Here is a 118,323-nt window from a genome sequence, read left to right as displayed (position 1 = left end):
AGTGTGGACATGGCAAATCAGTCTGTAGCAGATAACTGAATTACACAGGATGGTTTTTACTTACAGAGAAATATCTGGCACTTTTGTCTGAGACTTTTCAGCGTTATGCTTCTTTTCAGGCCTCCTCTTGCTTTTTTCTATCCTCTAAGATAACATCAGTTATGCCGTTATTATTACCGACACCACATCAAACTTGAGTTTAGAGCTTGGCCCAGTTGTGTTACTGGATACATTTAGCACTATCCAGCGTTTTTCTGAAATACCTAGCACCACATTGTAAATTGTTCAGATATTGACCACCCACTTCTACCTTCCTGTCATAAATCACTCTCTAAACATCATCTACCTCTACTTGTCAAAGTGAAAAAGGAAGGCTAATTCAGCACGCAAACAGCTTGCATCAGGATTGCTAACAAATCTGAAAAAATAATATATTATCTAACAACAGTTTGGCTAGATTTTCCCTCGTGGTGAGACCCCATAAACAAGTAGGTAATAGTAGTGTTCATAGTTGGATTAGGCGCATGAAAAATTTAAGTGGCTAATTAGCAACTGTTAGCAGTCACACTAGCTTATTTTACTAGTCATAGCCAAAGTAAGTAATGCATTAGTGAGCCATACACAAAGAATGCCATTTGCAGCTAGTCACCAGCTCGGTTGAAACTATGTGTTTGGCACACAGATTCTTTTTAAGATCGCACTGCCTGCCAGGTCATAAAAACAGGCTAGCAGTGTTGCAGTCAGTGCCTCCGGTTTCAGACCTGAAGCCCCAGTCCAACTTGCACGACCTATTAGCAAGAAAAGCAGCCAGTTAATGGGTGAGAATCTTATCATTAATTATGTAGTAGTTACATGAGGTGTAACATTAGCCTGAGCATAACACAGTAGCAGTTCACAGAGAACTGTCAGGCTGGATGCTAGCTTAGCCTCAACAGCATTAGCCTGTTGGCTTGAAAGTGGTTGAACTCTGTCAAAAATTACCTTAAATATTTTTGTATATTAATATATATTTATAAGTATATTTCACATTTTTTGATGACAAACATAACATTTATTTACTTCTTAATGTTCTTCTTCTTCTTAATATTAGCTCAAGTACCAGTAGCTAGCTAGCTAGTTAGCAGTTGTAGTTTCAACCGACTGTTCCAAACCACAGAAAAAGAAATGACTGCTGTCTGTTGGGAAGTTTTATATTGGAGTTTCCCCCCTGCTCCTCATAAGAAAAGAGAATAGATTTGTTTTTTAATTCACCAAAGTGACTCTGTAACAGAGAGCTACTTCAGCTAATAGCTGCCTTACTAAAGTTTTGTTAGACAGCACTGGGCTAAATGCAACAGGAAAACAACCACCTAGACGTGTCTCGTCTGATGTAATTTTGACTTAAGCCTTCTGCAAAACTCTGTGTGTTGGCCTTTTGTTGATATTAGCCTTGTAGACTGACAAGCTGAGACACTAAGGCTTAGCTAATGTACACAAACAAACCCGGGAACATCTGAGGCATTAGCACGCTTGCCAGTAAATTTCTTATATGCTCAAGATCTCATACTGAATATGTCTCACAGCACAGTTGGCTGCTGTCTCTTTGTAACCTCTGGTAACTTTCCATAGTAGCTGAATGGGCTCCCCTCAGATACTCAGGTAACTCAAAAAGTGAAGCACAGGACTGTAGATACCTGCAACTGAGTGGTAGTTATACAGGTAAAGGATGCATTTGAAGTAATGATTGTGATTTTCATCGTTTATGGATCAATGTATAGTAATCTGAGCTGAACATAATTGTTTTTTCAACAGCAAGTCAGTAGTCAGTAAGAGTAAGAGAAGTTTCTTTTTTTATTTCACTTTCAATTTAGGCACAGTGACATATCACTGTTGCTTATTTCCCATTAACTGTGGCAGTTATTGGGCCTTCCGTCCCAACTCTGCACTGATATTCCAGATAAATTTTGCCTCAATGACTCAACTGATTTCTAAAGCACTCACAGAGGAGGGGGCCCCCGGCACTCACTGCGTCTAGCACTTCCTCTTTAGTGAGTGTATTTTAAGGCTTTGTGCACCTGGAGCATCCCTCACTCCACCAGCTCTCCCTATTCTGCCATGTACTAGCCAGAGTATGTTATCGGTGAGTCATTTTCCACTTCAGAATCCAGTGGTATTCCTCCTGTGCTTTTTCATAGCTCTTGAGGGTGTAACCAACGGACCCAATGACGTTAATCCAGGAGGCTGCCATCTGTGTGCATCAGGTTCGGAAAAGAAAGCACCGTGCACGTTTCTTCAAATTCACAGTGATGGCAAACGCTAGGCTGGGTGGGACATTTAAACCCCATCAATCACCATCTGATTATAGTGTCAAATAACAAATCTGCATGGACACATTCAGTTTTTATCTAAGAAGCATCTCAATTATCTTTACCGATCTTAAGCAATTTTGTGATTACTGATTACTGCAGATTGATTAAAGTGGATTGGAAAATGTCACGAAACAGTAAACCAAACCATTCACGGTTCTCACAGATTTGCCACATTTCCATTTTTAATCAGCAGGACAACATGTATGAAAATGTCAAAATTAAAAAAAATGTGCATGTGGCATGTACATTTTCCCATGTTAGAGTCAGTCTAGTGAAACTCGATGTCTCCATCTTGCACTTGTCACTAGTGGGAATGAGAATACAGACCCTGGGAACACAATGTAACCCCCCACCACAGCAGCCCCCTCTACTTTACCGGTGTAATTCTGTAAGGAAATAGTGAATAGCGGGTGAGAGAGAGACCCTTTTGAGACAAGCCTTTCTTTACATCGTAACTTAACTCCATTTCTTCCACTATAACACCTTGACAAGGAGAATCCCTCCAAATAATGGGTTGTGGAGGGACACCATTGCTGCAGGCTGCATCCCTGTAATTGCCGAGCACTTCCTGGTACGGGAGGCAGTTGGGATGACATGGGAATGGGCGAGTCTCCAGAGACACACACTCTTTATGGTGTCACCGCCCTGAGACAGACAGGCACACTCACACATAGTTCTCATCTAATGGTTTACAATCATTTATATGGATTGAATTTTTCATACGAATGGATATCGAGACCCTGTTTGTGAAGTCTCTTACACATTTTCCCCAGACTGTGATCGGGTCCATTTTATATGCGAACTGTCAATAAAAAGAGCACCACCATTAAAGATACCTGACATAAAGAAAAGAGAAGGAAAGGAAAGTGAAAGAAAGGCAAAAAGTGTCACACTTTAACCCACAATGTTCCACTGACAGATGGAAATGTAATCAAATAAGAAAGTTATTAATTAACATGTTAATTGTGAAATATGTGATAGAAAAAAGGGAACATACAGATAACACACACAAAATCCACAAGCACACACACGTGTCCTCATATACAAACAGACATACACACGGACACACACACACACACACACACGCACACAGCCTTTTGGCAGATGGCAAACCATGAGGTCGACAGGGCTGTAAAACAAGCCTGTTCTCTTTGTCCACCTACGCAGCACTTTGCACAGTGTGTCTATCAGATGGCGGCTCTTTATCAAGGTGTGGCTGACACTGGCTCCACGCAAAGCTCTGTTAAACAGGAATATAGCAGGCCTCTAATAACTGGGGTGCTGTGGCTGGACTCGCATCACTGCCAAGCAGCTCGCTCTTATCGCTGCCATTCTGCACTCAGACACCTTAATGGGACATTTACGGCCTTTTGTGTGCGCGTGTTAATGAGTGAACAGACAAGACTGTCTGGTGACTGTTGCTTCCTTCTTGTAAATTGAGTCAGGCGTAAAATGTGTAATAATGCGTATGACACCTACAGTTTACAGTTCTGTGATATGAACCATGAACCTTTTTTTTTGAAAGGGGCACTATGTAGTTTTGGAGAAGAAATTCAAACACAGAATTTTTCACTATTTATCATTTTAATGAGGTGATAATACAGACTCAAATATATATATATTTTTCCTTAGCTGAATAAAATATAAGCTCCCCAGAAAACTGTTTTAAGCTACACAGGTAGCAGAGTCCATAATGTAACTTTTTACAATGTTTTACAGCGGTATGAAATTTGTGTTGTCCTTTTCACTTTGTTTATTTAATGATGAAAACGGCGAGTTTGATATTTAGTTTGTTTAGGCAAAAAAATAAATAAATCAGTCAATGATTAAAACATTTTCCCGAAAACTACATAATGCACCTTTAAAGTAAGACTGTCACCAGTTAAAATTCTTGAGTGACTCTGTTCAGTTGTGATCTGAAATAACCCAGAGTTTGATTAACCTGTTCTAAATGTGCTTTAAATACTTTTGCTATACGTGAACTCCCCTTGTGCATGTGTCACTCCTGGTTACCCTACTGTATATGTAATTATATGCTTGCATGGATGCTGGGTCTAAGAGGCACCCACTCCTGTCAATTATCAGACTGTTGGGAGGAAGAGAGGAGATTATGCATAATTGCCAACTGTGGCTGTGCCTGGGTGTTTCCTCCTGAGTCAAATCACTGAGACAGAAAGGTGATAAGTGGATTTGCCATGCAAGCAGACAAATGTTATGTTGCTCAACGGCGTGCCTGCTGCTGGATTTGGCACCAGGCTACATGATTGATGATGATGTCTGCCATAAAAAAATAATGATTCCAAGAGGGATTGAATTCATGTTCATGGCTAAATCATGTTTGGAGGCGTGAGGTGGAAAGATATTTTTTGCCACTAATTCTTTTCTTCCCTTGACACACTTCACCTACAGAATCTAAAACTTTTTTACTCTTTTCATGAACACTTTGCAAAACATATGTCGCCGAGCCTGTGGAAAATATTATCTTACCTTGTGTGTCAGAATTTAATACCTCTGAAAACTGGCAAATCCATTTTGATTGACACTCTGCTCTTATGTTACCATAGGGTTCACACAACAGAGGCTTACAGGCAGTTAAATATTGAATGAGGCTGAACTTAGAGGTGGGGTGGGTGTGGGATACATAATCTTGAGTAGTTGGTTTTGTCTTGAGCTGCTGTTGTTGTTTTAAGATTCAATCTATAAGAGGCAACTGTTGCTAAGGGTCCCATTACTAGAGCAACCGCTGATTGTTTACGCTGGTCCACTGGGTTTGCTTACTCGCGGTGTGACAGACTGATGGCTGATTTCAGATGGCCAAACTGCTGACAGACCATGTGATTTTACCTCTGCGGAGCCCCCCCCCCCCACCTCCCCATCTGGGCCCTGCCGTTGGACTACAAGGCTGAGTGCACATGGCAGAGGAGGAACAGGCTGAGTAGGTTTCCATGGAGTCTGGTTATCCATGTGTGTGACGCTGGAGTTGCAGGTAAAACACTTTGCCTCTTAATGTGGCTAGGTCATAGTTGAGCTACTATCTATGTACCTTTGGCATAGCTCCAAAAAATACATTTGTGTGCAGGTATGCCAAATGTTTTATTACAGACAAAAACAAGGTTTAAAGTATTATGCAGCTAGCATGTGCTAGCTACCCCCTTGAAGCTAAAATGTTCATTAAACCAAACAAAAACTATTGTGAGACATAACTGTGAGTTTTGTTCCAGGGCTGGCGCTGGAGGAAAGGTAACTGGTTCATTATGGGAAGGTGCAAATTTCATTGTCATCTGGCATTTGACATTTCAGTTCCATACTGTTGCCGTAGAAAAGGAGCCAACAAATACTTAACTACAAATACCCACAGGTCAAAGTGATGGACTGACACAGGTGGGGTCCAACAGAAGGTCACGGGGTCAACAAAAAATCATTAGGAATCATTTTGCATAATCTGTTGCCAGGAATCATGCTCCAAATGCATGAATACCAAAACCTATAATATACATGACATTTGAATTAACAGTCTAGCCAGTAAATAATTTTTTTTTTTTTTTGTCAGCTGCACAGTTAGATAAACAGACAGCTCGACTGATCTGCTGTTCTTTGGCCTTGATGTGTGACCTGCTGCTTAGAATTCACAATAATAAGCAAGCTTACTTTCACGCTCGAGGCCATGAGAAGCTGTACTTGTTCGCCATTGTGTAGCATGTTCACAATGGCGATATTAACATGCTAATGTTTAACTGGTATATTCTTAGTTTGCGTTTGCGTTTGGTCATCAGCCGAAAACACAATGTGCTGCTATAAAGCGCTTCAGGATGATGTATATTTGTAGGCCAGCCTGAGAGTTAGCATCGCCCTGGATCCTTCGACAGATATCCCCTTGGATTTTTTTCACTGGATTTTGTATTATCCCAGAATACAAGCTCTGTGGCAAACAAAAGTTTATGATACTTACATGTTTGTTCACCAAGACAGTCTTCACAAATTAACGCTTATTTTATTTATCACAATGCAATCATCAGAAGCAAAAAGCAAATGTAAGGCTATAAACAAATTACACCTACTGTGGGTCCAACATCACCACCACTAAGCTATATGTTCCTACCACTAAACACACATCTGCAGGTTGGAAATTTTAAATTTGTATGTAATGTCAACCTGTGGAACAGTGAGTAGGGGAGTTTCTGTGTTGGCTGTGATGATGTTTAATTGCCCCAAACAACTTGTGTAGTTTACTTTAGCAACTTGTTACGAAACTTCAAAATCTAAGGGTTGGGGAATTTCTCATGTATTTTATGTTGAGCTTGTGCTATCACAGACCCTGTTTCAGGTATTTAACCAGAAAAACCCATTCAAGCAAACCACTGACTTCAACACAAGGGAGGTTGAAGTACAGAAATGCTAACTCAGTTTCAGGCTTTAGGCGTCATTCCTGCAGCACTCTGTTGTTGACAGTTTTGCAGGCAGTTTTTAGTAAAAACCACAAAACAAACTTTGACCTCATTATGAAGCTCGATAGACAGTTGAGGGTGTCTGTAATATGGCAATTCATCCTGAGGGACACAGACATTTTGGTATGAAAGCTTTTGAGACATTTTGCGACAGTTCACCCACTAGATGTTCAGATATTCTACTGGATATGGGAAAACGGCACTAAAGAAAGTTCTGGGAATTATCAAATTCATTAGGATTCAATCCTGCGAGGACCATCAGTGTCTGGGAACCTGTACAACAATTGTTGAGATATTTCAATCTGAACCAAATTGAAGTACAGACAGACTAATACAATGACATAGCCATCTCATGAGCCATTACGCTAGCGTGGCTCATGAAAACAATCTCATATGACAGAACCATCACATACATGAATATTAATGAAGGGGAAACTGGTCCTCTTCTTCTATTCCTCTCATTATCCACTGAATTGGCAGTGTAACCTGACCCACAATAAAAAGCAACATCTCATTCCTGGTCACAATGTCTGATTACAGGCTCCACCTGTCCTCCCATGTTGGCATATTTCTAGTCATCGCCAACGATCTGCAACAGCACGAGGTCATGTCATCTGAGTGCTGGGTGGAGCCCTGCAGCGAGGGCCTGGCAGAGGAGACTGGACAGGAGAACCAACAAGAGGAAGAAGCACAGAAGGAGGAAGTGGAGGTTCCCTGTCGGGTCAACCAACCCGCAGGAAGCCGGAGGCAGGAGGAGGAGCCAGGAGGAGCACAGCGGCCTTCGTCACCTGACCATAGTGGCATGCAGGAAGTGACATCAGGAGGTGGACTGGAGCAGATCCAGAGGGAGGGGACACGGACTCGAGAAAAGAGAGAAAGGCTTTCACCCATGACTGTCAAACAGGAAAACCGGAATAGAGGCTCAGGTGTGTGGAGGGAAAAATAAATACGTTGATCCTTTACTGCAGCAGAGGAAAATAACAATCCAGTTCATTTCAAAACTTGAAAATGAAAAGGCGATGTCCATTCAGAGTCATTCTTTTATAGTCTTTGGGGCTGACTGTAGCACTTCCCAGAGTTCACATAAAAGTTCATTCAAATAATTGACATGCACATCTTGATAGAGCTTACTCTATGTGTTTGTGAATGTGTGCATGCATAATTTCTGTTTGTGTAACAGGTGCCTGCCTGGTGGAGCGATGCCTCCGGAAGACCTTCCCCGGGGATTTGTCACCTTGCCCCCTCCCAGACAGAGACAGGGAGCGGCAGGCAGGAGAGCCCCGGGGGTCTGGGCCTTTCTACTTCTTTGGAGGAGCCAATGGGGCTGAAATGTAAGTAGAGAAATATGAAACAAAGGAACTGAGATGTATCAATAAGCAGCTGGATTTTAGGTACTTATAAAGTCTGATCACATTTCAAGACAAAAGCCTTTTGGATTTTTTTTTTTCTAGCAGCAAAAAATCATTCACTTGCAGAATATTTTTGGTTTTGGTTCCCTAATCAGCCCTGGTATTCCGTGTGACCCATGACCTCTGGTTTGATTGAAGGTTGATTTTTCTTTTAGAGTGAGCAGCTACTGTGAGAGCAGGGGATGGAAGAGGATTTACAACAAGCACAGGGAGGACTTTAAACTGAAGTGGTGTGAGACCAAATCGCCAGCCAACTACCGTAACTTCAGAGAAGGTCCACTTCACCATAACATCGCAAAGAGAGTGAAAGATAATTGCAACTCTGAATCTCAAAAAAGATTTTTCCATTTCTGTTATAATTTCCAATTAAACAGTGTAATGTTGCAGACAGAAAACTTGACCCCCTCATGTGTTGTTTGCAGGTGAACAGTTGTTATACCAGATTCCCAACAACAAGGTCCTCACCACTAAGATCGGCCTCCTCAGCAGCCTGCGGGAGTACGAGCGAGTCTGCAGCAGAGTCAACCATGGGCGAGGACTGAGGTGAAGTGTACAGCTGTATTCCAGCTGTTCATTTCTAATCCAGACAGGCTGTGTCTATTGAACACATTTACAGATAGAGCAGTCTGTTTCTTTTATACCATTTACAGTTGATTCACATATCTCCTAGCAACCATCTGGTACCTTCATGTAGATTCAACAGAGGCCCGGCTCTGCAAATACCGGTTGAAAGACGTATCAGCCTGTGATACTATTTAATGAGCCAGATTGCATCATCAGAAATCAGGCCTCCCATCTCACGCAGTCTCGGTACTGAACATTATGTGTGTCACTTATGTAAACTAAATAAGTGGTCCATTATTAATAGTGAATTATTTCAGTCAAAGGAACAGCTAACCCCCCCCCAAAAAAATCAAAACCACTATTTTTCTATCTTCATCATCTGCAAATCTGCAAATCTGCATCAACTCAACTTAAACTGAAGCTGACAAACTGAATCTTGTTCATCACTTTGAAGATGTGCGATACTCATAATGGACCAAACTGTTAATGATGATACCCTACACAACAAATACAACATACTTTACATTATTCCTCTAGTTTACCAAATCATATTGTAGTACTTTTAATTTCTAAAAATGTTTCTCTTACAATTCCACACAGCCACGTGCCAAAATACATTTTTAGAGATGCAAAACTTTATTAAGTTAGTTCATCAAAGTGAAAATTATTATTTTAAATCAATCAGTAGTCACAGTGCAAATATTTTCCCCACTCAAGTTTCTGTGGATTCAAAATAAATAATACACACTTAAATACATTAATAAGAAAACATGACTGAAAGGTACATTTCCAAAACTACAGCATGCTTGTGAATGCTCAGTAGTAATCTAGAGTCTGATTCATTTTTTCAGGCAGATTCAAGCTAATATTATATTTATGACATTTTTTTTCTTATCTGAGAGGCTGAGGACAAGGCCTTTGAATTGGGCCTCCACCTTCAACTCAAAATAAAATCAGTTTTGTTTACGTATCCCAAAATCAATCACTTTACAGTCTATACAGTGAGTGCCATCCTCTGTCCTTAAAAAACTTGCCATATTTGAAAAAAAGAACCTTTATCAGGTAAAAAAGATGGAAGAAAGAGCCACAGAGGAGGGATCCCTGTCCCACCTTGTTGTGTTGTTCCTCACAGGAGGCTGAAAATGGAAGAGTTCATTCCCACTACCTTCCGCATGGATGTGAGGGAAGAGAGGGAGGCTTTCTTTGCCCAGCAGGAGGGTAAAACGCACCGTACATCTCACCGCCATTAATCTCTAATGCGTTTCTTTACTGATGCAACAACACGACACTAGTCCAGCTGGATTTGTGTTTGGCCCCGGATTGAAATAAGATAAATCAACCTGTCACACATCCAACAATTAAAAGAAACAGAATAGTTTGTCCTAGCCAGCGTTAGGACAACAGTTGCCGTGGTGATTGTTTAATCAAGAGGTTGAGTTGGATGTTGGAAAAATAATGCACTTCACCTCCCATAAGGCCCTGATAAAATCACCAGGGGAACATGCTGTTGCCATAGAGATGAGTCAGCAGAGGGCAGGGCTGAGGCACAAACACGAGGAGACGCTCCACAGGATGTAAAGCTGCAGCAACATAAACACGACTGAATACATGTTATAATAGTTATGGAAAACATTTTTGCTTCATTTTAAGGACTGGAGATGAAATGATCGACTGGTTCCTGTATTGCTTGCAGAGATGCAGACTCACAGCGTTATGATAAGTGGTGTGCAGGTCATAACAAACATGGTTATCACTAAGTAAACAGGAAAAGAGACACAGACAGCTGGTTTAGATCTCGAGGTGATGGATGAATCTGTAGAAAGGCAGATGAGAAATGTACAACACAGATCGAAGAACGCAGTAAAAGGGGATTAAAAAGCCGGACAGCACTGTGTCTGATATTTCTCCTTTATTCATCCATTCACTGTGCAACACAGAGTAAACACTCAATATTTCACTCTCTACTGAGAAGCACAGTGACATGTTTAGTGTCACATGTCAGTGCTGCGGGAAACATTGAGACTTAGTAAAAGTTGTAATACCTCAATGTTATAATACTTGTTCCATTGTAGAATTGTCCTCCGTCAGACTTTTGAATTATATTCTATGGTTATATTACGGATGCACCAGCATGTAAGAAGCATTTTAATGACATAGCTGGTTAACTGGACTACAATTTTAACCACTTTATCTACTGTTGGATGTGTTGAAGAAGGTTCTCATGGTCATGGTAATTCTGAGGGCTGTATCATAGGCAACTGGACATGTTTCAGTTTCTTGAAGACATTTCACCTCTCATCCAAGAGGCTTCTTCAGTTCTCATCAACTTTTAGAACTGGAGTTTGCAGGTTTTTAAAGTTGGCCCTCCTGTGTTGTGGCATTTGTTTATGGAAAGGCTGTTTTGTCTCCCCAATGTACAGAACCAACAATGGCCACTAAAAAAAACAAACTCAAAAGGAACTTTCTAGAGTCAGCATGTAATTTGTCTGTTCTCGGCTACTGTAGAATCATGGCAATGCAATATGGCGGACTCTGTGAAAGAGGACTTGCGCCCCCTGTAGATATAAGTATAAAAGTTTCATTCTATGGTAACAAACCCACAGCAAGTCTTAGTTTCAGCTGATTACACACATAGAATCATAATTATGAGTGTTATATAATAGATCCTCCTAAATTCTACACACTGGACCTGTAATTTATTACATTGCATCATACTTTAGAAGCTGATCATTTGCTTTGAATCTGAGAATTTGGTATAGTGTATTGTGTACTGTAGTAGAGTAATAAGCAGCAGCAAATGTAAGTACAGTCTATTAATGTACAATCTTAAGGTGAAGAATTGTCTTGTAGGATCAAGAACAAACTGTTTTTTTACACTTCACAAATATTTGAACACTCAAATAAATTGACAAAAAATACATATGGTTAAAGAGTAAATGTCAGACACAGCATGAATCACAGAATAAAGATGGTCATATTACAGAAAAATTCAGAACAGGAAGAAGTACCTTCACAGCAACATGACACCACAGAAAATATAGAGCAGAGGCCTGACAAGTCTCAGTGACACCATCGCTGAACAAAGTTATAGTCTATTCCATAACTTTATAAGTCATACATGTGTTGTTTCACCTGATGTAACTTAACAACTGTTTCCAGGTGTGAGTAACAATGAGAGTCAAATGTGGATCTGTAAGCCGACGGGTCTGAACCAGGGCAGAGGGATCTTTCTGCTGAAGTGTCAGGAGGAAGTCGCTGCCTTCAGACTGAAGCTGCAGCACATGGAGGACAGAGGAGCCAGCAGCCAGATGCACCACCACCAGCCTCAGGCTCGCATTGTCCAACAGTGAGTGAACATACACAGTGGCTGGGTCATTGAAGTGAACGCTGGACACTACGGAGGGAAGATTTCACTGTCTTAAACAACTGCATATACAAATTCTCACTTAATATTCAGACAATTTTGTCTGGGCAATTACATCTTCTTGTTCATGAAAAAAAGGGACACATGTTTATGTAGCTGCTGAAATTGTTATAAAGCAAGCTGACATTTTGCCCTCAGTTACATCCAGCGTCCGCTGCTCCTGAAGGGGAAGAAGTTTGACGTGCGCTCGTACCTCCTGGTCGCCTGCACTGCACCTTACATGGTCTTCTTTTGCCATGGATACGTGCGACTGACCTGTGACCTCTACGACCCCAGCTCCAAAAACCTCTCCGCCCACCTGACCAATCAGGTACACCTTAATACTGTACTGTGGTGACGTCGACAACATAGCTGGGGTTAACTGTCTTTAAATGACAGAAACAAGTTTTTTCTCTGAAGTTAACTGAAGTCGTAACTAAACTTTAAAGAATGAACTCCCACACAGGTTTTAGATTATCTATGGTGAGTCTATATTTGGACATCAGGCAGTCATATAAACCTCTCCTTGATACATCCTGTCCAAATAGATTAGGAAATGACTAATACTGGTCTACATAGACTGCCTCGCAATATGTGACCTTTGTGTCACTGTCAGACGGATATTCTTCACTTCTTTGCAGTTGTTGGGTAATATTTCACTAAATGCTGCCACGCTGCACGCTCTAATTCTTTTGGTTTTGTTTAAACAGATTTGCAGCCACAGAAGTGGTCAACGTGCTGTCATTTACCAGAGTGCCAACATTGAGCAGTTTTCTTTTTCTTTTGGTACTGTACTGTATTTTCACTTAGACACTACAGTAGGGGTTTATATTTTACTTTTGTCAATAACATAAGAACTTTGTAGTATATTCAGTGTAATATACAAAAGTACAAAGCCTCATGTCAGACATGGTTGCCATGTCATTTTAGTTTACTTGTTTTGCCACCCAAAGTATTCTTCATTCTCTCCATGTGTAAAAAACTCTTACAAGTTCTCTGGCCCTCTGCAGACATCACTGTTAATTCATGTGTTCACTGCTTAACTTGTTTAAGGCATGAAATTAACCATGTAAACTCCCTATTAATCTTAACTGGGAAAATGGGGCAAAATTATTTAAATCAGTCTTCGGTTGAATAGAGGAAGCTGGCTGTGGCACTGTCTCTCTGCTTCATGTGTCTCTGGTCCCCCTGCTGTCTGTCTCCAGTACATGCAGAAGAAGAACCCTCTGTACAGCCAGCTGAAGGAGGACACTGTGTGGTCCATGGAGAGCTTCAACACATACGTCAACGACAGGTTTCGGGTTGCCAAGGGTCTGCCCAGGGACTGGGTGCTGGGCACCTTTGCAGTGAGTGCTGCTGTGGGTCATGGCTCTCGGGGACCAATTACCATTATAATGACGGTTGCTGGCGCTCGCTGCTAATTGAGATTGTGGTTAGGCTCTGATGAGCTCACTCCTGTCTGAGGAAATATCATGTTATCACTGAAAGGAAATATCACACATGCTGTTTTGGTGGTTGTTTTTATCCATGGTACGTTAAAGGACTACAAGCACTGCAAGGTGCATATATTTTAATCAGTTTTATCAGTGGTTGCACCAAATAGAGAGAGACCGCAAACATTTATAGTGAAACACATTTTAGGTACACACAAAAAACAATAATGTGGCTCTTTGGTTCAATAGAAACCTGCTACCTTTGCCTTTGACATTTACCTGTCCAGACATAATTCTGTCTGCAAGTCATTTGTCTGTACACAGACTTGCATGTACAGATGTTAAGTGTAGAGATTGTAAACTTTTCAAAGTTAATTTTTTAGTGCCTGAGAAAAACTGACAGAATATTTACAAAATATCACCTGTATAACACCCTGCCATCAAGATACTATCAGTTGCATTATGGGAAGTGCAAGATTTAGTGCTTTTAAGGCTTAAATCATACTTCGGACTGGAAGTAAGGGTATCCAGGCCTCGTCTGCTTTGATCATTTCCATTCTTTTGAAATCTGCCTCTGCCACAATTTCCCTAACAACTGAAAGTGCAAAACCACCACTGAGGTGCTATCTACTGGTGTGTTATAGAAGTCTCTAAACCTTGATATTGTAATCTATATTGCTGGACTAACACTGTTACTGCTGCTAGTATAGCATAGTGTCTCCTCAGAATCTGATTTGAAATGACTAAACTTACTTTTATGTCAGGCAGCGTGTTCAGTGTGAGATACAGTGATACAGTGATAAACTTAAAGCTAAACACTAAGCAATATGTTTATCTGCAAGCTTCTTAGCGTCATTTTGTTTTTCTGGCAAATGGATTTGTCTCTCATTCGCCTTGTTTTCAGCAACAGCAGCTGGCTCAGTTAAGCTAAAAAGGACCAGCAGCAAACAGACAGGCACACAGCTTTATTCATCAGGTGGCCTCAAAATGGATGATCACATTGCTCCATGTCTACTTGATGTGTAACAAGCAGCTATTGCCTAATACGAACGCGTCTTCTCAAGTATTGCTGCTAAGAAGAAGGCAGCTGCTAATGTTCTATGTCACTCTGAGGCCTGATTTAATTATGGCTCGACTGACTTGTTGTTTGTCTGTTCTCCACACATCAGAGGCGCATGCAGCAGATCATGACGCAGTGCTTCTTTGCAGTCAAATCCAAGTTAGACCGCCGACTGGGCTTCTTTGACCTGATTGGCTGCGACTTCATGGTTGACGAGGACTTCAAGGTGGGCGAGACTTTGCGAAATATCTAGGTGGTGGCCGGCATTCGACATGTGTAACAACATGCGTGTTTTGGATGTCTTCATGTGCTGTGAACAGGTGTGGCTGTTGGAGATGAACTGTAATCCAGCTCTCCATACAAACTGTGAAGTGCTGAAGGAGGTCATACCCAGAACTGTTGTGGAGGCGCTGGGTGAGCTCACTGTTGTTGTTAATTAACATCTCTCTTTCTCACTTCATTTCACTGTGTGCATGCTGCAGACGTAGTTCTCCTTATTTGATATATATCAGTTTACTCAACGGGCAGAAGTGTGATACCACCCAAACATGTTTATCTGCTGTCACTCCTTTAGATTTAACTCTCGAGATCTTCAACAAGTGCCGTCTCAGGCAGAGGATTCTCCCTTTGGCCAGCCAGAGGGAGTTTGTGCTGCTGTACAACGGAGTTTATCCTCCTGATTTAGCGCTGGCCTGCAGCAGGAGCAACACGAGCGCTGAACTCAACCAGAAAAGCCCCAAAAAGACACAAAAGACTGAACCCAGAAGATGCAAGTCAGGGATCGAGGGTAGAACTGTGCCGTCAGCTTCCCCCGATATTTCTGTGAATGTCTCAGGGAGCTGCGAAGGACGGGGTGGCACAAAGTCCATCCACTGTCCCACCGCCTCACCTCTCCAACCAATCTCTCCGTCAGTACAGACTGTCAGGAATAAGAACCCCAGGCCTCGGGTCGAACTCAAGCTGAGCAAATGTACATTGCGTCATCATTTGAATGTTTCAGGTGACGGGGGGCACTCTGAGACTCAGCAGAAGACGAGGATCATCATGTCGCTGTCATCGCCTGCGCTGAGTGAGGGGATCTCCGTCCATGAGTCCTCTGAGACAATGACACGACTGCCTCCTCATGCACCACTTCCTTTGTGTCAGAGCAAGCAAAGAGCAGAGGATCTCAGTGAGGAAGCGCTCAAAGAAGATACAAAGAGTGTAGTTTCTGAGACGAAAGAAGAATTGTGATGCTTTATGTGCAAAACAACTGTGATCTTGAGAGCTTTGTCTGAAAAAAATTCCACGCTTTGGACTCATAATGCTGTTTTACTCCTAAAGAAATGATAATAAATGTTGAATGTGACCATGACGAGTGATCAAGGGGCATTTTACTGATGTTTTATGAAGAGCGTGTCCTGTGATTTGATTTCAAAATGGGCTTTCCTATAATGTTCGACGTGTTTGCTGGAATCAGAGCACAAATCCACAGCTGTGGCGAATGGAAAATATATCCATCAGTCATCTTACATCGCTTCACGGAAACAAGAGGGCAGCTCTTGTGCTGTGGAGAGCCTGAAACACTCAGACGTGATTGTGTTCCAGCCCTCCCACCATCTTACTGTAATTCTAACCAGGAAGATCAACACAGGGCTCCACACTACGGTTGTTGCGGCTTGTTGTTTTGACTACAGCCCTCTACCTCTCTGTTTCATAAGTCACAATTATCTCACATGCCCATCCATATTCAGGCCGGCTGCGAGTAAACACAGGAGGGCATTGGTTCTCATCTTTCCCAACAGGGTGCTTGCTTCATTCACATGCTTGTGAAGAACATCACAGTCCAAGTTATCAACATGAAGCGGTGCCACATCTGTACAGGCTGCTAATGGTAAGCTTGCATTTTGAGTGACAGTAGTAGCCGTTTTTTCTTTATCTTTTTCTCATGCGTTTGTGTCAGCAGGTTCCCGGTCTGAGTTCAGTGTGTAAAAAAACAAAAAAAAAACAAACGGAGGAAGCTGCTCACTTCTCTACAGACAGACAGCCAACTGACAGGAAGGAAGGAAGAACTATTACACTTGAAGATAACTTTGTGCCACTTTTATCTTCAATTCCTCTTCAAAAGCACTGACACCTTTCGTTCTCGAGATTCTATGGAAATGTACGCTTCATGCTGGTGAGAAGGGGGAACTAGAGCTTAGCGGCAACCCCCTCCCTCCCTCCAGCACACTAGATCCTCTTTTGGACCCAACCAGCCCCCGTTTTTTTTTTTTTTTTTTTCATTGTATCTCTTTGGTTTTAGTGTGGCACACACTCGGACACAGTGGGGATGATCTTCTGGGCAGATGGTGCTCAGTGTGTGGACTAGAAGCTGAGACGAGGCAGAGAGGGACAGACTCCCCGTCCGTCATGGGATGCTGCAGTGTGACCCAGAGGCATACTGGAGTGGACGAGGTGGGCCCGGATGAGATCGAGCTGCTGGAACTCTCCGGAGACAATTTAGGGTAAGACACAAACACAAGTTCATGGTTTAAAGAAGAAGAGTTTGGATCTAGAAAACGCCGTGGTGGGGAATTCACACACAGTTATGACTGCGCTTGCATCACAGAGGAAATAAGAGCGACAGAGAAGGCAGCAGTACCTCAGCATGAATGTGAATTTTACGATCTTTCAGAGAGAGTGTCTTTTAACTTTGTTTAAATGTGGTTCTTTTGTGTGTCGGCATGCTCTGGAGGAGGAAGTGGTGACGGTCTCAGAACTGAAAAGCACTTTTTTTTTTTGAACCTCTGTGGTGAGGTGAAAATGCAAAACAGCAGAGGAGTCATCCTCCTGCTTAACCTTTTTGAAAGAGTGCTATATCCAGGATGTATACTCTTATGTGAGTAACAGGATATGCTTTACGTGGAGAACCTCTTCACAGAAAAAAAAGGTTCCATTATAAACCCTTTGAATTACAATGAAAACACCTGCAGAACAACGTATTACATCCAGACCATCGGCACCCAGCACGACAACAAGGCAGGAGAAATAATTGGCGCTTATTTACTCAACATGAACTTGTGGGACTCAGTGATGCTGCACTGATGTGATTAGCAGATTACTATAAGACAATGGCTGAAGCATGGCGGGGTTTAATAATAATACAGAGTCAGGGCGGGACAAATCCCTGCTCATTCTGAGGCTGAGGGATTAGCAGGGACTAATCATAACAGTAGCTACTAGTCCTTATGTGCGGCTGTTTGATAATTACTGCTTATAGTTGCAGGCCCCTCGGATTTGACTGTTGTAAAGATGCGCGCTTGCATGTAGATACACACGCAATGCAGCAGGTACGCTTTATGATACAAATGTACGTACAGATCAAGAGCTGAGTCCAAATTCCAGATCTAGCAAATGTGTCAAACAATGCTCACAAACATTTATGGTGAGATGATTGATTCTGGCTTTGTGAATGTACAAGAAACGCAGGTACCTGCGCTTCCAGGCACTGACACAGGTTTTTGCACCAATCTGTGTCGTTTAAACAGTGACGTTACACGGAGAACGAGAGATGTATCCCCAAAGGTTTAATGCTTCACGCCACCACAATCTACACTATTATGATTATCTACAAATTATGTTTACAGATGAACTACACAGTATTTATTAACCATTTACAAAGTATTATAAACATCAGTATGAACTTTACAATGAACAGTTGCTTGTAAAATGGTAAATGCAAAAGTTTATGAGGTATTTCATTGTTTAACACTGAATCACAGTAATCGTTAACTAAAGTTTAATTAACTGTAAACCTTCCATTTATTAATGATGGTTATTGTAAAGTGTTACACAAGCTTTACCAAAGGGGCCCCGGACAGCTTCTGTAAACTTACTGAGCCAGAAACCCTCAGAGATAGAGCTGTCACTCAGGCTGCTTATTCAGATACTCATGGGTGGGTTTGATGCTGGCAACATAATGAAATGATTTGAAGTGAATGTATTTAATATGGTTTATCTGCTTCCCAATCCAAATGTTAAGATTATAGCTGCAGATATATCATCTGTCTATCATCCTAAATAGTTTAAAATGAATGTGTGCTTCATACTAATGTATGCTCTCATTTCTGTGATGGACAAAGGCTGCAAAATATGTTGGTGAAGGATCAGCAGGTGGGTCTGTCTCCGCTCTGACGACGGTAATCTGATTATGTCTGGCTGCTGCAGGGCTGCAGGGGGGTCAAGACGAGTCATTTAGATATGTCTTATTGCAAGTCAGTGTCTATACAGTATGTCTTCCTTTAGGCTCACCATTATGACACACAAACAGGAGCTCACAGTCACGATCCTGTCGGCCTGACGTGCACGTCTATGGACCAGACAGAACATAAACTTTAATATTCACACTGCACAACAAGAGCCGGCGACTGAACCCACATCCGCGCTACAATGAGGCCACCAAGCTAACCACCAAGCCACTGTGCCTTCAGCACTGACTGCAGCGACGTGACAGTCTTCTCTGATTAACTGTGTTTAACACATGTGTGTGTGTTCAGGGTGTGGAGTCTGGGAGAAACCAGGCTTCAGCTGTCAGTGAAGAACAGCAAGGATGAGCAGAAGCCACTACCACCGCCACCACCGCCCCCACCTCGCTACCCTTCAGTACGACACCTGGAACAAGAGGTCACTATGTGTGCATGTATGTGTGTGTGTAGGACAATGACAAAAGACAAGCGGAAACTTCATGGTGTTCACAGTCAGAACACAGCGTGTGGCTCAGCATGGCAAGCACTTAGACACTTTTTTTAGTGCACAAGTCGAGCATGGCGAGATGTGCCACACGTGAATATCAACAGTTTCCACTCGGTGCTGTTATTTGTGTTGTGGCCAGACACGCTGTAAACACACTGCATAAATTTCCATGACAGAGCTGAGAGATACTGCGTCCCCTGTTTGGTGTGATTCAAACTTTACGGGAAACAAAGGAGGAGGAAACACTGCAGTGCAAACTTGAGGTTTTTTTGTTGTTGTTGTTTAACACATCTTTCCACTGGAATGAGAGGCCAAACTCCCAGAGAACAAAACAACACGGCCCTTGCGCATTTATGTCTCGAAGAACAGACGGTATTTTAATCTCAGATATCAAATTCCCCAGAATTGTGCAACATTTTGCCCAAACAACAAACACCGGGTGGCTTGCAACAGTGAAACAATCTCCGATCTGCTGAGCGATGCATGACTCATCACATGTGGCCACATATAAATACTGGCGTGGCATGTGTAAAACAAAACACACAGCATGCGCAATAATTACAGCAACATACACGGTTGATAAGAAATTAGGCAAAATGGCCGCCCACTAGAAAAGCCACAAAATATTCAAACCTACTTATTATGGTATGTGCTGATGCAGTTCTGTGTCCGTAGGTGGTGCTGTGGGGCAGGAGCAGGGACGAGCTGCACCACCGGATTTACTCCAAGCAGCCCATCAGGGAATGGGAGGGCCAACCCCCACACAAGTATGGAGAGATCATCCACTCCTCCGTGGTGTCTCTCTACAACAGCTACACACAGGTAACGTGGCGCCACCCACGGGAGTCAGCTGGGAGTTATGAGGTGTGGCCTCATCGGTGCTTCATCCGAGAGGAGCATATTCTGAGATGGAGATTAAGAATGAGATGACAACAGCAGTCACAATACCCCACACTGATTAAAAGACTAATATCTGTCTTTAAAGCTACACCTTCTCTTGTTCTGAACACAAAAAGACACAGACTTACAGCTGATGGAGCCTCTGATCAAACTGTTTGAGAACTGAACACTATGAGTGAATGATCCTACAGATGCATGTCAGGAGCCATGTTTGTTTTTCTGCTGTTGAATCTGTGTCACATGTCTTCGGTCGGTCCTTCAGGGATCCAGTGAACACTTCCTGGTGTTGTTCTCTTTCCACCTGCTGATCCTCTCCCTGGACCACTCTCGACAAGAATTCATCTATGAGGTATTCCTTGTAGATTTCACTTTAAAAAGACAGTAACCCTGAGATGTAATACAGCAGTTATGAGTGGATAAACTTCAAAAAATGTACAGACAAACCTACGTTTAGTCTCAAAACAGAGGTCCCCGAAAACGACCACAGGACACTAAATCAAACTACTGATAAAGTCATATTGTACTTGGTCAGCTGAAAGATGTTTGTAAGCTGCTGGGTAAGCTTAAACCGCAACACAGATCAAATGACTATGACAGTGAAAGGTGTCATCATTGTGACTCAGCTGTGCAGCTGTCCTCAGCTCTAAATAGCTTTTTTGTTTATAGTAGTCATTAATCTCATCTTCAGTAGCAACAGGAGGATGTTTTCAAAGTGTTGTTCTGATAAGATCACTGTAAACTACATGCCCAGCACCAAACAGCACACAGGAAAAAAGTTAGCAACCAACTTTTTACCATAACTGAGCATTCAGCTGCTAGAGAGACAGATATTTGTTCCACAACGAACCACAAAAAGTTGGTCGAAAACTTTACATGCATTCACAATCACAATGCTAATATTCCTCTGTATATTCTAGATGTGTATATAAGAACTGTTGTCTAATTCATCAGCCATCACAGCCTTTATGGTGATAATTCTGTATGTCAATGAGGCGTTTGCACCTTGTTCTGCTGCCCCCAAGTGGCAGAATCATTGAGTATGAGATCATTTGTTTTTTTTATGAGACAAAGGTGTTTCCTAGTGTACACTTAAAGATTTTTAAGATGGTGGATGTTTCATCAAAAAGAAACCCCCAAACAGATTAAGTGTTGTTTGCCTTGTAGGAAACATCTTTGAAGGATACATTCTTTGACTGGCTCTCAAAAAAACTGTATGAAGTCTAATTGCACTTGAAAATTTTGTCAGAATAAAACAGTGTTAACACATGAACATGTGCACGTGTGTGCTAAAAACTAAAAGGTGACATTTATTTTCAGAGGAGTCAGAAGACTGTTTTTTTTAGACTGTACCTAATTCAGTTGAAAAAGCTGAGCAAACATGCAAAAAATCAGTATATTACTCAAATCCAAACTGTCAAACTGAATCATGACTTTTAGTTCCTAGTATATGTCAGGCTCCAAAACCACTGATTTCTATACTCTGCATAACTCATATAACTTTCAAATTTTTATTTCAGTTCACAGTTACTGTAAAACGTGTATGATTAAATATTTACATGTAAAAAAAAGTAATCAGAACTGATGAAACAAGGGAGTTAAATGACATGCTTTTCTTTATTCATCTGACCTATTTTTACCCGGTGTTGTGTTGAAGTCTGATTCCTGCTGATGTGTGCCATCTACCGACCTTAAACTGCACTTCTGGGTGGCAATTCTGAATGGAGGAAAACATTATTAGACCGGGGAACAAACTTTGTCATTGGAAAGTATCTTATATTGCGTCAGTAACAGGGACTTTTAACTTAGAAAATGTGTATGTGCATGGATTACTAATTTAAACTGCATTTTATTTTTTTATTATTTTTTTATTTTTTTCTATAGACTTTTAAAACATAGCATCACCATCAAACCAGTGCAATGAATTCGACATTTCTTTTATTTAAGCATGTAAGAGATGGTTTAACATGATGTAATAAGTACTAACCCTGCAGAATAATGACAACCAGTGTTGATGTTTGTGTTGTTTTCCTGCATAATCGTCTCTTTAAAAAATGCTGAAGAACAATGACGAACATTAATTTTTTTTTTTTTTTTTTTTAAAGCTTTGTCCTCTCTTGTCTCGCAGGGCATCCTTCCCCTCTCTGGACTTTCCCTACAAGCCGTCTCCGCGGACCCTGACACGTCGCATTCACCACACATGTTTGAGATCAGCAGTGAGTCAGTGGAAATTACCAAGTTCAGCTAAGACGTGGGGATGCAGAGTAAAGCACCGAGCTTGAGTTATGTTTTTGCGTCTCTCTTCCAGGTCCGGTGATGGACTCCAAGGTCTTCATATGTTCCAGTGCTGCAGACTTACAGAAGTGGATAAATCAGATAGAAGAGAGGAGATACAAGTCTATGACACAACCCATGAGTCCCTCCCACTGCGCTCTCTCCTATCTAGTAATGACCAACTGTTGTTTATCTGGTTACAACTGCACATGAAAAAGCTTGAAAGTGTCAATGTTTTTGTTGATAAATTGATTAAATGCAGTATTTCTCCCCTAGTTACCCTGTGATGAGCACTGGAAAAGAGAAGAACTGAAGAGGTACTTACTACAGGCCCCGATATGGCAGTGGGAGGGCTCGCCGATACAGCACATGGGTCAGCCGGGCTGCATATCGATGGTCCATATCATCAACACACAGAGACAGGTGATTAAATACTCTCCCACTGTATCAATAACTACAACATGTCAGTCAACCATGTATAGAAATCCAGAGATGACTTGTGTGTTAGTCTTTTTGTATGTTTCATTGTCTCATGATGGTCACAACATCCCGATTAGCACTTTTGTTTTCCTGGAATCTAACACAAAAAGCAACAAAACAATTACGTGACTGAACAGCTGCACAACCCGTGTGTCGAAATGATGGAAGGATGTCATCACATCAAATTCGTTTCGTAAGAATAGCAAAAGTAAGGTGGCTTTTCACCAGTTTGCAATGTTTTTTTTATTCTTTTGTATCATAAAAAAAGTTTGTCAGGTTTCATGTTTAGTCTTAATCACAGTAGCATATCTCAAAAATGTTGAAATAAACTGCAATTTTTAAAAAAAAAATGCAACTTGTGGCACATCTTGTGGAATCATAAATATCCAGTCTATACGATATTATAGATGAGATTGCCCTAGTATTTTGTCAGTTGTATCATCCGTATCTGACAGCTTACAACAATGATGGAGACATCGCTGGCTTTGTTCTCACAGGGACTCCAGGAGAGACTGATGGTTCTCTTCCCTCAAGACGTCCTGCTGCTGTCAGTCGACAACAAGCGCCTGAATATAAGATATGAGGTAGTGTAAAATGACTCTATGGGAAAAATCCATAATAATACCTCCTCCACCGCTGTAGCAAGGCTACGTGTCCAGCTAATCTTTACACCGCGCTTGTGCTTTTGACACATGACACATAACATGGGTGGAACATTTTGTAACTCACACCTGCCGTCCACAACATCGCTCGGTGAATTTGAGTCAGACGAAAGGAAGAAAATTAGGTTCCTTGTTGTACGATTGTGGTTTAACTCTTTAAATAATTTTTCTTTTTGCCCGTGTCCTCTGTAACAGGGCAGGCTGCCCCGACACAGCATCAAAGCAGTGGAGCGGTCGGCCCTGCCTGGACGGCTGGAGTTTGAGCTGATAGGTACAAACATCAGTGATGTCAATACCTGTTTTTGCTAAACACTGCATTGGTTTAAAGGTGCAATATGTAAAAAACCTCCAACACTTAACCAAAATTGTCAGCAGAATGTGAAGGAATAAGATGGCTTAAGTTTATGACTGTGACTATGTGTTGCAAAGCACTCTCTGGAAATACGCTGTCACCTATTTGTTTAGAGTATGAACAACACACTCAACGTGTGGCCAGTTCTTGCATATTGCACCTTTAAAGCCAGTATCAGTGCAGTGAGGAACACTTCTGTTTGATTTGATCCCTGTTGTGTTTTAGGTGAGCTGATGGAGCCGCTGCTGATCTCTTGTGTCTGTCAGGAGGATTATTGGAACTGGATCTTTCAGCTACAGCAGGTTAGACTGTCGGAGCTGTGTGACATCTTAAATACAAAGTATGATTAATGAATGAATGAAGAGGTTATATATGATATATGGGCAGCAGGGTGGTGCAGTGTACCAGCTGGTGTGGGGCCTTTCTGTGTGGAGTTTACGTTTTCTCCCTATGCTTACTTGAGTTTCGTCTGGGTGGCTTGGTTCACCCGCCATCTGAACATATATATATACATATCTATCTATCTATCTATCTATCTATCTATCTATCTATCTATCTATCTATCTATATATATATATATATATATATATCTAAATATCTATATATATATATATATATATATATATATATATATATATATATATATATATATATATGTAAGGATAATTCTCCAGTCGGTGCCTTTGACCGAGGCCTGACCTCTGATCTTTAGCTGGTCCCTGTTTGCTGTACGTTGACCTCCTAATCCTTCTCACGGATGTGTTGAATGCTGAAAACAAGTTTCACTACATTGTATGATTGTTTATGACACATTTACACTAAATAAAAAAAAAATACAGCTATAATACAGATTTAAAGGCGCAATATGTAAGAATTGGCCTCCTGTTGAATTCACCGTGAGTAACCTCTAAATGCTGCCGACTGAAACTGCCGTTAGCTAGTTAGCTCTATTAGCACATGTATTTAGTGGTCAAGGAATGTTGGACAGGAATGTGATTTTGCTACCTGTTGATCATTTCTTATTTAAAAAAAAAAAAAAGTTTCAAACTAAAATTCCCACATATTGCACCTTTACAGTTTTTGTTATTAATAAGCTGACCCAACTATGAATCCTACCTAAATCCTGGTTTATGATTTTATAAACTGGGCCTGCTGTGATATAATATAAAGGACCATACTGGTATGTTGCATGTCAAGGTCAAGGTCTGTAATTTGCCTCTCAGATGATTCCATTTGACTAGTTTTTAGACGTTGGAGGGAGACAAACTATTCAGCATTTTTTTCAGGAAAAGAGCAAAAAGTTAAGCTGCTATAAATGGTATTTTTGTAGTCACAGTGCATCAAATGAATACGTGTAATGAGGATTAGAATGTCTCCAAATGTTCCCATAACCTACTGTAGACTACCTGCCCAGGACGAAATGACAGCCAGCAAGTGAACACAGTGGAGCATTTAAAGAACCAGACACTTCCTGCAGACCAAAGTAGAGCTAAAGAGCAGTGATCATTGGACTTACATCACTCCAAATACATGCTTATGTTGTTCCATATCTGCAGGTTGTGTCAGTTAACACCTGTTTATTAAAGACGATCTCCAGCCACTGTTTCTAGCCTACTGTATATGCTGCTCATCCTTTTATCTATTGATGCAGACCATATTATACTGCATGCTGTAGTTCTGTTCACAACTTTCCCATCTATCTAGTCTTGTACAGACTTGTTTGAGATCAAAAGCATACTCCATATTTTGCTCCATGCTGGTTACATGGAAAATGCATCCGCAACTACAGATTATTTTGAACTTCTTTAGGATTATATAGCAGATACAACATGATATGAAACATGATATGGTTTCCTCGATTCACAAAATATACTTTTTGCCGTCCTAAAGTTTGTGTGGTTGCGTCAACAAGTTTTTCTGTTTGATCTGCAGCCAGACAGAAGCAGCCACGTTACTGTGAGTCACCCTGCACCTCCGATCATGCCAAAGCTGCAGAGGAGCAGGAAGGAGTCCCAGGAGCCGATGATTACAAGCGACAAGAGTCGCATCAACGGACGCAGCTGACTCAACAGAAAAAAAGCCTGAAAGTTCACTGTAATTGTAAATCCAACGTGTAGATAGTGTGTACATATTACTTTAATGTCTAACAGTGCCACAGAATGGAGTGAAGATGTCCTGAAGTGCTGTGACCCTCATTTTGATATATTTGGGTGATTTTAATTCTGACTCTGAGGGACTGAGAGGATACTTATAGTTCACTTTCATGTGGGGACAAACAGAAACAAGGTCACGACCCAGTTCAAATTCAGACCACAGCTGAAGAGATGTTAGACGTAGAAACTGTAGAGAGGAGAGAACTGAAGAATCTGTACATATGTAGCTTTGATGTCTTGACCACAAAATACACAGTGTTTGACTTTTTTCACAATAAACTAACTAAAATTATAACTGAGTCATTCATTCAACACAACATAAACTGGAAGTATCTGTATTTATTTCAATGGTTAAACATTTACAGTAGTGAGCACAGATCCAGTAAACATCCAGTGTGTTACAGTATTTCAATTTAACGTGGTATTAGAAATGAATCAAACTGGAAAGCTCTGAGTCACGGAATGTGGTATAATATTTGTTCATATAAATTACACTCAATAAAAGTAAATGAACCATTTTCTACTCTTTATACATGAAGCCATCTACAGTAAAGTCCATTTACATCAGAATCTCCTTAGAGAACGACCAGCTAGAGGAGTATAAATACACACGCTGCAACAGCAACCACTTAAATTACAACTAATAACGCAGATATAGGGGGGAAAGAGGGTTATAAACATGTCATGTGCCACCAGAAGAGTTTACATTTGAATGTTGATTATAGTGGTTCATTAACAAAAGGCCTCAGCTCAGTCACACTGCGCCGTCGGTCATTTGGGGATGTTTACACTTAATCAGGGGAACGATGTGGATGATTAAGGCCTGAGTGTCATTCAGTGCTTCCTGTGTGACAGTTTTAATTCATCTTATATGATTAGTGTAATACAGTAATAACTAGCTTTTATTCCACTAGGGCTAGCTAAAGATTTTTTTTTTCTTATGAGCACATGTGAAGATAAACCTGCATTTACCATGTAAATGCATCAAGGTGAACTTGGTATATGTTCATTTCCCCACTTGTTTTAAAGGACAGGGCCGGTGTTTAGCAAATATTTATTCTGACTATCAACAAAAGTAATAAAAAGACCAAAACTAACATGTCCAACCTTCCCACTCTTTCTTGTAGTACTCAATCCCAAGCCCAACCTGTTCTTATTGAAAATGTAAATTTTTTAGCGTTAGCGTTCCAATCTGATTTATTCAAATCTTTTTGAATAAGGCTAAATGGTTCCTTTAAAAAGCCGGGCACTGTAGTTTTCTAGCAAACGCTACTTAACAGGAATAAATAGTGCATTTGTTGGGGACTATTTTCAGATGCGGATTAATACACATCTGTTGCTGTAGTCAGTATTTACAATAGCAAAACGATTTTTATGTGATTGACTTAAAATACTGCAGTGTGTCTGTGAATAGCAACATGTCACCAGTCAGTGGGGCTGAATGATGTGTTTTCTAAAAGCTTTTGGAAAACATTTTCATTTAACTGAAATGCCAAAGAGACAGAAGAAGTTGCAACTGAGTCAGGTTCCTATCTGCTGGTTTGGCTTCACTAAATTAGGCTAAGCAAATAGTGGTAGAGTCTACGTTACGCATTGCTGGAACACAGAAGAAGAACCACCAATAAACCTCAAAGAAGAGGAAGAAGAAGAAGAAGAAGAATGGGAATCTTTACATCCAGGAGGATGGCAACAGCAGACACAGCTGCTTCTTCTTCTTCTCCAGAAACAGCTGATCTGTCCTGAGTTAAAGGTGGTGTTTCCATCTACCATTAAGATCATGAACCATTTTTTTTTCTTAAGCATGCAGATTAACTTTTTTTTCTGCAAAAGTGAGGACGTTTTTTCAAAATCCCGGCATTACCATGAACCATTAATGCTTTACTTCCACATGTGTATTAAAAAACGCATACAAAAAACTGCTAATGGAACTTTATGGAAGCTATATCATGTGGTATCTATGAGCTATATGTGACTTTGGATTACTTGTCAGCAGGATCAATTTATGGTATGTTTTGGTCTGTTCATAAACGTTGTTGAAAGAAATAAAAATATAGAAGATAGTCAGAGAAAAGGGTATGTGTGTGTAATCTAGCTTTGTTAAGGGGATAGTCTGTCCTTCATTTATTACAGCTGCAGCAGAATTGTGAAAATCGTCTGAAGAAAAAAGGAAATGAAACCATCATTCTGTGGTTGTCTCGTCCGGCCAACCATCAGAGTTCACGCAGTCAAAACTGTTAATGAGTATTTATAGATTATACAGGAGGGGGCGTTCTAAAATAAAGTGACGTTTGAGCAATCCACATCTTTTGAAACGAGAATGGAGATCTGAACTGCTGCACACTGACGAGCCGCAGTGTGTCAGGTATCGTATGGACTTTAACGCAGAGAAATACACATCAGGCTATAATATCCTCACACAGCTAATGTGAATTTGTGTTAAAACAGGTCTCAGTGTGAACAGAGGAAAAAATAAACGGCCTGGTGCGTCCGGGTGCAGCTCAGCAGCAGCAGGATCTGCCTCCAGCTGTTTTTCTGCTGTAGCGACACAGAGCTCAGCTGAACGCACAAGAGCGGGAATCTGGCCAAACATGACGGAAGAAAAAAAATGCAGTAACACTATTTGAGTTAACCTCGTTCTACTTTTCTCCACCGACTCTGAACTGAGAATTGTGCACATACACCTTTGAGCACGTTTACAATGTACCACCTGTGCTGGTAAATGTGCATCCCTTGTACAGTGCATGTACCACAGAGACGCTTTAAATGCGCTCACAGAAAGCATGCATGAAGTGGTTCTTCCTACGAAAACTGCTCAAAATGTCCTGATGTGAATTCGTGGCTGTTATTGTATAAAAGCCTTTGAAACTACAAAAAAATAAAGGAGCAATTAAAGCTTTGCACTTTCAGCTCGCATATTAATGGAAATGACCGGCGCGCACTTTTAGCCTCCACGTGAAGAGCAGTCCAGCGTGACTCGTTTTGGCCCCTGCATACAAAAATGTAGGCCCCACATCCGTTCCAAAATTAAAACATTTATCCAGAAGCTTAAAAAATTAACAAGCGTGATGAACCTTCGACACACGACAAGCTGCGGTAGAGATGGTCAGTCTTCCCCCTCCAGTTTCTGCGTGACACATTTGATGCGGATGTTTTCTCTGAGGTTGCGGAGGCGCGCGCTGCGACTCGTGATTTCCTCCACGTAGGTTTTGGGGAACCAGCCCCGTTCCCCGTCAGACAGCCTGATGCCCTCCACCCAGCCTGATGAGAGATAAAACCACTGCACGTCAAACACACGGCTACACATTTTCATCTCCTGCTTGGAGACACAAAGATCCTCACTTTTTATGGCCACAAGTTATGGTAATCTAGGGCCAGGTTGAAGTTGGAATGCAGTTTATCATAAAGGGGACTTAATCCACATTCTTACCATCACTTGTGATGGTCTTAGCATGAAGAATGTCGGCCTTTTCCAGCGTTAACTCGTCGTGCTCTTGGGCCTGATAGCTTTTGATGCACTGAACCTGGGAAATATCTGAGGGGATAGAAGACATCAAGATGAATGAGAGGATTTAATAAAGGTTTACGCTGATTCACAGCGCAGCTAAAGCTCCCCACTGACCAATGTTCTCGCTGGCTTGCTCGATGTCTTCGAGTGGATCAGACGGAAACATCGCTGTGATCCATCTCTGCTTCCCGCTCCTTCAAAGACACAAAAAGGGCAGTTAGAGCAGCTTGTGCTACAGCATCTAGTCTGGACTGAGGAGCCGAAGTGCCGTCACTCACTCGGTGTGTGATTTGAGCAGGATCTGGTGTTTGAGCTGCTGGCCTTCACACAGCTGCAGGTGGAAGATGAAGCCTGAGATGCCCTGCAGCTTCTGACTGAGATCCTTCACTTTCAGCTCTCCTATCTTGGCGTGTACGAACACCATGAACTTCCACGTACTGCAACGCAAAGCGTCAGTGTATCAGCAAGATCACCAGAAGACATGTGCATGTGTCATTTTCTCAATATTAATAATCAGATCAAGGATTTTTAGCTTCTCTAAACGTTACTCTGATGGTACATGTGTATGTTTGTAGAGAAGTGGGGTAATCCTGGTGAAGTTTGGTGAAGTGTTGTTTTCAGTGTCCCTGGATCAGATAGAAATGTTTGATTCCCACAGACTGTTGTTTTAAAGGTGTAGGTTCTCTCTTCAGGATACAGTCTGACATATTGCTGAGAGTTAAATGAGAACCTAAATACCACTCTTGCAGTTAGCATTATATAGTTGGAGTCTGCACTGGTCACAGGGACAAGACTCCAAGAAATCACTGCTCTCAGAAAAAAATAGTCCAATACGTAAACCTGATGTGAAACCTGAATTCTTGTAGAGATAAACAATGTGTGAGTGACTGAACTTTACAGGCGCTTTCCCCAGCCTGGTCTTTATGCTAAGCTAGGCTAACTGTTTCTGCATACACCAAATGCTGCATGATACAATATGAGAGTGGGTGTCAGTCGTCAAAGTCTCACCAGGAAAGCAGTTAAGCATATTCCCCAAAATGACAAAGTGTTCCTTTACAAGAATACTTGCATGCCAAATGTACATGAGAGAGTGTTCGCTATGAAGAGACCTCCTCCAAAATAAGCCTGTGTTCCATCATGTCCTTGCTGTCTACAGTGTGTCATCAGAGCAAGTGCAATACTGTCGTTCTTGGTCTGTTTGCAGTGATGCTTTTCACTCACTCCTTCCTCCTGGACAGCAGCAGACAGTCGTTGAACAGGTGGAGGTACACAGGCTTGGTGGGTAACTTCAGCTTCGACCCGGAAATACTCATCGTCAGAGTGTCCACCTCCAGGAGCTCGCCGTGCTTCACCAGCCAGCGCGACTGAGAGATCAGAGGGAAGATCTGCAGAGGAGAGGAAATATGCTGCTGCATATAAAAAAAAAAAACACTCAAAGAAAATGTTGATTAAGACATTCACCCTGGCCCAACACTGCCCAACATGACAAACTGGAGACACTTCAGTCACCTTTCCCTCGAAATGGATCTTCTTGTTGAGGTGAATAAGTTCCTCCATCCTCTTCATGGACTGCACGCTGGAGTTACATTCTTTGATGATCTAAGAAGACACATACCAACGTGGTTATTACTGTTGTGCCTCACCAGCGATAATACTGCTGCTCATGCAACTGGCTATTAGGGTCGGTAATCACCACCTTTTTTAGCTCATTGAAAGCTTTCGTGGCGGTGTCCTCATCTCGGGAGCCTGGAGTCGTCCTCTTTAAGATATTCTGAAAAATAAAGGCGATTTTGAGGACACGCCAAAAGGTAAACAATACTCTTGTGAGTCACCGCTGGAGGAAAAAAAAAACAAAAAAAAACAGCCGCGGCGAAATGCCCAGCAGGTCCAAATATTACCCCGTTTGCAGTTTTGTGTTTGTAATTGGGTTTCAAGTGCGAACATGAATTCTGCAGTGAATGTTTAATCGCGTACCTCCACGAGCATCTTAAGCCGCGTGATCCTCTGAAACGGGAGGATTAGAAAAGAGGTCAGAGGAAGTCTTTGGCAGACGGGATCCTCCTCCAGACGAGCCAGGATGCCGGGGAAACGAGGGTTCTCGTGCCTGAGAGGACGGGACGGGGAGATTTCAGAGACACACTTTAATGACTTTTAGTGAAAGCGGGTGTAAATTCCAGCGAGAGAAAAAAAACATGGTTCAGCTTTGTCAGGATGAACTATCTGCAAGTTAAGTCACGCAGGTGTAAAATAACACCTGAGCAGCCTCAGAGGAAATGACGGGCATCCTGCAGGAAACGTTTGGACTTTATGCACTGTAAGCCATGAATGTTCACAGACAGATGCTGTACATGTGCACATATGTTCAGAGCTCCAACCAATGATTTTTTTATACACACGGTAAAAGTAGTAACTCACAGCAAACGCTGGTACGTCTGCTCCTGGTAAGCCTGGTTTGTCACATAAGGTAAATAAACCCGTCTGAGAGCCGGGCAGTGGTCCAGGACGATGTCGCACACATCAAAGCGCAGAATGTCCTCCTCCAGCCGGTGCTCCAGGTCCTGAAGAAACCTGCAGGTGACCGGTGAGCAGAGAACACACTCAGGGGAGGAGACCCGATGACTGAGATGCTAAAACAAAGACTTGAGGGCGACAGAGGCAATCGGGAGCATCACTTCACCTCTCACTGACATCTTTGACTTCAGGCAGCTTGGAGAAGAGCCACTGCTTGTCCTGAGCTCCGAGACACTCTGCGAGCTCCTGAGACAGCATGAAGTGGTCCACTGCGATGGTCAGGCTACGGATGTACGACGCCTCTGATGTCACCAGCTCAAACTTTGCCTGAGTCGAGGAAGACACGGTACGTCAGACAAACTTCTACGGTACACAAACTAGAAAAAAAACAGCCGGGGAGAAATCTGAAACGTCTCCTTCACCTCCTGTAATTTTCGTTCCTCGTTGCTGAAGTTGTCGAGCTGGCCACTGGTTCGAACATCAGGGATGTCCTGCCACAGTGCGAAGGCAGAGCCTCGCGATGAGCGAAAGGAGCTGGATGGAGAGAGATTAGAGGGCGACGGGGTCCCGTCTGAGCCCTCGTCCCTGAGCCCGTCCTCCTCTGTGCCCGGCTCCTTCCCCTGCTGCCTCTGGATCTCTCTGTTGATGGCGACATCACTGTATTCCTGGTAGAGAATTGCTGCAGGAAAAAATGAAAGAAAAAGAGGATTTTGAAGAAAAATACAAACAAGTCTTCAGTCAAGGAAAATAAATAGACTAGGGTAACTTACAGCTTGGCAAAAACCGTGACAAGCGATTTGAGCTGGCGACAGATGGAAGAATGTCCTCCTCTATGGACTTCTTTCGCATTCTGCGAAGAAAACATACTGGATATCAACACAGTTGCAGTTGCAGTTTGCAGTTTTTGTGCTGAGATATTTTAAGTCTGCACTCACCCGAGTTTTGTGCCCCACCGGTGCAACGGCATGCCGTTGTCACTGCTGGGCAGAGCAGGTGCAGGTCCTACAGGGCTGTGGGGAGCGCTATCACTTGACCCTCCTGAGCTGCGGTGCTTAGAGTTGGCCTTATCTAATGAGGATAAGAGGCAGAGAGGGCAGGTGTGAGGTCCAGAGAAGAATGAAGAGACTTCTGTGTAATGTGGGTCCATGATGTGATACGATCAGTTTGTTTAGTTACAGCTTCTTGACACCCTCAGCTGCTCGGACCATGTTTTGTCGAGTATGTTTTCAGACATGTGATTGTACGCAAGTGAGAGGTGACATTAAAATAAAGAAAGAGAGAAGAAAATGACAAGCAGCGGAGGTCCAGAACTGTAGCGTGTTCAGTATGACAGCGGTGCGTATCTTTTTGCTATGGTTTCAGGGTGTAACGACATGTTTCCTCGAGGTGCTGTAAGACCGTCTGCGATGGGCTTTGAGGTAGTTTTCCTTGTTTGGTGGGTTTATCTGGAGTGTATCCCATCAGTATGCCTCTTACGTAGCCAGACCTATCTCTACAGTGCCGTGTTATCTGCAGCAACGTGTTCAAACCAGGCTGCAATAAAAGTCGGTGCGCTTGCATCACACAACTATGTTCAGCGCACCACCATGCCCATCTACATAAACATTTGCTCCATTTTATCAGGGCTAATCACGCCCCTTGACTCACGTAAGGCAAACTGCAAAGTTATCACATAAATTCATAAGATTTTCCTTATTGATATCAGACAACAAATACATTAGTTGGTCCACTCAAATGATCAATTATAATAGTGCAATAAAAATTACTTGTTTTTCCTTGTTTAGTTTGACCAACAGTCCAAACCCCAAATATATTCAATTTACAAGCAGCAAATACTCACATTTGAGAAGCTAGGACTAACAAATGTTTGGCATTTTGTACTCTGATGAATAGATGATTCTGAAAAAATGTGTAGTAGTTGTCGTAAAAGTAGTTTAACTGACATTTTTTTTTTTGTCTGTAAGTAAATCATGTTTTCATATTCAAGGTCATGGATTCAACTCAGTGTTGATCACAGCTGTCTGTAGACGGCCGGGCACGAGGAGGTGACGGCTGCTTTTTCTTTCATACAACACTTGAAATGGTGTCTGACAATGAATTCTCTCTCTAAAACATGAGAGATATTCAAGGAAATACCTGAATAATCGAGTAAAGAAGTGTCAGACAGCTGCCTTCACCACCATTAACACGATTCAAAAAATATTCTTTTTAGCACATTTGAAGCATCCGTTGCAGTAAGCCAGGTCCAGTATACAGGATTTAGGGGGATGTATTGACAGACGTTTGAATAAACATTCATAATATATAATGTAACGTTCATGATCATCTCATCAGTGAACAATCACCTGAAAGAACTGTTGTGTTTTTGATACCTTAGAAGGAACCTTTTATATCTACAGAGGGAGTGAGTCTGAACAAAGTGACTTTAATCAAAAATAATCATGGAAACAGATGACCAAGTAGTTCATTTCAAGTAGTAACAACGTTATAGCTCGTACAACAGAAACATTTTAAAGTTGACTTTATGTAGTTACGATGAGTTTATCAGTTTCCTGACATTTTTGAAGTAAAGTCAACTTCTAAAATGTACAGTGTACGGTAGCCCAGAATGGACAAAACCAGTGTCTTCTGTGTGTGTTTAAAGTGGCTGCCGTAGTTCTTCTTCACTGTACATTTTAAAAGTTGACTAAAAAGGTCAGGTAGCAGATTACCTCAGGATTACCAAGTAGTTGACTACTAAATATCTATGTATTAGTATTAGTCTAGTGGGTCATATTCAGGTAATCAGTGTCCTTGAGCTTGGATGGGCGTAGGGTTCTTGAGTTCACTGCTAGGTGTCACTAAATCTTACACTCTAGACCATAAATGCCCCTAATAATGTCGTGGTATGTCACTGTGTGTGTTATTACTTTGATTTACTGCTTTTCATTGTCTGGGGTTTAGTGTTTCTGGACTAACTTTCCATCAAATGCCACCGTGACGTTGGTTCTGTTGGTACTGTCTACTCACAGTCTGAGTTGGGGCTGAGGCTGTAGGAGCTCTGTCTGTCCCGGGAGGCCACCCGTGCAGACAGCGACTTCCCCAGCTTCAAGGTGAAGGAGTTCTTCCTCTGCGACAGCTGCAGTCTGGATATGAGTTCCGAGGCTGAGAAGCGCCGCCGCTCTTGGTCCCCTTGGCGGCTGCGCGACAAAAAGCTCCCCCCTGTGGCACTTGACGTCTCCACACTCCCGCCGTCCTCCCCCAGCCCTGGTACCGAGTCCTCTATAATGTGCAGAGGCTCTCCGGGTAGATCAAATAGATCGTCATGACTGAGGTTCGGGAGGTCTGTAACACCGTCTGTGGATGAAGAAGTTGAAACGGCCTCCAGGGAAGATAATCCACTCAGGTCCTCTTCCAGGAAAGATGCGAAAGGTCCTGGGAAGATGTAGTCTGCGTCCAGGATGGGGCTATTGAGAGAGTCGTCGCTCAGGCTTTCAGGGGAGTAAACCTGCATCTTTCGCCCTGGAAACAAAAAATAGCTTTGTTAGATTAAAAGGAAGCACGGTGAGAGTCTCTGAAACCCAATGCATTATGTCAGCTGAGCTGCACACTCACGTATGGACTTCTCTTTCACTGAACCCTGTGACGTCCTCCTCTGAGGCTGGCACGAGTCCGGGCTCTGAAACCCAGGACCTTCAGGTGAGGATGGGGAGCAAGGTAACTGTGATTCCCAGGAGTCTCTGTTTGTGTACAGGGAGGACAGAGGGAGCGACAGAGGGAGGCTAAGAGCTGCGTGGAGGGGTCGACACACTGTTGTGACAGCGCGAGGCTTTTCAGTCTGCTCCTGCAAAGAAGTCCTGATGCCATTATGGGATTCGAGCTCGCCGTCGCCGGCAGACGTGTGTGAATTCAAATTAAACGTAGAGTCACGCTCACTATCCGTCCTGTGGCAGCCGTTCTGCACGCCGTCCAGCTCACTGAGCGCGTGTCTGAAACCGTTCAGGGTCACGGAGTGTGTCGTGCATTGTGCGTCCGGCCTCGGAGAGCCGAGACCATTTATTTTAGGAGTCACTGGTGGTTGCAGCTCAATGAAAGCCAACGTTTCCTGCTGGCACACGGCGATGTGCTTGTGGTGGCACGGGTGGAGGAGAGGCCTGTCCTCCTGGGCCTCGCTCAGAGCCTGGGACTCTCCGGAGCCAGGGATCCACATGCTGGGACTCTCTCCTCGGCAGCGAAAGGCGTGAAGGTGCGGTTGGAAATCAGGAAAAGGTGAGAATCCATACCCAGGGAGCATGGCTGAACGAACACATGGGAGCTGCAAGAGAAGAGAGGGAGGAGAACTATTTAATACGTTTTAGATGTATTAAAAATGTCTGTTTTATATAGTCTTTTCTTGGACCGCTAGTACTCCTGCAGAAAAAAACAGTTCAAAGCCAACCAGCTGGAAAAAAGAAGGCTTAATAATAAGACTTCAGGATTTACTTGATTCTATGTGTATGAAAGTTACGAGTGTAGAAAGGGCGGTGGAATCTTATGTTGAACCTCACATCTTTATTCATCTTTTATCCAACAGCCTTCCCCTAATTTTTCAAGATAATACAAATAATTGTGATTGCGATTCACAACTGAAGTCGAAGCACAAACAACTCAAATCCAACCTTAAGACCAAACCCATCTACATCAGGAGTGCCAAAACGTAATCCCTTCAGAGGAGCCAACGCTGAAAACCAATGAAGAGCCACAGGTGAAAACAGGCACCTTTTTTCATTGAACTGTTAAAGGATGAGTTCACCCAAGCATGAAAATTCAGTCATTATCCACTAATCTCCTTAACCCCATGCTGGTGGAAAGTTTGGTGAATGTACGTGGTGCTCAACACATTTCTCGAGCTTCACAACAAAACAAAAAATAATAATAACATAAAAACACTCCATACAGTCTCTACCTCTGGAAGGCCCAAGATCCCAAATTAATTTGAAAAGCAAAAGACATAAGATGTTTTTATCTCCTCATCTTCTTCAGTTGTTTGCTGCAATGTGTTCAGATTAAGATTGTAAAATAATTAATAATCAGGGATCCTACTTCGAGCACGGACAGGGATTTATATTATAATTGCTTTATATTGTGTTGTGGTTGCTGTTTATGTTGCTTGAAACGTCCGGCTGGCCAAATCAAGTCTTGTGGTGGGCCTACTGTGGCCCACGGGCCCTGCTATGGACGGCCCTGATGTAAATAGAACTGAAGTCCAATTGGAACGACCCCACACAGGTGGGTGGTGGAGGACATGTTTTTAATGTCACTTGTATTTCCTCCCTTCTGCACTTGATTCTATCACCATCTATCTAAGTGAAGGATATGGGTATACTTTCTGTCTTTGTTGTCTGCGATGAGGAAATTATGATTTTTTCTGAATAATCCCACAAATTAATGTATTTTTTGAACTGCATGTAGGAAATGGTTCATGTGAATTTCTGCAAACAGAGGAGCACAAGTTGGAAAACTGGAACGTTTCCTCAGAATGTGTTGATGTTCATCTAGCAAACATTAATCCAGCAGCCAAATACATTTGACTGGACACAACGCACTGTTTACAACTTGGCTTAGTGCCGCCACTTAGGAGTCCACCGGCTCGACCGAGTGTTGCACACTTTATTCAGTTTTAATGAAGAGTAAGCAGTGTTGTGTGACTTTTGTAAACCGTTCCGACAGTATGTGCATGTCTAGTTGTCGGAGTTAGCGGAGAAATAACTTTCTAAAATGGCTTAAACACATTTCTGGGGTTCAATATGAGATGTTTACACACCCTGAGCAGACACTCCTGGAATTAGCAAAATGGACGCTCAAACTATTGACGCGTGCATGATGCTTAGCACTCACGGTCCTCACACACTCACACACACACGTACCTGCATGGACACACACGCTCACACACTTAAGTCTGGTGTAGTGTGTCTCCTGAGCCGTGTCTTCCTGCTCTAATTAAAGACCTCTCCACACACAGCACACAGCCCCTGTACTTAACATCTCTAGACACACACACACACGCACACACACACACATACACACACGCACACACCAGCTTCAGACAGGATACCACTACAGACACACGGACAGACAGAGGAAGCGAGCACATCTTAAGCACTCTCACCTTTCACCTGAGATCCATACTCATCAATCACCCTGGCGGTCCCTGTGGCTTCCTGTGAGCTAGCAGGCACCTTCTCTGATTGAATATTTACAGTGAGCGTCAGTTGAAACGCAGCAGCGGCTCATAAAGTTAGCTCTCCTGACAGCCTGTTAAAACAACACTTGTGGAGCTCTGTCTGCTTCCTGAACAGGTAATCCTCAACTTCTCACTTAAACACCAGGTAACAGGAACTGCACACGTGCTAATGTACAACACGCACAGTCTGGTATATATGCACGGAGGTATGAAGAGCTGCTTCGGGTTCATGTTTTTCATCTAGTCTCATCTCTCCAAAGTTACAGGCTCACAGCATTTTCTTCTTCTATTTTCAAATAACTGTAAATAGCAGCAGTTTTATCACTTTTGTGGTATAAAGCAGCTTTAGTCGACCGTATGGTTCTCTCAGGTCCTATGTTTTAATGGTGTTGGTGATGTAGATTTGGCAAGAAGATGTAGTTCACAGAGCTGTTTTCTGTGACACTTAGACCAAAACTGAACGATGCAGTGATTTCTTTGTTTCCTAAGCTGTTGCCAAAGCAGCCACAAAACAGCAGCTCCCCTGTTTTTTTTGTGTCACATTGTGGGACAATATTATCACCAAATTACATTTAAAAATCATTCAATTCAAAGTCATAGTTAGTTGGCACACTGGAATTTTTAGGCATCTTTCCTGCTAAGTTGGTCATTTTTCCTGCTGCATACTCTCAAAACACAGAGTGAGCACACAGTTTAGTGTTTTATTCGGCGGCACAGAGAAGGTCAAAGTGTGTGAATGTTAACTGTCAACTTTTTTATCTCTTCTGTTTGTTTACAACGGCACAAACATACACACTGCAGACTCTTGGATAATTCTTAGATAAGAACCACTCCATTAGCACATTTTTATTTGTAATTGATCACAGTGATAATTAAACTTAATAACATGCGTATATTTTACAAGACATTAAGTAGCATGTTAAACTGTGCACCTGTAATTTAGATGAGTACAGCCGTTTCATAGTGTCTCTTAACAGGATAATCGCATAAAAGTTCATGCTTTTCCTGAAAGTATAACTTTGTCTATCAGTTGTTTGATTGCCCAGAGAATCACAGACTTTTCAGTATTCAGTAAACATGTGCTGCATGCTGTGAATATGAGGCCGCTGAAGGGCCACACCTGTTCTTGAGGCAACGGTAGGCAGCCCGGTCAATCCCATCTCTCTCTGTTTCTCTCTTTCACTCACACTCACACACACCGCACACACACACACATACATTTGCATGCATGTATGCTTGCACACACACAAACACAAGCGCGCATGCACACAGTAGAGCAGGCACAAATGGATACCTGTTCCCCGCTGCAGACAAAGACAGCCTTTATGTGTGTGCCTGGGCCAGGCTGCCCTGAGCACAGGACACCTGAGAGGGTGTGGGAACTGCTTATACTGATCCACTCATATAGTGCAGCCACTGAGCCATATAAACACATCCAGACCACTGCTGCATAATGACACAAGCTTACTGGTGTCTGGATGCGATTACCGGCTGGTTATAGTGTAATCCTGCTGTTTTAACCTAACTTTACTTACCTCTGTCTTACTTAGTACGGTCTGTCATGTGAGATTAAATATGAATATTTTCCCCGTCTATACTGTGTGCTGTCAAGAAAGAAAAAAAAAAAAATCTGTTTCATCGTCTCATCTTTCATTATTATCCCAATAAATGACTCCTCACATACAGTAATCCTCTGCCAACAGCCAGGTCGCCATAAATCAACATAATCTTTGTAGAAAATTAGCTATCTGCTCATTTGATCACGAAAACCTCGAAGATCCCGAAAACTGACAATGAGCCTCGCCGCCACATTCATCAAGGCATCCGATTACACGTCCCCGCATTCCTCACGCTGATACAATTATATCACACTATTAAAACTTCAATTCCAAAGACGTGTAATTTCCCTTGTCATAGCAGGCTGTTATTTGTGACTGTTATGGACTTTGCTGCCAGTGTTTCCCCCTGTAATTTCACTAGGCTGCTCTAAGACGCCATGTCTGCATACAGCAGCTAATGAATGACACTCTGGCATGCCTTTAATGCCAGCAGCCGTATGCGCGGCATATTGTCATATTTCTCATCTCGAGGGTCTCGGAATAATCCTTTAATGCATCGTATCGCATGAATATGAGTGAAAATCCGCCGCTTCATGACAGAGCCAAATGTTGTGTAATCGCATAATTAAAGTCGGTTTGATGTTTGCCATGAGGGAGATGAGGGCGTTAAGACCGATGGATTCACTGCCGGAGCTGTTTGTGGTTCATGAAGGTGAAGAAATATGTTTCTGCACTGTTTGCTTTTCTAACGTGAGGGAGTGTGATAGTAACACTGCTGTAACAAGGCAGGATGAAGACGCTTAATGTTTCAGAGAGGAAAATAATCATAATATATCTGTCATATCAGCTAATACTCTGCCCGGATGTTGGTTATGTTTTCAATAAATAATGAAACAAAGTTTCAGCTGTCTGATGAGCTCTCTCAGCATAAACACAGTCAGCTACTTTGTTTTGCTCAGCAGAATCCCGCAGGTCTGATCAGGTCTTCGATTGGGTCAGATATCAGATGTCACTCAAACATCAAGATCCAGTTTTTCTTGATGGCACCACAAGTTTGCACCTGATTTTTAAACCACAACAGCAAAAAACATCCACACAAAAGCCAAAAAAAAGCACTGACTAAAATCAAAGCACACCTTTATAATCATCAGGTCCTTCAACATCTTCTGTATTTTTCTTGATGTCATGAAATGCGATGAAAATCACTCAAACCAACAATTCATTCATCTAGCTAAGGACCCAGCCAATGTTTGCTGTGTTTGAATCGCCGTTCTGTTTTTACGGCTGCTACCTTGGCCACGTCTCTTTTGTAAAAGACATCTTTATCTCAGTGAGACCTCCTGGTACAATAAAGGTGAAATGAGATAAGTGAAAAAATGGAAAAAAAAAAACAAAAACAAAACAAAATGCTGTGGTCCTGCCTGGTAGCAGCATTGACCACCACTGACCTAATGATGTCTCCTCCATACAGACATCACAGATCTGCTAAGCGTGCTTTCTGTTTCTTTGGACCAGCTCTCTGGAACAAACCTGCTGAAATTCTGCTGATCTGGACACAGCGCTTCTCAGTGGATGATTTCCCGACTAAAAACTAAGCTTGTGAGATTAAGTCAGGCTTTGCCGAGAGGGAGACGCTCTTCAAAGACACGTCCAATCCTCTTGTGTGATACAGAACAAAAAAACTCCAAAACCTGTTTGAGTTTCACCACATTTACCGTCCTACTTACAGTTCAGCTGTTCAAACGCGAATGTTGCTTCAACAAGGTGACACCTGACAGTCTAAAATGTAATTTGCATGGTGATACACAGAGTGGATAACTTCTAAATGGAAACCAATGGGAGTAACACTCCCATTGGTTTCCATTACAGGAGGAAATAAAAAGTGATGTTGCTGTAAGTCAACAAAAACAAATACCATCTGTTCATTTTCTAAATGCTGTGATAGATAAAGTAAAAGTCAAGGGCACTGCTCGGAGCAACACAGAGAGGACATGCCACTTGCTGGTGATATAACAAAATAACCCTCCATCTGAACAGGTTGTCAGGCCAAACGCACCGAGACACTTTAATGGCTTTACTGTGAGCTTGCTGTGTTGTTGCCGTAACTACTGGTCACAGATGAAGTCACTAAGAAACAAATTTGAGGAACTTCTAGCGTTAGAGTGTTCGAGGGGTGGACGATGAACCTGCCAATACTTCACCTCACACCGGTCAGACTTCGAGGAAACCGCCCGTGCCCCTCCCCCACACACAGCCTCTTCCGTAGGTCCGATGTGTGTTTGGTCAGACAGACCGGAGTGTCCTCACAGTGTGGTGCGACCGGCTCATGTGTGTGTGTGAGTTCGCAGTTTAACTCGGTCGCATCAGACCACTAATTGCCAAGCAGTAGACTAAAGAGCCCGGCACTGTCTGCCGAGACAAGACATGACATCACTCTGCGTCACATCTCGGAAAAACCACCCTCCAGGGCGAGAACTGCTCTTTGTTGCAATTTCTATCAGCGGAGAGACAGTGATGAGTCAACAACAACAAACGCTTATAAAAAAATGGTAGAACTGGAATTATAAAGTTTGAGCAATGTCATGTCATAAAGGATGTGTCTTTTTTGGCACAGAATAATTGAACATCGCTGGTGTTTACTGGGTGATGGAGCAGACTGTGTCATTACAGCGGCTGCTGCGGAACTCCAATAACTTCCAAATTTCCAACGTGTCTTCTGGAGGTTTGTGCGCAGGTTTTCCGTTCATTCATCTAAATGCAAATTATGAAGTGTTGACATAAAAACAACCAAGGGCAACTGGGAACTTGTTGATAACATTTCGACTTTGTGCAACACGTTCCCTCGGCTTGTATGAGGCGGGCAGGTTTAACTGAAACAGTTCGATTTATCTCCCATGTGTCCTGCAAGGCATGCAAGCTGAATTCTGTTAGATGCAACATTTTCAAAGGCACACCTAAAATATCTGAATGGAAGGCCAAAAGACACGATCCTCACGGTCTTTTAATGCGCTTCATCTAGACCTCCCAATCAAAACAAACTCCTCAGCGAGACTCAAAAATACCAATTGGAGAAAGCAGACCAGATGTCAAGGTGACGTGCTGAGCTGCATTTTTTCTTGTGGATCAGACGCCTGAATGGTGTGAGAATGGTTGAGTGAATCCAGGTCAGGGAGTTTCTTGGTATTCGTTCCTCTTCCAGCCTCCACCCACTGAGACAGGTGAGCGCCCCGGAGGCTACAGAAGAGGCGGATGGGGGGGGGGTTACCCAAATGTTTACACATGGTGTGGGTCCTCTTAATCCTCCTCTACAGCCTCGGGCAACGTACCCACGACCTTCTGAGACAGTGCGAAGATGAATACTGACAACCTGCCTTACAACCACACAAAGACACAACACACACCTGAATGCGAGTGTGCGTCTGGGATGCGTCTTTGATTGAAAGCGACAAGACGAAGAGAGGCCCCCCCTGACCCTGTCTCACCCAGCGGGATTCCCGCTAACAGATGCGGACAAACAGCGATCTCTCATTTAACAGCCTGAAAAAATGGCGACCATCTCACACGTAAACGCCAAGACTTCTGGACCTTTAACCTCCCCTCCCCCCCAAGGCTTCACTCTGCCACCATAATGACTGCGGGCACATAAGCTGAAACACAAGAGACACACAGCCAGGACAGTGAAGACACAATGGAGCTATTGAAAAACTTATGGAAATAACCCGGTCTAATTATGGTGCTTTGTCATAAGTCGCAAAAGCTAGCAAGTGGATGGAGGGCCAAGGATCCAACACGCAGTAAATCCAGAAAATCTCATAATCAGTAGCTTCTGACAGACGATGGTTATCTGCATGTGAGCAGAGACTCGAAGAAAAGGAGTGCTGATGTAGGATGTGTTGGCAGGTCATATGAAAAAGGTAAATTCAACACATTAGAAGTCCAACACAAGAGCCTGTTAGCTCACATACAGTGTGTTCAAACCCCACCAGACTCTTCTGCAAAAAAGGGAATTTTGACAAATGACTCACCATCCATCCATTTATGTTTCATGGAACTATTAACAACAGCTTCCCTGTTAACAGATATCTCACTGTGGAATAAAAGTGATGAGCCATATATTATGTCAGACATGCTTACACTTTTAGAATTGCAACCAACTTGGAAGTACATGGACTTTACATTTACTTTATGATTTACTCTTACTTGTGCTTTTGATACCTCTCTACAATTATTGCCAGAATATTACTTCGACAAACAACTAGTAATGAACGGTTGACTTTCACTTTTACTAAAGTAACGCAGTAACACAATAGCTCTCAAGTATGTACCTTTTTCAGCATTGATTATGTCATTAATCATCTATGGATTAGAAAAGTAAATACCCATTACAATATGCTAAATCCCAGGGTGGAGTTTTTTTTGTCAGACCAACAGCCCAAAATCCAAATACATTCAATTTACAATGAAATCGTGACAACATCTGACGACAAATGTAAAAGCAGCAAATCCTCACATTTAAGAAGCTGGAACATTTAAGTACTTTAGTTTGATAAACAGCTTTAAAGGATGAAGCTAGATCATTCCTGTATTTTTCTTGTGGTCAATTAATGCCACAAAAATACAAAAAAACCACAAAGATTGTATCATAACAGGTATTTGTGTATCCAAAGCCGGATATATCTTATTCCGCTGAGCCACAGAGCTCCATTGTTGTCAAAAAACTGTGAGAGCCACACTTGCACTGGGTGACAGGTTCCTTCATTACAATAAACAAACACAGTGCAGTTGATTTTCAGCGAAAGCCAACATACCGTACATATCCTGCTGCTAGCTAGAACGTTAAATTGTGTTAAACTCTGCTGCTGAAAGTAGTTATCAAAAAACAACCTGTTTTGATTTACGTTTGCAAAAAACTACAATGCCCAGATAAACTGACCTCTTTTTAAACTCAGTGTCCAAATTCTGCTTTTGGTCCCTCAATTAGAAACCAGCACAACAGAAGTATGTAGCATGGGATCATGGGAGCTGTTGTCTTTATTGTTTTACAACCAACACTGCTGATGAAAATCTATTGACAGGACTGAGGCAGAAATGATCCCGGACAAGGTAATATTCACAGACTTCCTCCCTCACTCTCTGATGTATCAGATGGACTAACGCATTGTTGGTTTTGGTCTTTTCATGAGACTTGTCGACAAAAAGAATATATAAAGTATCACCAGCCTTATCCTTTAAATGTTTAAGTCCTTTGTCAACCAAAAATGCCAAGCCCTATCCTTTAATCCTTTCTCAAAGTCACTGGTGATGAATTGTCTGTTGATGGACCAGTCATAACAACACTAGAAGCTTTGTAGCAACTGAGTACCATTAAAAGAAGGTGCGCCATTCATGTATCTGCTGTAGTTTCGCTTTAGGCTGTTTTTTTTTTTTCTTTTATTCATTTTAAATTCAATTATAAGGAAGACGCTGCGTTTGCTGTACTCAAACTGTCAATCAGAGCTCTTTGATTCCAATCTGATCCTTTGCTACTGAGCTCTCGAGAGGCTGACCTACTTTACAACAAATTGCTGATGCATCTCTTGCATTCATCTGCTCCTGCGTTCACTCGGGCTCCCTTCATCTCTGTTTTCGAGCGCTCTGCTCCACTTTTCCCCAGCTGAGCACCAGCAGTTTCTCTTCACACACTGCCCCCCCATCCCCAACACGACTTCTGCTTTTATTATCTGGACAAGCATGGACAAGCCGTCCGCTGGGCTGCTTGTTGTTTTGAAACATAATAGGGTAAAAGTGGAACACACCTTTTTAACGAGCTGACCGTCCAGAAACTGTCCCACTTCAGCCCAGAGCTAAGGCTATAAACTATTCGAAACCGGCCTCTGAATACCAGCAGTGTCACCAGGATTAACGCGAGGGACTGAAAGCGAGCTAAACGCCCTTGAAGACGCTGAAAAAAAAAGAAAGAAAATAAGAGCTGCTGCTGCTGCTGTTGTACTTGAGAGCAACACCTGGTTTGTGTTTTTCTTCCCTAGAGGAGCAGAGAGGCAGGAAAACAAACATTCTACAGAAGAAGCCAGAAACACATTATCTCGCATGTGAAACACACACCGTGTCGTATTGGCCAAGTCACAATGTGGAATAACCTGAGGGCTACAGTGCTCGACAGGTGTGCAGCGGCTCGGCACACAGCGCCTCTGGGCTCCAGTTTTAACCTTCGTGTACGGGCCAAATACTCTCTGACACACAGATTAACTAATAAATGACAGCGCCAGGGCACCGCCGCGTGAAAAGTGAATGGCTGGTGCTTTCAAGGAGATCTCCTGTTGTCTTGAAAAGCAGCTTTTCTACTTACAAGTCAAATCCGTCACATTACTATATTATCATTATTAAGTGAATGCACTGGTTTTTAACTCAGTAGGTGGTCCGTTTTATAGTCCCGGTTTGAAGTTCACGTCCAACTTTCAGAGGCGCCCCAAGCCCCAGATGAGACCCTCCGACACGCAGACACTCTTCCACATTCCCTGGATGACTCGGCGAGCTCATTCCTCTGAAATTGACCAGTAAACCGAGGCAGGAGACAAACAAAGAAACTCAGCTGTACACGTGCAGGAGCAAGGACCATTATTATGGGCTATTAAGGCCGCTGCTATTTAGGCCACGAGCCAAGAAGGCCAGGAAAGTGACAGGGCCCCCTGAAAATATTAGTGTCCGTGATGTTTAAAGGGCAGGCTGCCTTCAGTCAATGATGCCTAATGATTTTAGCCTACTTTTAAGAAGAGCAGGTCAAAACAAAGGCAGTCACGTTCCGGTGAGCACCTGAGTGTGTGAATGTGAAGGAGCAGGGGCATCATTTGCATGCAAGGTTAGCTAGGGGGAGAGTGGGGTGAGGGAGGTATAGACGGAGGGTGAGGTGTGGCGTTCTGGATTTATTCCCCACAGCACACACACATGCTCAGACAGCCACTGTCTGAGTGGCAGGTGATGGGGCAGGTGCTCTCCAGACATATTGGGGGGGGGGGGGGAGTAGGAAGAGGGAGGGGCCCTGTGGTGAGTTATAAATCCGTGTGTGATATGAGCAGGCATGCAGAGGGAAATCAAATGTGCAGTAATGTGCTTACAGGCTCCAACCTCAATCAGCGCTAAAGGAAATCAGTCCTAAATCTTCCCTTTTTCCTGCCCCAATGTGACGGCTGTTCAAAAAACATTATTGTTATCACAAGCCTGCCATGAGACAGGGGATCTCCAGCCTGTAATAAAGTGCAGTAAAACAGTTCAAGGTCCTGATTTATGCCTTGTGCTGGTATACGTCTGCCCAACGTGCAGGTGGTGCGTTCGAGTCAGACATACCGTAGTAAATCAGATAATCCAGAAAACACCCACAGCTATCTATTTGTGCTCCAGCCAAAATATGTACCTCCAGTCCAGACAATCCAGACACACAGGAGAAGCAGTCAACACACATGACAATACCCTTAGTCATCAGGACGGCAGACAGCGAAGGCAGCCGTCAGCTCGGCCTGATGGGAGTCTGGAAGGTGTGGGACGCGAGACCAAGGAGGGCGCAGCCTCACCAGAATTAAGCATCATAAACTGTGGTGTTTGGTAAAATAAAACTCCAGCCACAGTGTGCTGCTTCTGGGAAACACATTTTAAGAGCACACACACACAGATCCATGTAAACTCCTGAGCTAACAACCTGAGGATCTCTCCTCGCCCGGAGCCTCGGGTGACACGTTGTTTGAGTCTTATGCTAAAATGTCCCGAGAAGGAGAGCCGAGTGCCAAGTTTCAGCCATGTACAGTTTTTAACAACCACTCATCCAGCATACTCCAGACATGCACTTACCTGCCCCGCTCTGCAACAACTCATTGCTGCACTGTAACCATCACATTGGAGGCTCGCTCGCCTCTCTCTGCACTGCCTGGAGAGCTTCTGGGAACATTATAGATGCAAGCAGCCGCTCATTCAAACGGAATATATAAACAGTGAAGCTGATGATCTGGCAGGATGTATGCATCTGCTTGTGTTGGGTTTTTGGCTTCCTTCTGACTTTTTTTTTCTTTTCTTTTTTTTTTTTTTAAATGCATGAGATTAAAAATAATTGTTAAACTGCCAAGTTTTCTAATCCTGTGTTCCTCTGCAGTGCTCATGCATATATTGAATGTGCTGATTTAAACAGCTGGTTTCGTCCTAACAACACACAGGCAAACAGAGCCCTGATAGTCCATCTCACTGCTGCTTCCCGAATCCCATATGGAGACAATATGCACCTTTGTTTTCAGGGAATATATGCTGTCAGAGAAATGCAATGCACCTGACGGGCTGCACAAGAGCCTGCACACAACACAGCTCTACTTTCACTCTTTTCTTTAACAACAGGACATGACATTTCTCTGCTTTGATCATTTTTGGGCAAAAGAGTGGAAGCTGCTGCTTTTAAGTACTCTACCTCATTGGTGTTAGCAGCCTAGTGTGTGTGCTGGACGGTGGCCAGCGGCAGTGTGTGAATCCAGGCCATCCCAGGGTCAGGCTGAGCCACTCTGCTATCCATTGCTGCCTTGTGTTCCTCCCGGCTTCTTTCCTCCCTTCTCCTCCCTTGGCTTCTTCTTCTCTGTTTTCTTTGAACGCGGCTCAGACTTTGTCGAAGCTGTGCTCTTCTGCCTGACTCCTCTTCCTCCTCTTCTTCCTCTTGTTCGCAGCCCCCTCAGGAAAACAAAAACAGGTTGGAAAAACAGCCACCACTTGCTGCTCTCAGAGCTACTTACAATGCAGATCCCCTCTCTAAGCTCCTCTGCTCTCCCTTCCCTCTCTCTCCTTTCCCCTCCCTCCCTCTCCCTCTCTCTCTCTGCTACTGTTGGGGAAGAGCTCTCTCATTTTTCCCTTTTTCTCCTCCCCCTTTCATGCCCTTCCTCTAACTCTAATAGTTATTTAGTGTCTCATTTCAGCACCTGCTTTGAGACAGAAAGAAGAGGGAGCAGACAGACTTGGAGAGAAGTATGTTGCCTCTCGGTGGGAATGTGTAAAAATGTGCACGTGTGTCACTGTGATGGTGGTGGGCTCTTCTTTATCAGCAAAAAACCCCACATACACACAATACATGCTTGTGTGTGTTTGTGTACAGTGAGAGGTGTGCATCTCCACAGTCAAATCTGCAAAAAAGCACAATTCCTCACATGCAAAAGTGCACATTTACGTTTGTGCATGTGTGTGTGCAGATCTAACTCTAGAAGTGACTGTGTGTGTGTGTGCGTGTGTGTGCGCCCGCGTGCACCCGCACGCAGCTTTCACTGAACGTCAAACTGTGGAGTTGGTGACAGAGAGAAGCTGCTGCGGCATGCTTGAACTCTCTCTTCTCTTTCAGTGCTCCCCGCTTGCTGCTGTATCAACTATGTTCTCTAATCAAACATGAAAAGAATGGCGGTGGGTGGTGGTGGCGGGGTGGTGGGGGGCAGGTTACCTCGGGACACTAGTTTACTCAGCAGTGGTGGACGTCTAATTGTCCCCATTTTTGTTCGGGGGAAAAACAGGTCACTGAAGGGCTGAGAGCTGTTTGTGATTTCACTTTTTGTATCAGAGAAAAATAAACATTTTAAAGGGGCACTGTGTAGTTTTGGAATCTCAAAAAAAGTCAAACTCAGGCTTTTAATATGTACAACATCATGTCATAGCTTTTCCATAACTGAATAAACAATCTGCTCTCAGTGGAAATAAAGCTAGACTGTTTGAGGCTAGAAATGTGGCAGGGTCTGCCACATATAAACAAAGAAAAACAGTATGAAATCGTGCTGTCCTTCAAAGTCTATTTGTTTATTCAGTTTAACCAGTCATGAAGACAAAGAGTTTGTTTATTTAGGTTGTTTGTATCAGCGAGAGAAGTGAAACAGTAATGGCGGCTTCTCAAGATGCTAGGATGAATGCTGCCATAGCATCAGTTATACCAGCTGGAAAGTATATTTCGTTAGAAGAAGAGCAAAGAACAGCACTGACGGGTTGTTTCTGATTCACCAACTGGCTCAATCACCACCAGGCGCTCTACTTCTGTTGATCTGATTGGTTGAAGGAAGCCCACGGCAGACGCTGATGGACAGATGGATCGTCCTATCACTTGAAATGTGTTTGTTGGAACGCGGCTGCCATTTTTCAAATAGTTCTGTAGAACGAACCATTTTGTGAAACACACCATTCGGCGCACCATATTTGGTTTCCTGGCCTGTAAACTCAGTAAACTCAGTTGCTTGTATGCTTCATTTCAACCTGCAGCTCAAGCTCAAGGTGAATGTTTAATTTGACCTTTGTCAACTGTGTACTGTGATAATATGTCAGTATTGTTTATTTTAATGTCCTGCTTTGTTTAACACAAAATATATGCGTTAATGCAAATTTAATGTCAGAAAGTTCTTTCTTGATTCAAACCCTCTGACAGTATCACATATATCATATATTACTTAATAATATTCTAGATGTCTTTAATAGCAGTTTATACACCTTTCCCCCAAATTCAACCAGACATATTAGGTCTCTTTGTAAACTCTGAAAATCTCCCCTAAACCTTTAAATAAAGTCCCGGGGGCTTGGACAGTGTTTCGCTGCGCAAAATGAGTTTGTGATGACTGAAGAACAGGGTTAGTGATGTTTAAATAATTTTTCTAAACGCATAAAATCTAACAATCACTTGAGTTAAACATCAGTTTGACTATTACTGTACACAACTTTGTATATGTTATACATAGTTGTAATAGAAAGCATACTCCTGCTAATATCACAATACTAACCCACCAGTGACCCAGCTCTATAGTATATCTGCATCATACTTACTGTCTCATAAACAAATAGATGATGTTTATTTAAGTATATTTTGGTGCATTTTACTTCATCAGGGTCAATGTTGCGGCGTGCTCTTCCCTGCATGGTTACCTTGTGGCTGATCTGGAGCTTTCGTTCCGCGGCCCGTGCATGCAAGCATCTCCCTCCTCGCTCCAGCAGCCGGCGAACGAGCCAGCCGGTATCCACAGTGCATACCTGTGCTCGCTGACAAGTACTAACTCACTCTTCCTGCAGGCCATGACAGAGGAACGCACAGCAATCATAACAATCAGAAGATGAATGTGGCCAAGAGAGAGGAAAAGGGAGGGAGACGGAGAGAGTGTGTGTAAAAAAAAAAAAAAAAAATTAGGGAAGAGAGCGAGGGAATAAAGAGACAGAGGGAGGAGAAGCGGGTGAAGAAAAGGTGAGGGAGGAAGAGGAGGAGGAAAAATAAAAGTCAGGCGTTGCCCAAGGCCACTGCCGTCGGAGGAGTATGTGAGGGGAGGAGGGAGAGGAAGAGAGAAATCATTAAAGAACACCTGTCTGTTTCTGACTCCTAATAAATCAGCGTCCTCTTCATCTGTCTGCAGGTAGAAGGTAACATCATCTGAGGGGGCGAGAAGTAGAGAGTGGAGAAGGTAGATGGAAAGCCGTGATAGCGCTCAAGTTCATCCCTACAGCGGAGCAGAACAGTATCTCCCAAATGACACATCAGCAGCTCAGAATCCCACGCTCAGGAGGCAAATGCATTCATCAAACTAGATTTATTCGGCTCTAAAACGTCTTCAATGGAAAACAGCTCACACACAAAATATGTCCTTCATCGAGGTACTATTTCACTCCTGTTTACAGTATCGCACAGTAGCAATGCTCAGAGACCCTCCACACGAAACTCTGCAGAGCATTCGAGTAGAAAAGACGTGCTCGGTAAACATATAGTATATGCGTACGGACATATACGGTGCAGATGAGGGGGTAGTTGCAGTTTCTTCATCATGGTGAAGACGACAGACAGTCTTTGTAATATTAACAGCTCACAATCAGTCTTCTAACAATTAACAGGAAAAAAAAGAGACTATTTGTTCTTTGCTTTTTTACAGTATCAGCTAGTTGTAAAAGGAAGGTGCACTTGGACCTCAGGGGTCATCACACAGAAAGCAACCGCACTGGGCACTCTACTGATTTTACACAGAACAAACTGGTTTACTCATTACGGGGGTGTACTACTCAGCCCGGGCTGTTAAAAGTCATCGGGGTTATCTCAGCTCGGGTTTAAAGACCACAAATGTTTGACGGGATCCTGGAGTGCATGTGCAAATCACCGCATCCAGGTGAGAGTTAGACCACTGGATGTCAGCTAAGACGAGATTTTCAGGAGGGATTCGGCTGCTTGTTCGTGCCATTAAAAACATCTAACATCAATTTACTGTAATACTGCTCAAACTTGGCTACTAGGTCGGCTCTGATGTAGGTGTCACGTCAGTGCGAATTTCCTACTGGACCCACAGAACACTGAAAGCATCAACAATCCATGCTGCAATTTTAATTAACCAGTAGAAAAAACAGCTAATAACTGGTACTGATGAGGCTTTGCTATTGTAGATATTGTGCCCGTGACTCGAGTGGCCAAGAGGCTATTGAGCTTTCCCCCAAACTACACTAGTTTCACAGCTTTTTATGTAACAGAAGCAAAAACTGTAAGCAGGCTGAAAGATGTAATATTTGACATGTGTATATTAAAGGAGCAATATGTAAGAATTTTCATTTTTTGAACATAAAATAAATGAATTACAACTATCAACAGAATGTGAAGAAATACGCCTGACATGGCAAAGACAACTACACACTGTGCTGTGGAGATATCTTCTGAAGTTAGCATGATAATCAGTTAGCCCTGACCCGTCCTGTCTCGTAAAAGCACTTTGTACCTCACGAGGTGACAGTCACTGTAGCATCCAGTCTGCCCTCAGTCCAACAACATGGAGGTGGTTTTCTTGACGGTTTGGCTCCTGGCACCCCGGGGCTGAACTCACCAAATCCCCTGGTCAGGCCTCTGGAGGTCGGCACTAACTGAAACCTGATGCCCCCCCCCCAACTCTGAGCAGAATCAGCAAACAGTTTGGTGCATGGCGAACTGAGCTAACAAGCTAATGATAGTTACAGTTAGCAGCAGTTAGCAGCTACTTTAGTTTACCTTTCCAGTGATATGCTGCCTCTTATTTGTAGTATGAATTTGACAGGTGGCCAATTCTTACGTACTGCTCCTTTACAATATGCTGTTGAGTTGTGTACCTACATTATCCCAAATGTTTCCAACAAATTTTCAAACCCAGACAAATCTGTAATTTTTTTTCAAGCTAACAGTGTGTTTCATTTGGTCGCCTGTCACTGTCTTCTTGACATCAGTGCATCATCAAACTATATATGGCATTTTTGTTCTTTATTCATAGACTCTGCTCAGGCTACGGCCCAGTTTCCAGAGGGACAGCACCCAGCTTGGAAAAGACAGAAGCGGATACTTTTCGGATTAGGGATGGATTTTTGAACAAAACTGTTATTTGTGTAGGCCTAATGTGAGTCATTGACATTCATCGGTCAGCCTGAAAATGTTCTCCAAATGAAAAGTGTGGGTAAGCCGGGCGAGGTTGCACACCTGCTTATCATAATTTCTGTGCAGCAGTATGCACATTAGTAAAATGAAAACAAAATACCAGTGCAGAGACAGTAATCAGCGGAAGGGAAAAAGTTCACTCGTGTTTTCCCAGATGTGAAGGAGTGTCTTTTCCTCAGGTGTTCCTCCTGTTCTCCCCGCACACCACTCCTCCACGCCGTAGTCCTAGCTCATGACTCCAAAGGACGCGTCGCTTCCTTCAGGGGAGGCGGTGCAGTTGGGTTTGGACACGGAAGGAATGGGGAAGGAGCAGAGAGACAGGGCAGAGAGTTAGTTCTGACAGACTGAATCCTCTCAGAGATAAGGAGAGAGAGACAGAGAGAGAGAGGGAAAAAAGCTGACACAGACAATCTCTGTTGCAACATGCTACTGAATTACAGCTGCCTGCTACCATATTACATTCATGTGGCACAAACTGACACCGGCAGTAAAACACGCTGTTTCAATTACAACGAGTTTGAAAACATTTTTATGTTTATTTTTTCCCACGAATCAGAATCACATGTGTGTGTGTAAAGTATGGAGCTAGAGTCTGATTAGCCTAGCTAGTGAGGCTCAGTGCATAGTTAAAAAGAAAACCTTGCAGCGCCTCGAAAAGTTACTAATTAACATGCTGTATAAGTTATATAACCGCTAACATAGTGTAAACTGAAAGACAATTGTGGTTCTAGTTCAGATATATGTATGTCTAGAGTCTTGATGAGCAGTTGAACTCAGTCTTGTCGTGGAGCTGACTCGGTTGGGCCCCTCTCAACTTTTACAGAGACAACCTGTGCTTACTGATCTGGCAGCCAGTGATGAAGCCAGAGATGTAGCGGATGGAGCTTGCCGAGCTGCCTCAAGTCTTTATGCTAATCTAGCTAATTATTTCCTGACTCCACTTCATAGTTAACATGCAGACACAATATAAAATACACTTGTGTATTTTACAGTATGATGCTGTTACGATGACGGATTGTAACAAAAAAACAACACACGAGTTGTGTGTGACCATGATACCATGACACACAGTTCATGTTTGCACAATTAGCAATTTCTGAAATATATGCTTGCAAATACTGTGATATTAATTTAAACTGTATTACCTAAAACTAGATGGACGTCTCAGCTTATATCTCCCTAACTATAATTCCTGGAATGATTCAGTTTGCTTCACCACAACTGTATTTCTATGGAATTTAGCATGTATGGTGATAATTACATTGCTGTAAGCGTTTCTTTTGAAAGTAAGTGTTAAATAGCTCCATATTCCAACAATAATCACTGTTAAAGACTGTTTGGTCAGTAACCCATGTCTCTTCTTCCTCCACTCATGAGGTAAAAGAGGTGAGAAGTTTACTGGTATCCCTGCCTACTTTATCCAATCAGGACAGACAACTCAACAAAGAGGCGGCTCTGTCTGCTCATTATCACACAGAGAGCAGGATCCTCCCGCAGGGTAAGCTACAAATCCCAGCGCTCCTGGTGAAGGCTTATAGTGCCAAACAGGCTAAGAGAAGAAAAATGCTTGAAGAAAAGAAAAAAGCAAAGAGAGCTGCCTTGCCAAAAGAAAGGAGTTGTGCAAGCGGAGTGACATAAAGAGGCGAAAGGGGATTGCTGACTGAAAAATGATGACAACACTTACAACAGCTTTAATACAAATAAGAGGAAAAGTCTTAAATTGAGATAAGTCTTTGCTGTTGTCATAAATATGCTGTCTTATTTACACTTAAAAAAATTAATAAGCATCCTATAAGGACTTATATGGGCCTTATCCTATAAACTAACGATTATTACAAGGACCTTAATATACGACCTTACCCTCGTCAGATATTGTATGTACCCATCTATCACAGTGGATTCAATCTGGTGTGTTCTTTTTGATTTGATCACTATTGTTACTGAAATAGCCACGTCCTTTTTGAGAATGCCAAGAACTTACCTGTTGTGTGTTGTACTCACCTGTCCTCATCCAGCAACATGCACTACATGAGATACGACAACAGCATGGGTCAGAGCACAGGGACACACACACATACACACACACAGACAAGGATGAAAATACTCTCTGTGGATCTGCATACTCTACCAACAACACGTGAATGTGCAGGCTGCGATCCTCAGGTGCAGAACACAAACTCCGGTGCAGTTTGTATTTGACCTGCTCCTGCTTGAGCATAATGTTTTTTCCTGATGTTTTTTTCTGTCGTACATTTTGGTAACACATCAACAGCGGTGTTGATAGGAAATGACAAATTTATGCCAACAGCCCACGAGGTCTCTGGATGTAATCAGATTCATCTGACGCTGACATATTTGGCTCGGATCCCACACAGATTACCTTTAATGATCATGTTGCGTGCAGTGTAGCAAGTTTATAACAGCTAGCAGAGCCGCAGGTGCTCTGCAAATGCTCTGCAGAGGCGTGTGTATGGGTGGGTGAACTGTTAAAAGCCTTTAAAATGTGGAATCTATTTATGAGGATCACCGGTCTCAGTGACAGGTTTAACGCTGTGCGTAACCTGTGAACTCTGCTGGTGCTTTGTTTTCGCTGATCACCTGTGTGAAGCCACAGAGACAACAGCACGCTGCAGAGCATCAATCATTAACAATGTGATTCTGACATGTAGGTCAGATGTCACGAAGCTGATACAGAACTGACGCCAGTATCTATTTATTTGAATTAATAAGTAATAAGAATTGAAACAGGACAATAACAATGTCTGTCAAGTATCCAGAGCAGGAAGGAGCCAGCTATTGGATAAATGTACTTTTTGTTGAGATTTTCAAATCAAAAGTGCCCTCTTGGATGCCCCTATGGTAGCTAAAACATGATAAAGTGCCCTCTTGGGAGCTCCTGTCATTCACTTTGAATGTATTGTAACTTTGAACAACTTCCTGCCTGCTGATGCTCTGCTACATGCAGCTGGCCTTTATATTTTTTTTTTCACCCCTGCCCCTCAAATATCCTGAGTCCCCCGGTGTTGCACACGACTGATTCTCTTGTAAAATATCTCACCAAACAGGTGAGCCTTCAAGCCTCATATTTCCCTTGGTCTTGCACTAAATTACAGATCTAGAGTGTTTTATGAATGAAGTGTGTGTGGCACTGTGTATGTGCGTGTGCGTGCGTCCCATGTTCCACTGACCTGGGCTGGAGGTGCCTGGGGTGGCAGGGGCGGCCCCTCGGCCTCGACTCACCAACAGAGCCTCCTGGTTTTCGGCCAGAGCCTGCTTGGCCAGGTAGCGCTCCCTCTTGATCTTCAGCTCCAGTGATTCGGGGACGTCAGGTACGATCCAGTCGATGGCCCGCAGCACGAAGAACACCACATGCTGGAGGAGGGGAGACAGGAGCTCCTCATCATAATGAAGAAAACTGTATCTATTGTCAAACCTGACATTGTGACTCAATGCACACGACTATTTGGACACTGCATGTGTAGATACGGAAAGCAACAATTTGTTTTAGAAGGTGAAGTTCAAATCAGCCCACGTAGTTGCACTCAATCCCACATCCATCATCCAATTTCCTCCTTTTTAAATACTTCTGTTTAAAAAAAAACAAAAACAAATTACAGTGCCCAGCTGTTCTAGTTGTGCTTTTTTAAACTGTATTTGTAAGTTGTTTTAAAAAGGGTTCTGTGTTTTATATGCAGGAAAGGGTTTCAGGGACAGAAAAGTACAGTTTTTGTCTTTTCTGTGAGAAGAAAATACACTATAAACCTACTCTGTCTTTTGATTCTGGTTCTTTAGAAGTTTAAGAGGTTTATAGAACTGAAGTTTACTCCATTGTTTCACTCTTAATACCAGAAATGTAAACACCTAAAATGAGGAGAAGAAGGAGGAATTGCTGGACAAATTTGGAGATTCCACCATTCAGTGGTCTTGAACGGATAAATCAAGGTGGACGGGGCTGAAAAGGATGCAACTGATTGAACATAAACACATTTAAAAAAGATGGCACCTGTGATGGGTGTGGAGTGAAGTAATGGAATTGTGAAAGTGTCAAAGAGAAGAAGGAGAATGAACATATAAAACTGCGCGCCACCAAAAAAATTCATTGATGTCTTAATGAGCAGCACTTCAAGTGTGAGCCTAGGAACAGAGGCACGGAGAGATGAAGGTGAAAGATAAAATGAATACAATGACAGGAAGAATGAAACAAATGAGCGAACACAGTGACGCAGCAGCTCCCTTCATACCTCGAAAGCGATGATAAAACCGAGTCTGACGGCGAGAAGCTCCCAGTAGAACAGCGAGTAGTTTCCATTGTTGTCTCTCAACGCTTTATATCTACGGAAGACAAACATTAAATACAGAGCTAATGCAAAAGATACAGCACTGTGTCATGGTGAGTGTACATTAACAAGCAGCATGCACATGACATCTAAATGTGACTAATACCACCCTCTGTTGGTCAAGTCTGTGATCTGAAATCTCAAAACTGAAACACTGACATTTTAAAACTTTAAGGATTCTACTTAAATTACACAAGATTAGGCAACTATGGAATTTGGCACCAAAAGCCACTTTTACACTCTTAGATTGCCTGCATTCAGACCATGAGCAGACAGTGTACCTGCACATGGGGTACTCAGTGTAGTTAAGTGGGGCGTAAGCCAAGGTGAAGTTGACGTATCCGTTGAGATCATTATCGAACTTGTACTGGTAGAGCAGGCGAGGCAAAAAGTCAGATGTGAAGGCTATGAGGAAAGCCTGCAGGCAGGAAAGAGAAGATCAAGAAATGATAATGTTTTAGAAAAGAAGTCAGTATCCAGTCAGTTGTTGATATCACGTTCCAGCGACTCACGTTGGCGATGACGGACAGGTGTGACAGAGCTTCCAGGATGTTGAACCACACTCCGATGTTCTGGGCGCGTTCAGCCACCGGCCGGCGGTACTCGCACACAAACTTGTGGGCGTCCAGACGGATTTCCACCCAGTTGTTGAGGAGCGCAAACAGCGGAGCGAGGGGGAACGCCGCCACGAAGATGGTGATGAAGCCAAACTGGAGCACTGCAGCAGAATGAGTCATTTTCTACTGGTGCAATGTAACACGGCCGACAACAGAAACTTTTCACATTAATCCTGCAGAGACAAAATGTTCTTCCGACACAGCAGAGGATACTTGCCCATCTCCAGGTACTCTTCAAACAGGCCTTCACACTCCACCAGCTGGTAGTCCTCCTCCCAGCGCCGAGGCTCTTGGGATGCCTTCCCGCCGAGCACCTTGGCCAGAGTTCTCTTCTGCTGCCAAGCCTTCACTTTACTGTCAGTGCAGAGAGAAAGAGAGCATGCGTACAATGAGGAATATTGATATGTTTTTAAAAATCTATTACTAAATACTTATTTGCATATTCTCAAAAAATTGTAATATATTATTTTACAATATGTACAAAATGGCAATGATTGGCCTAATTGTTAATATATAGAAAATATTGCACCTGACATCTGACACACAATCTCTGATTTATATTGCGACAACTGCACAAGCTTCTTCCTCCTCGGTCACCAGGAGAGTCAAGTAAAAGAAATCACACCCAGTCCTCCATGCTGACTCTCACAAAGAGCTGTTAAAGTTAAAGCACCTGATGTGAAACAGATCAGACAGGAGGGCAGGGTTCTCAGATATGAGCAAGAAAACTAGAACAGGTTTGACTTTTCAAAGAGGAGGATGCTGCCACCCGAAGGATGACGTGCCAATGTCAGGGTTAGATTAAAGCCACGGCCATCAATAGAGTAAACATTGCAGGATACGTCCATCATAAGACTGAATGAATACAAGGCATGGGTAGAGTATAGGTAAAAGAAACATTCATGTATAACAAGTAGAGCTCCAGTACAGAAACTCACTGGAGCTCCACACCCTCATCATCAGGTTTTTCCATGTGGTTTCATTTCTACAGCCAGTTTCTGATGATTTGTCAGAAGCTGCTGGACATTTCATAGGCGAGCAACGAAGGCCCCTACGAACTGAAGGTGACTCTGTATTGAGGGGAACTTGGCAATATAGTTAGAAAAAATAACTAAATCAGCAACCCTGATTCTGCTCGGTGGGCTGGTCTGCTATGTGTCTGGAAACACACACACACACACACGCACACACACACACACACACACACTTTGTTCCAGTGCTGCAGAGGTAGCCTACAGCAATGATCTTGAATGCACCAAATAAACAGCTGCAATCAGGATGCAGCAGTCTGATGCAACACTCGCCACGCAGGTAAAAAAATAAATAAATAAAAAAGGTAACGAAGGATTTAATGAAATCATGGCAGGTTTGTCCAAGTCCAATACCCTAAAAGCTGTTAAGTGAAAGGAGGAGAACTAAATAAACATATTGCAACATAATGTTTACAGTATGTATAGTTTATACTGTACAATGGATATCTGAACAGGAGACATACGGGATAATGAACTCCTGAATGTTGTTGATGATTTGCTTTCCCACCATGATGATGAAGAGTTGCTCAGCCAGTTCTATGAGGCAGCCCCCTGGACCACACTGCAGCAGAGTGTGAAGACACACAGAAACACAAACAGTTTTGACACAGCTAGGCAGGTTTGGATAAAAATACAACACAGCAGGGATCTGGAATATTTTTGTCTTTTTAGACACAAAGTATAGACTCACATCTTCATTTCTCATCCCGAACAAGGTCCCATAGTTGGTAGGATAACCCACAAACCTTTACACACACAGAGAAGACAGTTAAACCTTTATGTGACATGAAATGTTTTTCATTTCTCTATCGTTTCTGTTCGACTCATCATCATTCGTCTCACCTTCCTTTGAAGAAAGCCACGTAGAACGGGGAGGAGTAGAAGTTGACAAACTGGAAGATGAACACCTTCATGATGAAAGCGTTGTCATACTGGGTTTGTGTTCTGTGCATCTCTGCAATGGAGAAACACATGACACACGGTGTTTAAGACATTTGATCAGTGGCGATGATCTTACTGATTTAATCTTCCAGATTAGTACATCTAATACAGTAAGTGATGATCTTAAAACCTGTCTGATCATCTGACTGCACATGTTGTTATGTTTAAAGATGTCAGCAGTAACTTGGTAGATAAATAATGTTATCTTAAGTGATAGAAACACTGAGCAAAACTATGTAAAACAGATCTAGTATTATCCATTCCTAGCAGGTTAAACTGTACAAATGTTGGTGATGCTGTGACTTCTCATAACATCAAAGTTTCAATTTGTAATACCCCCTCTACAACCTGTTAGCCTAGCAGCTACAGGCAAGATTTCCACTTCAAAAAGTGTGCAAAAATAACATCTTTTTCGAATCAGTTTCAGATCTTGGGTCTTCCGAACGAACTTGTTTGTTTGTCTGTTTATTTGTTTCATTGGTTGGTTGTAACTGGCATGTGAGCAAGGGCTGGCACACTAATATGCTAAACTACGACGGTGACCACGGTAAGCTCTGACTTTGTTAGCATGATGACACTGACTGTCTTGTTGGTTCTTGTTATGTTTAGCTGTAAGCTCACTGCCTGAAGCCTAGATTAAGTGATGTAAGCTGATAGGATATGAACATCAACACCATCTTTTAAAGTAACATTGTAGGTAATGTACTGTGTGTTGACTTGCTGGATAGGTGAAAGTAGCTAATAAAGCCTATATCCAACAGTTTGTAGAGACTAACTGAGCTGATGCAATGAATGTTTTCATGGCTTTAGACTGACATAAAAGAAGAGATCCTGATTCCTGAACCTACTCTTATCATTATTACTGCGTAAATATGTGTGTATCTATTGCGGATCACCTCAGTGCTGACAGACGATGCAGGTAATGTAATACACTGACTGAAAGATGTGTTTGTGTGTTGGAGTGATGCGTGCACTCTCCCACTCTGCACTGCAACGTCTCGTTGTTGCCCTCACTGACGGACTATTTATACCCCAGATCCTGAGATCAAATTCAACACATCATCCTCAGCCTTTAGTTAGCAAGGACACAGTGACAGGCTGATACCAATACAGTGTCTTGAGGTTTGAGGTGTTCGAGAGCAGAACTGATTCATACCCCATTTAGTGAGCTGCTCAGCTAATGCAGTGTAGACCCGGCCCATCAACAGGATGAGGCCCAGATTCACGATGCTGCTGGAGATGTTGGCTATGGTCCCTGCCTGAGGATGAAATCACACACGCAAATAATGGAAAGACACGCGCTGAGAGAGCACGGAGCTGGTGCACGCATGTAGTGGTCAAAACAAGAAACAATAATATCATGTAATGTTGTAAATTCATGTTCTATGCGGCTCTGACAGACCTCTGTACGCAGGACAGGGCTGCCAGTGTGGAACATCATCACGCTGACGATTCCGCGGCACATGACCACCGTCACCAGGAAGATCATCACCACACACAGCTGCGGGGGAAGAGACGGGCATACCAGGTCAGGAACATCACTGCAAGGTGAATTTTGTATGGGAAACTTTGGAACATCGCAGTGAAGTAGTTTTTCATTCGAGTTAGGTGGTAGTGCAGGTTTCCCCATCCTCGGGCTATATATTATGTGGCACACCACCACTCCCCACAGCAGTGAAAAAGAAAGCTGCATGACTGAAGAGGCCTCAATCTCAGTGATTCCCCTCCGTTTGTTCTGCAGATTTCTGTATTCAATCATAGGTACTATTCTATGCACTTTGCCTTAACAGACTGTGGGTGTTGGTGCAACGGTACGATTTAAAATTTTCCACCTCCGCCAGTATTGTCAGGAGAGGGGTGGGTGTAAGCTGATCCTCAGATGCCTGTCCAAGGACAACTTAATCCTGAGACTGAACCTACTGTGCACGGCTGAGATTATCAGATCATATCAAGCCCTGTGGGCAAATGACCTGGATTCATTTTTAGAAAAGAGGCTCAGTTACTGCAGGATGGAGAGGAATAGCACACAGGTGTGAACCCCACCTGTCTTTATCTTCAGGATCACAAAAGTCAAAGCTTAACAGACACTGAGACTCTTCACTGAAACCCAGTATGAAGAGAATGACTGTAAGAACAACAGAAGGAAGAATAAGTTTACACGTACTTGTATCGGATCTGATTAGGACTGACACACCAGGATCAAGTCATGATAAATCACTATTTCCAAAGAGAACAACTGGAGTAAGTGCTCATAATAATTCAAGCAAACTTCACAGAGTAGAAATGGGTCACACTGAATTGCTAATGTCAGACTATTTCTGTAAGTTTTCCTAAATTCTTTGACAAAATTTTAAACACAGACTCACCATCATAATGATGACCATGGAGCCGGTAAACATGCGGGACAGCCGGGTCTTCTCAGGAAAATAGGGCTCTTTGACCCCAGTCACTGGGTTTGCCTCCATAGTCGGAGCCATCGCTGCGAACTCTGGCCGAGGTCGCTCCTGAGGGGAACACAGTTGTGACATTAACATCAGTAGGTGCCAGGTGCAGGTTTAGAGACCCAAGGTACATGAACCAATGCCTGAAATGTAGGTTCCCTTGAGGCAAGTGGGTGTGTAAATTCCTTAAAATTTCTGTGACAAGTTGTACTGTGTAATTCACTTCACCTGTAACAGTAATGTTACTTCTGTGTAAAATGGTAAAAGGGGAATAAACACTTATCTAGGATTTTTAATGCTAATGATAGCTTCAATTCTTTGTTGTTAAAACTTGTTATATAATGTTCCTATGAAAAAAAAAAAGGTGGCTAAAGGTAGGAGCAAAGAAAGAGCATTTCCTGCAGGGAAAACAAATAAGTGCTACTATAACTCTGCTTACGAGCAATCTGTTATCCTGCCAGCTGAGGAACAGTACAACCCATTTCCATGTTTTCTCATTGACTCACTCAATAAAACAACGACTCCCACACTGCTTTAAAAAATCATGTTTGGCCCATTTTCAAGTTAGTAACTGTCCCTTTTGGTTTGGATTTGCTATTCCTATTTTTGTCAAGGATGAGATATGTCGCACTTCTGGAGAGGCATATTCGTACTGAAAGCAAGCAAGAAAGGAAGGAATGTGAGACCTCTTCTTCGTGAAAGTCCATGCAGTCCCAGTGATGGGCCAGGGTGGCCATCTTTCGCTTCCAGTACTCCAGGAAGGTTACAGCCCAGAAGGACATGAACACACTGAAGAAGACCGTACCTGGGTGGTCAAATAAGTAGCCCACCTGCAGCGCAGAAAGGTACAGGACACACGTCGTGAAACAAATATGAAGTTTTAGTCTATTTGTACAGAGAAATGAATGAGAAGTTCATTACCTTGGCCATGGCGCAGATATCAGACATGTTCCAGGCCTTGCATGTGTTGCAGAGAGGACACATCAGATAACTCGCTCCACTGTTACAGACCTCCTTGCTGTTGACAGGCACATAAAGACAGATTACTTGCAACTGAGAAAACCTTTGACTGAAACAGAGATATTTCTTGTATGCATACAGATCTAGGTTATGTAAATGAAAGGTTTTGTAATCATTCTTACTGAGCTACTGCACTTTCACTTGCCATTTGATGAGAGACTGAAACATGACTACACGTGAGATCTGCTGCACAAATACAGTCTGGTCTCACTAAGAGACGCCCATCTTCATTATTTATATAAAGGGGACATTATTCTGCGCTAATTGTCCATTATCACATGAGACGACTGCAGTTTTTTGCTGCCACGAACGGCTCTCCATCCGTTCCTGACTAATCAATGGCTTTAATCTACAGTGTGAACTAATGGACCTCATGATTCTGAGACGTTTGGTTGTATTCTTTCCTGAGACACTGACTCATTGTCCATCCTCCCTAAATCTTTTGTGAATATAGTGGGAGGAATTTTCTGTCACTGAAACCTACAAGATGCTGCAGAACCTGAATGTTAAATAGAAAATAATGGGTACGGTAAAATTAGAGTAAAAACACTGTATAGGTACAGATACCCTGAAGGAGAACTGATTCTACAGTGCTGTGTAGGCAGAGTCCACTGTGGTGATAATTAATGTACGATGAGCTGGGCACAGACACATCCCATGTGGATTGTATAATTATGGGGCTTGTTTTCATGCAGAACAGACCCGGCTTTGATGCTATGGTATATTTGTATCTCAAACTGTGCTTGCTTAACATAATCAGGGAGGAAGTGTGTGTGTGGATTTTTAATTTCCAGTCAATTCTGGTATCCCTTAAAGAAAAAGTTCAACATTCTGGGAAACACATTTATTTGCTTTCTCTCTGTAGAATGTTGACATGGTGCAAGATGAGTAGGAAGATGGGTAGGTCGATACTAATGTCATGTTAAGTACAGACGTGGACTATGGCTGTGATGCTGAATGCCAGATAAGGTCTGTAAGCTCTTGTTTTAGAGTAAGTCTCTGTAGAGTCATGATGGTACTAAACCTGGCAACCTCACTTGGCTGAAAGGACTCCAGGAGGTAACTGTGTGACTTCACCTTGAAACACTGACTAAACAGTAAAGTCACCAAGTCAACATTCTACATGTGACAAACTTGAGACAATTCCAGTAATACTGATTGCCGGTACTGTTTGTATGCTACTTTTTTCATTCTGAGTTGAATTGCTTTTGTATAGTTCCTAGTTTGTGTTACTATTCTTATTTGTATTTTATCTTCCTCTGTTTATTTGCGCTTATTGCTGTCGTTGTGCTGCTACAACACCTGACTTCTCCCGCTGTAGATCAATAAAGGCTCATCTTATGTGAAACATCAGACAAACAACAAACAGCGTATTTCTGTGCAGTGTGTGTTCTCACGCTGGTGTGTTGGTACCCATGGACATGACTCCAGACACAAAGACCAGGGTTCCGACCACTGCAGCGGGCAGCAGCCAGGCTGTGTAGAAACCTACAGAGACATAAAGGTCCATTAGGCTGCAGCTCTCGGCTGATGCAGGAGAGATGAGCAATTTAAGTTGTGTGCTGCTGTTCAGTACTCGGATGTCCTCGATGAAGAGGTCAGGTTGGTGTTGCAGACGCGTGTCTAATGCTGAGGATGAAAGTTTTATTGACTCGAGATTTCCCTCACGATATCTGTTGACAAAGTTCAATGTGTTTACTTCTCTTAGTGATGACATAATGGATTTTACCTCCCATGACAATTCCCCACTTCTGCTGAAATGCTGAGTGTGTAACTCTCTGTGCACCAGGTGGGTTTTTTTCCCCCAGATGAATCTACCAAGCAGGTGTTCAGAGCAGTGAAAGCTTTACTGGCTAATGCCTGGATGACGGCTGGCTGGACTGTCCGCCAATTTGGTTCAGACTGAAATATCTAAACAACTACTGCACATGTATTAGATGTCATTTATCAGGTAAAACATTCCGTGAGTGTAAGTATGAAATCCTCACACTCAGTATTTGGAGGCAGCTTTGTCGGCAATTACAATTTGCCAAGATTCTTACTACACTCTGAGGGATAGTCAGTGCCTTGGAAATGTTTTCTTGTATCATTCTCATAATTTGTACTTTCCAATAACCTCGTGGACTTGTTCAAAATGTTCCGTTGTCTAAATGAAGCAGGTTTTCCATCAGTGTGACACATCACCTAGTGGATTTATTCATCTAACCTCAAAACCCATCATGCTTTGATTTCACTAAATGAATACATATGCAATAAATATTTTGGTTTGTATTCTAACATAACTTGTCAAAGATTTGATTAGATTTCTTTCTGTTAAAAAAAATGCACATCAACATGAGACGGGTTCAATATGTTTAACAGGCACAGTACCTGATATATGTATCTGAATAAGAACTTATACTTACCCAGCCAAGCGAAGTAGAGTGCAATCTTCTCTCCAAAGTACTCCCTGATGTGGTCCAGTGGTTGGTACTTGTACCATTTCCACCAGCGGGCCCAGTAGTGGTAAAGGATCTGCCTCTGGTTCAGCTCGTCAGGGCGAACCTCGAACTTTGGAAGCTGGAAGGGGCCCTGTGAAGAAAAGGAAACGTGTTGGTTGGAGAGGGAAATGGCACACATTTTGCATCGGATTAAGGAGGAGATCAATAATATCTGACCTCATGCAGCGGGAAAGCTGCCGTGTACACCCCTTCATTCACCAGTCTGTCCACACCAACCTCAGCCCTCTTCCTTTTCCCGTACACCGTCCTCGCAAGAATCTCATACACCTGAAAAACAAAAAACACACAAAGTCTTACTCAGTGAGAGTAAAAAAACTGGACTGATTATATGAACAGTAGAGGAATATCTGTCACTCACAACACGGTGTCTCTGTGTATTAGTGAAATAGTTTTCATGGTCGTCACAGCCAAGGAACCTGTAGACGAGACAGTCATTCAGCCAAACTCACTTCTATGTACTGTGATATGATGTTCACAGATCTTATTATTCACCATCGTCAGTTAAAACTGACCTGTTCATCTTCGACTTGCGGAAGGCACATGTGTAATAGTCCAGTGGCCTATTTGGCACTGACTCCATCATCACATTAGGTATGCATAGTCTACTCAGCACACGAGCAGATGTGTTCAAGTCCAGGTTCGGCTGTGCCTGCAAGACAAACACACGGTCATTCAGTACGCAGAATGTTTTGATCCTTGTCTTTATAAAGTTACAGTCCTTAAAGCTTTGGGCTACTTGTCAACACCTGTGGTCGCTGGTGGTTAATGCTCTGTACATTTTTGTGATAAAAGTCCCGGAATTATGTTCAAAATGATCAGAGTCAACCAGCAGCTGCTCTGTCAGTGACTCAACAGAGGCACCTCGTATCTGTTTACAACAAAGCAAAACAGGCCATGGGCTGAGAGGATTCATTGCGACGTGTTGTTTTTAGACAGCAACGCTGCCTGACACGGTAATTATCAACTCAGCAGCTTTTGTCCCCCACAGCACCATCAGGATGTACAGGCTTTTCTTTTTTTTCCAGTGAAACCCTTGTGTGTGGGTATCCATTTGAATCCTGTTCAATGAAGGCCTCCTCCAAAAGTAAACACCAGATGATTTATACTGTTTTCTTAAGATATGAAATGGTACTCAGATCCCAAGTGACTTACTTTCAGCGCAAAGTGTCACTCTCTCAGATTATAAAGATGAATCAATTACTGCAATCCAATACATTTACAACATCACAATTTAATAAAAAATAATCTTTATTGTTTTACAGAGACGTCGAGCAGGCCAAACTCAACCTTACACAAACTTTGCTTGTGGGAGTCATGTTTTCCCTTCACTCCTCTTTGGTTCATCTGATTTGCTCCTGTTTTTCCCATGGTGCCCGGTCCTGTCTACCCATCATGTTCGCCTGAATTTGCATGCCATGCACACGCAATTGTGCAATTCTTTGAGCTGCATGCTAACATCAGCATGTTGATATGACAGTAGAGCCGAGGCTGATGAGAAAGTGATTAAACTTGCATGCATTTAGTCAAAGTATTCAGTAAATTAAAATGTTGACAATGATGATGGCACAGGTGAAAGTCAGGGGATCATCAAAGTTGTTACAACTAATCCTGATGAGCACATGAATATGTTTACCACATTCATTGGCAAGTCATGCAATAAAACTTCAAACACAGTCAAAAAATGCCTCTAAAGTCTAAAGGATACATTGTCTGAAAACCATGAAATGTCATAAATTAACTGAAATGAACATAATGTTACGTAAAGTCATCTTGTAAATTTCATCCTTCTGGTTGCACCAAATAAAGAGGTAGATGATCACCAAAATCATAATCATTAGGCATCTCGGCATGTTATCCACAAGTTGTTGAGATGACTGATGGACTAACAGTGCCATTCATAGAAATCTTGGATTATATTTTTAATATCATATTAAAATATATTATTTAGCAGCACTGACCTGCAATGGAGCTCTCACACAGAGTTCCTCAGCGTAACACACCAACACGTCCCAAGGAGCGCTGACTTTCAGAAAATGTATCGTTTTCTTTTCATTCGCTGTTTCCTCCTGAAAGAAAGAGAGGCAACATAGACGTGTTGATTAATAGCTCAACATGAAGAACCGGTAGATTTTGTACTTTTTAATAAGATGAATAATCTGATCTACCTTTTCCATTAGCAATCCAACGCTCTCCAGATTCTGAACAAACTTCTCCCTCCACTGGGCCAGCTGTGCCTTCCTCCGCTCAGACCTGCTGCTCTCCTCAGTGGGCACGGCCTCCCCCTCCTCACCTGTCACCTTCCCCTTCCCTCGTCTCTTCCTCCGCGAGCGAATCTCCCACACGAGCACAAAGTCTAGACCCAAATCAACCATAAAGGTCCGTACGGTTATACGAAGGGCTGACTCGGTCATCCATCAGTGAGCCTGTGACAACCAATAACGATGCTGCCTACCGATTTTGGTCCTTCCATCTCTGAAGTAATTGCCAAGCTGTGGAAGTGGCTGGCTGCTTCTTGTGTTACAGTGAATATGAATGGGATCATCATCACCCTCCGTATATTCGTCAGCAGCTGCGGCTGAAAGCTAGAAGCATCCAGTTTAGATGTTAACAAAAATCTTTTAATCAATTAAAAACAAGCCATTTTCTACTCACTTTCCCGCCTGTGAACCCTTTTTGTCTGCACGTGGGCAGTTAATTCCCTTATGATGTGGTTAAACCATGAAATCATAAAAGTGCCATTACACATTATCATAAAAGCCTCCACTTTGCAATAATGAGTCCAGAATGATGAGATGGAAAATGATGAGAGGAGTCTTTCAGTGCAGTAAAGTCACATTTCAGCACAAGACATTTAGATGTTCCCTGTGATGCACTCTGCCTGACACCACAGTGTTGATCAGATCCACCGCAACATCTCAGGGAAATCACTGAGGTGTGAAGGGACGAGTCGAGCAGCAGGGTTACGGCTGCCGTGTCAGTGTGCAGCTATCTTTTTGAGATCCTTGTGATTCCTCTGAGGAAGGAAAACACACTGCAGCGTTACAGGAACAAAGTAAAACAGTGCTCACAAATCTCGGCGGGATGTAGCTCCCGTTGTGCAGACTCCCGTAGCTGTCTGTGGTTTGTGCTTCACCTCCATAGTCCAGATCCAGGAGGACCTCTCTGTCGCCCTTCTGCAGCTCTGAGCCCTTCCTCAACATGATGTGGAGGGTGACAGAAGGTGTTGTGGCTGGACACAGATACTAAGCATTCAGACAAATTGTACTGCAGGAGAAATCTGTGCTCATTACTGAAGTAATTCACTGAACACAACTACGAGACAGGCTTTAAAGAAAGAGACTGGAAAGAGAAAAATAGTGTGTGATACTGTACCTTCGCTGTGGTTAAAATTAGGCTGCCGCTAAACTCTGGATCTGCAGCAATCTGTGCTTCTCTCCTCCTCTCCCTCCTCTCTGTCTACGCATCCGTCAAGCTCCTCTGCTCCACCGACAGAGCTACCGTAATGGACCTAAAATGCAGGCAGTGGCGGGTGCTTTGCTGCATTTCAGCAGAGGGAGTGTACATCACGAGATACAGCACAGCGCACATCCCCACTTCATAAATATTGTAATAGTCATTCAGAGGCTGAGAATGGGGGGATGAAGTCAGAGCCCTCTGTCTAACATGTTCATTATGCATGTGTGTGGGAAATCCCCTCTTTGATGTTGATGTGTATTCCCTCCTCCGCACAAGCAGTTTTGCACATTGTATTTAATTGGTTTAGAGACGTACACGGAATTAACATAAATTATTAAGAGCACTAGAGGAGAAGCACCACCCCTCTAAGATCTACTTCCTGATGTGCGTCATCATCATTGACCAATATGAGGTCAGATTTGTTTTTGTACATCACCTTATTTTTCCTCATCTTTTCGTGAGGTATTAAAATTGTACAAGGAAGCGGGAAAAGTGCGGAGCAGACTGAAGACGGGAAGTCGATAGGTGGATATACTGTGTGCTGTCACACTACTGCAAAACAACGCTGCACTCACCAACTGCTGTAAATCACTGGACTGATTCTTCCAGTCTATACAACTGCACATTAAAGCTGCTTTTCACAGGTCGTCCCACTAAATCAGTTTCACCTGTGACTTACAGCGCACTTGTGCTGAAATAATTAAAATATATAACATAGTTGAATAAATTGTATTTGTGCTACTTTAATTATTTGTCTTAATGTTTCATATTAGGAGGGCTCCTCGACAAGCCCCTGTGGGATTTCTCTTCCTGCACGTCTCTCTTAAGCTTTAGTTTTTACTTTCCGATCATTATGTACTGTTGGTATTCCGTGTCTTTTAACTGATCTATTATTTTTTCTTATGTGCAATGAAATAAATTATTTAAAAAAAGATATATTCTGACTGTAATAATTGTCTGGCACATTAAAATTCTCTGCTTAAATTTCTGTTAAAATAAACACGTTTCTTTAAAGAAGAAATTTATGCCAAAGTAAAGGAGCCCACCACTTACTTTACATGCTATGATGTCGTCACGGTTACAATAAGGGGGCACAGAGCTCCACTGATGGCGACAGGGAGGGCGTAATACTCCGATCCATTGAGGAAAGTCGATATTCCCCAGTCAGTGTTCCCGACTTCCACTCTAAATGCATCCTACTGCAGGGGAAACATAGATGCTTGCAGCAAACAGAGGACTGCAAGGCGAGTCTGTGAACTTCACAAGCAACTACAGGAGCTGAATTAACAGATTAGGGCACTTAAAAAAATACAGGACGAGTAGACTCACACTGCACGCTTGCAAAGACTTCTATTGAGCACAAATCAGCTGAATGATGAAAGTGACAGCTTCAAGGTTTTTGTTACAGCACGTTTCACAAAACAAACCCCACAGAAAGTAAAAAGTGCTGAACAGATAAAATGTGGTCTGAATTGTTCACTACGTGCACCGCTCTGCTGCTCAGATGTCATGTGTGTTCGTGTTGTTGAAGTTGAGGATCTTGCCTGAGATTCCGCGTTGGATGACTGTTCCATTGCACTTTTCTGTGTTGGAGGTCTTTTTATCAGTGTAATAGACGGCAGCATGGTGAACAGTGTACAGAGCTGTACTATGGGAAGGGTACAGTCCAGTGTTTTTACAGCCTCACTCAAGCTTTGGACTACAAATTATGGCACTATGGCCTCTGCTGCTTTAAATTTGACCATGCTTTCAAAATCACTGAAACTGAATTTATTGTCATATAGCATCGAGCCATGCACTGCCCTGTGCACTTGGAGTACTTTTATTTTGGAGAAGGAGTGAGGTGACTCTACGAACCTGAACACAATATGATTTTGTGATCAGACGGGGATTTCTGGTTCATAATCTTTCACTTACAATGTGAAAGTGAAAGCACTAATCATCTTTCTTCCCTGGACGATGCTTTATGAGTCGCTGAATGATCAGTATGGTGTTAAAAAACACCGGCTTTGGCACCTTGGAGTCTCCATCAGCCTCAAACTGTATCTTTAACAGCCAAATTACACCTCCTGTTGTGTTTTCATCTCAATTTCCATTCCTGCAGGGGATCAATGGGACTTTTCCTCTATTCTGTTGTAAAGCTCTTGGAACTCTTTGTCATCCATCTGCCAATATTGCCGCTCTCCATTAAAGACAGATTCTGTATTATTGTGTGCAGAGATAATACAGACAGGGAAGATTTAACGGCTCTTTGAAACCATGGTAACACCACAAGGTGACATATTATGCTGCTAAAATAATAGAAAACGCATCTGAACAAGATTGGTGGTAACTTGTTGCCCTAGCAACTACAAAAGATAATCAATAACACCAGAAGCTGCGAACAGAAAGTGATCTGTGCTGTGATGGATGTTGGCTTCTTTTTCATTATGAACTAATTTCAGCTTGTGCCAAACACTATTATTAGTAATAGTGAATCAGTACTTTTAATGTTTTTTGAAAATATCTTACTGATGGTTTGAAACTGCAAAATGCAGCTCATCCGGCCTAATTCAAGTCTCTAGTAGCCCCAAGATCCATAATTGATTTGAAAAGCTGAAATCTTCAATGCAGTTGCTAAGCTAGAGGCATTAGTGTGGACCCCGCATGAAGGGGGTGCGCAACCTCGACCACACATAAAGGGTGTAAGTAACATCTTTTCAGTTATTATCAATTTGAGATCTTGGGGCTAGAGGAGACTTGAATTATGCCGTATGAGCTGTGTGGAGCTGTGGAGCTTATTGTTTTCGGGGGACTGTTTTGAACATTTTAAAACAAGTCCCCAAATACTTCGGCTGTTTAAGAGAACGTTGCATCGCTGTTTTGCTGTAAAGCTCCAGAAATGTTTTGAGGACGAGGAAACGTCAGCCTACATTCCATCTGCATGATGATGAGGAGATAATGAGTGAATTTTCATGTTTGAGTAAACATAACCTTTAAGAAAACAATCATAAAATCTATGAGCCCTTCAGTGAGGGTGTGACCACCCTAAATGCTGATGAACAGCTGGCCAGCTGCAACTGAGAATATGAGTAATACGCAGACATAAAAGGGTGGCTCTGAAAAAACACATGGTGCACAACCAACTGTTCCTCTGATAACTACATGGCTTAAGTGTGACACTTGACATATATGTAATTACTGAACTCCTTAGTCCAAAACTAAGGGCATTATTATGCTTCTATCAGCCCTCAAGAAGGACTTTTCGATTAATCAATTTCTTCGAAGGCCTGGTCATAGTGCACTGACACTACTGATTTATTGTAACAGGAAAAGGTCTCAACAGTGCCTCCCTGGGGGAGGAGAAAAATAGCCATGTGTATATCTGTAAACCATGCTCTCATATTTATAACCCCGTCCCATGGTTTTGCAATTAGTGGCAAAATTGTAACTTTAAAACGCTTGTTAAGTGCATAAGCAGTTTTATACATAAAACATTGGAAAATCTAACAAATCAAATCTACAGCAGGTACATTACAGCGGAATCTCTATATGAATGTTATCATAAAATTGATTATTATGGGAAAAAAAAAAGCCTCAACCAAATTCAGGCATTTGTACATAATTGCAATATAGACACTCTTGACGTCGTCATAGTCATCATCTGTGGATGTGACGCATTTAAAAATACATAGAGAAACATTATAAATGTAGGAGCACATTTTATAAGCAGAGAGTACAGATTTACTTATTCTCCTAAACTGACCGCAGGAGAGCTCTGTACTGTGACTGTACACTGCAGCAGTAATATTTCCCTTCACTGACCTAAGGAGACCTTAGAAACCATAAAAAAACCCAACCATACATGACCTCTACTGGTCACTTAGAGGAAGTGCGACATTGACTGAACATCTCAAAGATCATTTCTGAAAGACAACTGCATACACTATGGGTGATGCTTATCTGTCATTGTGTTATTGCCTTTTTGGGTTGGACAACAAGGCTTTTGAATCGAGGCTATATATTTTCAACTTCAAAACAGTGCTGTAAGACATGAAGGCAGGTTTAACAACAAATCAACTCCCACATACATATGAACAGTCAATATGTTGTTTTTGTGCTGACAACCATCCTTTCACATGCTAAACAATAGGGCAGTATGTGTGGGAGTCTACATGTTCTGTCAATCTGAGTGAAAGAAGACATTTTACCTGACACTCAGCTGCTGTCTTACCTGTTAACATCTGTCCCTGCTCTAACATGACTGTCCTTATATTGTCAACACACAGCATTTCACCGGTTTGACCTACAACAGAAATATAGATGTTAAAAACAGAGATACTGTCACCGGAGCCAATGTTTTCATTTCACTTTATTCAGTTACGCCGTCCAAACACAAAGGTTTATTTGTACATTCATTACCATTATGAACAGTATAAAACCTTATGGACATGCACGTCTTTACGCGTGAGTGCACAGTCTGTTATACTTGATTAGTGCTTCTATTTACAATTCGGTAAAACTGCTAAACATAATACAAATATTACATGCAGTATACATTTATGAACAAAACCAAACTGCGCTCTTTCACGACACGTCACTGAGAAGATGTCATCCATCATTGGCCAGCAATGTCTCACATTCAAAACACCACTCGAAAAGACTTTCTTTATATACACTTCCTAGGCCACAATTTTTGCAGTCAATTTTTCATTGATAATCCTACAATCGTTTCAAGTAAGTCCAACTATTGCAACTGTACTAAAAAAATCCTTACTCCAACAACACAGGCGAGTGATCCTAATTTAGAAACCATTGAATTATTAAAATCACTTCTACATAAAAACCTTTTCCAACATGTGATATTGCTGTGCAGCCTTGTCTGTGCGCGCAAAATAACATCATAATGCTGCGTGGAACATGGGAGGAACAAAAATAGAAAAAAAGGGAGTTAAAAAATACTGAATTAGACAAAACAGCAGCACGTTGAAAAATAACAACACACGCGGTGAGTCTTAAGGTTTCAGATGTGATGTACCTTTTTTTTCACCTGAGATTAGAGTTCTTTGTAAAAGAGCAGAGGATGAGTGAGACCAAGTGGCACTTAGAAAGGCTTAAAGCACTGTTTAATGCTGACAATGAATTCCATACAAACACACAGCACATGAGTAACATATGCACAGGGCCGGGTGTTGTTTGGGGGGGGGGGGTTTGATACTGATGTGTATTTGGCGCCAGAGTTTTGGAAACATTTTGAAATCTTTTTTATTTTGTATAGTCAGCTGACTATAATCACATTTTCCTGGAAAAAACCCGCCGGATTTCCCGATTCTTGTGCCACATTCAATAAGGACACCATTACATCTGAGGTCGACACCCAGCCCCACATACAGCACATATTTTGACTTGTCCATCAAAAGAAACCAGGACAGAACGAAAGATGATTGTTTTAAGTGTTTGATGCAGTCAGCCAAATTGCACAGTGTAAGGCAACTACAAAAGGAAAATATAGTGCTTCGTTTAGCTTAAACAAATCAGCTAGGGTTGTCAGAAAGGCAACATTGTCACTGCACTGAGAGCACTTTCACTGTCATACACAGAGCAGCAGTACTCAAATTAGTATTCATGTTATGGACAGATTGTAACACATGCACGGCCATCTACTGGCTATAATCTGTAGAGGAACTAGTAAGACCTTGGTTTTTAGTCTAATTCTTATTTCTTTTTCAAGTAAAGCTTTAATAATGGATGATATCGCAGGCAATTTCAATCTGCTGAGAACAGATGCTACACTTGCTGTAGGTTAAAAGGCTTTTTAATAATTTTATATACCTCAGAAATGGCCCTACTCCACTAAAATGACGACAAGTACGTGAAGGGATGATCTAATTTGGTGAAGTGGGCAGATCTTACTGTACAGTATAGTGTGATGCCACCAACCAGTGGTGCCAATACAACTTCAAACAGACTCATTCTTACCCGCTCTCAGTACACGTCCACTAATGCAGACACGAAATTCAATATCATTAAAATATCACCACTTACTGAATAATTTAGTAACAATTGTTCCCACTTTCTCTAAAATGGTAATAACACAGCACAAGTTATGATATTAACACATAACCACAACTGATACCATTAAAAAAACACTAACAATGTGCAAGTCTGCATGAAAGCCTCCACTCATCTCTGCAGAGTGGAGAAAAGGCAAGTCCGTTGCATCTGCTGATGCATCTTTTTTTTTTTTTTTAAATCAACATTTAAATTGGAGAGGCAAAATCTCAGAGACGATACAGGAATGAGCATGTCATGTAACAGTGCAAGTATTAAATATCCACGTTTTTCATATCAAGATCCTCATTCACTCAAGCTAATGTACGATGTGATGATAATAAAATGTAGAGGTTTGTCCCCTTAGACAAGTCGTCAGTGACTATGTGTTGACACTGTACAAGCGCTGTACATTTGCTCTACAACTGTACCACAGTTAGGCTTCAGTAAAACATCCTGTAACTGTTTCTGTGTAAGCAGGAAGTGGCTTTTATCTTCACACAGATGTGCGAGTTGTGCAAGCAGAGAGCATTAGTGATTTATATCGTGTGCAAGGCGAGGAGTGTGAAGTTTTCCAAGTCACAAATAAGCAGCAACTGCCTCCTTCATATATGGCTTTCTTCGATTAATATCACCACATTTGTTCTTTGAAGAAAACATTAATGATTCTCTCATGTCACTGTGCAGGGAAGCTTAATCTCTACTCAGCTTCCTCACTGTGCTAAATATGTGTTTTATCATTCTAAATCTTTAAGTCAAGGCTTCGAAAGATTACTTCTGTACATCAGTGTTCTTTTTAAGATTCCCCTCTGACAATGTTTACGTTGTTGAGACAAATTTCTCAAATTCAATTCAGCAGGACTTATTTGAATTTGTAGGTTGATTGCAAAGTCTTCCTGTCAAACTACTGTTGTGCGTTGTACATTAATTGCATTAACCTTTCCAACAGAGCTTTTTCTCCCATACGGCGAAAATATCCCATTACATGACACCACACTTTTACTTGATTCAGCATGTTTGTTCTGCATTACTGGTATTTAGGACTGCTAATATCACCAGGATCAAATCAGACCTGCTCTAGTGTTCTGCTGGAGGTTCGTTTGTACATCAAGTGAGAACATCTTACTGTTTGCCACATGCATTGCTACTTCTGCAGGGAGTTTCTGGGATTGAAACACTTCATCAGTGGATCAGAGGTGCATCACAAGCTAACTTGGTAGGACAACGACCTATAACCACATCGGATTGGTTCATCTCAGACTTTCAGGACTCAACAGTTTGCAGTGACTGTAAAGCTGGAATTACTCCATCTATCCTGGAACTATATCAGACTGTTTGACTGTGAGTCTGTCTCTGTGTGTTTTTGTGTGTGTCCGTCAGCACCAGGGTTCGCGCTGGGCTCTGCCTCGGGCCAGACTGTCTGCCCTCTGCCAGGCACTATTCATCAGGGCGAGGGCCTCACCACAACGCTTCTGCACAGATGGATCCAGCACCCCTCTGTGGGGAAGGTCAACCTGTGTACAGTCAGGACACACATGAGGGTTAAATCAGATGGACTGCTGATGGCAGGAGTCGGAATTAAGCTGTTGAATGCTGATGTTTGCAATTTCATATTTTTTTAACTCCATCAATTTTATACATTACGGTGTGTTTACAGGTCTTGGGGAGTACTACTGCAATGGAAAAAAAAGCAGTATAAAGTCTCCAAGAGGGGCATGTAATCTGATAAATTGCCTCTAGTTACTTCACTGGCTAAGCTGCATTGTGGGTAGGGTAGACATCAGGCTTTGAAGAAGAATAGAGGAATAAAAAGGAGGACATCTTAGCTTTTGATCATGTGTTATTAAACTGTCCATACAGTCCAACAACAGTGTTAAAGGAGTGCATTACTGAGAGGCATCACTGGAGGCAATTTATCTGATTAAATGCAGCTTCCTCTGGAGCCACAAAAGACTTAATATTACTTTTTTCACATATGCAGCAGAACTCCACAAGACCTGCAAACGAACTTAATTGGTTAAAATGTTTGACATTTGCCTTAAACCACTGACAACAAGAGTGCAACCACACACCTGGAAAATGGCCTTCCATGTGTTGTCTAACGCCTCAAGCAACCGATCTCTCTCCTCACAGCCACTGAAATACAAGACCCATGGAGGAAGGTACTGAGTGCGATCCGCTGCAAACTCCTACACAGGGACAAAGCATGAAGCATGAAGGCTTACATTAAAGACCCCAAACACAACAACACATACAAATCGAATTTTAATTAACTCAGCACTTAACCGAAAACATTTGTGACTTCTGCAACTAGTCTACATAACATCACAAATGATCTTTTCTGATGATAATAAAAATGTATACCCTGAGCAAAAGCAAATAATTACATAGCTTAAATATCTTAAAAGTACTGCACTAAGGTCTGATATAATATACCATGTATTCCACATTTTGGACTACAACAGAGGAGTGGAACAGACAAAAACACTCACAATAACACAGTAATGCTTGTCGGCCTCCACGTTGACAGCGGTGACATCACAAATATCGACGCTGCCCAGAGACCGGAAGAAGCTGGTCTGACAGTCCTGATGGCAGGTTAGCAGCTTGCCGTCTGTCACTACCAGGCAACATGGGATACATGGAGTGGGGGCAACACCCTGAGGGATGACCTGCAGGTCATGTGGTTATAGCTTAATCATACATTCCTTATATATAAATGGGACTTGAATCAATATTGACCTTTTTAATTGAATTACATTTCACTGTTACAGATACGTGCATCATTAGAATGTTTGCTCAACACATGCTATACGTACTACACTCCTTACCCCCTTGGAGACGGACTGGCAGAGCAGCTGCATCCAGTCGGCCATGTCCTGCTCATTGTTGGCACTGAGCTCCAGCGGAGGTCGCTCTGTCAGGATGACCTGAAAGGCGTGAGGACGCTCTGTGCTGTTTGAGCGACGGCAGCCTCCACAATGTTCTCCTCTGTGGAGAAATGACATTTCTTTTTTGAGTTTACCCCTTTTGAACAGTAAAAGGCCTGGAATGACTAACCATCACCAGTTTATTGGGCTTTTTTCACATTTTTAAATGTCACAGTTTAAAAAAGCACAGGCGTAAGTGTTATAATTAATATGATGGCTGAATTCCATTTAGCTGCTTCAGGTTCAGGTTCTTGGTATTATACAGGTTGACTTACTGTCAAACTGCCATGTCTTCCTGGCACACTCGACTGGAACAAAGCCCTTGTTAGCGTCATTAGTGACATCAGTGTTTTTACTGTTATGTCAAGTAAAAACATGCTGTGAAAAAGGACTTTCAGCCAGATGAAGCTTACCCCATAGTGACTGACAGTAGAGGTGTCACATCGGTTCTTTCTGCATACAGATACAGAATCCCATTGCTGCAAGACAAAAAAAAAATACATCTATATTCATATCATATTCATAGTCTCATTGCAGTAGTGATGCACTCTTGACCAGCTGATCAAATTGCTGGCACATGTGACTGGCCACCATGGAGTGATGTTGGGTTGCATTTTCTCTAACCTTCACTTCTTATTCTAACAGGAAAGACCATTGCCAAAAAGCAGCCAGCCTCCACACTGCGTTTTCTATTATACACTGTGTTCCTCTGGGCACACTGGCAGCCCCCCTGCTGGTTACCGCTAAAGCTCTCAGTATTACTGCCAACAGCAGAGAGAAAAGGAGTGAAAAGCTGAAGTATTTATCACTTTCAATATTTTGGGCATTTTTTGTGTGTGAAGTAGTGAAGTAAACACTGGGGATTATAGTAAATGTAATGCACATTTTTAACAGTCAAAATAGTTTTTGTCAGGATTACAATATGCTTAAGTGTGATAAATATTACAATGGTAATACATAAACACATGTAGGCGTATTTGTGATGGAAAGAAACCTTCCCTTGTTAATACACAATCTGGGAATGTAAATCTCAGTTGTAGTGTGTTTACTGGAACCCAGCCAATGTGTATTTAAAGAAACATATTAATATCAGTTGGAATGAGTACTTTTGTGTATAACCTGTCCATACCTGAGGATGAGGTAGCAGCTTTTCCACAGCTCTTTGCCCAGGTAGGTGGTTCCAGCTCGGTACTGTACGGTCCCCTCCTTGGTGCTGGAAGATACTCCAAACTTTGGTGGGCCACTGTGGGGTGACAAAGCCATGTCCATAGGATCCTCCCAGTGGACCAGTGAATACAGCTGGATGGACACTTCCGATACCTGGAGAAACAGGCCAACATCCAGCGAACATTTAGCACTGCTTTGAAAGTCAGCCAAAGAAAAGGAGTGGTAAATAGAAACTTATTGAAGGGTCTTTTCAGCGTTTTAGTCCATGTTTAACTATACACTACTCCTAACCATTTTCTGAAACATACTTTGGTCTGTTGAATTGATTAGTACTGGAGTATTTATCACAGTGAAAACCATGTTTGATATGTTATCTTATTGTTGCATTGTGATACAGTCTGGCTTTGGTTACAGTTTGACGCACAAAGATATGAGTTGTGATAAACATCTTGTTTTACAGATTTCCCTAAAGCCCTCGGCTCATATACTGCACTTTCTTGTTCAGTCGGAGGCTGGACAGCTGGTAAAGACAACTATCTCTAATGCCCTGGTTACTGTAATATTTTGTCTTATGATTAGTGGTAAGTTAGTTACATGTCTGAACAGACCTGAAGTGACGAGCTACTACCACATATGTGAAGTTTAACAATGGTTTACCTCACACTGAGATTCCTGGGAGATGAACTTAGTAAGAGCCAGTTTTTCCATGGTGGCATCAGTTAGAACAGAGGGGTAAGGAGGCTCACGACAACCTTTCACCATGGCTGACTTGAGAACAGACAAGAACCACCTGTAAGTGAAGAAAGATGGTTGGATAAGGTCAGAGGAAAGACTGACAATCACTGATGTCTGTACAAATTAAAGTAAATTTTCATGACATGTAAGACCACAGATATACACATCTAAGAATAAGTGACATCATAGGACTTCAGTAGACTTTCAGAGTTTTTCAGCGGCTTCTTACAAAAGAGGGCGGAAATTACCTTAGCTGTTGTTGACCAATAATTTTCTGCTTTATGCCATATTAAATAAAGAAAATGTGAGGAATTTAGAAAAGGAAAGACTCTGGCTATCTCTGCAAGAAAGCAGGAGCACTGCAGACAAACAAGCTTGCGTGGGGTTAATACAAAAATGCAGCAGTTGTGAATGCCCTATGATTCATTACTTAGTCAGACTATTAAGAAATACAAGACACAAAGGTACACTCACAAAGTAAGAGAGGAGTCAGCCGTGTCCAACAGGAACTTTCTTCGTCTGTTGGTGCAAACCACTGTCACTGTCTGTTGGTCGAGGCCCACCTAAAGGATGCCAGCATTAAGACTAATACATCAGACACAAAACCACATGGCTCAGAAATATTGTGTCATTATCTCAATACGAGTCAGATAAATGAGAGAAAATTGAAAATCCTTGTTGTTTGGGACACTCACTGAAATATAGTCCAGCTCATTGTAGGAAACAGCCTCTTCAACAAAGTATGGCTTCTCTGCTGCACCTGTGGAGGGACACAAACATATAACCAAGACATGCAGTGAGCACATGTTAAAACAATGTGCTTTCTGCCAACAGAATAACCTTTTTTAAATGTTTTCCCCACTTCCTGAAAATAAATTGCGTAGATCTTAAGGGAAACTTACAATGGAAGAAACTCTTAGAGGTGTAAAAAAACAAAACAAAACAAAAACAAAAAACAGTTATGTGTCAAGTTCTAACCTGAGGGTAGGGAAATGAAAAGGTCATTGCTCCTTGCCTCTGTATAAAAATGTATTGGGTATTTACGAGTTGTACTGCTCACCCTTTATTACCAAATAAAGCCAATGAATGCTGCTCTTTGAGCCACTTACCCTTTCTAAGCAGGTAGATGTAACAGTCAGTCAGCAGCAGGTAAAGGGGCTGCAGGTCTCCCTCCATATGACCTGTACTCATTCTCACCATCTGAGGACACAAGACACAGTGACACCCACATTCACAGTCCGTTTCAAATGATTCTGTTCAATGGCGATGGGTTCTGACATTTGATAGCAGACTATAGCACAGGGCAGGGTTCCTACAGGTTTTAAAGAGGAGAAGTCAAGCTGTTTATGAAAATCATGATTATTTAATCCTTGCTAATCTCAAACCCAGGATTAAAACAACATATGATAGTGGGATTGTTTTATTCCAAAGAGAAGAAGATTTTAGACACCTTACGATGTTGATAATCAAGCATTTTTCTAAGAGTTATTTCTCATTCAAGATTATTCCTAACTTTGGAAAACTTTTTTCTTACTTTAAAAACACAAGGGTAGAAAAATGAGCATTTCTAAACTTTCAAAACTTTGTATGTGACCTCAAGGTGTTACAACATATATAGCTGTTAACAGGGCATAGTGAGTGTTATTTTGTAAACATATGGTCCATTACTAGCTGTTGGTTTTCATTATCCATTAAAAACCAATGCAATATTTTAACTGGATACTTATATGATCATTTCAAAGGTAGAGGTGCTTCATGCAAAGTGTCAATCAGTTTCAGTGTTTGAAAATACTTTAACCAGACAAATAAATTACGACAGACTCAGTAAAAGCAGTAACGAGGCAGTTGGCAAACTGAGCCATGCAACATTACCACAGAACAACAGTCTCTAAACCACTTCTTCAATGTCAAAATTAGTCAAACATCACAACATCTGGCTTAAACACGTGCAGAAGAGAATCACTTTTCAAGACAATCAAATTAATTTCTATTTCTGCCTGTTACACGCCATGACCTCATGGTACTATCTAGATTTAATCATTCTTTTGTAAATGTTACAGTTAGGCACATACACAGTAACATATTCTCAAAAATGTAACCTCTTTCAAAACAATTAATGAGTCGTCTCGTTTCACCTTGAAGAGCTGCTCCTCGTTCTCTCTGAATACATGAATCATGAGAAGAAGCAAGTGATTGTTGTCCACCCTGAAATATGAAGGATAAATAATATGAGACACACTTTAAACATCATAGCAATGACAAACAGCTCACTTTTTGCTGAAACTCCTTACTTAAACTCTGCAGGATGAGAGCTCTCAGAGGGACTCAGCTTGTCCTCTTGTAGTTCTTCTGCTTCCTCAGTAATCATATTCTTATCCTCTCCTCCTTCTGTGTCTTCCTCTCCGGTCATTATGTCGGGCTCCTGTCGTGCTGTCGCTTTTGCCTCTCCTTCATCTTCAAGGCCACCTGAAAGAGTCTGTGACTGGCTAAGCTCTGTAGAGTCATAGTGCCCACCACCCGAGGGAGTAGAGCCTGGACTGAAGGAGGTAAAGCAGCGTACGTCTGCAGGTGCAGCAGAGGCCTGCAGGAAGTTGGGGCTGGCCAGTGGGGAGAGCGATGCCTCTCCTGGGGCTCGGTCAGGTGGCTCGCCCCCTGAATCCTCTCGAAAGGGCTGCTGTGCAGGAGGCTCGGGGCCCTGGCTGCAGCCTTCATTGTTTTTCTCCTTAGGGTGCTCCCAGGCCTCCTCCCTATCCAGAGCCCCGTTGAGCCGGTCCATGACATCACGGAGGGGTTGGCCCACAGTGTCCATGGAGGTGTCGGTCATCTCTGGGAGCCGCAGGAGGCTTTCTACTCCATCCTCATCTCCTTCCTCCACGACCTCTGATCCAACCCTGCTTCTCCTCAACTCTGCCTCACTATCCAGCTGAATCACAGTGCCGTTTAATGAATCTACGTCCTCCGACGACATGAAGCTGTTGTCTACTTCGATGTGCTCGGAGGAGACAGAGTTATGGATGCTGCTGATGGAGTCTGTGGAGCCTTTCCCTCGTCGCTTCTTGGCGGGTTTCCTTCGTCTAGCCATCCTGGAGGAGCAGAGTGGTTAGTGATTCTTCTGTTGCAATGCAGTTTGACAAACAGACCACACTAACAGATTTAGAAAATCAAGTGGTAGCGATAATCTGGTGCTCTGTACTGAATAGGAACCCTGTTGAATGTGAGCCTACAAGACCAAAACTGAAGCTGCAGCTTCTGTACCTGATAACCTCCAACTCGTTGCTGGCGTTCTCCATGTCATCTCCAATGATGGTGGTACTGTAGCGGCTGGCCACATGAACTGGTGTGACGTCAGCTGAGGTGTTGGTAGTGTTGGTGTCCGAGTCCTCATTGAAGGGGTTGTGTCTGGACGTGGGGCTGTGTGGAGAAGGATGAGCCGCCACCTTCACCTTGACAGTGCCCACAGAGAGGACCACTGTGTCGCTGACGACTGTCTGGGGATCAGAGCCACTGGATCGTGGGCAGCTTGCCTGGTCGGTCAGGTCACCCTCTAACACGAAAATCAAATGCTTGGAGTTAATATAGAAAGTCACAGTCACACACATTCAGTTCTGTACAAGAAATACACTGAATTTTTGGTACTGTTTCGTCGCTAGGGTGAGCGATACAGCATTCAAATAGCTTTACTGAAAAGAAATTTAGTGAAGAGTTGTTTCTGTTCATACAAATTTTGGTAGTTAATTTTGTTTTCATCACCAATGGAAAGAGACAATTTCACAAAAACTTAGTGTATTTCTTCATCAGTATTACATACAAATAAATGTTAGGGGCGGCAGTGCTGTTTGTAGTTCTTTGGCAGGCTCAGAGAGGCACAAAACGAAATGCAGGAAACATCAAGTAGGTACATAGGCAGCAGCTTTCTCTGCAGTGGCACAGGCCTAAGTCAAACAATACTTCTGCAGCTAGAGATGGGCCGCATTTTACAAAGAGTCATATCATATCCTTTTGCAGAAATCAGTGATATGTTTTTTAACGTATTATCCATCATTAGTGGACTGAACAGGATTTCTTTTGCAAATTAAAATTTAGACCTCGAGTCCAGACATTTGCATATTCCATGTGTGCATAGAAGCTTACAGCCAACAGATGCTGTATTGACATCAAAACAATCTGCACTCACACTGCAGTTTGAGCTGAACCTAGGCCAGTGCCACACATCGCACAAGAAGAGAGGACATTACAAATAAAACGATACACCAGACAAACAGATTACATAATGTAACGTAGACAGACTGGACGAGGTGAGTACCAGTTACATCAGGCATTTGTCTTGCTGTGGTAAATAAGAAGGCAGAGTCAGCATGAGAATCTTTGCCCAGATGAGTTACACATGCAGAACATGACAGACGACAGTTCCCCAGTTAACCAAAGCACTGTTTCCTCTCAAACTTACCTGTCAACTTGTGTAAGATGATACATTGTTCATTTACTTGTTTGTTAATTTAACTCCTAAAATTACCAGTAGGAAAAGCCTTACTAAAAATGTATGTTCACTGACAAATTTTGCTCAGTTAGATAAACCTTCATGTCTCATAGGAAGGAGTAAGAGCCACTAAACATTATCTTTCTCCTGTACTGGACAGAGACGTTGGTTTGTACAATGATAAATTAAGTTACAGGCTTCAAATTTTTTGTTCACTAAATTCAGTAACCAGTATTCATAGTCATCAGGTTGCAAGCAACTTCAGATCCAAACCCACATGTCTTTAAACTGAATCCATTCCCAAAATTCAAAGCACTTTTACCTCAATCTCTTTGATTAGTTGTCTTTGGCACCAGCTGGCTATATTTTACATATCAACATATCTAATTACTGGCTAGAGCACCCTGCATGCATTAAGCACAAACTGTGGGATGGCCATGCCAGAGAGGAGGGAGGGAGTGAGGGAGGGATGGGAAAGCTGGGGGGAGGGTTGACCAATGTCCCACCTTCCCAGTCTGCACTTGGCAATGACTGCAACACGGGGAAGATGTCACCGAAATCATAATCTAAAAAAAGGAGGGATAACATTCAACATTAGAGAGAGATGGAGTCGAGAGAGGAGAGTGAGACAGTGGCACAGAAACAGAAACATAACGTGACATGGTATATATGAAATAACAAAAGGCCATGGGGCAAAAAAAAAGACAAATGAGAAGTAAAACAGGGAAACTGACTCAGTACTTTGTGGGGAAAGCATTCACCGAGCGCTGCAACCACCACAGGGAGAACATTCTGTAACCATGAGCCTCGGCACGCCAAGTGATCCATTTGACAAAATGCACTTTGCATCAATGAGTCATCCGCCATGATCAATCCAACTTCTGCTTCAACATGCCATTAGCTTGACATCACTTTCTGAATTTCTGCCAAAGCAATATAGTGTGTGCCTCAGAACGTGCACAACAACAATAACAGTCCAGGAACTAGATATTTGACAGGGCTAATTCAAAGGGGTGAGGCACTCATTGACTAATTATGAATCAGAATTAAAAATCAGTAAGTATACAGTGGGTCCACAGGATTGTACAAGTAGTTAGTCTGTGTAACATAGGGAATCACGGCTGATAAAGTGAAGCAAGGGCTCTACAAAAAGGAGTTTCAGAAAATCTGTGTTGCTTCCAAGGGATGTCCCAAGCCAATCCTAAGGCTCAGTGTCGGGGCTGATCTGGAGCATTTGGTAATGGTTTGGTATGGACTAAAATAAAAAAAGATTAAAAGTCCAATCAAATGCTTCTGTTTTTTCCACCTCATCCCGCTAGTGTGGCCACATGCTGTGAACATTTCACTCCATGTGCAAGTAAAAATCAGAGTATATGAATGTCAAAAATGATTTGGTCACATCAGTTATTGACTCAGTTATTGACTCAGTTTTGACGCTTGGGTTGTCAAAATACACGTTGCTAAGCTCTGACTGTGAAAAAATCTATCTCTGCTCCTTCATTAGCAAAGAACAGTGGACAAAAAACATTTAGCTAGCAGCTTCTCCTTTTCAGCCGGTGCTTTTGTTGATCCATAATTAAACTTGGCTGTTGTTGGATTTGTGTGGTCTCTGCAAGCTGGTGATTGTACTCTTCCAGAGATTGTTTATGAGGTAAAAGCAGCATCACTCTGTAAAACCTCTGTACTATACAACTGTTGAATGTCTCTGTAGTACCAACAACTCCAGCAAAGATACTACACTCTCTCACTCATGGTGTCGGGTCAAAACCAGGAGGCATTATCTCAATTTAACATTTGCTAGTATTTTACTTTACAGCTTGATAATAACACAGAGATGCTGGGGTAGAGTAATAAAGTAGTGCCACCTTATTACCAAAGTAATAAGCTGGTGATAGTATGGTAATAACAATGGACATATCTGGGTAATATTAGACAGAAAGTTATGTAAAAGTGTAGTGAGGGCTCAGAAAATAATACGCAAAAATAGGAGAGACATATTTAAAGATAGCAATGAGGCTACATTATTTAGTAGTTTAATCTAGTATAGTGCTATGTTGGTGAAAATATGGTAACCTGCTGGCAATTTAATGGTCATAACCCTGCAATATTTGGATTTGGCAATCCGGTGGCAATAACGGGGCAATAACCTGATAATAACCTCACATTAAAACTCAAAGTCAAAATTGCTAATTACCACATTGTAAAGGTTGTGGATCAAGAAGCTTGTGAAAAAAAGATATGCCAGACTTAGAGGGCTACAGCTGTTATTTCAATGAATCAGATACATACTTAATCAATTTTAGGTAAATAAGGTTCAAATCAGACTTGATACTAAGAGACTTGGTATTGGGATCAGGACATCCCTACTTCTTACCTTCACTTGAGGGGGCTATGGCGCTGTCATCCCACTCCAGGTTGGTGGAGGTGAGGGAGGTGAAGGAGTGAAGGGACAAGCTGTCTGAGCTGGGTAGCCTTTCCTCAAAGTCCAGGAGGTTCTGAGGTTTGTAGTATTCTGGCATGTAGGGGGCCACGTCCAGATAGGGAACATCCTGAATAAGAAGACGCGACAGAAATGTTACAGACATGCCGCTCATATCAAGGAGATTCATTTCTATCGATATTGTAAGAAATATCAGCTAACCAGCTCCAGATCAAAGCGAATGAACTCCAGGCCGGACACCAACGTGAGGAAGAGTGTGAGGTGGTCATGGCTGCAGACCAATGCGTTCCTAGCAGAGAAGAAATCAGTTGTCAATTACCACAAGAATACTGTTCTCCAGCATAACAACAACAGACAGTAACTCCTAAAATGCAACATAACTTGTACTTGTTATACATAGCACCAATTTGTGAGGACAGATCAGATGACTTACTTGAAATAATATTTGTGTAGCAAGGCCTGGTTCTCCTGGAAGAGGCGTAGATAGCTCTCTAAAGAGCTCTCACTCAGTGCCAGGTACAACCATGCCCGACCTACACAGGAAAGAGAAGAGTTCCTCACTCTGTATGTTACCCACTGAATGAAGAATGTATACTTCACTCAGCTGAATATTGTGAGTGCGTGTGACGTTTTTGAAAGAGATGTCTCACTTCGACCAAGGTTGGTTGCTATGTGCTGAAGCTCATCTATCTGTCGGACAGCCTCTCTCCTGGTGAAGTGAAGGACCAGGACCCAGTAGCCGGAGGAGATGTCCTGCAGTCTGCAAAGGAGAAAAGAGTCAATAATATCACATACGTGAGGCCTAAGGGGCACAACTAAATTACACAGAAATGTAACAGTATCATGCTGCAATGTATCCACTCCATCAGCTAGTCTAAGAGCTGAAAATGCATTTGTGATTTGATTTATTATATGCCAATAAAACTAAAAACAGATATATATTTGCCCTATGTACCTTTACTGCAATATACTTAAGCCTCTTACCCATACAGCAGAGCATGGTCAAGGTGTTCGCAGAGGCGCTGCAGGACCCGGTCGTGATTTCGGATGGCTGGAGTCTCATCTTCACAGGCCGCAAAGTAACTCTGCAACTGTGGAGAGAGACATGCTTTCTCTGCTGTTTGTTCTGTTTAAACTCCAATTCCAGTTACACAATTGCTACCGTTTCTCCTTCAAAATATGATTGTATTTCAATTATCATAAAGGACAGACCTCTAAAATGAAACCCATGAAGATATCTTTTTCACAAGCAGTCAGATTAGATTCAGTAGGACTGGCTGACTTAGGCACATTGATCTGGAGACAAATGTTTTAATTATTTATGTTACATATACCTGAAACCAGCTGCAGTTTCAAAATTTGGGTTTCAATGTAATGTTTGTGCAGGACGCAATGTATGGGTAGCTCTAGTAGGGTCATCATCCAAGACTGTTTCGTCAACCTGACATATTAAATCGCTCTTTAGGAAGTTGGTGAAAGAGCTTTCGAAAGCATCCCAAACTGGCAATTACAAAAGTGCTTTGATGCAAACAAGCCCAGCAGTAAGAGCACTTTTTTGGTCATAATGGATTTCTACCCTGATCATAAATCATCCTATATATAGGGAATAAAGCTCATGATCCCAAAGGTTTAGGGAAAGTACAGCGGGACAATGATCCTACAGTGAAACACACAGTCAGAAGAATGAGGAATTTACTGTCAAGCAGTGGAATGCCTCTGACCTAAATCCAACCAAGCATGTGTTTAATTGCTGTGACTCGAATGTCTGGGGGTACTCCTTGTTCTGAGTTTCACTGATGAAGACATGTAATGAAAGACATGAAACAGGCAGTTAGCGGAGCTGGCTGCAGCAACATGGCTGACAGAGTGTCACCAGGGAAGATACCAAGTGACTGCTGATGTCTGTGGGTTTGAGACGCAAGCCAGTCGGGATACAGTTGCACAGGGTGTGCAACCAAGTATTTTTTCGCTCTTTCAAATTGAGGAACATTAAATACAGCCCAACTGTCAGCTGATGCTGGTGTAATTAATGATGCCAAAGGTGCCAATCTTATTGTTATTGTCACTGTTTCCTTCCAAATCCAATGTGCCAGTGAACAGAGCAGAACACCTCTCAGTGACCTTAACTGTGGGTGTCTCATTAGACTGGAATAATTTACAGAACTTCAACAATATCTTTACTAGGAGCAACGCTTAATGCAGGCAGCTTCAAAAAGTGCAATCTCCTCATGCATCAAGTGTGTTTCATTGAAGTCCACCATCCTACAGTGACCAGCAGAACCCTCTTGAACAGGGGTGCCAAACTGATCCAGTAAAGGGCCATGTGGCTGCAGGTTTTCATTCCAACCAAGCAAGAACACACCTGATTTGGATCAGGTGTGTTCTTGCTTGGTTGGAATGAAAACCTGCAGCCACATGGCCCTTTACTGGATCAGTTTGACACCTCTGCTCTTGAACATAATCCCAATTAATAATGCTGAAACACTGAGGCGTGGCCAACCCAAGTGTAGGTCAGAGTAGCTTTGAGGATTGGGACCCAAAGAACGAGAATTTATACCCTGTGACTATTTTCACATGACTAAGCAATGTTTGCCCCTGGTAAACACTGTACACTCTCCTGGATGCTGGAGGCAAACCATTTCATGAGCAGCTTTACAGATCTACAGTAAAGAGATGAACAGGGTGGCTGGAGTGCAAATTTAGTTAAATGTGGATAAAGGAAGTAAGACACAGTGCTGGCCTCACTGCATTACACATCAATATGGGGCTTTGTAATGCAATCATCTGATTACGTGACTCCTGATGAGACATAATTGAGTGAAAGACAGATGAGAGAGCTAATGCAAAATAAAAATGTAAGTGCAGGTGTTCTTAGAAAGTGAACGTACAAATATGCGAGCAGAGGAGGGAGAAGATGCAATGCTGTCTGTCAGGTTGCGAGAAAGGTAGTTTCACAACACCAGGCATTGGGAACAAAATATCAATAAAATGTCATACGTTGATCGGCAACTGTAAGCACAGATCTGTCGGCTAACCCTCATGTTATGAATAATGTGTCCTCGGTGCGGCTGCAGGTATGTTTACAACACATGCGGCACTGCAGTGAGCGAACACCGGGGGGGCTTGGTGCCACTGTTGTTCAGAGACTACAACATGACAACCGAGATCTGAAGCTGTTCACATAAACGTGAACTGAGATATTATAGGGAATAGGTCACATGTTGTTTTGCTTGCATTCGTAAGGGCAAGGCCCTTCCATGACAGCGAGCTGGTAATGTCCCCCCCCCGACTTGAAAGTTACCCTCTTTGGGCAGACAAAAGATGACCTCACGTTAGCTGGTTCAGTAATTCAAGCGTGTGAAAACACTTGAATTCTAGGGCAATATGCACGTGTGCTGACAAACTGGACATCGCTTACCTTCTTGACAGACAGGGAGATGTTTTCCAGTATGCGATCCTTCACTTTCAGTTGATCCATCACTGGTCTGTTGGCAGCTCACAGCAGTCTGTCAGCTGACTCCTTAAGCACAGCTCTTGTTTTGCTAAAGCTAACGCCGCCCGTCTTAGCTAGCTAACATTATCTCCCCGTCCAATGCAGCACACTGACAAACTGACAAAAAGCTTCAGCTGTCAGTTGCACACATTGAATTTAAAAACGTCGCTAGTTCACACCAACCCTGTTAACGCCAAGGAAGCGGCACAGTAACCTGAGTCAACCTCTGTCAACGGATCCGGTTAGCCAAGTGTTGCCTAGCTCCGCGTTAGCCACTTGACTTTTTTTTCAACGCTAGACTCAGACCGTCTGGGGGCGGCTAGCAAGTTTTACAGTCCGACCAGTGGTAACTTTTAGCAGCAATTTTGTTTATCATACTTTCTGTTTCATTCATCTGTCTAGCTTTTGAGACCTACTTTAAGTTAACTTTGGACTTCACAGCCAATTATGAAGTCACGGGTGCTCAGGTTACTTTTGGTGCTACAACTATTCTGATCTGGACTCTCATTGTCAGTGGGTTACGTCACCACTAGCAGTCCGCCTTAGTAACGCGGGGGAGGACTGTAGGAGCCGGACAGCGTTCAAAACTTTGAAAATTAAAAGTGCTTTTTGCTTGGTTTTGTACTCACACACAGTATAATGTAATGTATTGCTTAATTTTGGAAAATCAGAACTAACTCCTGAATTCGGCGTACAGACCATGGTTTAACTTACTCATAAATAAGTCTTTTTGAATGTTATCACATCAAGGAAACTTGGTTCGCACTATCCATCTTAGAAGACCACTACATGCTCCAGGGTTAATCATAAGGAGGAAGCTGAAGCAAGTCTAATCTATCTTGTTGCATCAGATATACAGGTTTGGCTTTTTGCAGATCAGCAGCAGCTTTGCATTTTTGTCAGAAGAGAAAGATCTACATTTATTTTATGCATAAACTCCTTCATTTTCAAACAAACTGACCATTCATAATTTTTGACTTTGTTTATATGTGGCGGGCCCTGCCACCTTTCTAGCTACAAACCGTGTTCTGGGGACCTTATTTTCCTCAGAGAACAGTTTGTTCATTCAGTTGTGGTTTGTCTTACTACCTCATAAATATTGTAACTATTAAGATTCTGCATTTGAATTTCCTCTCCGAAATTACACAATGACCCTTTTAAGCATCACACGTTACAATCCTAACAGAACATGTCGAACAAAATAAAATAAAAAACACCATCTATCAGGGTCTATTAGGAAAATGACAGCACAATTATGTAATGTTGAAAAAGGATATCATTTCTACTGAGTGGAATGTCAGTGTTTTATTCAGATGATTCCAACTTTTTTGGAAACACATTGAGGTCTTATCAAACAAATAAGAACAGTTGGCATTTTCAGTGCATGTAGTTAACACAATAACCTTTCCCGATTTAGAAAATGTGGGTCAAATTTTCATATGGATTTGATTCATGCTCCAAGAAGAGTGCTCTACTTTTATCAAATGTAAAGCAAATTTTATACAAATGCTGACTGACTTCAGAACATTTACAGGCCTTTGAGTGATTTCAGAGTACAAAAAAAAAAAAAGCAAAACAAAAAACTGAACCACTGCATTACAGTCATCACCACTTTTGGCCTCCAGTCCCCTAGTCATTGAGTGCCCCAATAACTGAAGAGATACTGTATTTTGAGGACTGCAGTCCAAGTCCCTGCGTGAAGAAGGACATTCAATTTCAACTCTTCACACCATAAGTTCAATTCTAGAATCTTGTCAACACCCGTGGCTTCCCCGTTGTTTCTCTGCATTAGTCTGACTTCTCCTTCTCTTTCATGTGCAGGAAGACTATGCTGAAGACAAAGAGTCCTGCCATCATGGAGAAGACGCTGGCGTAGTATGGGTAGGCTGAGGGGATGAAGCGCTCGTACTGAGTGTGCTGCAGGGGACGCACGGATACCTGTGATAAGGAAACAACAACAACGTAGAAGTTAGCCTGCCATACGTGTGAGAATGCTCCTCAAATGCATAGTAAGTGAGAAGAACATCTTCCATGCCACAGCACTCAAGAAGGTAAATTTACGAATATACAAATGTACTCCCTGGAACGCCTCATAAGACGGGAGGCAACATTGTTAACATCCATCTCCATTAATTGACAAAATTAAATAGACTACAAATGAGTCATCCCTGGCATATCTGTCCTAACGTGTGCATTTTTCACTTTCCATGCATGGAGATTTACGTTCTACATCCATACCGCTATTTCAAGGGTAAGTAAACTTTCTGATTATCTTGCCTGAGTGGAGGAGTACAGGTGTGTGTATCCCAGTCGGTTGTAGTCCACCTTGAACTGGAAGACTCCGTACACATCGGGCAACTTGAACTGGACACTATATTTTCCACCTAGAGGAAAGACAACACAGCATTTATAGCCGATGTATTTAAGTTGTAAAAGCAATAATCTAAGTTAATTCATCAGGACTGTGTATTGTTATGATGACAGCAACATACCATTTTTCTTGAGGTAAGTCCTGACGAAGGGGTCGATCCTCACAAACTCAAGCTGAATATCATCTCCATCAAATGGAACCCAACGGCCCTCAGACAGCATCTCAATGACGATGCTGTACTCCTGCATGGGACAGTTTCACACTTATTGATATATATATATACACGCATACAAATACACAGCCACTGATTCAGGCTAGACAAACATATTCAAGGTGATGTATGTTCATATGAATCATCGATCTCAAACTCACCACAAGGTCAGTGATGGTGTACGCTGCAGGGGGAGTGGTCTCTCCGACAGGATGATGGGTAACAGCTCCCACCCTGAGGACTCCAGCCTCCTTGAACACCCAGCGAGACAGAGCCTCAGCCAACTCCATGTTCCCGGTCTGCTCGTGCCTATCAAAGACCATGACAAGCAGCACATCAACCACAGGAGACTGATACGGAATTTTTATGAAAATAAGAATGTAATTTAGTCAAGTGAGGGTCATCCAAATCTGATGGGATGTAGTCTGTTTTACTGCAGATTTGAAGTTGAGTCAATCAATAACTTGCTGTTTGTCAGTAGGAGGTAAGAGTGCATTTACTGCCAAGCAGTAAGAAATAGCTGCTGTGAGCAGGCAACCTAAAAATATCAGAGTTGGCCTCTGAAACAGCATTTTTACCAAATCTAACCATAAGTGTACTATAAAAGATAATGAACAGTCTTTAAAGTCATACCCATTACACACTAACTACACATGTAATAGATGTTATACTTTAACACTTCAATGCATTTTTTCCATAATAAGCTGGATGAGTTCAAGAAAGAATAGTATGCATATACATTTATTAAAGCATTAAACACAATCAAGCAGTAACACAAAAGCTGTTCAGTTCACATGGCAACAAAACCAAAAGTAGTAAGGATGTCACTGATTATATCTATGAAATATTGTCTGGTTTTAGCAGACAGAAACAGAAGGGATGTAATTAACAGTGAAGACTACCTCTGGGAGCCAGGTGTGGCCTTCTGCACAGCAGAGTTGAAGAAGGCGTCGCTGAAGAAATCCAAGGAGCCGCTGAAAACCACTCTGGCGTTGTTTCGGGCCTGAAGGCCGGCGATCAGCAGGGTGTTCTTGCCAACAGCATGGGGATACTGGAGAGCGAGCACAAAAAATATAATCAATATATTATGTGGTTACATTTCTTTCCGAATAAAATTATTTAAAATTAATAATCTGACGTTATGTTCAGTGCTCGTACCTGAGAGATGGGTCTGTCAGGGAAAAAGGAGTAGGAGGTTGAAGAGCCGGTAAGGATGTCCAGGACAAGAGGGTTTTCTGGGTCGGCCACCATGCTGAAAGGGGAGGTGGGGTCAGTTTTAGTTAAACGATACACTACAGGTGACACATCAAATGTTGTTGAAAAGTCTCTGCTACAGCCAATTACAGGGAGAATTCTGTGAAAAACAGACCTCAGGAGGTGATGGAGTAGTTGTTTGTCTATATAGTAATAACTTCAAATGTGTAAACAACATGTAAGACAGCAAGTTAAAGTCTTTTCTGTTGCTATGGAATGTCAACAGCTTTAACATACTGAATGTTATGGTGTCGTAATAGAGTAATACACTTTTAAATCATATTGTACTTACCCAACACCCTTGAACAGAACAGGTCTATTGGTGGGTTTTCCCACAATAGTTGGCGCCTTCAGCAGGTTCTCTGGATCAGCAACAATCAGGGTGTGCTGGAGATGAGAAAGATCACTTGTAAATAAAAACACGTTAGTTATAAAGACTGGATTGGTTTAACGGGACATGCCTGCTGTCTGAAGAGAATTCTGCTTACCTCTCCAGGGTCAGACACATCATAGTTGTGATGGTCAATGACACCAGTCTTTTCCTCATCAAACTCGATGCCACATTCACTGCCCAGCTCCCTCAGGGGGTCACCTGTGTAACAAGAGAAGAGCATTAATACAGGAAAATATCACAGTATCTTATTTAATGTTACAGCCAAAACTCCAAATCAACTGACCAATATCAGAACTGGCAGCAACCAGCACGTTTCCTCCACCATCAATGAAAGATGTAATAGTCTCCACGTTGATGTTTCCTCCAAAGTCTACAGGTGGTAAGAATAGGAAATTGTTTTTGATACACTGAGACAATGATGATGCATGCAATTACATAGTTGATTTTGAGGAAAAAAAAAAAACGTGAAATTTACCTTCAACTGATGGCGCAAAGATGATCAAATGGTCATACACGAACTGGCCGTATTTGATCAGAGACAGGGAGGGATCATCAGCGGTCTTGAATGTGATGTCAAAGCCACGATCTGAAAAGAGAAATACAATATCAGCTGCACTGAAACATGTCATGCACTTTTGCAGTAATAGCAAGTGCTGCATGCCATAGCTCCCCATATACATATATGATATGCATTAACTCTTCATAGGATTTCTTGCCTTTAATTGTCAAACTCTACAACCCATATGGGAAAGTGTGCCATTTCAGCTACACAATGTATCTGACAGAAAATGCTTTAAAGAACATAGCTGTAAAGGCATTAGCAAGCCTAATTAAAGTATATCAGCAAGTGAATTCTATTCAGGATAATATGTTAACAACCTTATGCAACATCATTTGGCGTGCTTTAAGTTAGCCGAAATGAAGAGGGGCTCCGTATCGACTCAATGCAATACAAGTGGCCGTAAATACACACGTATACGACCATTATTAGGTTGGAAACACATTAAACTGCCACAGGCCTGAACTGAGTTTAGCCAGACACACTGAACATAATAGCTACGTGACGTTAGCAGGCTAGCTGCGCTACATAAAGACCAATTCTACACGTTTGAGTCCAAAACTCTGTATTCACAACCGGAGAACTAGTTTCAGAACAACAGGGAGCTATAACAAGACAAAAAGGGTAATTATGGATGAAACAAGCATGAATCTCGCACCGACCTGCCAGACTGCGGAAGAAGATTGAATGGGTGTCTCTGATGTTGAGGTTGTCCAGCAGTACCAACGTTTTACCGTCAGCCAGAGCGCAATGCAACATGGACGCTAACGACAGGAATAAAAGGACACTGTTGTCCAAAAGTCTGAACCTCCTCTGGCTCATTGTTCCTGTTCGTCTTTTGGACGATGATATAGAACTGGACCGGTTCGTCTGCATGACCACTGTCACCGACGCCATTTTGCTGCAGAAGTCGACGTCAGCGTTAGCAGCCGACTTCACTTTGACCCCGAGATCCAGCCAATCACAGAGAGTAACGCGTCTCACTTGAGTGCCACTCCGCCAATGGGAGGCAAGATTTATTATAAGACTGACAACCACGGAAGAATACATACCAAGGGACTGAACTGGGTAGTCATACTTATTGAATAATCATGATCAATATAAATAATTCATTGACTTTATCATGAGTTGAATTGCCTAAATGGCTTAAATAATCACGTTTTCTGGTTGTTTATTTTAAGGATGCAGTATGGTTAACAATAATTTGGCTTAAAACAACCAATTAAATACAATGAGTGAATATGCAATAAAAAGTTATTTTATATTCCCTTTAAATGCATAATATTTCTTATTTTATTATTTAACAAAGCTGTAACACACCTTTCCCAACTCTATTGCATTTCAGGAACTGTGCATTAGCAGTGTTAACCTTTGAAGAAACAAATGACAGCACAGTGTTACTTTAAAAATCAACAGCACAACACAAGGGTAGTCCGACTGCGTGATGATTCTTTATTGATCAGATGATGACAACCGGTGGGTCTAAAATGTAACGGATATTTAATAGGACATCTTAAAAGGCGTTGTTATAAACAGATAAAATATCTGTCTAAGAAAAAGAAAAACAAAGTAGCCAGTTTAAAGCAATACCAGGAAAAAGCTGTCTTGGGATCAATGTGAAACAGGGAATTATTGACAAGCTGTAATCACCACACACTTCTTTAATTTCAAATCTTCTCTCAGACTTAAGACTTTTTTAGAGGCCACATAAATATACAAATATCATACATCCACAGCATTTACAGTGTTTGCCAGTAAACAAATACATGACATCCCACTTCTGGGAAAAAGAGGAAGTGATAACTAAACCCAAGTTAAATCTTAGTACTCCCTTACAGTATGTTTGTGTAGATAATCTCTGTATAATGTGCTTTTCATGAAAATACTTTAACTAAGTACAATATATAACAATATTGTTGGCTTTTTAAGGAAAATGTACATACCACAAAGGACTTTCTTTAAGATATATTAGAGAAGACAGAACTGTGATCTCAATGTTTTAAACATTTAGACAATGCACAGTCCTGCATTTCAGACTAAAAATAAACAAACTATACTGGTAGTATAACCATCTGTGAAAGAATTATCTACAACATTTACTGGATCTCACCTAATTTCCTGAAATAAGGACTGATGAAAACACATTTTATGACCTTACATACTAAGGTGTTTAAAAAGTGTCACATGTTATGAATCCAGTGTCCTGGCAGTTTGAAACTATGACGCTTCAGCAACTCACTTCATTTCCTGTATTTCCTTCTGCTGTACAAAATAGATTTCTGTTACATTTCATATTTTCTACATTCATCTGTCCCACTACGCCTGACTCTCACATTCCATCTGCTCTCCCTTCTCCTCCTCTGTCTCTGCTGCAGCTTCATCGCTTTCCTCTGTGTGAAGCTCAGTGTGAGTTTCCACCTCTCCACCCTCCCTCCCCTCCTCATGAATCACCTCTCCTGACCCTTCCTCTTGTTCTTGTCTCTCCTCTACCACCCCTCCCTCTGTCTCTGCCTCTGCCTCTGCCTCTGCCTCTCCACCCTGGGCACGGAAGATCAGCCCTCCTTCCTGGATGACCTGTTCAGCAGAGGGCTGCCATGTTGTAGCAGAATCCCCCTCAGCAGTGGTGGCCGTGGTGTATTGGTAGAAGTCGGAATCTGCCTGGAACATAACCAAGGCCTGAGCTGTGTGGATGCGTACGTGCTGGGCTAGGGAGCTGGCGTCCAAGAATTTATCACCACACGAGTCACAAGCGTACAAGATCTGGGTGTTGGGGTCTGAGAACACAAGAAGTAAGCCGATCACATTTCTCACATTGTGTTCCATTTACAGATGAAGCCTCTGTATCTATGTACTAACCTGTAAATGATCTGGCTCAGAATGAAACTAAACACAGTTGCACATAATATCATACTAACATAAACGTTATAACAGCAACTGTTCAAAATGATCAAACCAATTTACCCTTCAGACATTTCACAATTAAGGTTATGTATTATTTCAAGTGTCATATTTGTGTTTATGCATATTGTAGGCCACGTACTGCACTACAAATATTGCATAGTTTTCATAACAATGGAGTGGAAATCAACTTTTACAGCCCTGACAAAGGTAATCCATGACAGTAAACATCACAGACAAATCACCGTAATCGCAGAATTGCTCTCTCAACAGATGTTTCCATGGTCATGAATGAAGCCTGGACCGCAGCTTTCTGGTCAAAAAGTCCTTAAAACCATACAATTCAGTGAGAAAGTAACAAACTCTGCACAACAGCTACTAAATAGACCTTTTTATTACTTTTATCTAATCAAAGGCAACACTGCAGCCACAAACTTATACAAATGTTGCTTAAGTTAGACAATTATTTGTTTGTCACTAACCCGCTACTGGCATCAATTTCACTTCAGTGTGTAGTTCAACGATTTTCAGTTGTGATGATTATCATGTAGCAAGTCTAAGCTTCATATGTCTGTTCAAGCAAAGAAAATATAAAGAAAGAATATTTTGGCCTTAAAGCTTCTACAAGGATCTTGTTGATTCTGGCAGCCCCTGTAGACAAAGGAGCCTCATATCATATAAATCTTGATCCAGCAAGTGAATATTTTTGAGAGTGAGTGAAGTCAAATTTGATATTTTTGTTACTCTTTCTCTTTTTTTAAACACTTTTTTTAAGATACATGATGATGAATCAAAGCATCTATTCTGGCTATGTTAGATTAATAACTGTGATATGACAATATTAGTTTTGTTTAAGTACCGTACCACCAGGCTACAGAGTGGCTTCTTTCTTTGGGCTGTAGTGTTAATCTTATGAGAGTAGGTTATAAAGAGGCATCAGAGACTGATTCACAACCAGTTAAATGTTCCTTGTAGTATGTTTAAGCTGTTTCTGTTAGAACTGTTGCTAGTTTACAACGATGATGAGTCAACCAGCACACCAATTCTGCTCAAATGCAGATGGTGGCTCAGTATGGAATATTGCTGCTACTGCTGCAACCTTTACCTCATATCCTGTTTTGCTTTAGCCATTCCTGATCCCATTGTCTGTATGGTTTCCTAATGGAATGACATATTCAAGTTCATACTGTGTGGTGAGTTCCCTGCAGTCTTACCTGCTTCTTGCACTTTCTCTACTGCCTTGTTAATTTCAGCTTTCAAAGCCTCCGTCTCATCTGCAGACACTGATGCAGCCACTGGAACTACTGTAAACAAACACGTGACACGAGGTCAACAAACACTCATCACTGTCTCAGCCCTTTAATCCTTCATTCTTATTTTATTGTCCACAGAAGGTCATGGCAGTATATGCAGAATTTGTACAGGACATCAACATTTCCCCATAAAATCACTGAGATCATCCTCAAAGATGCTCTCTGACCTGTCAGCTGAGCCACAGCACTGGCTGCCAAGGCCTCTGTCGCCAGGGTGACGATGTCCTCCGTGGTGACGGTGACTATGTTGATCTCGTCCGATGTGGACGCCCCCAAGCACCCGTCGGCCCCTTCGTCAGCACTGCCCCCGGCTACCACCAGCCGCTTCATGCCGGCCTTGCCGTGGTGGACGGTCTTGACGTGGGAGCGCAGATTGTCGACCCGGTTGAACCCTCTGCCACATTTATCACAGAGGAATGGTTTCTCCCCTGAGACAGCAAGACAGAGAGAAGTCATCAACTGAAGATTAAAAAGTTGAAAGCTGTGAGCTCTGCTCAATGTGGAGCTCCAAAGCCCCATAATTACCTGACGCTCATCAAGTCCTTACCTGTGTGAATGATAATGTGCTTCGACAGGTCTCCCACATTAACAAACGCCTTGTTGCACATCTGGCACTTGTGTGGTCGGACATTGTCGTGATGCCGAATGTGATTGGCCAGTTGACTGGACTGCACAAACCTGTCCAGAGAGGGACATACAATGTTAAGCATTTAAACGGTCAGTTCACTATAATTCAAATGAAGAAAACAAACATATTTTCCCACTTAGTACTTTATAGCAAAGGTCAATGGTACTGTGTGGTCGGGCTGCTGGGTAAGACATCTACTTGTCCCAGATCGACTTTTACTTGCCCTAATAATAAAAACTGTATTATTTATGTACAATTGTCGAATCACAAAAAAACATGAGTCAATAAGTTAATAAGCCATTTAGTCTTTAAGTAAATCTGGAAAGGACACAGTGTGTCAAAATACACTGAAACAAACATTCAAAAATATGTTTTATTCTGCCTGTCCCATCAGATTGATCTACTAGCCTGACATAGCATTTCAGGCCTGAGGACAATTCTAATTTGTGAGCCCTCATAGTGGCAGTTTTAAATTGGAATTTCTTGTTGGTAAATGACTTTTTAATGTTAGACTACATAAAACAATTCCCATTATTCCTTATACAAGATAAGACTTTGAACCAATATCTGATGTTCTCTGTTCTCTCCACACATATTTTCAAATCTCCTCATTAGAGAATCTCAGGTTATTTTCAAGTTCAAGGGAGTCTGAATAATGAGCCTTCTGTTACAGCACTGACTTATCTGCTTGCTGACCTTTTGCCACAGCGATCGCACACGTAGGGCTTCTCTCCGGTGTGCTGGCGTACGTGAGCGATGAGTGAGCTGGCCTGGGTGAAGGCCTTGCCGCAAATCAGGCAGACGCAGGGCTTCTCTCCTGTGAAACATGAATTACAATATCACTGTGGCTGCTGGGTGTAGATAATATTTGCGTATGCTGCCTTCAAATTCCACAGTGTGTGTGTGTGTGTGAATGTCATGGGAGAACCTGTGTGGATGCGTTCATGCCGCTGCAGAGCTCCAGGGTCACTGAAGGCTCTCTGACAGTGCATACAGATGTAGGGCTTCTCCCCGCTGTGAACCCGCAGGTGTCTCTTCAGATTTCCTAAAAGGCAGACACCATCACACAAAGGTCAGGCCGAAAGCCTCAAAGCAAAGACACAACTACAGAAGTCAGCCTCCTTTAAATACCATGCAGACAAACTGAAAGCAGCCGGTGTTTGCTTCAGATTAAAAAAAAACAAAAAAACATCTGACTAATGTCTGTCAGAGGATACTCGATGGAATTCTTCTGAATGCTGAAAATAACATTTAAATGTATGAAAGGGTTGATATCAGGAGGAGATTATACAGTATCTCATATTCAGAGGATCAGTACATTTAAAGATAACGCTCAGATGGAGCTTTACCTTTCAATGTACTGATCCTGCCTTCCAGCTGACTTTATGTTACATGTAGATCTCTGCACACAAACAAAATCTCACTCCGGTATTTGGCTCAGTACAGCAGGGATGTGTGTGACAAGTTAACTGTACTTCAGTTTCACCACTGTGTTAACACCACTGATAAGATATTTTGGGATTTTTGGAATTGGTCCAGTAGATTGTCTCAGCCTGCAATGGCTGCAGCTTAATCCTTGAAAGCAACTTCCACTGTTAAGTAAGTTCAGAAAAGTGCTTGTTTTTGCCACTGACAGGCTAAGATTGTTGCTCGTAGTGTCTAACAACATTATGGAAAGGATCTCTACGGAGATGGAGCCAAACAGTTGTTTTTGTTTAACCAGAAGCCGTTATCTTGCTCTCGCCAAATCCACCAGACTCCATTTTCAGAAACAGTAATTTTACCATCATCTCTCCAGCAATCACCAACTCTTGTTTGGTCAAAAGCAATCTGTGCCAGAAGTTTTTCACATCTAACGCACTGAATTATGGGTTTACTTTGCAGTTTAGTTGACTGACTTTGAGGGCCAATTTTTCCCAAAAGAATTTCATTGTTGCCACTGCGTGGATGTTGCCGCCACAATGGCTGAGGTTATCTACTGGATCATTCACACACTAAAACATGTAAACATGGGGCCCAGAACTCGTGTTTTGGCAGCGCAAGGGGGTTTGCAGCTAAAAATAATATTCATCATAAATGCACTTGTCAAATCAAACTCCAAACACAAAAACGTGCAATTTATAATCATGAAGAACCAGTCATCTTGTTTTTGGGTAGAATTTAAATTTGTTGAGAAACAGAGAGTCGGTCGTTTGTTTCAGTGAACAACGTCAACCTCAAAACACAAGTTAAGAAATCATAAGCTCCGTACTATCTTCTTACCCGAGGTGGTAAACTGTTTGCCACATTCTTTGCACTTGAGAGGTCCGTCTGTGATGTGGATTTTTAAGTGAGCCTTCAGATTTCCAAACTACAACACAAACAAACGACAACATCAGGCAACAAGTTAAAGCACTCGATATGTAAAGTGTGTATATTTCGCAAACAAACTCTGGTTATCTACAATGAAATATATCATAACATTTGTTTGAAAAATGTCACAGTTTGAAATACTTGAACGTTATAATATGTTTCATATTCACAGCTGTTATGGCTCCTGATTTTCCACAAAACAAAACCCCTCCCGGACGTGACGTTACCTGGTTGAAGCGCTTCTCGCAGTGCGGACACTTGTGGCCCTTCTCCGTGTCGTGTGTCTCCAGGTGTCGCATCTTGGCCGTGGGGTCGGAGAAGGCCTTGTCACAGAAGTCGCAGTGGTATGGCTTCTCTCCGCTGTGCACCAGCTGGTGGCGCTTTAGGTTGCCAGATGTGGTGAAGAGCTTGCCGCACACCTCGCAGCTGTAGCGCGCCTCGCCCGTGTGCCGTTTGCGGTGCAGGTTGAGCAGGCTGATCTGTCGGTAGCTCTTTCCGCAGGTCGAGCAGCAGTATGGCTTCAGAGGGCTGGGAGGTGACGGGATGCTCGATTTTAAGACACACACGTGACAGCAGGCAGGCAGGAGTAAGCAGGTAAGCTCAATGTGTGTAACTCACCTGTGTGTTTTCTCGTGGGCTTTACAGGCTGCAGGGTCAGAGAAGGCTTTGTTGCAGTCCCGACAGCTGAACGGCTTTTCTCCAGTGTGAATGCGCATGTGTCTCTTGAAGTTACCCGTGTGGGTGAATTTCTTCCCACAGTCCTGGAAAGAGGAAAAGATATCGAGTGAGCTGAACATTTTCATTCCTGAGCTGCAACGGTAATCAATTTGTTAGTCTGAACAAACGTATTTCAAGCCAAAATTCTCTGAAACCAGGTTCTTCAACGATAATATTTTCTGGTTTCTGTGTGTTTGTGTTGTGGAAAATAAGACATTTGAAGGCTTCATACTGGGTTTTATGGAAACACTGGTCAACAACTTTTACCATTCTCTGACAATTTACAGAGAAACAATTGATAAATTCAACATGAATTTTATTTATTTAAGTGATTTTATTGCAAATACTTGTATGTGACTGTAACCAACATTTGCACAAAACTCCCTTTACCCCCAAGACTTGGATGAACCCTCCAAGTATCCCCGACATGTTTTGTTTGATGCATGTGTATTAGTTGTGACACCTCTGGAGAACTCATTAGGCAGAACAGCTCAGTGGGTCTAGGGCCTTTTGTTACTACTGTGATGAGTAGTGCTATTCCACAGCTTGAGTTAATAATATTAACCTTCATGCACAAGCTAAGAACAGCATTAAATTTGGCAAAAAGACAAAAGAAAATAAGTTCCTTTGCTCATCCTCTCCTGCAGCCGGACTGATATTTCTCACCTCACATTTGTGCGTCACTGAGCTGTAAGGCTTCGACTCGGACCGGCTGCTCATAGACGTCGACGCCGTTTGTCTGCCCTCTCCCTCGCTGCTCGAATCGGCTCCTCCCTCCGGCTGGCTAACCTCGCTGTCATCCTCTCCAGCTTCCTCTTCATCATTATCAGCCTCTCCGTCGCCCTCCTCCTGTTCCCCCTGCTCTCCGGCCACTTCTTCTGGCTCCACTGCCTTCTCCTCAGCTTTCTTCTTTGAGGTGCCTTCATCCTCTGAGTCATTGTCTACGAGGGCGACAATAAGGCTCTTGAAAATGACACACTGTCTGGAGTCTTGACTGAAAGTGGCAATTGCCATGATAGTAAAGTGTCTGCAGGTTTCAGACAGACAATTATAAAACTGTTAGTCTGTCACTGATGCCTGACTAAAACAAAAACTGATTGACAATTTCATTTCATTTTGAAAACTATCATGTTCCTTGACATCGTCCTGCCTGGAACATATCCCTGTGTTATGACACTTGGTATTTCACAATCAGGTCAAAGCTTAAAGGAAAAGGACGTTGTTTTGGTTGATAAACCAGAGCAAACCTCCTCACCAGGCGGGAAGTTTCGTCGAGGAGGTTTTCTGATCCTTCTCCCCCGAGAGCTCATGTACGATGAGCTGCCAGCAGATTTCAACTGTGATTCTGCAAACGAGAAAATATCTCTTAATTTTTCGGTCAAATGAAAAGACCAACACTTTATCAATTGAAGGTCATGTTATATTTATGTCCTTACTGGGCGTGTAGTCAGTGTCAGACGGGTCACCCTGAGATCCAGGAGCATTTTGTGCAGCTTTCTCTTCCTCCTTCTTTACAGAAGTCTTCTTCTGCGCAGTGACAACGGTGGTTTTAGGCGGTCGCCCTCGGCCTGAGTGGGTTCTGGCCGGGCTGGGTTGACAAACGGGCTGTTGTGTTTCAGGAGGGATTACATCCTTTAGGGTTTCCTGATTTTGTGTGGGCTCTTTATCCTCTGTGGGGGGGCTGGCATGACTAACGTCTGCTTGGGATGCCACTTCTGCCAAGTCGCCCTTGAGTTCCTCCTGCTGTTCTCCGACATCTGTTTTCTCTTCTGGGATGATAAAGACAAAAATAGACGTTTCTTTATTTTAGTAGAAAATGGTGGACAAGTCCTGGATATCGGGCTCCACATTCTACACTCAGACTGCAACGTAAAATTGTATGAAAGTGCGTTTGAACCGACAGCACAGCGTAACCAAAGTAGACTGTTTAGTTTTACCCAAAATGTTAGGACATCGAATATGATAATTGTCATATCAGAGAAAGATTTTCTCAGAGGAAAATTCCAATAAATTCTAATTAATTGCAGCTAAAAACTGTTTAACATTTAAAGCTCTATCTTATTGTTTCTTTATAAGTCAGATAAGGAATGCTGTATGTAATGACGACTGCTAATAACAGGTGGAAATACTTTACCACATGCAGAATAAAATTAGGGAACCTCATGTAATGAAATGACAGATACAATCTAACAGATTACAGCATTAAATCAATTAAATACACGTTGTTGTGATGTTGTTAACCTCATCCGACCCTTTGAACACCAGCAACACATTTCTGACCTCATTCAGCACTTGTGAAATTGAGGTCCTGAATGATTAAAGTGAGGATAATGACTTAATTTCGAGTCAAAAGAGGATCGGTGCAGTGAATACAGAAATATAATTATACTAAGTATTTACGCAGCCTGTGAAGATGTGCACTCACCGACAGCCAAATCCAGCGTTATGAGGGACGGAGCTGGATTTGCCATCGACTGGTACGCAGAGCAGGCGTTTACAATTTCTTGCATCTGTAGAAAGTTGGCAACAGCCAGCACGTCTTCTACATTCTGTGGACTTAAACTCAGCTTGGCTGTGTACATGAACTCGAGGACCTGACCCAAACCTGCAACGACAGTCAACAATAAAACAGGTCTGGTTACACTGCAGTGATGAGCACATCCATCATTGTTTAAGACAGGCTTCATGGTGGTTAGAGCGCCGGAAGACCCACCTGCTGCGTTGCTGATGTCCAGATGCACCACATCTTTCTGGTCAAGGAAGAGGGTGCGGAAGTAGACGCTGCAGGCCGCCAGCACAGCTTTGTGGGCCTTGAAGTCCACCCCGTCCACAACAAAGGTGCAGTCGCACAGCAGGCCCTGCTTGCGCTGCCGGTTTAGCTGCTCCAGCACCTTCCCACTGTGCCACGGGAACTCCATCGTCCTGAAGGTTCAGGGACGGTGGAAGACGCTGGCAGAAACACAGGCACAGGTTCTGTTGAGAGCCGACAAGAACAAGAGGTCATATGTGGAACATGAGGAAAGGCGGATAATAAGAATAATACGAATAATAACTTTATTTATACACTACTTTTCTAAACAAGGTTACAAAGGGCACATCACAGCAGATAATAAACAAGATGAACAGAGATAAAACAGCAGACTAGTATGAAACATTGAGGGACAAAAGAGGGAATAGTTAGAGTTAAATGATAAAACCCAAAATCTATTACTTATCAATTATTAAAAATCAAATTGTGTTAATGTTTTGTGGAAGTACCAACAGTCATCCTCACAATACTGATTTCACATCATCTGGTCAAAAATATTATGATATTGGATTTTGGGGCTGTGTGTTTTTAAAGAAGTTTTCACAATACCAAGATATATTTTGTGTATCTCTGTATATACTTAAACTATTGTGATATTATTCTATGACCACAGTTCCTTACAAAACTCATATGAGTTATTCAGACATTAATAAAGCTCCACAGAATTTGAAATGGCAGTCAGGTAGACATGTTTATTTCTTATCGATAACATTTTATTATCATCATTTATATTTATTCACTCAGATCAACATCCATAGCCAGGGCTAGGCCAGTGGCTTGTATAAACACACGGCATTTACATCTGTGCAGTTATAATACTTGCTGTGTGTGTCAATAAAAATGTCACGCAAGTACTTCATCTTGTATAATGTGTGTCCGGTTTGTGCTGTATTGTTAGTAAATGGCAGTAGTGTTTGCACCCATGGGTGTAACGTCAGATAACAAGTCAGGCTTTTTTTTTATGGAAAACACCTGAGACAGCTGTCACACCAAAACTGTGTTTTAGCAGCGAAGCAACACGGTCGTTCAAAACACAGCTAAAGCCAGCTAATGTTCCTCCGGGCCGGCCACAATGACACCAGAATTTAGCTTCAGCTGGTGTACCGATAGCCACGCAACTACCCACAACACACTGGGTCGGTAAGCTGCAGCTGTGGCGCTCTGTGACTGAAAATCCAGCATCTGGAAAAGTTTTGACCGACGGTGCAACGCATCGATTACAATTCCTCCATCCTTGTAGCTTTGTTATCAGGGATTAATTCAGCGTGCCTTGACATGCATGCAGTGAAGGGGACAAGATGGCGGAGCGTCGGGTCGGGCCTGCCTTTATCCCTTGTTGTTTTCACAGCTCGCTCGTCATTTAGCTTCACGTGAGCGCCATTTTTATATAAACTGACTTCTGAATTACCTCTTCGTTACCGCCTCCTCTCTCCGGGCTGTGGTTGCTGCAGCAGGCGGTGTTACGGAGTGTTTGACTCAGTTAGGGAAAACAAACCCAATCGAGTTTTTCGGTGATCGATCTTGCCCCGCTCACTCCATCCGCCACCATCTTCCTCTCTCTGATCGATTGATAGGGACCGGCCGGATGTATCACAGGAGCAGGCGCAGTGTGAGCGCGCTGCTGTGCTCATGATGACCGCGTGGTGGCGCCAGAGCGTCGATGCATGGCTGACACGCGCCACCAGCAGCAGCACACAACTGAAACTGAGTTACACACACAGCCTAGTTTATAGCTGAACCTTTGTTAAACATATCCAAAGTGTGTTAAGTCCTTTTTTTAGGCTGTTTCAAGTATTATCATATCAATGTTCACGCCATTAGACATCACCATAGTATCAAACTAATATGGATTATATGAGAACCGTGTGTTAAGAATAAAGATACAGAATCACCTTCAAATTATCCCTCAAGGGAACAATAAATACAACATTCATTTCAGTGCCGCGTTATAAATCACGTTGTGGTGTGCGTTTTTAATAATGTGGCCTTCGTCAGTGAGCAAAACTATCAAACTGCAAAGGCCTGGCTCAAACCCGGTGGAGAACATCAGAGCCACATAACAAAGGCTCCTGGATTATTTTTGCCTGAATGGCGCCTTTGAGATTGTTTTCTTGTGAAAGCAGGACAGATGCCTCATAAATGCTTCCAAAGACAAAAGCTGAATGGAAGCACCTTCTATCCTGTATACAGAAACTGAATGCTGCTCTGTACACAATTGATTTAAAGACTAGCCTCGCGGTGCTCACTGCTTATTCCGTCTTTGTGCATGCATTTGCCCTATTTTTTTACCTTTTATGTGTCTGTATGGTGTGAAGGAATAATGGTGTCGTATCAATCAACCTTCAAAATGGATTATTGATTCCAGGCTGCAACTAATGGTCAGCTTGTTGTCATTGTTGATTCATCTGTTGGTTATTTATCAATCATGCAATTAGTAATTTGGTTTTTGAAATGTCAGAAAATACAGAAAAGTGTCAATCAGTGCTCCCCAAAGCCTAAATTAACCCCTCAAATGTCAATGTATTCAGTTTACTGTCCCAGAGGAGAAAAAAAAATACAATAATCACATTTGATAATCAATTAATAATTTACCCTTTTCTTAAAAAACACTCAGATTAACTGATTATCAGAATATTTCACAATTAAATGTATTAGATGAATCAATGCAGCCCATTTTCTATTATTCAGTGTAACATTTTTCTAACCCAACATTACACAAAAAGAAAATCTGAACAATTGAAAATGTTCTCCAAATGTTTTAATTTCCTATTTTTTTATTTTCTGTATGGAAAGATGAACTGATAAGTGTTACACAGACCCATCAGCATGTTTAATAAAGACAGTGATAGTAACTTATGAAAACGGTTATGAATCCATATCCGTACCCAAATGCCGGGCCCACACCTTTAAAGCAACATTATGTAGGAATTGGCTTTTTGTGCAGTTTGGTGCCTCCCACAGAGTGCAGCACTGCTGTTGTTAATACAAATCCCACATGTGTAACAATCTGTCAGGCATAATGTGGGTGTGAACCACAAACAAATCTCATTACATCATAACAATGATATGTCTTGAAAATGTGTATAGCTTGAATCAAAACTGTTATTTTTAAAGGTGCCAATCGTAAGAAAAGATGATTTTTGAGTCTCTTTATCAACTCTGATGCTTTGGGGTGGCGTCCTGCAATCCCAAAGCGTCGGTTTTTGATGAGCTGGGAAACCCGAAACGACTTCATATGACGAGTTGTGCATGAGACTCAAAGATCAACTTTTCTTACAAATGGCACCTTTAAAGTAAAAAAAAAAAAAAAGTTACAATCAATCTGTCATGCCATACCTCAGTCAGAAGGCTCACACATTGCCAGATGTTTTATTGTCAAAACAGGACCATTTAATTCACACAAATCATAATATTCAATAAATTATGTTCAAACGTGGCCACCGTCAATTTCAGATGTTCATTTTCAGACCTGTGTTAGAGGACAGGAGGGAAGTAGAGAACTGATCAGATCATTCTCTGTGCGTGTTTATGTGTGTGTGTGTGTGTGTGTGTGTGTGTGTCTTCATACAAATGCTGTACATGTCCGAGCGCCTGTGTCTCAGTATGTTACGTGCAGGTTTAACCTATTGCTGCAGAGCACGGTGAGCTAACTCAGAATATATATAAATGAGCAGCAACAGGCGCGTGTTGCAGTCATGGAGCGAGAAGGTGGCATGTCTTATGGAGCACACTGCCGACTTCTGAGTGTTTAAAGTAGAATGGCTTCGGTGAAGACAGGAAATAGAGGAAGTAACATAAAATCACAAAAAAAAAAAAGTGGTGAGAGGTTTGTGATGAGAAGGTGCGTCCCTCTCTAGATCTTGATCTCCGTGCGGAAGGTCTGTACGAGCTCGTGTTTGGCCGGGTGTCGCCGTGCCTTGACTGTTAGGGTCCCCTCGGCGCCCAGTGATGATGTCACCGAGGTGGGGTCCACGTCCTCAGGTAGTTGACACTTGTGTGTGAAAGTGTTCATCACCGAACCGTCCTGGGCCAGCTGTCAAAGGCAGAGTGATAGCAGTGACTTTAAAGTATTGTGAATGAAGAGAGATGCTGTGGTATGCTATTAATCTACTCCCAGCTGCAGCTTCCCACCTTTTCTGCGTGAACTTCGATCTGGTTGTTGGATGTGGTGACGATGACGTCTTCGGGGGAGAAGTCTCGCACGTCAACTGTGAACTGATACGAATCCCCAAGAGCCTTGATGTTTCCAGAGCCACCTACACGCACGACGCGATGAGAGAGGATGTTAGAACACAGGAGGAGACGTGCATTTCTCTCTCTGACAATTCGTTTTCAATGAATTTTCATTTATGCTGCTTGCTAAAGAGGGTGAACCCACGTCTTGTGTAATTGTAAGACTTGTGATAATTACAACACCAGCGGCTGGTGTTTCTTTAGGGATTAATTACAGACGTGTAACAACGTCTTTATTTAAGAAACTTCCTCATGGTGGTGAAAACTTTTGTTATTTTCATTTCATGTGCCATTACTTGAGTGCTTTGCTGCCTTGCTGAATGGTAGAATCCGTAATTCAGGCTTCATTAGTTTTTTTGTTTACTGGGTCCTTTCATAAAATGAAACAAACATAAGCTGACTAATGGTCACTTCTCTGTTTCCTCAAAGGCAGCTGAGCTTTTTAGCTTTCTAAAGAGGCTACGTTTGCCTGGGTCTGTGTATATCCTGGGAATGCAGTTGAGAAGGGTAAATTATTTCTTTTTTGAAAATGGCTCACTGGGATGCTTGAATAAGACAGAGCCACTGTTAATGTTATAAGTAACCCCAGTGCTTTTGATGAGACTCTTGTTAAAATGACTTATGACAATGTGAATGTGGCTTTGACATGTTTTATAATTGACTCAATTTGCACAGGAAGCTTACATATCAGAAAACATCAAACATGTTCGTTACAAACGTTTTTTAAATTCATGTCATCAAAAACTTATATCCATATTTATGTTATATCCAAGTGTGTCTTCCACTGTACTCTATCTGGCAGCATCACAGCATTTGGCTGTGTAATGTGACTATACACACTTCTACAGAGTCATTGGAAAGTCACAGCCATGTGCACGGGGCATTGCTGAGGGCGGTGATTGTGCAGTTGTGACATTACAACCTTAAAGGTACAGTTTCTGAAAACGGTTGTGTCCATCAATCTTTGGGTTTGGGTGGATATTTATTTATTTTTTTACATATATACTTTAGCAGTATTTATTTAGGACCAAGACTTGCCTATATTAATAAAAAAGACGTGATCTCAATAAAGGACCTTTAAAGCTGCATTCATTGAATGTTCTCTGGGCCACTAGGGGGCAGAGGAACGATAATAGTATCTTAAATGGAAAGTGAAACGTCTTCAAGGAACTGAAACAAGTCCTGGTGCCCAGATAGAGACAGCATTTAGAATAACAGCATCCAACATATGGAATATTAACCTTATAAGGCTGTGAATGCAAATTTGTTGTACAAAAAATATCACTGGCATTTCTCAGAATGTGTTTCCACCTGAAGAATATGAGTCCAATATTAATTCTGCTTTATTTTCTGTTTTTCGGTGTCTATTAACTTCTGAGGACAATGTTTGAGTCACCACTCTCCCTCAAGTAGTTTTGAGCTTTTTTTTGCTATTTGGTCCTGTGCAGGTAGCTAACAGATTTATCAGATGTCACCAAAAAAAAAGATGCCTGTTGCTGCTTATAAAATGATTGGATGATAATTATGTGTGGGCTAATTATGTGAGACCTTTCACATTACACATTGCAGCATATTGATTAATGCAGCTTTAACAATCTTTAAGAGAAAACAGGTTCATGGCAGCAGCAGGCAGTAACAGGATACCGTGGAGAGACGTGATAATCCTGCAGCCTGATGCATTGTCCGCTCAGTGACGACAGTGATATCCTGAGCTCAGTGAAGTAGCACATCATGACCTCACACACATATCGCCAGACTGGAAATGTGCGTGCGCGCGTGTGTGTGTGTGTGCGGTATTAGGTCAGACTTGACTTCTTCGTTTGAGTGTGTGACATCATTCGAAGTGTCTGTGTGTATGTATTTGGTGTGTACACTGGTCACCGGGTAACCATCTGGTCATTCCTTATGCAGGCGTCATTCCAGATACTCAGTGTGTGAAGTCACACTGCTGGCAGTCTGTCCAGCATTCCCCTGGTTGCGTGCATGTGTGAGTGTGTGTATGTGTGTGTGTGTGTGTGGGCCTTGCTTTCCCATTAGCTGCACCCACCCTCAGGCTCCTTTGCTGCACCTATGGTACACCGACCATGGTTCCCAGACAATTCTGCTCTGCCCCTGAGGGACGGACGATATGGACACTGGGTCCATTTAAAGTTCAGATGTCACACATTCACACGTCTGTGTGTGCCAGCAGTGAAGTGATACAGTGCAGTTCACACCAGCTCCACACATTATGGAGTTAGAAGATGAACCAGGCGCTGTAAAGTGAATTATTCCCAGATCTAAGTGCCTGATAAGTCTGGAAGAAAAGGCCAAAACAGTGCCTTGATTTTTACAGAAATACAGCTCTAATCTAGACTGTATCCTGTTTCTGCACATCTGTTTTCTTTTCATTTATTTTTACACTTCTGTTATTCCATCAGACAGCACCATGGCCGTAGTCCTGCTCACAAACACGTTTGTCTAAACACATCTTCCACACCGAAGTCCCTTTGCCTTTTGAACTCCGTCCTGCCTGTTACCTCCCTCCTCTGAACTGTCACCTCGGACATGTTTTATTGCCGCTTTATGGGGAAAAACACTGCACTTCAAACAAATCCCTTCCAAGCACACAGACGAATCTGCTTTACAGCCGAAAGCCATCACTTCAACCTGCTCCCGCTGTCATCTCCCAAATACTTTTGTATACAAAACGAGTTACAGAGACCCAAATTTGCTTCCAACTTACTGGAAAACCCCAAGGCGTCGCTCCCGGGCCTCATGAAGGAGCCAAAGTCCTCGGTGAACAGTCCCCGGCTCTTCTCCATGTATGGGTTACCAGAGGACGAGGATGAGGATGAGGATGAGGATGAAGTCTGGTGGAAACTACGCTCCGATCGATAGGCAGAGGAGTTGGTCACACTCATGGATGGCTGAGAGTGCTGGGTGAGGCAGAGGAGGAGAGTAAAAGGGAGGGAAGTGGGAGGCGGAGAGAGCAGAGTCCTCTTCCAGAGACTTAAACGCAAGAAAAAATACACTTCGGTCTTCCTTTCTTTCCTGTTTGTTTCTTTCGTGTGAATCAGCTAAGATCATTTGTTTTCTCACTCTCCTGCAGCCCCTCAACCTCGGGCCTTATATACCATACGGTCCCACGCGTGGTTGGGCGGCGTGCACGTGTGTCACAGCTCATTGGGAAAGGCTAATAGTGTTCTATATTTATCAGGAGACGCACAGAGCGCTGGAGAGAAGGGCCTGTGGTCGGAAAAGTTTTGGGCATTGAAGGCCCAGAGGTTAAGAGCAGGAGAGAGAGTGGGATTTGATAGAGAGAGGTAGAGAAATAACAGTGGGTGAGGGTGGGGTGGGGGGGGCAACAGTTGTCAGATCGGACGCACTGTCCCTGAAATAGCTTCCCTCTCCTCCTCCTCTTTAACTCTCCCTGCTCTCCACTGCTCCATCTGTCTGTTTGTTCTGCTTTGTTGATGTTGAGCGTCTTGCCTTTGTCCTGAAATCGGATCCTCACGTGGTTCGGCCATTAAATGACACACTGTCCAATGTTTCCGTCTCATCACAGAGAGTCTGCCTCCCACTTCGCAATGCGTTTGTTTATTGATGGTGCACTATGCAGTTTTGGGGGAGACATTCGGATCAGAAGAGAAAGATCTTCATTAACTAACGATTATTCTTATGCCTAAATAAATAAAATCTCTCTGTTTTCATCGCTGAATAAACGGAATACGCAAACTGAGCTTAAAGGACGACACAGTTTCCTACTGGTTTACTTTGTTTATATGTGGCGGACCCTGCCACCTTTCGAGCTTCAAACAGTGTTCTGGGGTGTTCTGTTATTTCCCTCAGAGAACAGCTTGTTTATTCAGTCATGGAGAAATAGTTTGTGTCATTACTTCATTAATAAATATTAAAATTCTGAGTCTGAATTCCTCCTCTAAAAATACACACTTGAATAAGTTGTGCAGCACACATCACCAACACCTGATGATTCACTTGCAAATCCTGTTTTCTCCCGCTGAGCAGTGTGGACAGAGGAAAGCAAGTGGAAAAGTGAAAAACAGGGGGGCTTTGCCTCTTATCGCAGAGGATAAGTTGAGAGCAAACACAAAGATGGAAAGAATGTGCTTGAAAACAAAGCCGTCAGGGGGAGCGAGGGACTTAGTAGTGACATTGCTTTGTGGCTATTAATATCTGCACGCAGAGCACAGCCCATCATGATTAGAAAACACTCACGGCTCTCTTCTCCACTCATTGCTGCTGACAGCTAATCCATTAAAATCCATTTATGGGCTCATTGACATCACCTATCTGACTTCTGCCTCGTCTTTTCAGTCGTGTGCGTATGATGACTTGAATATGACACGTTCGGCACATCGCTGGCTCGCCGACTGACACCTGAGTCCCGGACATCAGACGTGTGCCATCACAGCCATCGAGGCAAAATGTAACACACCTACAGGTCTTTTGTTTTGTGGCCATGTTTAAAAGGTTACCCAGCATTACAAATGACACCACACAGTGACATGTGCTCCCAGTCTTATCAGTGGAGGGCTCAGAGCCCCCTGCTGAAGGTCTAAATCCAGCCCGGCAACTCACCACCACCCTGCCAGGAAGCACACACAGCCTCCTCCCCTCCCTAGTTACACTGTGGACACGACCTGGCCTTTATACACATTGACCGGAGAGTGTTTTGTGCCTCCAACGGAGTTGCCATAGAGACCACAGCTGGTGTTCATCTGCAAAATGCATTATGAAATATCACTTATGGTCATTTTGATATTCATTTTCTTAAAGGAGATATTTTGTATTTTTCGTTTTTTCTTTCTTCTTTCCCCTTCATTATTTTTCATAGGTTCTTGTGCCTGTAAAACATTTTGTAAGTTAAAAAGGTCTTCAAAGTCCAAGCCAGCAGAAGCTCCCCTCTCCTATAGAAAACACTGCTCCTGAAACGCCTCGTCGGTAGTCCGCGACTTTTTGACATCACACCGCGTCATCATGTCACACATTTGCATTTGCATGCTATACTTCTCCAGGCTTGACATATCTGAGAGGGGTACGTCACTCTTTTGCTGCATTATTTCCAAATCATGAACAACCTGTGACAAGAGATCAAATAATTTCCTCGCATTCACAGTCAAATCATACCTTTTTCCAGCGACAATCTCTCAACGCTTAATTATGGCTCCATCAGTCACGAACCCAGCCCGACCACACTGCTATTCCAGAGAAATTTAGAGGTGAGAGTGAGGGAGGGGTGTATGCTGGGAAGCACTGATGGGTGAGAAGACAAAGATAAAAGGGTGTCAGATGGAGTGGTGATGGGAGATAATAGGGAGATGAGCAAATTGACAAAAACACACAGGAACACACAGCAGCAAAATAATAATCATAACTTAAGAGGCACAGAGGTTTTCATGGTTATAAGTTGTCGTAATGAGTGATGATTTAAGTTTTCCTATAAGAAAATTTGAAAATGTCTAATAATTGTATACGAACAGAATCATTATTGTACAAGTCACAACTATGTATCACTGATTGACAAACTGATCAGCTAGTGTTGGCCTAACACAGACTTGTCAGTAACATTGACTGTGTTATCCAGCAGCGCTCTCTGTGGCTATAAGTAGCAGTTTGCTGCTATTTCAATCCTACAACAGGATTCTGTTCAGCAAATCTATGTAAAACCACAGAAACCATTCTTCTTTTACTGCTAATTGGCCCTGATTTTACTGAACTTTATAAACACACATTTACACAATTATGATAGATAAGAAAACAGTAGTATCACAATAGAAAGATATGATTATTCACTGTTTATGTTATTTTCAAATGTCTTGATATGTTTTTGTTTTAAAAAGTTTTACAGGAAAAGTCTGTGAAATGATTCATACAGTGTGTGAAGAAGCTCTTGATGATGAGAGGGATGTGGCGGTGGAAAGCTCAACGGCTAATAGCACTTTCAGGACTTTGAAGAAATGAATGATATTATTTCCGGTAATATCGCCACCCGAAGGCATTCAAATGGGTCACAGTTAATGGAACGTAAACACTGTTGTCTTGTGAGGCTGGAACAGGATGAATCATGTTTGTCCTCAGGTAGATCAGCGCAAAAGATGAAGACAGGTTTTATTAAAACAAAGAGGGATAAACCCATCAATCATCGATTTATGAATCAGATTTAATCTTGGAAACTTGGAAGGACATGGTAATAGGAAGGATGACACACCCATGACATTGAGTCACCTCTACATGTATGTTTTCGTCTGTGCATTCCTGTCTGCCCACACACACACACACACACACACACACACACACACACACACACACACACACACACACACACACACACACACACACACACACACACACACACACACACACAAAAAAACACCTCTTGTGGTTGGATTGTGTGTGTCTCAGCTGTTACATAACGCTGCAGACAGAGGGACCACAGTGACAGTCTGTGGCTGAGCTGGAAGGTCATCTCACTGCTGACTACTTATTTCCATACATACTGTAGAAGGTCAGCTTTAACGGCAAGTGTGGTCATACAGGTATTCATGAATAACAAGCCAATAAGACTGGCTGCTCGTTCATTCACCGGCTTCACTGACCTTTATTAGAATCTGAATTCCTTCTGTGTAAAACCTGCACTTCTACTGTAAAAGAATGTTTTTCAAACATTAATACAAATACTTCTGTTTATGTGTATGCCATAATCTACCTTTACTGTAATGAGGAAAACAGCATGCATTTACTGGACTGATTAAAATACAAATACAGACTGAACTTTACTGTTTTATATTTACATCTAATCTGTTTCATTTGTCGGTACTTTGCTTCACTTCTTGAAACAATTACCTAACTTCTCATCTATTAGTGTCTAGTCTAGTCATTAAGCCACTCACAGGAAAAACAGTAATGAAAAGTTTAAAAACCTTTAAAGCTGCATTAATTCACTTCATGGCCACTTGGTGGCAGCAGGACGAGCAGGACGAAAACATCACAGCTGTCATATTATCACCTTATCGCCTCCTTATCCAGCAGACGTGGGCAACATTGCTATTAACTTGCACTTGTCTCTGGCCGTGTGATACATGTTGCTAGCTAGGTGCTATCTGTTCCTGCTGTTTGGTAATTGACTACAGTGGGTTTATAAAAGCCTTTTCACTGAAAACTGTGCTGCTGGTGTTGGTGAAAAAATGGGACCGATGAGACTTTGTGGACCAAAACCTAAACAATGAAATTCAATTATTCGACTGAAATTCAATTTGTTCTTCCCTGAGAGGGACCCCTCCCACATGACACCATCATTTGATCCATTGATATGAAAAATAATGAGCAGTGCAGCTTGGAGACAGGAGTAAACTCCTACACTTGTAATGTCAAGTTAGGGTCTGGCTAAATGTTTAATCAATCTTTCCTGACATAATAATGACTATAATTATATTATGTATTAAATTAGAAAATCATTTTCAGCCTCTGCAACAACTGTTGCTAGAATACATATTGCAAGACTAAATGTACCAATGAAGTACAGAATGTACAACAGCAGTATATTCAGTTTACATACTGGAAAATCAATATTGTAAAAGAAGACAAAT

General features: G+C 42.3%; 8 protein-coding genes and 1 long non-coding RNA gene across 19 annotated transcripts; 3 read left to right on the top strand and 6 right to left on the bottom strand.

Moving 5' to 3' along the window:
• Positions 1-674: 674 nt before the first annotated feature.
• Positions 675-16,016, top strand: ttll10 (tubulin tyrosine ligase-like family, member 10). Of its 4 annotated transcripts, none has more exons than XM_037105025.1 (13): positions 675-818; positions 5,159-5,334; positions 7,369-7,719; positions 7,974-8,124; positions 8,358-8,476; positions 8,625-8,745; positions 9,899-9,984; positions 11,926-12,112; positions 12,329-12,500; positions 13,375-13,515; positions 14,772-14,888; positions 14,983-15,076; positions 15,237-16,016. In XM_037105025.1, exons 3-13 carry the CDS (start codon positions 7,401-7,403, stop codon positions 15,893-15,895), a joined length of 2,166 nt encoding a protein of 721 aa, XP_036960920.1. In that variant the 5' UTR covers positions 675-818; positions 5,159-5,334; positions 7,369-7,400; the 3' UTR covers positions 15,896-16,016. The 4 variants fall into 4 exon arrangements, with proteins under 4 accessions (XP_036960920.1, XP_036960917.1, XP_036960919.1 ...); XM_037105022.1 differs by having other exon boundaries at positions 676-818; positions 7,334-7,719; XM_037105024.1 differs by lacking the exon at positions 5,159-5,334 and having other exon boundaries at positions 679-818; positions 7,334-7,719.
• Positions 16,017-16,161: 145 nt separating this feature from the next.
• Positions 16,162-26,468, top strand: LOC119023242 (pleckstrin homology domain-containing family N member 1). Of its 2 annotated transcripts, XM_037105026.1 has the most exons (12): positions 16,162-16,535; positions 16,947-17,148; positions 19,180-19,306; positions 20,051-20,197; positions 20,538-20,624; positions 22,401-22,488; positions 22,581-22,717; positions 22,823-22,969; positions 23,524-23,610; positions 23,884-23,959; positions 24,266-24,342; positions 25,973-26,468. In XM_037105026.1, exons 2-12 carry the CDS (start codon positions 17,054-17,056, stop codon positions 26,102-26,104), a joined length of 1,200 nt encoding a protein of 399 aa, XP_036960921.1. In that variant the 5' UTR covers positions 16,162-16,535; positions 16,947-17,053; the 3' UTR covers positions 26,105-26,468. The 2 variants fall into 2 exon arrangements, with proteins under 2 accessions (XP_036960921.1, XP_036960923.1); XM_037105028.1 differs by lacking the exon at positions 16,162-16,535 and having other exon boundaries at positions 16,592-17,148.
• A 44-nt stretch (positions 26,469-26,512) lies between these two features.
• Positions 26,513-51,422, bottom strand: arhgef19 (Rho guanine nucleotide exchange factor (GEF) 19). 3 transcript variants are annotated; one of them, XM_037105018.1, is made up of 17 exons: positions 51,307-51,422; positions 48,414-51,016; positions 35,804-36,503; positions 35,219-35,710; positions 33,145-33,277; positions 32,980-33,059; positions 32,632-32,888; positions 32,376-32,536; positions 32,114-32,266; positions 31,673-31,802; positions 31,395-31,469; positions 31,208-31,297; positions 30,920-31,083; positions 29,977-30,135; positions 29,813-29,892; positions 29,621-29,725; positions 26,513-29,451 (listed from the first exon to the last, which is right to left on the bottom strand). In XM_037105018.1, the coding sequence occupies exons 3-17, from the start codon at positions 36,480-36,482 to the stop codon at positions 29,297-29,299; spliced, it is 2,913 nt and encodes a 970-aa protein (XP_036960913.1). In that variant the 5' UTR covers positions 36,483-36,503; positions 48,414-51,016; positions 51,307-51,422; the 3' UTR covers positions 26,513-29,296. The 3 variants fall into 3 exon arrangements, with proteins under 3 accessions (XP_036960913.1, XP_036960914.1, XP_036960912.1); XM_037105019.1 differs by having other exon boundaries at positions 48,414-48,667; positions 50,879-51,360; XM_037105017.1 differs by having other exon boundaries at positions 48,414-51,360.
• Positions 51,423-51,518: 96 nt separating this feature from the next.
• ano11 (anoctamin 11) lies at positions 51,519-69,775 on the bottom strand. Of its 2 annotated transcripts, XM_037105020.1 has the most exons (24): positions 69,640-69,775; positions 69,336-69,496; positions 68,720-68,849; positions 68,433-68,620; positions 68,226-68,333; positions 66,780-66,916; positions 66,626-66,683; positions 66,424-66,534; positions 66,172-66,337; positions 65,164-65,254; positions 63,668-63,764; positions 63,433-63,576; positions 62,672-62,809; positions 61,708-61,806; positions 61,462-61,564; positions 60,207-60,318; positions 60,055-60,109; positions 59,828-59,925; positions 58,550-58,686; positions 58,228-58,433; positions 57,997-58,133; positions 57,620-57,710; positions 56,567-56,750; positions 51,519-53,635 (listed from the first exon to the last, which is right to left on the bottom strand). In XM_037105020.1, the coding sequence occupies exons 2-24, from the start codon at positions 69,465-69,467 to the stop codon at positions 53,604-53,606; spliced, it is 2,754 nt and encodes a 917-aa protein (XP_036960915.1). In that variant the 5' UTR covers positions 69,468-69,496; positions 69,640-69,775; the 3' UTR covers positions 51,519-53,603. The 2 variants fall into 2 exon arrangements, with proteins under 2 accessions (XP_036960915.1, XP_036960916.1); XM_037105021.1 differs by lacking the exon at positions 69,640-69,775 and having other exon boundaries at positions 56,619-56,750; positions 69,336-69,467.
• Positions 69,776-70,781: 1,006 nt separating this feature from the next.
• Positions 70,782-91,533, bottom strand: plekhm2 (pleckstrin homology domain containing, family M (with RUN domain) member 2). 3 transcript variants are annotated; one of them, XR_005076209.1, is made up of 22 exons: positions 90,921-91,533; positions 88,487-88,593; positions 88,153-88,262; positions 87,936-88,035; positions 87,704-87,791; positions 87,437-87,611; positions 85,569-85,628; positions 83,841-84,129; positions 82,877-83,668; positions 82,721-82,790; positions 81,695-81,785; positions 81,281-81,345; positions 81,060-81,148; positions 80,508-80,640; positions 79,813-80,003; positions 79,097-79,162; positions 78,585-78,744; positions 78,246-78,425; positions 77,826-77,942; positions 77,137-77,267; positions 73,937-74,008; positions 70,782-70,922 (listed from the first exon to the last, which is right to left on the bottom strand). XR_005076209.1 is itself a non-coding variant. In XM_037105016.1 (20 exons), the coding sequence occupies exons 1-20, from the start codon at positions 90,978-90,980 to the stop codon at positions 77,130-77,132; spliced, it is 3,081 nt and encodes a 1,026-aa protein (XP_036960911.1). In that variant the 5' UTR covers positions 90,981-91,531; the 3' UTR covers positions 74,057-77,129. The 3 variants fall into 3 exon arrangements, 1 of the variants encoding a protein (XP_036960911.1); XR_005076210.1 differs by lacking the exon at positions 85,569-85,628 and having other exon boundaries at positions 90,921-91,531; XM_037105016.1 differs by lacking the exons at positions 70,782-70,922; positions 73,937-74,008 and having other exon boundaries at positions 74,057-77,267; positions 90,921-91,531.
• A 745-nt stretch (positions 91,534-92,278) lies between these two features.
• ddost (dolichyl-diphosphooligosaccharide--protein glycosyltransferase subunit (non-catalytic)) lies at positions 92,279-96,716 on the bottom strand. The gene is made up of 11 exons (XM_037104219.1): positions 96,447-96,716; positions 95,701-95,811; positions 95,509-95,595; positions 95,320-95,423; positions 95,124-95,218; positions 94,736-94,829; positions 94,480-94,628; positions 93,739-93,886; positions 93,488-93,608; positions 93,273-93,379; positions 92,279-92,933 (listed from the first exon to the last, which is right to left on the bottom strand). Exons 1-11 carry the CDS (start codon positions 96,679-96,681, stop codon positions 92,784-92,786), a joined length of 1,401 nt encoding a protein of 466 aa, XP_036960114.1. The 5' UTR covers positions 96,682-96,716; the 3' UTR covers positions 92,279-92,783.
• Positions 96,717-97,216: 500 nt separating this feature from the next.
• Positions 97,217-109,101, bottom strand: zbtb17 (zinc finger and BTB domain containing 17). 2 transcript variants are annotated; one of them, XM_037104217.1, is made up of 15 exons: positions 107,910-109,101; positions 106,406-106,665; positions 106,118-106,297; positions 105,129-105,461; positions 104,948-105,037; positions 104,359-104,633; positions 103,594-103,736; positions 103,203-103,503; positions 102,886-102,973; positions 101,552-101,668; positions 101,320-101,440; positions 100,543-100,673; positions 100,163-100,423; positions 99,897-99,986; positions 97,217-98,558 (listed from the first exon to the last, which is right to left on the bottom strand). In XM_037104217.1, exons 2-15 carry the CDS (start codon positions 106,608-106,610, stop codon positions 98,101-98,103), a joined length of 2,793 nt encoding a protein of 930 aa, XP_036960112.1. In that variant the 5' UTR covers positions 106,611-106,665; positions 107,910-109,101; the 3' UTR covers positions 97,217-98,100. The 2 variants fall into 2 exon arrangements, with proteins under 2 accessions (XP_036960112.1, XP_036960113.1); XM_037104218.1 differs by having other exon boundaries at positions 106,406-106,641.
• Positions 109,102-109,309: 208 nt separating this feature from the next.
• Positions 109,310-113,927, bottom strand: hspb7 (heat shock protein family, member 7 (cardiovascular)). Its single transcript, XM_037104220.1, has 3 exons — positions 113,460-113,927; positions 110,633-110,757; positions 109,310-110,534 (listed from the first exon to the last, which is right to left on the bottom strand). The coding sequence occupies exons 1-3, from the start codon at positions 113,635-113,637 to the stop codon at positions 110,355-110,357; spliced, it is 483 nt and encodes a 160-aa protein (XP_036960115.1). The 5' UTR covers positions 113,638-113,927; the 3' UTR covers positions 109,310-110,354.
• LOC119022852 lies at positions 110,764-115,946 on the top strand. The gene is made up of 4 exons (XR_005076085.1): positions 110,764-111,663; positions 115,052-115,163; positions 115,572-115,772; positions 115,875-115,946. It is a non-coding gene; the product is annotated as an uncharacterized LOC119022852 (long non-coding RNA).
• Positions 115,947-118,323: the final 2,377 nt, after the last annotated feature.

The sequence above is a fragment of the Acanthopagrus latus genome, chromosome 7 (genome assembly GCF_904848185.1).
Source record: "Acanthopagrus latus isolate v.2019 chromosome 7, fAcaLat1.1, whole genome shotgun sequence".
Taxonomy (NCBI): domain Eukaryota; kingdom Metazoa; phylum Chordata; class Actinopteri; order Spariformes; family Sparidae; genus Acanthopagrus; species Acanthopagrus latus.
This window is presented reverse-complemented; position numbering and strand designations above follow the sequence as displayed.

Bases quoted from the DNA above. Each gene is read 5' to 3' on its own strand.
- ttll10 (XM_037105025.1), top strand. From the start codon at position 7,401: ATGTCATCTGAGTGCTGGGTGGAGCCCTGCAGCGAGGGCCTGGCAGAG. The intron at 8,125-8,357 runs GTAAGTAGAGAA...TTTTTCTTTTAG, and splicing joins GGAGCCAATGGGGCTGAAAT to AGTGAGCAGCTACTGTGAGA. The intron at 8,746-9,898 runs GTGAAGTGTACA...TGTTCCTCACAG, and splicing joins AACCATGGGCGAGGACTGAG to GAGGCTGAAAATGGAAGAGT.
- LOC119023242 (XM_037105026.1), top strand. From the start codon at position 17,054: ATGGGATGCTGCAGTGTGACCCAGAGGCATACTGGAGTGGACGAGGTG. The intron at 19,307-20,050 runs GTCACTATGTGT...CTGTGTCCGTAG, and splicing joins TACGACACCTGGAACAAGAG to GTGGTGCTGTGGGGCAGGAG. The intron at 22,489-22,580 runs GTGAGTCAGTGG...TCTCTCTTCCAG, and splicing joins ACACATGTTTGAGATCAGCA to GTCCGGTGATGGACTCCAAG.
- arhgef19 (XM_037105018.1), bottom strand. From the start codon at position 36,482: ATGCTCCCTGGGTATGGATTCTCACCTTTTCCTGATTTCCAACCGCAC. The intron at 32,889-32,979 runs GTAAGTTACCCT...TTTTTCCTGCAG, and splicing joins GTCACGGTTTTTGCCAAGCT to CAATTCTCTACCAGGAATAC. The intron at 32,537-32,631 runs GTGAAGGAGACG...TCCTCGACTCAG, and splicing joins AGGAACGAAAATTACAGGAG to GCAAAGTTTGAGCTGGTGAC.
- ano11 (XM_037105020.1), bottom strand. From the start codon at position 69,467: ATGTTGAGGAAGGGCTCAGAGCTGCAGAAGGGCGACAGAGAGGTCCTC. The intron at 66,338-66,423 runs GTCAGATATTAT...TTTTCTTCACAG, and splicing joins CAGCTTTCCCGCTGCATGAG to GGCCCCTTCCAGCTTCCAAA. The intron at 58,434-58,549 runs GCAAGTATCCTC...ATTCTGCTGCAG, and splicing joins TGAAGAGTACCTGGAGATGG to TGCTCCAGTTTGGCTTCATC.
- plekhm2 (XM_037105016.1), bottom strand. From the start codon at position 90,980: ATGGATCAACTGAAAGTGAAGGATCGCATACTGGAAAACATCTCCCTG. The intron at 87,612-87,703 runs GTTAGCTGATAT...CTTCTTATTCAG, and splicing joins TTCGCTTTGATCTGGAGCTG to GATGTTCCCTATCTGGACGT. The intron at 80,004-80,507 runs GTAAACCATTGT...CTGTTTCTCCAG, and splicing joins CCCAGGAATCTCAGTGTGAG to GTATCGGAAGTGTCCATCCA.
- ddost (XM_037104219.1), bottom strand. From the start codon at position 96,681: ATGGCGTCGGTGACAGTGGTCATGCAGACGAACCGGTCCAGTTCTATA. The intron at 95,219-95,319 runs GTAAGCAGAATT...TCTCATCTCCAG, and splicing joins ATGTGTCTGACCCTGGAGAG to CACACCCTGATTGTTGCTGA. The intron at 93,609-93,738 runs GTGAGTTTGAGA...TGTCCCATGCAG, and splicing joins ACACCATCACTGACCTTGTG to GAGTACAGCATCGTCATTGA.
- zbtb17 (XM_037104217.1), bottom strand. From the start codon at position 106,610: ATGGAGTTCCCGTGGCACAGTGGGAAGGTGCTGGAGCAGCTAAACCGG. The intron at 106,298-106,405 runs GTGGGTCTTCCG...CTGTCGTTGCAG, and splicing joins GGACATCAGCAACGCAGCAG to GTTTGGGTCAGGTCCTCGAG. The intron at 105,038-105,128 runs GTAAGGACATAA...TCTCGTTTGCAG, and splicing joins TGACACTGACTACACGCCCA to AATCACAGTTGAAATCTGCT.
- hspb7 (XM_037104220.1), bottom strand. From the start codon at position 113,637: ATGAGTGTGACCAACTCCTCTGCCTATCGATCGGAGCGTAGTTTCCAC. The intron at 110,758-113,459 runs GTAAGTTGGAAG...TCGTGCGTGTAG, and splicing joins CGACGCCTTGGGGTTTTCCA to GTGGCTCTGGAAACATCAAG. The intron at 110,535-110,632 runs GTGGGAAGCTGC...TGCCTTTGACAG, and splicing joins TCGAAGTTCACGCAGAAAAG to CTGGCCCAGGACGGTTCGGT.